This window comes from Choloepus didactylus, chromosome 19 (assembly GCF_015220235.1).
Source record: "Choloepus didactylus isolate mChoDid1 chromosome 19, mChoDid1.pri, whole genome shotgun sequence".
NCBI classification, from domain to species: domain Eukaryota; kingdom Metazoa; phylum Chordata; class Mammalia; order Pilosa; family Megalonychidae; genus Choloepus; species Choloepus didactylus.
Window position 1 is genome coordinate 38,299,980 of NC_051325.1, and position 112,936 is coordinate 38,412,915.

General features: G+C 39.8%; 2 protein-coding genes and 1 pseudogene across 6 annotated transcripts; 2 read left to right on the top strand and 1 right to left on the bottom strand.

The window, feature by feature from the left end:
• Positions 1–2,905: 2,905 nt before the first annotated feature.
• On the top strand, positions 2,906–4,981 carry MAP1LC3A (microtubule associated protein 1 light chain 3 alpha). 3 transcript variants are annotated; one of them, XM_037811776.1, is made up of 5 exons: positions 2,906–3,652; positions 3,917–3,972; positions 4,072–4,178; positions 4,412–4,472; positions 4,813–4,981. In XM_037811776.1, exons 1-5 carry the CDS (start codon positions 3,613–3,615, stop codon positions 4,885–4,887), a joined length of 339 nt encoding a protein of 112 aa, XP_037667704.1. In that variant the 5' UTR covers positions 2,906–3,612; the 3' UTR covers positions 4,888–4,981. The 3 variants fall into 3 exon arrangements, with proteins under 3 accessions (XP_037667704.1, XP_037667702.1, XP_037667703.1); XM_037811774.1 differs by having other exon boundaries at positions 2,910–3,218; positions 3,442–3,652; positions 3,917–4,178; positions 4,412–4,581; positions 4,813–4,974; XM_037811775.1 differs by having other exon boundaries at positions 3,398–3,652; positions 4,412–4,581; positions 4,813–4,974.
• Positions 4,982–5,189: 208 nt separating this feature from the next.
• Positions 5,190–110,371, bottom strand: PIGU (phosphatidylinositol glycan anchor biosynthesis class U). 3 transcript variants are annotated; one of them, XM_037811772.1, is made up of 12 exons: positions 110,206–110,368; positions 94,815–94,879; positions 74,941–75,000; positions 73,114–73,176; positions 67,562–67,671; positions 65,189–65,289; positions 45,156–45,253; positions 31,025–31,179; positions 29,020–29,163; positions 26,055–26,179; positions 18,338–18,480; positions 5,333–5,594 (listed from the first exon to the last, which is right to left on the bottom strand). In XM_037811772.1, the coding sequence occupies exons 1-12, from the start codon at positions 110,333–110,335 to the stop codon at positions 5,481–5,483; spliced, it is 1,308 nt and encodes a 435-aa protein (XP_037667700.1). In that variant the 5' UTR covers positions 110,336–110,368; the 3' UTR covers positions 5,333–5,480. The 3 variants fall into 3 exon arrangements, with proteins under 3 accessions (XP_037667699.1, XP_037667701.1, XP_037667700.1); XM_037811771.1 differs by lacking the exon at positions 18,338–18,480 and having other exon boundaries at positions 5,190–5,594; positions 110,206–110,371; XM_037811773.1 differs by lacking the exons at positions 18,338–18,480; positions 73,114–73,176; positions 74,941–75,000 and having other exon boundaries at positions 5,190–5,594; positions 110,206–110,371.
• On the top strand, positions 63,247–63,679 carry LOC119515667 (annotated as a pseudogene).
• Positions 110,372–112,936: the final 2,565 nt, after the last annotated feature.

A 112,936-nucleotide genomic window follows, 5' to 3' on the forward strand; every position in this document is an offset into this window, starting at 1 on the left:
GTGGGATTGCCAGGTCATATGATAATACTATGTTTAACTTTCTGAAGACCCGCCAAACTGCTTTCCACAGCAGCTGCACCATTTTACATTTTCACTAATGATAAATGAGGGTTCCTATTTCTCCATATCCTCACCAACACTTATTTTCTGTTTTTGTTTGTTTCTAAGTAGCCATTCTAGTGGGTGTGAAGTAGTATCTCACTGTGGTTTTGATTTGCATTTCCTTAATGGCTAATGATGTATTAGTCAGGGTTCTCCAGAGAAAAAGTAAAGGAGATATAGATATTTACATATATGTATATGTAAATATTAAGAGGAATTGACAATTATAGGAATTGGCTCACATGACAGTGGGGATTGGCAAATCTGAATTCTGTAGGGCAGGCTGCAAGTTGGGAACTCCGATGAAGGTTTTGATGAATTCCCCAGAAGTTGGCTGGCTGAAATAGAGATAGAAATTCTTCTGACTGCTGAAATGATCAATTCTCTCTTTAAGGCCTTCAATTGATTGGATGAGATTTCTCTCATTGTTGAAGCAATTGCCTATGCTGATTGTAGATTTATTCAGCCATGAACGCAATCAACTGAGTTACTTAAATTCAAAGAATAGCCTCACAGTAACAATTAGGCCAGTGCTTGCTTGACCAGACAACTGGTCACCATAACCCAGCCAAGTTGACATGTGAACTTAACCATCACGGATGTTGAGGTTCTTTTCATGTGCTTGTTGGTTATTGGCCATTTGTATATCTTCTTTGGAGAAATGTCTGTACAAATCCTCACCCTACTTTTTAATTGGGTTGTTTGTCTTTTTGTTGAGTTGTAAAAGTTCTTCATGTATTCTGGATATTCTCAGTCTCTCTTTGAGTTAGTTTTGACAAACTACATTTTTTCTAGGAAATTGTCCAGTTTATCTAAGTTTTAAATTTATTGGCATAAAGTTTATAATAATTTTTGTAATTGCTGCTGTTTTTGGCCCCTTTGTACAGTTTTAGTGGTCTTTTCACAGACCCAGATTTGATGTTGATCCATACTAGTATTTTTTTTTCCTATTTTATTAATTTCTGCTCTTTAGTATTATTTCCCTGCCACTTAGGGTTTATACTGTTGCTCGTTTTTAAATTTCTTTAAAACTGCCCATTTTCTATATTTCTTCTCATCTAAAATAAGTTAAAGGATTATTACTTACCTTCTTAAGTGCTGCTTTAGCCACCCCACCCCAAGTTTTTATATGTGTCCTCATTTTTGGTCAGTTCTAAATATTTTTAATTTCTGTATGATTTCATCTTTGAGTAAAGGGTTAACAAGTATGTTTAAATTTCCAATTTGGGGCTTTCTTGGCTCTTCTCTGAGGTCAGAGAATATCATCTGTATGAAATTTGATATCTGTTGAGGATTTTTTCCCTTGGTACCTGGTGGTTGGGTCATTTTTTGTAGATGGTCCATGTATGCTTGAAAGTAACTTATTGGCTTCTGGGTTCTATTACGATCCATTGATCAGGATCATTAATTGTGTTAAAATCCTGTTTTGGTTAACTTTGTCTATCAGTGATTCAGAGAGATCTGCTGAAAGCCTTCCAGTATGATGAAGGATTTTGCCAATTTCTCCTTATTATTCTGTCACTTTTGCTTCATATATATTTTAACCAGGAACATACAAGTTCAGAATTCTCTTCCTAGTGAACTGTTCTGTTCATCATTTTGTGGTGACCCTCTTTACCCTTAATAATGCTTTTTGCCTTAAAGTCTATTTTGTCTGATTTTGCTATAAATATATTTTTGGTTAGTTTTTCTCTGTATATTGCTTTAGTTGTGGTGCCTTTAAGGGCCCTCTTGAAACAGCATAGAACTGAATTTTTTTTTCTTGGCCAATCTGATAATCTTTTTCTTTTCTTTTTTTAAACAGGTGAATTTAAAACATTTCTGCCTTTGGTTTTGTGCCGTTTATTTACCATCCTTTTTACTTTTCTTTGTTTTCTTTGCCTATTATAATTTTAGGTGCCCTTTACTACCTTTTCTCTCTTTTCTGCATTTGGCAATAATACTGTCCATTTCTATTCTTTTAGTCACCATTATTAAGTGTTTAAAATACATACTTGACTTCACAAAGCCAGACATTTTTGTCCTCTTCACAAACAAATCAAGCTTCTGAGGACACATAACTCTAATTATGCTCTCTTGTCTTACGTGCTATTATGTCCCATGCACCTTGTTTTTGTACCCCCAAGCTAATTACTACCATTACTGTTCTATTTTATGTGTTTGTTTAGTTTTACCTACATATTCACCATTTTATTTGCTCACCATTTTCCCATCTAATTTCTTCCTCTTGGGTTACATGTCCTTGTTACTGAAGTGTACAACCTTTACAGTTCATTTCAGCAATAGTGTTTTGTGTAAATGCTATCTTAACATATTTTTTTTCTCTCTGACTTTTCAATCATGGATTAACTACTGACTAGTATTTTCTCTCAATAGTTTGATTGATCATCAATAGTTTGATGATACTATATATTTTATTCTGGTTTCTATATTTGCTGCTGAGAAGTCTTGTCAGTCTAATTTTATTTCTTTTACTTAATCTGTCCTTTTTGATAGCTTTTAAGATCTCATCTTTAGAATTTAGCAAATTCACTGCAAAGTGCTTAGATGCTGATTTTTATTTTTATTCATCCTACTCTGGATTTTATGTGATGATCCCGGTCTTTAATCAATTTGGGGAGCTCTGCAGGCACTTCTCACACATTATCTTGTCTTCTTGTGGAACTCTGATTGGATCTGTGAGTCTTTCTCTTTCACATCACTTATTCTTATATTTTCTACCTTGTTTTTCCATGTAATTGCTTCTGATTTATCTCCAGTTTGGTGACTCTCCTGTGCTGTGTCTAATCTGTCTTAGCCCTTCCACCTGAAGCTTTAATTTCGTGACTCTATTTTTCAATTTTAGAAATTCTCTTTCGAGTCTGTTCCTTTTTGGTGTCTTGCACTTTCCGTATGTTTTAATGCCCCTCTCCCTCCCTCCTTTCCTCTACCATAAAGTTCATGAAGGTGGGGACTTTGGTTCCTTGCTGTTAGCCCTAGCATGTAGTACAGTCCCCTGACAGGAACAGACCCTGAGTGCACGTTTGTCCAATGACTCGGTGAAAGTGGGAATAGGCGGATGCTAAGCCGCTGCGTGGCCCGTGCTCTCTCGACCTCCTGGAACTTCACGGTCCAAGGTGGGAGGAGGAACTACAACAGTCTGTAAGGGCCGTGGTGGTGAGGCGCCCACGCAGGCCATGACGTCAAGGGTCTGTGACGCGCCTTGGGAGCGCGCCCCGCCCCCGCCCCTTCGCGTTTCTGGGCCAGGAATTCAGGCTCTCTGCGCCATGACGTCACGGGACCGGGCGGGCGGGTTTTGCGTCGGCCCAATGGGAGCAGTGCGCCGGCTTCCCCTTTAAGGAATGTTGTGACCTGACGTCACCGGGCGAGTTACCTCCCGAAGCCGCCGCCGCCGGGCTCAGCGCGAGCCCCAGAGCCTTTGAGCGCGAGGCGCGGAGCCCCCGGAGTCCCTAAGCCGCAGTCACATCCCCACACCGCGCGCCGCAGAGCGCGACCCGCCGGGCCCGCGCGATGCCCTCGGACCGGCCTTTCAAACAGCGGCGGAGCTTCGGTGAGGCCCGGCTGGCGATTTTCGAGCGTGGGGTGGGGGACGCGGACTGCCCTGGACCGCCGCTGGTGACGTCAGCCCTGTGACGTCAGACTCCGGCCGGGGGGCCTCCCTGCTTCCCCACCCTGTCTGGTGCCCAGGGCCGAGGCCCGATGGCCCTGGGGGCGGGGGCTTTGGTGGGTGAGGTGGGGCCGCCTTTCGGAGACCCGCAGGGCGGAGCTGCCCGCAGGACCTCTCTCCGCCTCAAGCCCCGATTGTCTTCTGCAGTCGACCGCTGTAAGGAGGTGCAGCAGATCCGCGACCAGCACCCCAGCAAGATCCCGGTGAGTCCCCACCCCCCACCCCCATCCCCTCCCTGTCCCTGGCCCGACCCTGGCCCTCGGGCTCACAGGTCCCCACTCCCCTGCCCGCCCTCCTCCCAGGTGATCATCGAGCGCTACAAGGGCGAGAAGCAGCTGCCTGTCCTGGACAAGACAAAGTTCCTGGTCCCGGACCATGTCAACATGAGCGAGCTGGTCAAGATCATCCGGTGCGCAGGCAGCTGCCACGGGAGGGGAACTTGGGTCTGGCTGGGGTTGAATAGGGGGCCGAGTTCCCTCTCGAAGGGGCAGAAGCGGCCTATTCTGGGAGGCTGGGATAGGTCAAGGGCAGGGGTCAGTATTGCTTCAGAGGTGAGAGCCTCTTCGACCAGGCTGCGAGCCATGCCAGGGAGGGGGTCAGGGCACCACCCGCAAGCCCCTCACAGTTGCCTTCCTGCCACAGGCGCCGCCTGCAGCTGAACCCCACGCAGGCCTTTTTCCTGCTGGTGAACCAGCACAGCATGGTGAGCGTGTCCACGCCCATCGCAGACATCTATGAGCAGGAGAAGGATGAGGATGGCTTTCTCTACATGGTCTACGCCTCCCAGGAAACCTTCGGCTTCTGAGCCAGCAGTAGGGGGGGAAGGGGTGGCCTGGGAGTGGGGGACCAGTCCCCTGGCTTCTGAACTGAGCTGCCTCTACCCCTGGTGGGCTGGGCAGGGATGTGTCCCCCCAGCTGGGGGGGGGGGGCACCAACCACTTACTCTGCCCCGGGGTGGATCCTGGGCCAATCACTTTAGGGTTGCCCCTCCAGTGCTGGCGCCAACACCCCTGCTGTGCGGTTTGTTTTTATGTTTTTTTTAGGCCCCCTGCCTGTCTGCCCACCTGCCCTTCACCTACGCAAGGTGCTGCCCCCTGCCTGGATCTGCCCATCCCTGAAGGACTGGCCCCTGGCTCTCCCAACCTTGGCATGGTGTATGGATCTGTGGTCACTGTCCCTCTGCAGAATAAAGATTGCTCAGGCCTGCCTGGCCCTCTGCCTCCAGCTGCTTCCTTAGGGGGTAGGGAAGGTTGACGGGAATGTTGTGTACCATGCTCAGCATGCCAGGACACTGACTTCTGTTTTGTGGCCTTAGGGTTTATTTTGGAAACCCATACCTCTTTAGAGTATACCACAGCACCAACTGTGGCCAAGCCCACCTTCTCTGGCAGGTGCTGTGGTTCCAGGATAGACAGACATCTTTGTAACAAAAAGAAAAGCATTTATTGAGTAGCCACAACCTAACAAGCTCTGCCCACTTACTTCTTTCCCCTTTCCTGCTTGAGGGGGCAGCATGGTGGGCAGATCCATGAAGTGGGGGTCCAAGTGGGGTATTCCTGGCTCTTCCCCAGAGGTCTTGTTGCCAGCCAACTTCCCCTCTGGTACCAGGGGTCCATGAACCTGGATTCAAACCCCACCTGCCTGAGGACTCGGCCCAGCTCTGGGCCCTTTGACCCCTCCGAAGTCCATACAGTCCTGTGCCCAGCCAGGCCTACTTGAGCACAAGCATGGCCTCCGTGCCGTCCTTGGTGGTCAAGTAGAGCCCGTGTGTGAGGTAGTATTCCCGCCGCAGGAAGGCGTAGAAGTAATCGGAGATGAGCAGGATCTGAGAGGGGAGAGAAGGAATGAGAACTTGTAGGTACCTCCCCCTGAACCCTGAGTTCCTGAGGGGCTGGGGAGACAGGAAAGCCCCTGCCCAGCCCTGAATCACAAGCCTTGCAAGGTCTTGCTGGAACCTCAGAAAATGTCATCATTGTACCTGCCTCTCCCACCAGGACTCCATTTCCACCCCAAGCCCCGGTCTCTGAATGCCAGACCTGGTACATCTCATCCAGCAGCCCCTTCATCTCACCTCTAGGGTGCCCCACAGGCACCTCTACCCCAGCCAGACCCACACCAAACTCCCTACTTTTCCCACTGAGTGCCCATGCCCCCATCTTCATCCAGGAGCCCAGACCACAGAATCACCCAATGCTGCTCCCTACAAGAACTCCCCACAGACTATGGCACCAAGTCCTGTCAAAGCTATCCCCTAAACTCAGAAATCTACCCATTTGTGTTTAAGTCCATGGCTACCACCTTGGACAAAGCTGCTGTCATTAAACACCAGCAGGCCTACCCTCTGGGCTCCCTGTTCTCAAACTTCTTCCTCCAGTCCCTTCCCCTGGCAGCCAAGGGCAGCGTTTGAAAAACTGGATCATGTTTCCTCCCAGCTTAAAATCCTCCAAAGGCTTCCCATGGCTCCCAGGGTAAAGATCAAACTTCCTGGACCTCCAGGGCCTTGTCCCTGGCCCCTGCTGTGTGTCCCTCAATCCCTGGGGTTCCACTTCCTTCTGCTCCAGTCACACTGGCATCTTTCCTCCCACTAGAGGATCCTCACTCTTTCCTTTGCCTGGAATGCTCATCTCATCCATCCAAGCAATGCCAGCTTGTCCTTCAGTTTTCAGGAAGAATCATTTTCTCTGAGCAGCTCTCCCTCACTCCCCAGCTTAGGTCTGCGCCCCCACTAACCACTATTTGCTAGTACTAGCAAACTCATCCAAGTTTTGACCATTTGTGACTGCTTGACAGCTGTGTCTCCCCTCCACCAGACTGGGAGCTCCATCTGGACAGGGTCCCTGAGTGGTTTTGCTTACCAGGGTATCTGCACCCAGCTCGGTTTGCCTTTCCAATTCTGGGACACAGAATCAAAAGGGCCTTAGACATTCGGCCCACTAGTCTCCTCACTGAGGCCCAAAGAATAAAAGGGATTTGCCAAGGTCATCTGCACACCGGACCTGACGTCTTTCAATCCCAACTTTCAATCCCGACCATCTCAAGAAATTCAAGCCCTCCAGTGCTAGGGACAGGAGCAGCAGAGGCCCAGCCCCATGAAAGGAGCAGGGAGAGTAGCTCACTACTGCAGCCACCAACACATCTCCAGTACCTAGGGGCCTCGCCACTATCAGGGCCAACCACCTCGGCACAGACAGACTGAGGCCCTTTCCTAGGATCTTGAAGTGAGTCAGAAGTTGCTCTGGGCAATTTCTTTTGCTCACCTAAAGTTGATGAAGGTAGCTGAGTATACTGTGGGCAGAAAGAATATGGAGGGGTATGGAGGAGGGGTTCAGGGGCGTATTCCCATCACCAACAACAGTCATGGCCTCAGGACAAGTACCTGCCATTCTACAGGAGCCCGTCAGGAAGATTACTGATCATGCCCATTTTACAGAAGATGAAACAGAGGCTCAAAGGGTTCAATAGCTGGCCCAAGACCACAACTAGAGAGCTGCACTAGTTCAGTCACTCTAAGTGGCCAGGGACCCTGCAAGGGGATGTATGTACCTGGGGCCCAGCCAGCCTAAGTGCACAGAACTCTGCCAAAGTTCTCCGAAGAGTGGACAGAGCCCAGGAAGGCCCCTGGGGAGAAAGTTATCACTGCACAGGCTGACCTCGTTTCTCACCTGGCCCCCAGATGCCCAGGTGGGGGCAGAGGAGCCTGGAGCAATGCCAGAGCTTGTGGGGGCTGACCCCTGAGCCAGTCAGATGAGGGGTATAAAGTCACAACTGACAACAAAAACAAAATGAACCAACTCCAACGTCACACAAAAAGCCAATGTCCATTCAAAAAAGCAGCAAGAAGTCAAAATATGTATTAGGTTGAGCCATATGAAATTGCCATTTCTGCAGATAATAAATGGTTGAATACTGGCAATTTCATATGGTTCAATCTAATAAAAATAGGGGAAAAGTAATCAAGAAATACAAATTTGTAGATTAAACCTGTTATTTAGAAGTACCAGAAGAAATAATTATAAAACCTTAAGGAGCTATTCTTTTTTCCTTATATGCCTTAACTTTGTAAACAATGTACATGTATTACCATGCAAAAATAAAAATTCAATTTAAACAATCAGCGAATAAGCAACCGAGTAAAGAAATACACAGAGAGAAGAGACTAATCTTCTTGATAGAATCCCCAAATATATTGAGATACTGCCTCCTCCAGAAAGTGACATTTAATTCCTGCCTATCCCCCATCCCAGAGAATGGGCCAGACTTGGTGACTCACTGCCAAAGACTAGAGTAGGGCGAGTGACTTTAGAGTGGTGAGACCTGGTGAGCTTCACTCTAATCACGGGGTGAAGGCGGTTACAACGCTGGAGAGACCATGGAGCCAGCGTGGACTCCTGGTCTGAGCTTGGTGTCGTGTCCTTTCTAAAACCCCGTAACCCCAGTCTAATCATGAAAAAGGCATCAGACAACCCCAAATGGGGTGTTCTAGAGGATTCATGGCTAGCAGTCCTCAAAACTGTCAGTGTCACGAAAAATAAAGACTGAGACTGTCACAGAGAAGAGGCAGCTGGGGAGATATGATGACTAGTGTGGTGCCTTGGATTGTATCTTGGAACATAAAGAGGAAGTTATTGGAAAAATTGGTGAAATCCAAATTAAGTCTGGAAATTTAGTTAACAGTCATTTACCAAAAACAGTTTCTCAGTTTTGAGCAATACCCCGTGGGAATGTAAGATATTAACAATGAGGGAAACTGGGTGTGGGGCATATAGGAACTCTATCTTTGAAACTTTCCTGCAAATCTAAAGTTATTCCAAAATACTTATAAAAAAGAAAGCAATGAACTATTATTAAATGCAACAACATAGATCTCAAAAACATTTTGTTGAGTGAAAGGCTTCAGTGAACATAAGATTTCTGCTTTATATTGCATGCAAATTTTAGAAAGAAAATGTAAATACTGAACTCTAACGAGATACATTATATGTACAATATTTAGCAGGCACTGTACTGGTATCTACACTGTAATTTGAAATACATTAAAAAATATGATGGATGGAGGGATGGACAGATTTGTGATCAAACAAGTATAGTAAAATGTTAATGGTAGAATCTAGGTGATAGGTATATGGGTGCTCAATGTAAAATCTTTCAACTCTTCTGTGTTTGAAAATTGTCATAATAAAGTGCCAAAGGCAGGGCGTGGAGCCCTGTATGCTCACTTGGGCTGTCTGGAACAGAAGATCACCAGCCCTGAGGAACCCCTGCCCCCAGGGAGGGGCATCTCCCTGGACACCAGACTGGCCCAGAGGGAGGCTCTTTTGGAGGGAAACCCTGACCTGGTCGCAGGCTGGCTGAGACCACCTCTTCTGACCCTGAGGCTTTTTTTCCATTTAGGCTGTGAGGAAAAGGGATTTCCCACAGGCCCTAGGATTCAGCCAACACAGCAGCTGCAGACCCAGAGCCACTTTACACATTCTGGGCAGGGGGAGGTTGGCAAGGCGCAGGGGAAATAGCATGGGCAAGTTAGTGCTGTGAGACCCTGTGTAAGTCATTTCTGCTTCCCTAAGCTTCGTTTGCTTCACCTAGTCCTTGCTGACTTAGGAGCCTCAGAACATATCTGCTCTCTGCCCTTCAGGGACTGAAGAGTAGCCCGTTCTTTGAACCTGCCCTCATGGAATGTCACCAAGTCCTTCTGCCTCTCCCCTCTCATCAATCACCAAGGTGTGTCAATTTCTCCTCCCCAAACCTCCTTTCAAAACTCAGCCCCCCTTTCTCCCTCCCACAGCCACCTCTCCCTGGGAGGCCTGCCCCATCCTCCCCAGCTGCTAAGGTATTCACACACACACACACACACACACACAGCCCTTCACTTGTATGCTCAGAGCCTCCAGTGCTCCGTCTCCCACCGTGCCTGCACCCTGCATTCACTGCCACTCCTCGGAGCCGTCTCACATTCTGGCCATACTCACTGAGTCCTAATACAAGGCAGACCCATGCTGGAGCTTCCCATCACCCTAACACTCCTCTTAGGGCAGCTGCTCCCATCCACAGACTCTGTCACTTAGCCAGAAGACAGATGTTTTTGGAGGGGGGTTAGGCAGAATAAGTATCTCAGGCATTTGAGTTGGGGAAGGTCATTGGTTCACTGCATCTTGAAGCTGCAGGGCTTGGGAAAGCAGCCTCAGCCAACACTGGCCCCTGGGCTGCAGCTTCCTGGAGAAGCAAGTGCTGTCACTCCAGGCCTCTGGTTCCCCAGGCCTCCTGGTCCTGTGACTTTGACAGCCAGCTTGCCTTGGGGGAACTCATGTGGTCATCACAGTCAGCAATCATAGAGTACAGAATTGGCCCATGCCGACTGGGGATCTAGGAAGCTTGATGCAAGAGGAAGCTGATATTGATCCTTGAAGATGATTGTATAACTACGTAGCTTACACGGTGTGACTGTGTGACTATGAAAACTTTGTGGCTCCCACTCCCTTTTTTTTTTTAATCTTCATTTTATTGAGATACATTCACATACCACGCAGTCATACAAATCATACATTTGACTGTTCACAGTACCATTACATAGCTGTACATTCATCACCTTTACTAATCCCTGACACCTTCATTAGCATACACACAAAAATAACAAGAATAATAATTAAAGTGAAAAAGATCAATTAAAGTAAAAAAGAATACTGGGTGCCTTTGTCTGTTTCCCTCCCCTATTTTTCTACTCATCCATCCATAAACTAGACAATGGGGATCGCACTCCCTTTTATACAGTGTATGACAGATGAATAGAAAAATGAGGACAAAAAGTAAATGAATAATAGGGAGGGATGGGGGATGGGATGTTTTGGGTGTTCTTTTCCACTTTAACTTTTATTCTTATTCTTTTTTGTGTTTGGTAATGAAAATGTTCAAAAATTGAATGTGGTGATGAATGCACAACTATATAATGGTGCTGTGAAAAACTGTACACTTGGGATGACTGTATGTTATGTGAATATATCTTAATAAAATTGAATTTAAAAAGAGGAAGCTGATAGCTGGCTTGTGAGCTTGATAGGGCTGTGGCACAATCTGCCAACTCATAACCTGAATGGACACTACATGGAAGGAGGTGGTAGAGAAGTAGAGTTCCAGCTTAATCATGGTGCAAAATCATGGTGAAATCACTGGACCTCAGGGTTGGGAAGGTCGCAAGTTAAGATCAAAGCCACCATAATGGCAATGAATATCCACATGGCACTTTTCAATTCACTAAGGATTTCTCCATCCAACTCATTTAGTCTTCACAGCCACCCTTCTGGGTTGAAAAATTGAGGCCTCTGATCAGCTACCACTGCCTCTTGCCAGGTTCGACAGCCTCCTCCTGGCGCTCCTTAGCCCAGGCTCACACCCCTCTCCTCTTCCCCTCCTGGCAGAGAAAGGTTTTCGGAGCATGAATCTGATCACATTTATCCTCATCTTAAAACAAAAGACTCTCCCAGGCCCTCAGCATAACAAGGTACATGAGGATGGGGTGGCTCTGACCACTGTTGTCCTCAAATGGCCTCATCCCTATCAGGTGGGATACACCCATCCTATAGAATGATCAGCAGCACCCAACACTCCACAATCACTCTCTCTTTCATCTCCAGGTCTTACCACCACCAGTCCAGTTAGATACTATACATCCTTCAGGACTCCATTAGAGTCTGCCCCCAGAAGCCCTCTTTAACAACCCCAGCTCTGAGCCCCCAGCCCCGTGTTTGCCCGGTTCACAGCACACTGCCCATCCCTGTCCATTTCCTTTCCTTCCCCTTCACAGACTGTGGGCTCTACAGAAACAGGGCCATGTCTCTTCATTCCTAGCAGAGTGACTGGCACATACTAGGTGCCTAATTAATATCTGCCAATAAATAAATTAGGCCCCAAGGACTTATGTGACTTTCTTAAGACCAGCAAGCCAGGAATGACGGAACTGGGAGCTGCTGTGGAGTTCAGGTTCCCAACGCCCAGACCTTCCCACTGGCCTTGCCCTCTTATATTTAGCATGATTTTTCTTGTTACTTCGATTGTAGGGGCTAATGAGGAGGAGGCTGGGAAAGGCCTGTGAGAGACAATCTTGGGGAGCTGAGCACTGGACTAAAAGTTTGAGGATGAAAGGAACAAAGGGATGAAAACAAAGGAACAAAGGGATAAGACCTTGACAAAATGCCACCAACTAAAGAAAGCAAAGCAAACATGTACAGCCAGCTGGAGGGGGCCAAGGGCTCCAGTCTGGAGCACAGGACTTTGTGTCTGGAGGAACAAATCTTTGGGTATTTTAAGAGGATGTTTCCCATGTTGACATGAATTAAAGCAACAAGACGCAGACCAAGGGCCTTGCAGCTGGGGCTACACACAATAAGGGGAATACAGCTGAGATGGGCCCACAGCTGTCCATGAATGGTGGCTACACACCATCCCACTACTAATGATTAGCCCAGCATGTCCCCCACATTTCCTCACTGGTCTCATTCGCCCAGAAGGACACAGCCAGGTCAAATGAGAGGCAGCCCCAGGAGAAAAGACTGCAATCTCATTGTGCTGGAGTGAGTGAGAACGTCTTGAGCAGAGCCCAACATGCCAGAGGGTTGGTGTCCAGGACCCCAGGGCTCCAGGCCTCCCAGGAGATGGAAAGCAGAATGGTCAAAGCAGGGCCAGCCCAGAATCTACAGGGTTGGAGCCCAGGGAGGGGTCGGCCCCTCACACTAGGAGGGCAACAGCTTGTGTAGTGTTCCAGACCCTGCTTAGAAGAACAGACAAGAGGTCTGTTTTAGATGCAGACACAGGCAGAAATGAGGTTCTCAGGGCTAGCCAACAGGTTGATAGGAGAAGGGGCACAGGCTCTGACCCCCTAGGAATCCTTGCACCTGCCAGAAGGCCCAGCTCAGACCAAAACAGAAACTGAAACTGGGAGGTAAGGGTACACAAAATTGTGTAGATTATTGGTCATAAAATGTGGTTTCTGATCCCAGCTCACTCCATCCATCAATCAATCATCACTGACCACCCCTCTTAGTGGGGGGATACAGCCATGAACAAGGGAATGTGAGGCCTGCCCTAATGGCACCTGCAGTCTACCGAAAGGATGTGATAAACAAGACCATGAATAAACAAACCCCTCAACAGCTTTGTGACCCTGGGTAAGTATCTAATTCTTCCAAGTCTCACCTTCCTCATTTGTATCATGAGACAATAATAATAGTGCCTTCCTCAAAGGCATGTTATGAAGAGTAGATTAATTATTTATAATAAAAGAGAAAAAGGAAAACGACTTAAAGGCTGTCAGGAGGGGAGGCAGTTACATGAAGTGTGGTGGCTCTGCATGTGCAGTCCTTAAATTAGAGTGAGGCACCTTTCCTTATACCAACAAGGAAATCTGATCACCAAAATATTTTGTTAAGAGGGGGGAAAAAGTCATACTTTCAGCGTGATGCCAACACACACACACACACACACACACACACACACACCCCTCTCTCTTTGCATGAGCATGTGAGTACACATAGATCCACACCAGCAGATGATCCTGTAGCCGGGGACCCTGCAATGGGTAAGACTGGTGAGATCCCTGCCTGCATGAAGCTTGCAGGCTATATGGGGAGACAGACAGGAAAGTGAATAAATAATAGAAAATTACAAAAGGGATCGTGTGGGGCCTGCCCTTAGTCAGCGCTCCTTAAACATGAGCCACTATTAATTACAATTTTAGGGAAATATTTTCTTACATTCTATTTTTCAGCTGAGAAAGAGTGAATGGGACATTTTACACTAGTCCTTTTAAAAAGCTACATTTGAACAAGTTCTTTTCTGTTTATATGTAATCCCCGATCATTATTTTTCTTCTGCTGGCTACTGGCCCTCAAAAGTAAAGGGTTTAAAGAAAAAAAAAAAAAAAAGGAGAACAGGTAGGAGGGAGATTGCTCCTCTTTCCTTGGCTTATGGGACCAAATGTTCCTCTAAGAATTTGCTTTGGATGTTTGAAGAGGATGTTGCTCTTGCTGTTTCCCATGTTGACATGAATAAAAGCAGTAAGACACGTTATGCCTAATCCTCTCAACACCCTGTGAGGAGGGGACTGTCATCCCCAGTACGGCGATGGGAAAAGTGTAACCCAAAGCAGTTCAATCACTGGCTCAAGGTCGCACAGAAAGGAAGTGCAGGAGGTCCTCAACCCCTCTCCTCCCTTCCTCTCATCCCCACACACCCCCACCCACATTATGGATGGCTTACTGCTGTTATTTCCTAGTTACTGACTCTGAGGCACAATTATAATTAGTAAATGGTCCATGCTACATGTTAAAAATACTTATTGGGCCCCAGGTGAAAGATGGAGCGTGAGTCACTAGTCTACCTGCTGATGTAACTAATAATCTACAAATAATTTGTTTCATAATAGAGTATGGCACTGATCAACTCAAACTGAGCTGTACTTTAAGACGTTTACAGGCCAAGATGTTCTTTGTATTCACCAGCTAATTGGGCAGTGATGGTCCAGGCTCTGGACACCTGCTTGAAATCCATACTCATCTGGTTCCCAGGACAGCTCTGACCTGTCCTATCCAGGGGGAAGAAAAAAGACCAGGTGACTACAGGCTCCCTCCAGCTACAAGGGCTGAGAAAAGCTGGCTGGGGAACTGAGGACATGTCCCCAAGTGCCATATGACTCAATGGAAGACTGGTTGTAAGTCAGACTGAAGCAGGGGGGTGGCTGTGGGACATGCAGGGACTTTGCTGGACACAAGAGACCAGCCTCTGGCAGAGGTGGGAAAGGACTGGGGACCAACTGCCACCCACTGAGCCCAGCCCTGCCCACCTGCCAAAGCATCTCTCCTCTCTTCACTCCCTGAGTCAGACAAGGTCCAGCTCCAAGCCTTCTCCTCTAAGGATTTCCCTGACTACTCACAGGAGGAAAGGTGGTCTTGTTCCACCCAGATTCCTCCAGCAATTACTCTCTGCACCTTAGGCCATTAATCATAAAATATTTTTCTGGCCATCACTAGTCCATCCATTCATTCAAACATGTACTAAGCAACTGCTGTGTCAAGCACTGATTTAGTAGCTGGGGGCCCTGCGATGGGTAAGACTGGTAATATCCCTGCCTTCCTGAAGCTCACAGGCTATGGGGGAAGCAGACAGGGAAGCAAATAAATCATATAAAATTATAAATTGGGAAAGTGCTGTGAAGGAAATAGGTAACTGAGAAAGAGAAACATGGGGCAGGAGAAGGCTTTTTGAAGAGATGACACTTAACTTTCAATAAAATTCTAAGTTTCCCATATTTGCTTTCTGGGTTCCCAACAGGCCCGAGGACAATAGTAGTATAACCCTTACGATGAAAAGGCTCCTCTACCTCAATCAACACTACAGGACAATGACAGGACTCGAGTGATTGCCTGCCCTTAATCAGTGCTCCTTAAACATGAGCCACTATTAATTACAATTTCAGGGAATATTTTCTCTCTGTTTTTATGCTGAGTTAGGGTATCCCCATCTGTCATATCATCCCTAGAGCTGATATGGTGGCAGCAGCAGCAAGGCTCAAAGCCACCAGCCCTAGGAAGCATCTGATCCAAAAGAGTCGTCAACAGCTCCAAGTCACAGAGCCCAGACCCCAGGAGACTGACCACACACGTCTGCTAGATGCCTGAACAAACTGCTGGCTTAAGGGGTACTCAGACCACAGCTAGGAGGCCCGTAGGTAGGTACAGCCTGTCTAAAGGACAACTTGGCAACATGTGTCATGGTATAAACTGCATTTGCACTCTGACCCAGCAAATCCCACCACATGGAATCTATTAAAAAAAAAAAAAATACTGGCATGTGTGTACAAGAATATATGAAGGGATATATAAGGACCTTTCATTTATAATATCAAAATAACCACAAGCAAACTAAATATCCACTAACAGGGACCCGGTCAATAAATCATGATACATGCTAATCATGCTATATCCAGAGTCATTAAAAAAATTCTCAAGCTCATTAAGTGAAAAACAGCTCTTTATACAGCACGTGTATATTTGTCTGTAAATGCCCAGAGGAGGTATGCAGAGAAAAACACCAAACTGATCCCAACCACCACATATGCACTGGAGTGTGAAGGGAGGGGGGTTGCTCTGGGTGATCTTTACTTTTACTCTATATGCTTCTATTTTGTTTGAATTCTTTCCCCCAACAAAAATGAATTTATGTTACTTGTATGATTAAAAATACATTTTAAAAAGAGATGGAGTGGGGAGGGCGAGGGGAGAGCTGGGGAGAAGAAAGAATCCAAAGGGTTCAGCCAGGTTTTCTTCTTTAGCTCAGCCACTAACATACTCCATCTACCTGGCCTTTGGTTCTCACCCCCACCCCCTTTTTTGGACAGCACCTATCCTCTTGCACAGCATCCTGCATGCTATTTACAGAGACCCTTCTCTTATAAGGTAGCCACAGGCAGAAAGCTGTTCCCGGAATGTTCCATGAATGTTTCATAATCACTGCAACTATAGTTTCTGACCAAAACTGGAGACTCATGACATGACAGTAGCTGTAGACTACTGAAGTGGAGCTCACCAGCAGTACCAGAAGCCCGTGGCTAGGCCCAACGCCTTCACATCCCATCATTACTGTCAAAAACAAGGAAGAGGGATTCTAGCAAGACAGACTTGCCACAACGGCCTTTGGATTCCTTCCAGAGAGAACTGAATCTAGCAGATTCCTGCCTGTGAGAGACACAGGCAGGAGGTGCTGAGTACCAAGTCAGTACCTCTCAGGGAACAGGCAGAAGAAGCCCTCTGGCCTGGTCCCACCCAGGCTGTAGGACCCATCAGCTCTCTTCCTGCTGTTCACAGACCAAGATAAATGGTTGGGCTGGACGTTAATTCTCCAGAAATGTCCGTGCCAGGAAATACCAGTCCCATCACTCACTAAAAAAGCCCTAACTCCTTTCTTTCCCAGTAGCTAAACTTGGGGGCAAGAATCTCCCTGGGGATTCTTCACTGGCATCATTAGTCTTTCCAGCTAACACTGCTTCCCTTCCAGTCCATTATACAAAGGAAATACCTGGCTATGGAAATGACAATTGAAATGGTAAATGGTACAACTGATTCTCATTAAGAGCTCATGAAGCAGTCAGAGCCTGACCTGAAAGAACTTAGCACAATGAACTAGGAAATTCAGAGGGGGGTGGATGTCTCCACATGGGGTTTGCTAGACCACCTATAACAGATTTTTTAGGAGAGCTTATTAAAGATACACAATTCTGTATGATATCACAAGAGAGGACTAGAAATAGCAAATTCATAGAGATAGAAAGCAGATTAGAGGTTGGGGGGTGTTTCTTAAAAAGAAAAAAAAGAAAAAACAAAAACACTTCCCTTGACAATAAAAAAAAGGTTATGAATATTCTAGCTGATAAGGCATCTCATCATCAAGTGTATTAGCAGAATCAAGAGGAGATAATCTAAGCTTTTTAAAAGAGAGAGGAGGACTTAAGGAAAATAAAAGGACTCCTTTAATACATTTATTGAACGAGAATTTGGGGTAATTAATTTCATTGAGAAGAGCTGGAGAATTTCTGAGTGTATGGCAAGAGAATGCCAATTAGTTTGAAGGCTGTAACTGTGACCATATAATTTTGGCTTTCTTGAACTGTAACTGGCTTATTTAGATCTCTAAGCCAGATCAAAGATGATAAAGCATATTCAGAGATCTAAGGGGGTGATCTCAGTAGGGCTGCACTGCCCAACTAACAGTCATTTAGGGAGCACCTCCCATGCACTAGGAGCTGAAGATACAAACAAGCAAAGGATACTGCCCTGCACTCAAATTTGCAGTGGGGTGGGGGAGGGGTGTGTGCCAGACAGGTGCTAAAAAAAAAAAAAAAAAAAAGACCCCATGTTCCACATCTATTGACTCAACATCTCTGGGAGTGGGCACAGGGAATCTGCATTTTAACAAGCTCCTCCTGGTGATTCTTATGTCAGAGGAAAGTCCAAGGCCCTTGCTGGGATCCTTGCTGGGATCCTTGCTCCCTGACCCCCACTGCCTCTCCTCTTACTGCTCCAGGCCTCACCACTATGCTCTTGACTTCAGCCAGTAGCCAGACCTACTACCTCTCACCTCCCTGTCTCTGCTCCTGCTGTCCTGGAAGTCCAGAAAGCCTCTCCTCCCCTTGTCCTTGCCCCTCACCCCTGCCCTTCCCCGCCCTTGCTTGGTACACTCACCATAGGTGCTATGCACACCAGATACTATTCCAAAAAGGTTAAGAGGGTGGGCTCAGAAATAGGGACTTGCCTGAATTTGGTTCCTGGCTCTTCCAATGACCTTGGGCAAGAGACAACCTATGTGAGCCTCAGTTCTCTATTTGTTAACAACAACAACAAAAAATCTTATAGGATTGCTCTGAGAATTTAGTGTTACTGCACTTTCTTCACTCTCTTCTCTACTGGACTGTGAGTAACCTGAGGGGAGAAACTCTCCCTCATTGCTGTCCAAACCCCCAGAATGCAGAAGCCAGGGTTTGCATTGAATGTCTGAGCACCCCATCCCTGTGCTGCCCTCGACTCTTACCTGCCCAACATTGAAGGTCAGTGTGATGGCATAGTAGAAATTCGAGTTGGCACTTCCTGCATAAATCCAGAGGTGCCACAGGACAGGGAAGAGCAGGGAGCAGACAATAATGATGCAGGCAAGGACAAAGATGTTTCGCAGGACTGCAAGGAAAGAGTCAGTTAGCTCAGTGTTGACCAGCTTTAGGACCCTCTCCTTGCCGTGATGGCCCTGCAGGACAAAGAGGCCCAGGGAGAGGCTTGTGTAGCTCAGAGGCTACAACGGGGTGCTAGGAGCCCCTGAGTCTGTGGCTCTCCATGTCCACACCTGGTGGAAAGTCCTAGATTTGTATTCTGTACCTCCCACACCTCCAACTGTGGGCTTGGCTGGCCTGAGACCAGCTACGGTTGGCAATGATACGAATGCCACCAGGCACTGCAAACAGAGCTTTTCAAACAAGACAATACCCTCCACTCCCCAACCTCAGGTGTCCAAAAGTAACTCTTCCCTTCTCCCCGAGCAGAATACTGTCTGGCCATGTCGGATCAGGGATAGGAACCCAGCATGAAACTGTTGGTCCCAGGTCTTAGGAACATATTTCCATTCTTAATTCCTGTCTTAGGTCCTCTGCTTTGCTCTTCAGATGTCCCCCACTCTTCCTTAGATGATTCAAAAGTCTTTTTGAGACTCCCTCTCTGACAACATCCCCACCCCCACCCCCAGGATGCCAAATTCCACCAGGGAGAGCCCTTCCTGAGGCCTCAGGGAGGACCTGCCACACTAGACTTGGCTTCAGAGAGACTCTGGTTAGAATCTCCCACTCGGTCATTTATTAGCAAGTTTCTCTGAGCCTCATATTCCTCATCTCTTCAACGGGGCTGAAAAGACGACCTATCATAGGAGTGTTACGTGGACTAAACAAGATCTGCAAAAAAACCTGGCACAAATGTATCACTGCGTGTATTCGTTTTCTATTGCTGCTGTAACAAATTACCTACTACAAACTCAGTGGCTTAAACAATGCAAAAAATCTTACAGTTCTGGAGGTCAGAAGCCTGGAATGGGTCCCACGGGGCTAAAATCAAGGTATCAGTGAGGCTGGGTTCCTTCTGAAGTCTCTAAGAAATAATCCATTTCCTTGCTTTTTCCAGCTTCTAGAGGCTGCCTGCTTTCTTTGGCTCGTGAGGACCTTCCCTCATCTTCAAAGCTAGCACGGGTGAGCTGTTTTCCCACATCACCTCACTCGGACCCCCTCTTGTACTTGCTCTTCTACTTTTTAAGGACGCTTGTGATTACATTAGGCCCACCTGGATAGTCCAGGCTACTCTCCCCATCACAAGGCCCTTAACTTAAGCCCATCTTCAATGTCCCTTTCACTATGTAAATTAACACATTCACAGGTTCTGGGGATTAGGATGCAGACATCTTTGGGGGAACACATTATTCTGCCTACCACACTGTGCTTTTTTTTCCTTTTAAGTCAACAGGGGCTGACAGTAGGATTATATGCTATTACTTTGTTTTTTTACACTTTATTGAATTTTTTAAAAACTAATACATATTTTTTAAAAATAAATTAATTAGAATATCTTTTTAAATAGAGTTTAACACTGGGCCTGGTTCACAGCAGACACTTAGTGTATGGCGGTTCTCTTCCCCTCTCTGATTCTGACCATTCCGAAGTTCCTTCTCCCTGCTTGCCTCAATTGTACAGCTGCTTGCAGACACAGAAATGCTAGCTATAGGGGGTTCATGCACCAAAACAGAGACTGGATTACAGACATGATTCTTAACTCTGATTGCAAAATAAAATCACCTGGGAGCTTTAAAAAATACAGCTGCCTGGGCCCCACCAAGCCCAATTAAATCAGAATCTTTAGGGCAAACAGTGGCTCTCAAACTTGCTGCACAGTGGAATCACCTGGGGAGTTTAACAAACTACAGTTGCCCATGCCCCACTCAGACCAATTCAGTCAGTCTTTAGGAGTGGGGTTCAGGCATCCGTACTTTTTTTTTTTAATTTAATTGAACTTTATTATTTATGCTTTTCCCCCAAGCTACAGGCACTCTTTTGACTGGCAATAAACATACACAACTATGGAGTTTATATTTTCTCAGGAACATAATTACATGAAACATAACTTTCAAGCTCTTTCATTGTTTAATTGGCTCTTAAATGTCTTCAGGGGAGGGGAATCTCAAGCATTTTGTGTTAAGAAACTGGTATGTATAAATGAACTGCTATATGTCCAATTAAATCTTGAAGAAACCTAAAGAAGTTTTTTTTTCCTAAAAGTGCAATACAGATATGCATGACAATCACTTCTCATATAGTGAAAGGATGGAATAGTAAAGAAATTCAATCTCAAGTGTACAGTTTTAAGCTATTCTAAGGAAAAAACAAAACAAAAAAACCTCAGCACTGACAATCATTTAAAGGAAAAAAGAACCAATCACGAATCAAGAAAAAGGTGGAAGAACAAAAATATCTCCTCTTAAAAAGGAGAAAAGTATTATCCAATACAAAAATGAGAACTACAGAATTTAAAAACACTCATTTTTCTTTGTCTTAAAAAACAAACAAAAAAATGGTAGGAGGTAGTCAAGACCATTTAGAATTGAGGCATGTCTACCTGTACAGAAATGGAGCAGACAATAATGACTTCACCTCATGAAGGAAATGACTGAAATGAAATTTCATGTTTTCATGTCTATAATAAAATATATTAATCCAAAAAAAATCAACATACAATTATCAAAAATACCAAGTCTGGATTTTTCCTCTTAGGTTTACAATAAACTACCAAACCTCTGGTTAATGCATTTACTTTTACAAGCCTTCTCTGTTAAGCAGTACATGCTGTACAAGTACATATATACCAGTATTTTGCCATGAGAATCATACATCTCATCTCAGACTAGTGATATGCCTTTCGCCCACACTTATATATGTTTTATTTCCATCAAAAGAAACTTAAGGCGTTTATAGTGGTACATGTTAAGAAGCTTTATAAGAGTTTTTAATCAACATTTTACATACAAAAAGAATCTTGATTTTTTAGTTCTGTGGCATGATAGGTTTAATTTAACAGTTGAAGCATAAACATAGTAATTATATTGTACTGTTTAAACTAATTCACAGCTATAGAAAGATGATTGATTTTTAAAATATAGCCAATGTGAGACTGTGTAGTTATGAGCAGTGAAATACTAGAAAATTGTGAATGAATAAATAAGATGATATTTTTTGGCAATGGCTATTCATTATTTTGCTTATAGGAACCTAGAAGAAATTGTCCTCTTTGAGTTTCAAATGTTCTGATAATTCTGGCCGTTTCTTAGCTTCCTCTATTCCACCTTGAATTGGTGAAATAAGTGACTCTAAAGAATCAAAGTTCTTTTTCTGGTCTGAGGTAGCCAACGATGTCCACATCGAGGACTTCCCAATGGAAGTCCTCTTTGAAGGTATGAGGAATTTGAGTTTCCATGGACTTTTCCGTATTCTTGTAGTATGGGTTCCACCTTGTGCTCACCACCCTCCTATGAACATCTCCACTTCCATCACTGGCCCAACCATAATAAATGCCCGTGGATACATCAGCTGGAAGATTACTTACTACCTGCTTAGGAAAGATAGGTTGCCAGCTGCTTGGAGCCGCGACCGAAGCCCCGCTCCACCTGGCCGCGGCGGAAGTCGAGAGGGGGCTCATGAAGCCCCCCGCTTGCGGCGCGGGTCGGGCCCAGGGCGTGTCCGGCGGGGTCGAGGCGGTGCCCGGCTCCTCCCGGACCGCCAGGGACCAGGGGAGGGAGCTCCGCCGAGTGGCCGCGCGCACAGCGGGTCCCTCAGCCGCTCACCCAACAGAAGCCGCCTGGCGCCCGGGAAGTTGCCTCAGCCCTCGAGCAGCCGCGGCGCGGGGGGGGGCACCGTACGATTTTTTAAAAAGCTTCCCAGGTGATTCCAAAATGCAGCCAGGGTTGAGAGCTGCTGGATTATAATAATAAGGTTGAAATATGAGGCTGCAAACCCTTACCAGTCCACCACAGAGAGTTTACTGAGCTCTGTCAAAGTGAGAATAACCAGGACAAGGTTCATAGGCTGCATTTTTCAATTTAAGGTTCATTCTTTATTGTGAAATGATAGGTATCTTTTTGTTGCTGTTGTTAAAAAATCCTTTCTTTTATGAAAGAGGAATGACTGGCTGGTGGTTGATTGTTTTAATGTCTTCAGCAAAATAGAAAGTTAGCAATTCTGTCACCCTTCCAAATTTTTCTGAAATTTTAGTGGTCTGTGAAATTCCAAAATTTGGGAACACTGGTCTGGAGGGCTTCTGAGGTCATCTAGTGATCTGAAATTTATTCAGTTCTGGGTGTTCAAAGATGAGAGGTCAGAGCCCTGACTCAAGCCTTCCTGAAACCTTCCAGGGAAGCCTCCACCTCTGTTCCCAGGAACAACACATGACACATGACACATCTGAGAAAAGGGATGTTTGCACCGAGACCTATGATAATTATTAAACAATGTTACAACCTCAAGAAAGGAAAAAAAAAATTCATTCACCATCCCTGCACTCCAACATCACTATCTATATTCCTCAGTGGTTCTTTCTGATACACTGGAAATTCCAAAAAGGATGCAAAATATTCCTAAAATAAAACTCTCCTGGTCTGACAGACATTTTGTCCATTCCTCCAGCCACTGTGGATTTCAGATGAGGTGACAGGAAGGTGACCAAGTACGAAGACACTGAGAGAGGCTCACATGCAGCTTCTGGGTGCAATCAGTAAGAGCAGCAAAGCTACATTCCCATGTGCTCGGGGGCTGTCACAAGCATCTAGCTGGCTCCTGTCCTGTGGTGACCTTTGCAGGGACTTGGAGCTGGCTGACAGGCCAGAGGATTAACGCTATATGCCAGGGCAGATGAAGCTGGAGACCTGGGGCATAGGACAGCTTGTTCCAGGCTCCAGGGGTGTCAGAGATGTCAGAGATGACAAGGGCCTAATAAGACGAAAGGGTTTGCCCTTCTTCAGACTTGCTAGGCCAGATGGAATCGCACATCCCCTTCATCCATTGGGTGGCTTATCCAATCTCTGGTTCTACTACCAACAAACTGTGGGACTTTAGGCAAGTCACTTTCCCTCTCTGATCTTCAGATAACCAGAAATAAAATTTTGTTTGAAAAGTCCAGTACCAACAGGAGGGGCACAGAGGGGGTTTGGGAACTTCAAAGGTCATGGTGGGGTTCCCTTTCTTACATTAGGTACTAAGTACATGGGCATTTATTGTATTATTGTTCTTTACAATTTATATTTATTTTTATTGATATTCTTTTATCTCTATATAATAGTTAATAAAAACAAAACAACCCCCCCCCCCACACACACACACATAATCCAGCCCTATGGTAGGTGGGTCTCTCAGCTGGACCAGTGCAGGCTGGGACCCACTCTGCCAGCAGGCTGTTCCCTAACAGCACAGCTGTGTGTCTGTATGATTCATCCTGGCCCCAAGTACCAGAGAGTTCAGTGTGTGGGTCCCACACTAGGAGAAGGGCCCCTGTTCCTCTTTTCCTCTTCACTGACCAGCACAAGAAAACAAAAAAGTGAATGTCTTAGTACTGGCAACTATTTAAACTGAATTCCTAACCATACTAAAATTCTGAATATAAACTTAGGCCTAAAGGCTTCTCATCGTCTCCACTCATATGTCCAAAAGACCAGAGCTGAAGACGCTCCTGAATGAGTGTAATGACTCAGAGTTGTCATGCCCCAAACAGGTACTCCAACCAGGAGTATGCCCTGCCTCAAGAACTGGGCAGTGAAAAGTAGCAGCCACTGCTCTCAGCTGGAGTCTCAGACACACTGAACCTGTACACTGCTTGCCCAGCCAGCCAGCAACAGCATCTATTAGGTCATCCAAGTTTTCTCCAAAGGCATAAAACGGCTTTTTTCAAGTTTTGGAAATATGTTTATTCCAATGGCTCTGCTGGCTACCAAGGAGAACCATGCAGGAGAATACTCTGCATAATTATTATTGATTACTGATCATTGTAACTACAGTGCTATTTACATATATACTTTCTGAAACTTAAAACACCCATGAACAATATTCTCACCATTTGACAGATGAAAACACTGAGGCTCAGAGAGGTTAAATGATCTGCCTACAGACATGTAGCTAGTAATGGGAAAGCCAGGATTCAGACTCAAGTGAACCTGGCTCCAGATGGTATTCAGCAATATGGAATGAAAGATATTAACCTAGGAAAGAGTGTCCTGTGTGGGACAGATGAGCTAAGAAAATAACATTTTACTTTTGGAAAAATGAAGATCACTATCCTCAACAGCCGCCCTGTCACAAACTGAGGGTTGTCTACATGTCTGCAGTGGTCTTGGGATTTGTCATTGGCCACTCCACTGAGGGACCACAAACTGACTCTGAGACTGATAGACTGGGTGATTCTTGTCTGGGCAATGAGGATGTCACAGGCAGCAGATGTCACTTCCTCCTCCCAGTCAGGTTGGACTGGTCACTGCCCCACCAGGCCACCACCTGCAAGAGTAGACCTGGCCTGGCCCGTTTACTCAGCTGTTTACCTTTGCCCAAAGGTCCACTCTTACACATAGGTTTATTGCTGGCAGCTGGTCAGTTTCACTTCCTGGTTGACACCCAGACAGCCCCAAAACAACAACAAAGACTCACATCCTCTGAAACCTGCCCTGCCAGCATTCATTCTTGACACCTTGCTGTGTAGGCAAGGAAAGTTCAACAGGTCCCTTCCCATTTTATTTTACAGAATCAAGTGTTGGGCCACTGATACTGCCTTTTTATTATGGAGGTTTTAAAAAAATCCACCTCCACCCCCACATTTGCTGAGTTCCTACCACATGTCAGGTTTAATTCTGGGTGCTGGGAATACAGAGGCGAATGTGTCATCATCTGTGCCCTAAGGGAGCCACCACAGAGGGCTAAGAATTGGCCAAGGGGAGCACAACTAGATCACTGCTAAGCCATCTTCTGAGAAAGGAATGGTTAGAGCTTAAAAGGCTCTTTACAGTGGGCAGGAAGGTTGGTATTGCCCATCTGCCTTCTATTAACCTTTGGGTACAGTACTGGGGAGTGATTCAAACCCCAAGGGCTAGAGTTATATTGTCCAATATGGTAGCCACTAGCCACATGTTTCTTATTAAATTAAATTTGAATTAATTAAAATTAAATAAAATTAAAAATTCAGTTCCTCAGTTGCACTAACCCTAGTGGCGACACTATTAGATGCTCAGATGTATGGGACACTTCTATCATCATAAACAGTTCTATTGGACAGGGCGGCCTAGAGGCTCACACACCCGGATTCTAATCCCAGCTCTTCCACTTATCAGCCCTGTGACTTTGAACAAATGGCTATACCTTTCCCTACCTCAGTTTTCTCATCTGCAAAATGGGGATACTTTCCTTCAAGGCTGGTATGAAGATAAAACACACGAATGCATATAACACTTGTAGAACAACAGGCCCAGGTACACAGTTAAGTGCTCAATAAATGGTATTTTTATTGTCATCACTAATCCATAAGCACCTAGGGGGCAGATACTGTGTCTCATGTCACTGCCTGTCTCCTGGTGCTGCTAGCTCCAGCAGATGCCCAGTAAAGGCCCATTCATGCCGTTTCCCCTGGCTGTTTCATTCAGGGGCAGGCTGACACAAATTTCCCACCAGAGGGTTAGGGGCAGAAGTACTCACATCTGTAGAGATGGTTCCACACAGGGAAGAAGGCCATGTAGAGAGCCACATCTCCCACTGTTGGGTAGGATTTGAAGATGGAGATGATGCCAATCTGGATGAACATGAAGAAGATGGGGTGCTCTCTGCGGCGCAGCAGGGAAAAGAGACAGACAGACAGAGATCAGTCAGAGGCCAGGCCCACCCCAGAGATTCCTGACCCCATCACTCAAACTCAAAAACACTCCCCTGGGGACTTCAGACAGGGGCTGACTCTGCTACCTCAAGGCTAGGGGCCGGAGGGGCCAGGCTCAAGTGGCAGAGCAGAAAACTGCAGGGACCCAAGAAAGCCCAGAGCTGGTCAGGAGGGCCCAGCAAATGCTACAGAAACAGCCCACAGAGACATTTCCTATCAATCCACCCGACCTCTGCCTTACCAGCTCCAGGCCATCCCCCAGGAAGCCACCCAAGGAAGAAAACAAATGAAGTCAGCATTCTTCATTATTGGGTTTTAAATGACCCACTTGTCAGAGTAATAAGGCAGCCTCCCTTGCCAGAGGCCCCTCTGACAACTGGACCCAAGGCAGGAAATACCTCCTTGCTGATGCTTTTTACTCTGAGAATATGGTAAGTGAGGCCTGCAGACCCTTGGTTATGGTGTGCTCCTTTCCAGAAAGAGAACTGAATGCTGCATGCAGCTTTTCAGGTCTTAAGAGCTGGAACTTTTTATTTTTTCTTTTTTTTTGACCTTATACTAATAAGTGATCATAATGGCTACCATTTCCAGAACCCTTATTCTGTCGTAAGTTCTGTGCTAGGCCCTTTGCTTGCATCATCTCATGTGATCCTTATAACATCTCAACTACCCCTCAGTCTAGGCAATACCATCACCCACAGTTTACAGATGAGGAAATTGAGGTTCAGAGACATTAAATGAGTTGACTAAGTAAGTTAGGAAGCTATGGAGTTGTTTGTTTCCAGAGCTCCTAACTACTAACAATACTATTCTCCTGAGTGCTCAACATATTTCACAGTACTGGTGAGGGGAGGGTCGGGGGAGCTCTATCTCCAGTGCTCCCCTAAGATCTGACCAAGTGCAGAAGGGAAGCAAATAGGAAGAGGCCAGATTTAGTACCCTCGTCAGCTACATGTGGCCTACTTCTGCACAGTACCTGGATGCCCAGCTCATGAGGGTTTTCTTCAGAGATTAATGACATTCTTGTCTTGCAGGTCAAAGGTCAGGTGACTTAATGGGTATAAATCTGAGAGGTAGACACCAAAACACTCCAGCACTGCTACACAGCAAATGTCTCAGAAACTCAGCTTGGCAAATTCTCACAGTCCTGTAGCTTCTAAGCAGAGTACAGCTAGCTCAGTAAACATTTTCAACATCTTCCTAAAGATAGTCCAAATTACTGGCTTTGGGATTTTTAGGTAGTTGGTAACAGGTGCATCATTTCTAAGGAAAGGCCATTGAAAATGCAGTGACAAAAAAACACTGAGACTAGAAACTCTTGCAACACATTATGGGGAGAGTGGTGGCCTGAAGGGCCCTATTCTTACAAAGCTGGTGCTGGAAACAAAAACTACAGAAGAGCTGGAGAGTTTCATTGCAGCTTTATATCCAGGCAGAGGAGGGCACCAGTGGGGGAGATCAGATTTCTTCATATCCTCTGCCCTTCAACTATGATGCCCTGGTCCGGGGTGGGGGTAGGGGGTGTCACAGGATGGTGGGATTATTATCTACCCAGGTACTATCACACGCAGACAACAGAAGCTACTGGGGAACTGCACAGAGAGTGAGGATACTCTGGGCAACTTGCTTCTAAGCCTAGTGGCTATGTCTGGCCAAAACAAGGGTAGGGAAGATGGACCACAGACAGCTGGCAACCTTGGCTGGGCAAGGCTGTCTGAGTTCTTGAGCCTGCCAGGCTAAGGAAGGATGGTTTCTGTCAGATGCCAGGCCACAGCTGTGCCATGGGAAGGAGGCATCAGCTCAGAGCTTTTCCAGAGTGCAAACCACGTGCACTGATGCACTGGCCATGGAGAATGGCAAGAAGGTTAGAGCAGAGAACAAAAGCTCTTGAAATCTAAATTCACTCTCTTCCGGGTTCCTTGGCCCATCCAGGAATGTCAGAGCCTGTCTGCGCCTGTTTTCCCTTCTCTGAAGTTAGGATAACAGAACCATTTCCAGGGCTACTACAAGCTGATGGAGCTTGGCATGGTACAGGGAATGAGCATAAATTCTGAAGCTAGAAAAACCTGGGTTTGAATCCCAGCTCCACTGCTTACTAGCTGTGTGACACTAGGAAAAGCATTTCACCTTTCTGAGCATCAGTTTCCTCAATTATACAGTGGGGATGCTGATAATAACATAATGCCTACCTCCAAGAATTGCTGGCAGGGTTAGGTATGATTATGTTTTCAGGGAGCCTGGAAAGGTGCCTGGGATGGAGCAGTGCTCAATATGTTAGCTCTCTCACATAGCAGAAGTGAGAGCCACAAGCAAACCCCTTTGAGAGAAATTGATCAGAAGATTAAATAGAGCTGCAGGTGACCAGCATCTCAACTAAAGCATCCTGAGTTCCCTTGCACAAACTGTCAGTGGGCTGTGGACAACACCCAACCAGATCTACTTTTTCCTAAGACATTCCCCAACCCCTGCTCTTGTCCACAATGGCCAACCTGACCAAACTGACCCAAATCATTCTTTGAGTGTCAGCAGCAATGTAGGCGCAGGCACCTCAAAGCAAGGCCAAGGAAAATGGCTGCACAACAAAGCACCCTCCCCACAGCTGCACTGTATGACTCTATCCTGCTATGGCCATTTGCAACTGAGGTGATTAAGGGCTAGGTTCCTTGGGCAAAGATGGCATAAATCTGAGAGCAGACGTTCCCAGGATGAAGGGCATGTGTAAGGCCACAAGGGGGTAGGGGGTCCTCAGATTGCTCTGTGGACAAAGAAGCAGCAGGTCCCATCACTTACTTTAGCTTTATGGCTAGGGGGATGGTGTAGAAAAAGACGTTGATCTGAAACACACAGACGAAGAAGAGGCTGAAGTGCTCAAACATCTCTGCAAAGAAGTACCAGAAAAGCCCAATATTTGGAGTGAGATCTGGAACAGAAAGTCTGGAATTAAGAAAACAAAGGGAGAGAGAAAAAGAGAGTAAAGTTATAAATGGTCTGCTTTGATCTTATTTTCTCCTGAACACTTTGGCCAATGCTAGACAGCCAAAGACAACTTTGTCCCTACAGAGACCAGGATGTGAGGGACTCTTCGGGCACCCTGGACATAGGCAATTAACAAGAACAAGGGGCAGAGACAAAGAGGATGATAACCCTGTAAAAAGCATTAGCCTGAGCCAAACTCTGGCATGCATCAAAGATCTGAAATGAGGCAGCAATTCATTCTAGAAACCAAGGAAACAACCCCTCTTTTACTGCCCAAGACATAAATGTTTAAAACCAGGAGAGACTCGTACTGTAACAAAGGAGGAATGGGTTTTAAATAAACAATATTTACTTTGGTCATTCCAAAGTCTTGCCTGGATGAACAAGTTCAAAGATTCCGCTCCTCACCTTTCTTGCCATATAACCCTATGGCAGGAGACAGAAGACTGAGTGCTAGAAACTGTAGAAACTTCTAGGGGATTGGGATGCCTTCAGCAAGTTCTGGCTAGGATCTCCAGGGATCCAGATCTCATTTGAGAAATTAGGGCTTAACTGGAAAAAACTTTTGTCTGGTTAAATCAGAGAAAGAATGGCTACAATTCTGGCTCTTCTAAAAGTTTACATTATATTTTTTATTTAAAAACATAGGGAGTTCAAACTGATTTCAACTCACAATTTTAAAAGAGCAACAAATGGGCCATGAGAAGGCAGAGACAGGCAACAGCTCAGGGTCAGACTTCACTGACCATGGCCTCCAATCCGGGTAAGTCTTTACCTCTTGCTGTAATCACATTTCTTGTTCTGTGCAATGAGGTAAAGAACACTGATCTCTGGCCCAGCAGAAAACCAGGAAAAAACTTTTAGCCAGCCATTACAAATTCCTATCCAAGGCAGAGTATGAAGAACTGAAAGATACTAAGTTGCTATTAATGCTCAGCTAGTATTTAACACAAATAAACAGTCCACAATCCCAGATCCCTTTCCCTGCCCTGAACGGTTTTTTTTTTTTTTTTTGAAATAAATTCAAAGTTATAGGAAAGTTGCAAAAACAATACTAACCCCATACACAGAATTCCATCATACCCTGACCCCCCTCCCCTGACAGCTCAATCCACCAACTTTAACATGCTATCACATCGCTATTTCTTTCCCTCCCTATCTATCATCCATCACCTGAATGGGTTTAAGTATTTATCACCCACTGGGCTGTGAGCCTCAAGGTTTAGGCAGGGACCACCCCATCGGCATCTCACACAGAGCCTGGCACACAGAGAGTATTTAGAAATGTTTTCAAAATTCATGAACATATACTCAGGCAAGCCTGCAATACTGCAAGCCCATTGGAATTTTCTCTAAAGGCTTGACACATAAGAGGTGGCTTTATTTTAAAACTGTCAGAGTCTCTCTTGCAGTAGAGGAACATATCCAGTTCTGTTTGGGACTAAACAAGAAACCTCCCGGAGCTGGTAGTTGCTTTAAATACTCCTAGAGAGTGCTCTGTAATCCCAGTAGATCGAAGGTGTGCTCCAGCTCAGTGTTTATCAAAATGTGGTCCCTAGTCCAACAGCATCAGCTTCACCTCAAAACTTGTTAGAAATGCAAATTCTTGGTCCCTACTCTAGACCTACAATATCAGAACCTAAGGGGAAGGGGGTCCGCAGAGTGTTTTAACAAACCCTACAGGTGACTGACAGACACACAGTAAATTTTGAGAACCACTGCTCTAAGATGCTCCCTGTGGTCTCACGCCCTCTGAATCCAGCTGTAGCTGTGAAAAGCAAATTAATTTCCAGAGTTTTCTAATGAAGTTATTACTTACATGAAGCCATAGACTGCAGGGATGAAATCCCAGGAACTGAGAAGGAAGAATGAGAGGCAAACGATTACCACTAGACTTCCCACATACATCATGGCATATTCCCAAGAGAAGATCCAGAAAGCTTTGCTCTTCATTTTCACAGGTATGTACTGCCGCTGTGAGAGAAGGCAAAGTGGTACGTTCAGTTAGGGACATCAAGGACAGAGAGCCATATCATGTTAACCGTCAAGAGCCCTTCTGAAAAACCACGCCATAATGCAAAAGTTTATAAATTTGTTGGGATCTTGATCTCTACATTAACTCAAATAATGTATTAAGTGACAAGGATGCAAGTGTTAAAAAAGAGGTTAAGTGTGCATATCCTCTGACCTCAGACCTAGTAATACCATTTCTAGATATGTATCCTAGAAAAGGTAGATTTGTCATTTCTACAAGACACAAATGAAAGGATATTAAGGCACCATTGTTTGGAATATATTAAAAAAAAGTCCTTCAATAGAGGAACAAATAAATAAATTGTGGCATAATCATGTAATGGTACACTATTCAGCAGATTAAATAATTGAGCTTTATTTATGTATGTCAACATGGCTAGATCTCAAAAGTTTAAGGTTAGTTAAAATAGAAACTGACCAAACAAATCATACCATTTATTTAATATACTAAAATTACACAAAAAATACTATGTATTATTTAAACATATATAGGCATATGGTAAAAGTAGCAAAATGTTTACTGGGGTACCTAAGTAAAAGGTATTTATTGTACTACTCTCTCAACTTTTCTGAAAGTTTGAAATTTTTCAAAATAAAAAAATTGGAGAAAAAATGAATTCAAGAAGAAATAGAAAATCTAGAAAATACGATTGTTCCTATAAATATTAAATAAATTGAATCAGTAATAAGAAATCTTCCCACAAAGAAAAGAGCAGACCCTGCCAGTTTTACAGGCAAGTTCTACCAACATTCAAGAAGCAGATGATTCTAAACTTACATTAACTCTTTCAGAGCAGAAACTATAAGCTTGATACCAAAATCACTGACCAAAACAAATGTAAAAACGCCAAATGAAATATTACCTAATATTCAGCAATGCATGAACAAGAACATGACAAAGTTGGGTTTATTCTAAGAATTCAAGTTAGTTTAATATAAGAAAAGCTATTAATATATGTGTCACAAACAGCTTAAAGACAAATCATATTATTATCTTCATATATGCAGAAAAGTAAAGAAATTCAACAACTACTTATGTAAAAATTCAGGGACTGATTTGGTTGCACAACTTAGTAAATTTTCTAAAAGTTGAAGTGTACACTTAAAATGGGTGAAATTCTGATTCTTTCTGGTATAAGGAAAGGGGTCAAAAATAGATTGGGGTGATGAAGGCATAACTATATGATGGTACTGTGAACAGCTGATTGTACACCACAGATGATTGTATGGTATCTGAATGTATCTCAATAAAATTGAATTTAATTAAAAGAAAAAAATGGGTGAAATTAATCTTCAATAAAATTGTTAAAAAAAAAAAATTGGAAACTCAAGGTAGAGGAGAATGTCTTTAACCTGACCAAAATTTGCTACCAGAAATTTAAAAAATATTCAACAACTTGGATGAACCTTGAAAACCTTATGCTAAGTGAAATAAGCCAGACACAAAACAACAAATACAATATGATTGCACTTATATGAAATATCTAGAATAAGCAAATTCCTAGAGAAAGAAACTAGCTTAGAGTTTACCAGGGGTTGGGGGAAGGGAGAATGGGGAGTTACTGCTTAATAGGTAAAGAGTTTCTATTTTGGGTGATGAAAAAGTTTTAGAAAGGAGGGTGGCAATGGTAGCACAACATTGTAAATGTAATTAATGCCACTGAATTGTCTACTTAAAATGATTAAAATGCCAAATTTTATGTTATATATGTGTGTATGTGTTTATATTATATAACATAATATATAACATATATTATGTTACCACAATTTTTAAAAAGTATGTAAGTAGAAGGCTTGGAAGAATGGTGACCTTAACATTCTGATAACATTTTTAATCTTTTTTATTGTAAAATAAAACGCAAATACATAAAACCACATAAAACAAAACTGTGGCCTAGTTAATGATTACAAGGTGAGTATCCTTGTAACCACAACCCAGAACAAGATAAAGAACTTTCCAGCTGCCCCACAAATCTCTCCATGTGCCCTGTCAATCATCTACTATCCTGGCTTTTTATGGTAATCCCCTCTTGCATTTCTTTATGACTCTCACACTTATGGGCATCCCTACACACTATAGTTTAGTTTTGCCCATTTTTAAATAACTTGACACGATTTTTAATTCTCTTTTAACTTGCAGGTTCCCCCTCCTTCTCTTTCTTTCTCCTTGTAATTCATCTGTTGAAGAACCCAAGGCATTGAACCTACAGAACTTCCAAGCATCTGGCTTTTGCTAATTATGTGCTTTGTCTTCAGTATTTCTCACAAATCGGCAGCTGGATCTAGAGGCATGATCAATCTCAGGTTTTATCTCTTTGGCAAGACTTTGGTGGTGATGTGTTCTTTCATCAGGAGGCATATAGCATCTGATGTTTGCTTGTTTCTAATGTTAGTAGCCATTGATGTTCAATGCCTAGAACCACTGGGATTGCAAAATGCTAATATTCTACCATTTTGCATTCATTTGTAAGCTGGAATAATTTTATAAACAGATGCCTCCCTTCACCTACTATTTGGTTACTCACTGGTCAGGCAAAGCAGGATGAATGCTTATTTTTTTCCTTTTATTTTTCTAGTTTTCAAAATAATGAATTTGGCCAATTAAGTTTTCTTTTAAATATCTTTATAAATGCCTGAATTTAAACATAATTATGGGTTTCAGTCCATTGCAAGTTTTATCCTACCGAAGCTCAAATTGTTCATATTTGGTCAGTGGGAACCTCTTCAAGCTAGATCCTGAGTCCTTTTGAGATGACCCCAGTAGTCTGGGATAGCTTCTTTGTTCTCTAGTATCATGATGTTCCAACATCATCCTGTACTCTTCTTGACCTAAACCTGGAATCAGCCATTTCTTTAAGATATTCCGTTTTTTTTTAAATGGGTAAATAGTATTTCAAGATCATAATGTGAATGCTATGGATGCTCATCGATATTGGGTTGGTTCTTGTATCTAGACCTTTTCAGTGGACACACACACACACACACACACACAGACAGAGAAAGAGAGAGAGAGAGATTTAAATAGCTATAGGGGCCAGGCAGTAAACAAATGAGTGAAATGTGACAGAGATGAAGCACAGAGATAGGAACTATGGTAAATTGAAGAGCATATACTCTAAGGGGAAAATCTTCCCATTTTTCAGAAGAAGCCAGAAATAGAAAATTTTAACTTGAAATTTAAAATGTTGACAATTAATTAAAAAAATTTAAACACCAAATAAAATAAAATATATCTGTGGGCCAGATTTGGTCCATGGGTTATTTGCACCCTCAACCTGAAAACTGTAACCAGCAGTTGTGATATCTTCAGAAGTCACAACATTACTAGCATACAAAAATATGTAGAGAAGAGAACACTCAGACTGCCTTAGGAAAAGCCAAATTATACACTTAGCCTCCACCCTACCCCCATATATTCTCTAAAGCACTAGGCAGAAAAGTATTTTCTATGCAGAAATAATTTTCATTCTAAGACATGGCATGAAAGCGAAAATATCAGTTAAAATAAACTCTTGAAAAGAATTGGGATCCAAGAGAAGTTTTTAAGGATAAAATCTTAAAATCTTGGGAAGAGACCCAAAAGATAGATTTGTATGACAGATACATTAAAGGCAGCAAAAGTGGTGGTAAAGTTTATTGCAAATGCTTGATCAAACCATCATGCTCATTTTCAGGCTCTATCCTGGAAGAAGCAACAACAGAAGGCTGCCAAGGAAAGAGAGTAAGGTGTGACAATTCTGAATAAGGCCTCCAGGAGGGCCCAGTTATCAAGAAAGACATGACTGGGTTCGGCTGCTTAAGCTAGTATCAAGTGACCTGCCCCAGGTTCCAGAATGTATAGAAATCATTACCGTTTCAGTACAAGTGTAAGAGAAAGGCAGACTGAATCAAAGTAAAAACCATAAGAGCATTCACAAGGCATTTTTCCCCTGGTTCCTGTCATTTTCTTTCAAAGAAAATAAGGACCTCAAACTGTCCAAGGATCCCAAACAAAAGGACAGAGGAGAACCTGACTTTGAAGCTACAGTGGTCAAAACAGCATGGTACTGGCATAAAGATAGACATACCAACCAATAGAAATGAATTGAGTGTTCAGAAATAGACACTCTCATCTACAGACAATTGATCTTTGATAAGGCAGCCAAGCCAAAGCAACTAAGAATAGCCTCTTCAATAAATGGTGGAGAACTGGATATCCATATCCAAAGAATGAAAGAGGACTCCTCACACCTTATACAAAAATTAACTTGAAATGGATCAAAGACCTAAACATTAGGGCTAAGACCTTAAGACTTTTAGAAGAAAATGTAGGAAAATATCTTAAAAATCTTGTGATAGCAGGTGGTTTCCTAGACCTTATAACCAAAGTGCAAGCAATGAAAGAAAAAATAGATAATTGGGATCTTCTCAAAATTAAACACTTTTGTACATCGAAGAACTGTCAGAAAAGTAAAAAGGCAGCCTACACAATGGGAGACAATATTTGGAAACCACATATCAGAGAAGGGTTTAATATCCAGAATATATAAAGAGATTCTACAACCCAACAACAGAAAGACAAACAAACCAATTAAAAAATGGGCAAAAGACATGGATAGATACTTTTCTGAAGAGGAAATACAAATAGCTCAAAAACATATGAAAAGATGCTCAACTTCACTGGCTATTAGGAAATGCAAATCAAAACCACAATGAGATATCATCTCACACCCACTAGAATGGCCATTATCAATAAAACAGAAAATTACAAGTGCTGGAGAGGATGTGGAGAAAGAGGCACACTTATTCACTGTCGGTGGGAATGTAGAATGGTGCAGCTACTCTGGAAGGCAGTGTGGTGGCCCCTCAGGAAGCTAAATATAGATTTGCCATATGACCCAGCTATTCCATTACTAGCTATATACTCAGAGGAACTGAAAGTTAAGGCATGAACAGGCATTTGTAAACCATTTTTATAGCAGCATTATTCGTGATTACCAAGAGATGGAAACAGCCCAAATGTCCATCAATGGACGAGTGGATAAACAAACTGTGGTATATACATACGATTATGCAACTGTAAGACAGAACAAAGTCACGGAACTTATAATAATGTGGATGAATCTTGAGGACGTTATGTTGAGCGAAGTTTGCCAGAAACAAAAGGACAAATACTATATGATGTCACTAATATGAACTAACATTAATGAGCAAACTTTGAGAGTCAAAAGCTGAGAACACAGGTTATCAGCAGATAGAAAGAAGGTAGACATTGGGCATTTGATGCTGAAGGAGTATAACATGTTCAACAGGATTGAATGTATATATCCAGAAATGGATAGCATAATACTGTGTGATGGTAGCACAATGTTTTAGTACACTGAACAAAGATGTCTGTGAGTAAAGCTGAAAGAGGAGAGCTAGGGGCAAATATGACACCAGAAGGAAAGATAGACAGTAAAACGAGGACTGTATAACTTAATGAAACTGAGAGTGGTCAATGATGGTGACTAAATGTTCAAATATAAAAATCTTGTTACATGTGGGAGAACAAATGAATGTCAATCTTGCAAAGTGCTGAAAAAGGCATGGTATTGGGGAAAAATATAATCAAAGCAAACTGGAGTCTACGGTTAACTGTAACATTGTAATATGCTTCCATTAAATGTAACAAAGGCAATATACCAAAGCTGAATGTCTATGAGAGGTGGATATAAAGGAGGGGTATGGGATTCTTGGTAGTGGTATTGTTGCCTGACTTTATTATTATATTTTACTGTATGGTATTTTAATTTTTTTATCTTTTTTATTATTCTTTAAAAAATTTTTCTGAAGTAATGAATATGTTCAAGTGCTGATTGTGATGATGAATGTACAACTATATGATGATACTGTGAACAACTGACTGTACACTGTGGATGACTGTATATATCTCTATAAAATTGCAGGGGAAAATATAAAAAGAGGGATACAAGTGCTGGAGAAAACATGGAGAGAGGAATGTACCTATTTACTATTGGTGGGGAAATAGAATGGAGTAGCCTATCTGGAGGACAGTGTGGTGGTTCCACAAGAAGCTCAGTATGTGGGTGCCATAAAGTCCTGCAACCTCATTATGGGGTATTTACTTGGAAATGATCTGAGATCAGGACCAGGAATGGACATTTGCACACTGGTGTTTATGGCGGCAGTATTCACAATTTGCAATGGATGGAAGTGGCCAAGGGTACATCGACTGATGAACAGAAGGGTGAACTGTGGTGTATTCATACAATAGAATATTGCACAGCTGAAAGAAGGAATGAAGCTGTGAGACACACAACTAGGTGAATAGATCTTGAGGACAGCATTTTGAGTGAAGTATACCAGAAACGAAAATACAAACATTATAATGCCTCACTAATATGGACTAACTATAACATGTAAACTCCGAATGAATCTTAGAGCACAGGTTATCAGGGGAAGGCTTATTGTAATGCTCCCTAGATTGTAAGCTCTTAAAGCAGTCACACCTATTCTGAGTTGTAATGGTTATCTCTAAATTCTGAGATGCTGAGCTTTTTGTGTATAACCTGGTTGGTCTCTGGAACTGTGGGTATCTGTGTGACATAGCTTGGCAGCTATGAATGTCAGTATTACCTCATACAGCATCTGTTAAAAAAGCTGAAAAAAGTTCGGACCTCAATTAAAGATATGAATGAAGCGGATCTGGTTAGGACTAAGCCAAATCAGACCAAAGGGTAAAGGATGATATTGACTGTGTTTCAAAACTTCAGCTTCTGTGTGAGACCAAGGGAAGAGATGTTTATTTGGTGCAGGATCTGTATTTTCTGCAGCATACTAAATAATTTAACTTGTACAGTCAGTCTATTCAAACACCATAATTACATGGAACTTTGAATAGGAAGTGAGATATGGTAGTTTGTACAGGTTAGTGTGAAATTCTGATACACCCCAAAGTAATTTGGGCAGAGAATGAGGATACATTTTCAGGGCCCCCCTGGGAAACTGAGGAAGAATGCGGAAATGTATTTCCCCACCTGGGTTGTTACTGATGTTCTCCCAAACGTTGAGGACTGACACTTTGGTAGGATGAGTCCTCGATCCTGGGGTGTGCCCTTGTGAAATCTGTTGCTGCAAAGGAGAGGCTGAGCTTACTTATAATTGTGCCTAAGAGTCTCCCCTACCAGAGAACCTCTTTGATGCTCAAATGTGGCCCTCTCTCTAAGCCCACTTGGCAGGTAAACTCACTGTCCTCCCCCCTACGTGGGACATGACTCCTAGGGTTGTAAATCTCCCTGGCAATGTGGGACATGACTCCCAGGGATGAGCCTGGACCTGGCATCATAGGATTGAGAAAATTTTCTTGACCAAAGGGAAAGTGAAATGAAACAAAACAAAATAAAGTTTCAATGGCTGAGAGATTTCAAATGGAGTCGAGAGGTCACTCTGGAGAGTATTCTTACGCGCTATACAGATATCCCTTTTTTTGTTTTTAGTGTATTGGAAAAGCTACAAGAAAATACCTGAAACTGTTGAACTACAACCCAGTAGCCTTGATTGTTGAAGATGACTGCATAACTATGCAGCTTACATGGTGTGACTGTGTGACTGTGAAAACCTCGTGGCTCACACTCCATTTGTCCAGTGTATGGACAGATGAATAGAAAAATGGGGACAAAAACTAAATGAAAAATAGGGTGGGATGGGGGTGGTGGTGGAATGTTTTGGGTGTTCTTTTTAATTTTTATTTTATTTATTTATTTATTTTGGAGTAAGAAAAATGTTCAAAAGTTGATTCTGGTGATGGAATACACAACTACATTATGATACTGCAAACTGTTGATTGTAGACTGTGGATGACTGTAGGGTATGTGAATATAGCTCAATAAAATTGTATTAAAAAAAAAAGAAAAAAGAGGAGAACCTTCCCTGGCTACACCATGAGCTTCTCAGCAAGCCTCCCCTATTGTCTCCCTCTTGTCAGCCTCATAGCTTCAGCCTCTAGGTCACATGCACTAGGTGTCTCCTTCATTGTGGCCTGAGGGTATGTACTTTAGAGCTCTCTATTTTATTCTACCTGCTATGAGATCCCAACATTTTAAGCTTCTCTCAAATGTGGAAACTAGCTAAGCCAAGGTCAGAGGAAGAGTAAAGTTGTCAGGTGGAAAAACCAGATGGACTCAAACTACCATTGTCATCCATGACTCAGCAGGGAGCTGGATACAGCATCCCTGCCGTTGATCCTAAAGCCTTATTGTGTCTCTGGTGAGCAAGGAAAAAATAACATTGCCTCTGCCATGAATCAAACAAACCTGCTCATTGGCTTGTCCATCTGTCTTTTGCATCCCCTGCAAATTCCACCTATAGAAGGGAGCCAGGTTTGTAGTTTCAAAGGAAGAAGTACAAATTATCTCTTACAGTTCCTTTGACTGTAAATGAAATATTTTCTTTTCCCCTAAACACCCCACATTCCTTCAGACTGGTGAACATACGCTTTCTATGAACATTTGAATACAAATAACCATACCTAATATCTACCAACCTCTTACTATTGACCCTATTCTAAATACTTGACATGTATTAACCCTTTGCAGAGGGTACTATTATAGATCCCCATTTTATAAATGCGGAAATAGGCAGAGAGAAGTTAAGTAGTCACTTTCCAGGGTCACAGAGCTAACAAGTGTTAGAATTGGAATCAAGACAACTTCAGAGTCTGTCTTCCATTTGCCTCCAATTTTTCATTATAAAATTTTTCAAACATGCATAAAAGCTGGAAAATAATACAATTATCAGCCATATACCTGTCAATCACATTAAATGATTAACATCTTGCCATATTTTCTGTATCTCTGCATGTATATATATGAATTTATTTTTGCTGAACTACTGAAAAGTTGTACACATCATGATACTTCTCCCCAAAACACTTCCACATGCAGCTCCTAAAAATAAGGACATTCTCCTACATACCACAATACTGTGACCACATCCAAGAAATAAATAATTTCCTAATATCATCTAATATCTAATATATCTTCAAATTTCTCTGTTGTCCTAAAAATATCCTTTTTGGCTGCTTTTTCCCAACCAGAATCCAAACAAGTTCCACTCATGCCATTCAAAAGAACAGTCTCCTCACTTTTTCTTTTTAATTACATTGACTTTTTGCAGAGAACCAGACCAGCTGTTCTATAAAATGTTCTACATTCTGGATTTGTCTTACTGTTTTCTCATGGTGTCATTTAACTTGTTCCTCTGCTCGTCCATTTCCTATAAATTAGAAGTCAGATCTAAAGGTTTAATTAAGGTTAAACATTTTGGGTAAGAATACTTCAGAATCTAGAATCGTGGGATGGAGAACATCTTCCTGACCGAAAGGGGAATGTGAAAGGAAATGAAGTAAGTTTCAGTAGCTGAGAGATTCCAAAATGAGCTGAGAGGTCACTCTGATGGGCACTCTTAAGCACAATATAGACAGCCCTCTTTAGGTTCTAATGAATTGGAATAGCTAGCAGTAAATACCTGAAACTATCAAACTACAACCCAGAACCCATGAATCTTGAAGACAACTGTATAAAAATGTTGCTTATGAGGGGTGACAATGTGATTGGGAAAGCCATATGGACCACACTCCCCTTTGTCCAGTGTATGGATGGATGAGTAGAAAAATGGGGGCAAAAAAAAAAAAACGGCACCCAGTGTTCTTTTTTACTTTAATTGTTCTTTTTCACTTCAATTTTTATCCTTATTATTTTTGTGTGTGTGGTAATGAAAATGTTAAAAAAAAAAAATACTTCAGAGTTGATGCTGTGTACTTTGTTTTGCCTCACATCAAAAGTCACATCATGTCAGGTTGCTCCACCTATAAGTGATGTTAAGTTTGACTACTGGTTACAGTGGTGATTGCCCGAGCAATGTAAAGACACATTTCTCCTTTTGCTATTAGCAAATAATTTAAAGGGTAATGGAAGTAATATTTTGGCATCATGCAAATGCCAATCTCCTGTTCTCCAAAAATATTTCACTAAATAATCGCAGCATCCTTTGATAATCTTTGCCAGATTCAGTAATTTCACTGGTGATTTTCTGTTCTATCAATCCTTCTGCATATATCAGCTGGCATTCTCCTGTAAAGAAAAGCTTTTCCTCGTCAACTGGGGAAGAACTACAGTCCCTTTGTACAAGGAAGGGTAAAAGCTAAGTTCTTTCTCTTTGGTGATTAATTTTCAGAGTAAAGAATTGGTAAAAATAGCCACATTTTTAAATGATGGCATTTGAATTTTTCTTCTCTCCCTCCCCCCTTTTCAGAAGCATCACTGTGGATCCATAATTTTTATTTATTGTGTTACACAATCACTTGCAGTCATTATTCTTTTGATGCTCAGAATATCCCAAATTTAGCCAGTAGCAGCCCCTTTGAGTTGGGACTTACTTCAGTTAGTCTTTAAGGACTGTTTTGCTTTCTGTCATAACAAGATGTCCCAGAAAAGCTTGTGTTCTTACACAGTACATTAAACAACCTTGCCTAGATAGAAGTATGTAGAAGTATTTGACTACAGAGGTCTCAAAGAAATTCTAAGAAAAATGTAAGGTCAAGAATAGATATGGCTATAACCTGGTTATCCCACTATACCCAAAAGAATCGAAAGTAGGGACTTGAGCAGATATTTACACACTGATGTTCATACTGGCATTATTCACAATTGCCAAAAGATGGAAGCAAGCCAAGTGTCCATCAACCAATGAATGAATAAAATGTGGTATATACAATGCAATATTAGTTAGCCATAAAAAAGAATGAAGTCCTGATAAAGTGACAACATGGATGAACCTTGAAAATATGTTGAGTGAAATAAGCGAGACACAGAAGGACAAATATTGTATGATCTCACCAATTTGAAATAATTAGAATAAGCAAACTCATGAAGTCAGACTCAAGAATATAGATTACCAGGGGATAGGGTGGGTAAAGCGAATGGGAAGTTAAGGTTTAAAATGTACAGGGCTCCTGTGTGGAATGATGGAAATGTTTTGGTCAAGGATGGTGGTGATAGTAGCACAACATTGTGAACATAAGTAATAGCACTGAAATATACATCTGAATGTGATTAAAATGGGAAATCTTAGATTGTATATATGGTAACAGTAAAAATTTTAAAAAAAATCCATGGAACTACACTATACAAACAGTGGACCCTAAATTAAACCATGGACTATAGTTAATAGAATAATTATAAAATGTGCTAACTAATTGTAATTGTAACAAATGTTCCACACCAATGCAAGGTGTTAATAATAGGGTGACAGATGGGAATCCTGTATTTATGCATGACTGTTCAGTAAACCTACAACTTCTCTAATAAAGAAAAAAAAAGAGTTGAAATGTTACTTCTTTATGGTTGTCAAATCCATTTTGATTTCAGGGTTGAAAGGATATTTAAGATAATCAGGTCTAGCCACCTGTGCTAATGCTTACAGCCAGACCTGCCAAGAACTCCCCAGCAAGTGGCTATTCAACCTCTGGCCTAAACACTGTCATTCACAGGAAACTCACCTCACTTGGGGACATCCCATTCTGTCACAGACCTACCTCATGCTGAGCTTCCTGTAGTTTCCACTCATTAGTTCTAACTTCTTTCCTTGGAGCCTATGGATCTCTGTAAAACTCAAGCTTAAGAGTTCACTTAATGGTCTCAGAGGAACTCAGCCCTAAAGCATAGATAATTTCCTCTTCTGTTCCCTCATTCATATTTAAACAGTTGGGTTTGTTTCCTGGATGTGACTGAACTGAGTTTCCAAATACCCTACCATGACTCATAAGACCCTACTGCCTTTCAGGCCACTTCATATACCTACATAAAAAATATATAAATATAGTACGGGCTGGAATTTTGATTTGTATATAAAAAGGATCCTCAGTTCATCTGAAACTCTCCCCCCGCCTCCACCCCATTCCTCACATAAAGATGGCTGTCAAGCATAGCAATTCTACCTCCTAGAATTCTCCTGTATTCAGTCCCTCCTCTCTCCTTTTCTCCTGACACTGATGTGGGCCCCCAATCAATTTACCTGACTTGATTTAGTATATTGGTCTAACCATTCTCAGATGCAGCTCCTCTCACTCCAACCCATCTCACAGGCTGCTGCCAGAGCAGTCTTCATGGAGCACTCCCGCGCTTGGCAGCCTTCAATGCTTATGTCTGCAAAGTCTAGCACAGTGTCTAGCACGCAGTAAGTGCTCAATAAATGTTGGCAGAGGAAGGGACTGAATGAAGTGCTGGCTGTACTGCTAGATTTCTTGACTTGGTTGTACTAAGCACTGTTGTCAGGAGGAAATTCCCTTGAGTTTTAAACAAAAGTTGTTTCACATAAAGCGGTTTTTAGAGATTGTCCTAACAAATCATTTTAATATTTTTGGTCAATTTCTGTTATGAATAAATACATTTTTTTATATTGCTTATTTCATAAATAGTTGCATGAAAATTATGATTGCATATATTCTCCTTATGTGTAGTCTTTCTAAAGAAGAACCATAATTATAAAACAAAAACAAAATACAAACAGCATATTTTTATGCAGAAAAATTCATGGACTCAACAAGAATCTAGAAAGAAAACCAAAGCAAATAACTTCACAGTATGGTGATACAGCTATTAAACTAGCAATCATAAATCAAATTTGAAAAGCCAGTGCTGGCAGACTGGGAAGTAAGCAATTCATTTCACTTTAGATACTGATGGTAGCAGTGCTAATTGGCTCAGGCTTTCTGGTAAACAATCTGGTCCTGAAAAATGAGAACTATAAAACTTCTCACACCTTTGGGTTCAATGATTCAGCTGGAGGCACATACCTTAAGGAAGTAACTTAAAGTAAAACAAATTTCTATACTATTTATATTGGTGATAAGTAGGGCACATCTCAAATATTCCAGATAGGAGAATGACCAAGCTAACTATGTATCATTGTGTACAACACAATGATATATTTAAAAATCACCTAAAATGATAAGCTTATGTCCTATTTAAATAAAATGGAGGCACACATACAGCTTTAGCAGCAGTTTTTATGATTAAAAACAGGAGCTCTTTCATCAGATGTTTCTGGATTTGAATCCTGGCACTGCCACCTGTATGTTTTCAAGAAGCATTTCTCTTCTAAGAATAGATTTGGACTATGTGGACCTGCAAACGGTTACTTACTCTTAAGATGTGTGCGTTCTTGTTTGAATAGAAAAGAGAGACAATGAGGAGAGTAGGCTCCTGTGTCAGACTGCCTGAGTTCATGAGCACTGTGACTTGCTGGTCATGTGACCTTAAGCAAATGCCTTCACATCCCAACCTACCTCAACAGTAAAATGTGGTTAATAGTATAACCTACCCCATAAAGTTCTTATGAGGTTGACATGAGATGTTGCCTGTAGAGAGTGCTTAGCATAGTGCCCAATATGTAGTAAGTTCTCGGTGACTGTCAGCTATTTGTTTTCTTCAATTAATATTTACTGATCACCCACTATGGTCTAAGCATTGTATCAGGTGCACCTATTACCACATTTAATTCCTATAAGAACTTTACAAGGTGAGTATTATTATAAAGAAAAGATAACGAAATTAATTCAAAGAGGAGTCTATGTATATTGGGTGAGAAAAGGAGAATGTAAGATGTTTGGAAGATTCCAACTACAAATACATAAAATGAAATGCACTTATAAATTTGTAATCACACGCATAATTAGAACTTAATGGTCATGAGGTCCACTTTGTTTAGTTGGTCAAGTCTGTTTCTTTGTTTGTCTTTTCGAGTATTATCAAGTGGTAAGAGTTGGGGACCCAGTCCCATTGATGTTTCTGCCAGTGTCCCTCCTACCCCCAGCAGGGTCCAGGTCATGTACTAAATGTCTTTTGGGTGCTGGATTCTGACCAGCAAGTGCTTACCTGGAGGAGATAGAGGAGTCCTGGGACAAACAAGGTGAGTGGGTACAGAGACTGGTACGTTGCTAAGGCAAGAAAAATAGCACTGAGGAAGGCACTGCCTGCAAAAAGAAATAAATGTATGGAATAATCCAGCCTCATCAATCAGGATTAGACTCAGTGAGTAGCTATCAACATGGAACTTTCCATGACTGCTCAAATAATCACCTGTCATATGCCTCCTGGTGCATAAGGCACTACAGAAACTCACACAGGGTGAGAGATTCTTAGCTTAATTTCCAATGCAAGGAAACCAAGGAAGTCAAAACCATCTACCTTTGGCAACCTGAGACACCACAGGCATATTTGTTGTAAAATTTCCAGACCCAGGAAGATTTTACAAAGCTTCAGTCCAAAATATATAAAGAGATCAAGTCTATTAATATCCATGTCCTATTTAACTTACCTATTAAGCCTACAATTATTCCTTATGATATTCAGAGCTGTAAAACCTATCCCTTTAGATGTTGCAACCACCCCATCAGCGTTTTTACAACACTACCCTTCCTTATGTATTATCTTTAGGCCATGGGTTTATTTTTATTTTTTAATTAGTGAACTGATTTTCATTAATAATGTCTCCATTCCCTACATAAAATGGACTGCCATGGAATCATTAAACATGATGTTACAAAATGATATGCAACGATATGGAAGGCTGTTTATACCATCCTATTAAGTGAAAGTTATAAAAGAGATATGTGCCATGATACCTTTCCAATAAACAACAGGCAAAAAGATGTTAAAAAAGACTAAAAGGTTAGATATCAGAAAGTTCACAGTGATTACCTCTGGGTGGTGGATTGCAGATGATATTTCATTTATGCTTTTCTGTATTTTCTAAATGTTTTTAATGAACATACTTTGTTTTTGCCATAAGACAAAAACTGATTTCTCTTTTTTAAAAAATTAATTAGCTATTCCTTTGAGATGGTTTAAGACAACAGGGTACCCGAAAACCAATGCTAGAGTTTACTACAAGGCATTCAAAGTGTGGCCCAGAAATCACTAGGGTGCAACTGGTAGTTCAAAGCTAGCATCCTATAATGACAATGTTCCATAAAATGACAATACCTAATGGTCACTCTCATTAGTGAGTGTCAACTGTTTACTGAAAATAACAGGTATCTTCTCAATGGGTGTTTCATAAAAGGAGAAAGGAGACATTCCATTCAGTCTGAAGACTTTTATGCCTCCCCCTACCCAGCCCCAGAGACAAACAGAAGGACATGATCCATGGTTTGCTCGACAAACTGATCTATATATTTGTAACATCCAAGAGCCACCTTGGAAGAGGGAGGCTTGTATATGTGACTACTTCATAGGAGAGGGAGTGGAGAGGAAAGAGCTTTGAGTGCTCCATCCATCATACCAAGGAGACTCACTAACTAGGAACAATTTCTCAATAGAAATTCTAGAAAGAAAGCGGAAGTAAAACAGAGAAAGGAGGATATGACAGACCAAGGACAGAATGCTATAGGGTGGGGCGGTCTCATCATGTTGATCATGCCAGGCATGATGTTCTGGAACCAGGGTACAGGTAAATATGACTGAGCAGGGACAGGATCAGGCCCAGCCAAGCTGTGCCACCAGCAGAGCATCCTCACACACACACCTGTTGAGCCACAGAAGCCTAGAACCAGAATAGTCACTCTGAGACAGGGAGATGTCAGTAGTGGGAAAGACACTATTCAGGAGTCCAACAGGGAGGGTGGGCTCAGGATTCTTTGACCCAGTCAAAAATCTGAATGACATTTTGTAGGAAACAGGCTAGGAAAGGAAAAAACTGAAAAGAACTTTTTAATTTAACATGGTTTCTACTGGGTTGGGGGTAGAGAAAAGAAGAAACCCGTGTGTGTTATCAAAGGAGGAAGACTAATGGGCCAACTCTGTCCAGTCTTACAAATGTGGTAAAAAACAAACAAACAAAAAATGAACAAACACATGAGGAGAGGCTAAACTTGCATATAATTGTGCCTAAGAGTCTCCCCCTGAGTACCTCTTTGTTGCTCAGATGTGGCCCTCTCTCTCTCTAACTGAATCACCTCGACAGGTGAACTCACTGCCCTCCCCACTACGTGGGACCCGACTCCCAGGGGTGTAAATCTCCCTTGCAATGCAGGATATGACTCCTGGGGATGAATCTGGACCTGGCATCGTGGGACTGAGAATATCTTCTTGACCAAAAGGGGGATGCAAAATGAGACGAAATAGTTTCAGGGGCTCAGAGATTTCAAATGGAGCCAAGAGGTCACTCTGGTGGACATTCTTATGCACTATATAGATAACACCTCTTAGGTTTTAATGTATTGGAATAGCTAGAAGTAAATACCTGAAACTACCAAACTCCAACCCAGCAGTCTGGACTCCTGAAGACGATTATATAATAATGTAGATTACAAAGGGTGACAGCTGTGATTGTGAAAACCTTGTGGATCGCACTCCCTTTATCTACTGTATGGATGGATGAGTAGAAAAATGGGGATAAAAACTAAATGACAAATAGGGTGGGATGGGGGGACAGTTTGGGTGTTCTTTTTCACTTTTATTTTTTATTCTTATTCTGATTCTTTCTGATGTAAGGAAAATGTTCAGAAATAGATTGTGTTGATGAACGCATAACTATATGATCATACTGTGAACAGTTGATTGTATACCATGGATGATTGTATGGTATGTGAATATATTTCAAAAAAACTGAATTAAAAAACAAAACAAAACAAACAAACAAACAAATGAACAAACACATGACTTTTACCTCTCTCTCCCCCAGAAACACCAAAATGAAAAAGTGCAGCCACCTTATATTCTAATTGCTGAGATCAATAACTACCTGTCTGGAGCAGCTGACTGTTTATAAAGTCCAAGACAGATGAAGAGGCTCATACCTGAATAGAATGGAGTTGTGAGTTTTAGTATACTTGCAGCCATGATCAAGAAGCAGCAGTCTTCTTTCCTTGGGTGAAATCTTTGGGAAGGAAAAATGCATTGCTCCTGCTATTCCCTCTGTCAGGAAATGGCATCAACATCCACCTGGCTACCCCAGCTCTTCTTCACCTCTCCTGTTCCTACCCTCCTCACACCAGTCACCATGTCCTGCTGATTCACCTCTGGAACATCCATCATTCCAGTTTCTGCTCTCATCATCTCTCGCCTGGAGTTCAACAGCCTCCTCCTCCTCCTCAATGGTCTCCCCCACCCCTCATATCCAGTCCAACCTCCACAGAAGCACCCAGAAAAATCCATCTAAAACCCAGTTTGGATGTGATAAGCCCCTCTGTATTTGGATGGTGCCATTTCACCTATCAGATTAAGTCCAAATTCCAAGAGCAAACAAGGCCCTTCACTACCTGAGTCTTATCTTTTTAGCTTCCCCTCATATCACTCACCCACATATTATACTCTGCCCTCTAGCTACATTGGACCAATGCCCAATTTCTGAAAACATCATGCCGTTTCATTCTCTGTTCACAAGGCTATTCCCACTGCTATGCTGACTTTCCCTGCCATCCTTCTAGTTAGAGACCCATCTTTCAATGGCCAGTTGAAATGTCACTTCCTCTATGAGGCCCAAGCAGAGGTGATAATAGTGATTATAGCTAACATGTATGGAGAATATACTAGGTGCCACGCCCTTTACTTGATCCCTGGAATCATGAGCAGTGCCCAACTCAGAAAAAGTCCTTAAGGTATTTGTGCATGGGATCACTGGTGTTTATCAGAACTATTTGCTCTCAGAAATGATTTTGTGTGTGTGTGTTTTAGCTTATTGAAAACGCAGTTGCCTTTTAAAAATTATTTGAGAGTTGTACCAATTGATTTTCTTATTTTGTGTATAGGTGTTGTTAGTTTTTGTCATTTCTTAGCTTTCTTATATTTTAATTTAAATGCCCTACTGGGAAGAAGTATGGACATAAATGTATTGCAAAAGAAATTTAGTTAATATTAAGAGGTTAACAGGTAAGTAAAAATCTCCATAAGAATAAAATTTTCTATGAACAATTTTAGAATGGAATCACAAAAAATTAACTGTACTTGAAAACCAGAATTTTTGTACTAATTAAGTCCTTCATTTACCTCTTCATTTTCATTAGTAGCACCCTTTAATTGCTCATTCTATACCATTCTTTTCCCTATGTGGTTGATATCATTACATGACTTTTGTTGCAGACAATGTGAATGTACTAGAATTGTTTGTTGCCGGTCTATTATTTTAAATTGTCAGAAGGAAGTAACTTATGTTTAACCACATAATTTTGCAAAGTCCTTCTCTACCTGATAACATATAAATGTATCATAGTAAAGGTAAAAATTGTAAGCCTTGTTTTACTTTTTTTTCTTTTAATCTTCATTTTATTGAGATATATTCACATACCATGCAGTCATACAAAACAAATCGTACATTCGATTGTTCACAGTACCATTACATAGTTGTACATTCATCACCTAAATCAATCCCTGACACCTTCATTAGCAGACACACAAAAATAATAAGAATAATAATTACAGTGAAAACGAGCAATTGAACTAAAAAAGAACACTGGGTACCTTTGTCTGTTTGTTTGTTTGTTTCCTTCCCCGATTTTTCTACTCATCCATCTATAAACTAGACAAAGTGGAGTGTGGTCCTTATGGTTTTCCCAATCCCATTGTCACCCCTCATAAGCTACATTTTTATACAATTGTCTTCGAGATTCATGGGTTCTGGGTTGTAGTTTGATAGTTTCAGGTATCCACCACCAGCTACCCCAATTCTTTAGAACCTAAAAAGGGTTGTCTAAATTGTGCATAAGAGTGCCCACCAGAGTGACCTCTCGGCTCCTTTTGGAATCTCTCTGCCATTGAAGCTTATTTCATTTCCTTTCACATCCCCCTTTTGGTCAACAAGATGTTCTCCATCCCACGATGCAAAGTCTACATTCCTCCCCGGGAGTCATATTCCACGTTGCCAGGGAGATTCACTCCCCTGGGTGTCTGATCCCACGTAGCGGGGAGGGCAGTGATTTCACCTTTCAAGTTGGCTTAGCTAGAGAGAGAGGGCCACATCTGAGCAACAAAGAGGCATTTGGGAGGAGGCTTTTAGGCACAATTATAGGGAGGCCTAGCCTCTCCTTTGCAGCAACTGTCTTCCCAAGGGTAAAACCTACGGTAGAGGGCTCAACCCATCAAACCACCAGTCCCCTATGTCTGTGGTGATGTTAGCAACCATTGAGGTGGGGTAGGCCAATACCCCTGCATTCTCCACAGGCTCCTCAAGGGGGCACTACATATTTTTTTCCTTTTTTTTTTTTTTTACCCTTTTATCCTTTTTAAATCAACTGTATGGAAAAAAAATTAAAAAAAAAAACAACAAAACAAAACAAAAAAGAAAAACATACAATAAAAGAATATTTCAAAGAGACCATAACAAGGGAGTAAAAAAAAGACAACTAACCTAAGATAACTGCTTTACTTCCAAACTGTTCCTACTTTACCCCAAGAAAGTTACATAATATAGCAACATTTCTGTGAACTTGTTCCTACTATATCCATCAGAAATTAACAGACCATAGTCATTCCTGGGCATCCCCAGAACGTTAAATAGCATATCTGTTCTTCTTGGATTACTGTTCCCCCTTCCTTAATTGCTCTTTATTGCTAGTTCCCCTACATTCTACATTATAAACCATTCATTTCACATTTTTCAAAGTTCACATTAGTGGTAGCATATAATATTTCTCTTTCTGTGCCTGGCTTATTTCGCTCAGCATTATGTCTTCAAGGTTCATCCATGTTGTCATATGTTTCATGAGGTCGTTCCTTCTTACTGCCATGTAGTAGTCCATCGTGTGTATATACCACATTTTATTTATCCACTCATCTGTTGAAGGACATTTGGGTTGTTTCCATCTCTTGGCAATTGTGAATAATGCTGCTATGAACATTGGCGTGCAGATACCTGTTTCTTTCACTGCTTTCTGATCTTCCGGGTATATAGCAAGAAGTGCAATCGCTGGATCGAATGGTAACTCTATTTCTAGTTTTCTAAGGAACTGCCAGACTGACTTCCAGAGTGGCTGAACCATTATACAGTCCCACCAACAATGAATAAGAGTTCCAATTTCTCCACATCCCCTTCAGCATTTGTAGTTTCCTGTTTGTTTAATGGCAGCCACTCTAATAGGTGTTAGATGGTATCTCATTGTGGTCTCAATTTGCAACTCTCTAATAGCTAGTGAAGCTGAACATTTTTTCATGTGTTTCCTGGCCATTTGTATTTCCTCTTCAGAGAACTGTTTTTTCATATCTTTTGCCCATTTTATAATTGGGCCGTCTGTACTACTGTCATTGAGTTGTAGGATTTCTTTATATATGCAAGGTATCAGTCTTTTGTCAGATACATGGTTTCCAAAAATTTTTTCCCATTGAGTTGGCTGCCTCTTTACCTTTTTGAGAAATTCCTTTGAGGTGCAGAAACTTCTAAGCTTGAGGAGTTCCCATTTATCTATTTTTTCTTTTGTTGCTTGTGCTTTGGGTGTAAAGTCTAGGAAGTGGCCGCCTAATACAAGGTCTTGAAGATGTTTTCTTACATTATCTTCTAGGAGTTTTATGGTACTTTCTTTTATATTGAGATCTTTCATCCATTTTGAGTTAATTTTTGTGTAGGGTGTGAGGTAGGGGTCCTGTTTCATTCTTTTGGATATGGATATCCAACTCTCCCAGCCCCATTTGTTGAATACACCATTATGACTCAGTTCAGTGACTTTGGGGGCCTTATCAAAGATCAGTCGGACATAGATCTGAGGGTCTATCTCTGAATTCTCAATTTGATTCCATTGATCTATATGTCTATCTTTGTGCCAGTACCATGCTGTTTTGACAACTGTGGCTTTATAATAAGCTTCAAAGTCAGGGAGTGTAAGTCCTCTCACTTCATTTTTCTTTTTTAGAGTGTCTTTAGCAATTCGAGGCATCTTCCCTTTCCAAATAAATTTGATAACTAGCTTTTCCAAGTCTGCAAAGTAGGTTGTTGGAATTTTGATTGGGATTGCATTGAATCTGTAGATGAGTTTGGGTAGAATTGACATCTTAATGACATTTAGCCTTCCTATCCATGAACATGGAATATTTTTCCATCTTTTAAGGTCCCCTTCTATTTCTTTTAGTAGAGTTACGTTGTTTTCTTTGTATAGGTCTTTTACATCTTTGGTTAAGTTTATTCCTAGGTACTTGACTTTTTTAGTTGTTATTGAAAATGGTATCTTTTTCTTGAGTGTCTCTTCGGTTTGTTCATTTCTAGCATATAGAAACATTACTGACTTATGTGCATTAATCTTATATCCCGCTACTTTGCTAAATTTGTTGATTAGCTCTAGTAGCTGTATCGTCGATTTCTCAGGGTTTTCTAGATATAAGATCATATCATCTGCAAACAATGACAGTTTTACTTCTTCTTTTCCAATTTGGATGCCTTTTATTTCTTTGTCTTGCCGGATTGCCCTGGCTAGCACTTCCAGCACAATGTTGAATAACAGTGGTGACAGCGGGCATCCTTGTCTTGTTCCTGATCTTAGAGGGAAGGCTTTCAGTCTCTCACCATGGAGTACTATGCTGGCTGTGGGTTTTTCATATATGCTCTTTATCATATTGAGGAAGTTTCCTTCAATTCCTACCTTTTGAAGTGTTTTTATCAAAAACGGATGTTGGATTTTGTCAAATGCTTTTTCAGCATCTATTGAGATGATCATTTGATTTTTCCCTTTCAAATTTTTAATGAGTTGTAATACATTGATTGATTTTCTTATGTTGAACCATCCTTGCATGCCTGGAATGAACCCTACGTGGTCATGGTGTATGATTTTTTTAATGTGTCTTTGGATTCGATTTGCAAGTATTTTGTTGAGGATTTTTGCATCTATATTCATTAGGGAGATTGGCCGGTGGTTTTCCTTTTTTGTAGCATCTTTGCCTGGTTTTGGTATTAGATTGATGTTAGCTTCATAAAATGAGTTAGGTAGTGTTCCATTTTCTTCAATGTTTTGAAAGAGTTTGAGTAAGATTGGTGTCAGTTCTTTCTGGAAAGTTTGGTAGAATTCCCCTGTGAAGCCATCTGGCCCTGGGCATTTATTTGTGGGAAGATTTTTGATGACTGATTGGATCTCTTTGCTTGGGATGGGTTGGTTGAGGTCTTCTATTTCTTCTCTGGTCAGTCTAGGTTGTTCATATGTTTCCAGGAAATTGTCCATTTCTTCTACATTATCCAGTGTGTTGCCATACAGTTGTTCATAATATCCTCTTATAATTTTTTTAATTTCTTCAGGATCTGCAGTTATGTCACCTTTTTCATTCATTATTTTGTTTATATGGGTCTTCTCTCTTTTTGATTTTGTCAGTCTAGCTAGGGGCTTGTCAATCTTGTTGATCTTCTCAAAGAACCAACTTTTGGTGATATTTATCCTCTCTATTGTTTTTTTGTTCTCTATGTCATTTATTTCTGCTTTAATCCTTGTTATTTCTTTTCTTGTACTTGGTTTAGGATTGGTTTGCTGTTCATTTTCTAGCTTCTTCAGTTGATCCATTAGTTCTTTGATTTTGGCTCCTTCTTCCTTTTTAATATATGCGTTTAGTGCTATAAATTTCCCCCTCAGCACTGCTTTTGCTGCATCCCATAGGTTTTGGTATGTTGTGTTCTCATTTTCATTCGTCTCTATATATTTAGCAATTTCTCTTGCTATTTCTTCTTTAACCCACTGATTGTTTAGGAGTGTGTTGTTTAACCTCCAGGTATTTGCGAATTTTCTAAGTCTCTGATGGTTATTGACTTCTAATTGTATTCCACTGTGGTCAGAGAATGTGCTTTGAATAATTTCAATCTTTTTAAATTTACTGAGGCTTCTTTTATGTCCCAGCATATGATCTATTCTGGAGAAAGTTCTGTGAGCACTAGAAAAGTATGTGTATCCTGGTAATTTGGGATGTAATGTTCTGTATATGTCTGTTAAATCTAATTCATTTATCAGATTGTTTAGGTTTTCAATTTCCTTATTGGTCTTCTGTCTGGTTGATCTATCTGTAGGAGAGAGTGATGTGTTGAAGTCTCCCACAATTATTGTGGAAACATCAATTGCTTCCTTTAGTTTTGCCAGTGTTTCTCTCATGTATTTTGTGGCACCTTGATTGGGTGCATAGACATTTACGATTGTTATTTCTTCTGTTGAATTGCCCCTTTTATTAGTATGTAGTGGCCTTCTTTGTCTCTCAAAACATCCCTGCATTTAAAGTCTATTTTATCTGAGATTAATATTGCTACACCTGCTTTCTTTTGGCTGTAGCTTGCATGAAATATTTTTTTCCATCCTTTCACTTTCAATTTCTTTGTGTCCCTGTGTCTAAGATGAGTCTCTTGTATGCCACATATTGATGGTTCATTTTTTTTGATCCATTCTGCAAATCTATATCTTTTAATTGGGGAGTTTAATCCATTTACATTCAACGTTATAACCGTGAAGGCATTTCTTGAATCAGCCATCTTATCTTTTGGTTTATGTTTGTCATATATATTTTTCCCCTCTCTCTATTAATATCCTTTATTGTACCCATACCGAATCTCTTTAGTACTGAACCTTTCTCCAAGTCTCTCTGTCCTTTCTTTGTTTCTCTGTCTGTAGGGCTCCCTTGAGTATCTCCAGTAGGGCAGGTCTCCTGTTAGCAAATTCTCTCAGCATTTGTTTGTCTGTGAAAAATTTAAGCTCTCCCTCAAATTTGAAGGAGAGCTTTGCTGGATAAAGTATTCTTGGTTGGAAATTTTTCTCACTCAGAATTTTAAATATATCATGCCACTGCCTTCTTGCCTCCATGGTGGCTGCTGAGTAGTCACTACTTAGTCTTATGCTGTTTCCTTTGTATGTGGTGAATTGCTTTTCTCTTGCTGCTTTCAGAACTTGCTCCTTCTCTTCCGTGTTTGACAGTGTGATCAGAATATGTCTTGGAGTGGAATGGATTTATTCCATTTGGAGTTCGCTGAGCATTTATGATTTGTGTATTTATGTTGTTTAGAAGATTTGGGAAGTTTTCCCCAACAATTTCTTTGAATACTCTTCCTAGACCTTTACCCTTTTCTTCCCCTTCTGGAACACCAATGAGTCTTATATTAGGACGTTTTATATTATCTGTCATATCCCTGAGGTCCGTTTCGATTTTTTCAATGTTTTTCCCCATTCTTTCTTTTATGCCTTCATTTTCCATTCTGTCATCTTCCAGGTCACTGATTCGTTGTTCAACTTCCTCTAGTCTTGTACTATGAGTGTCCAGAATCTTTTTAATTTGGTCAACAGTTTCTTTAATTTCCATAAGATCATCTATTTTTTTATTTAGTCTTGCAATGTCTTCTTTATGCTCTTCTAGGGTCTTCTTGATATCCTTTGTATTCCGTACTATGGTCTCATTGTTCATCTTTAGTTCTTTGAGTAGCTGCTCTAGGTGCTGTGTCTCTTCTGATCTTTTGATTAGGGTGCTTGGGCTTGGGTTATCCATATCGTCTGGTTTTTTCATATGCTTTATAATTTTCTGTTGTTTTTGGCCTCGTGGCATTTGCTGAACTTGATAGGGTTCTTTTAGGATTTGTAGACCAATTGAAGTCCTTATCTCTAATTTATCAGATCTACAGCTTCGTGGAGTACACTTTCTCTAACTAACCAGCAGGTGGCGTCCACGAGCCACCTATTCTCCACAAGCCAGTTCTCCCCTGCTTTGCCTTTGTGGTGAGTGGGGGAGTGAGTCTTCTGGGGTCCAATTGGTGTACCAAGCTTGGGTGTGTAGTTGGTGTTGCCCTCCCTGTATATGGGGCGTGTTTCTGGGCAGTCAGGGAGTGGGGGTGGCTCTAACAATCAAATCTCCCTGGTGATCCTGGAGTTTTAAAGCTGCTGCAATAGTCTAATCCTTCAGTTCAGTCCTGCCACAGTTTGTCTCTGCCACTGACCCACAAGTCCTTGGTATTGGCGTATGGCTCCTGAGACTTGCAAGTGGGTCCCTCTTCCAGGTCGTGCACCCCCTGGTCCTCTGTTGAGGGACGACTGTGCTATGTCACAGGTGAGTGCCGTCCCCTCAGGGCAGTTCTGGGCTGCTGGGCTGTGTAGGGAGGCTCCCAGTCTGCTGAAATGATGGCTGAATGGGGCTTTGTTAATTCACACTGCTCCACCTTCCCAACTCTGGGACAATCAGCTGAGGTTGCAGGGAAGGCTAATGTCCACGCCCAGTTTTGAGGAGTGTGCCTGTTATTTGAAGCACTTCTGTCACACTGGGTTGTGTGGGGCAGCTCTGGGCTATGGGGCTGGCGATGGGCAGGAATGTTTCCTGTCCACCAGGATGATGGCTGTGAGCGGACACCCCCCTTTTCTTGGGAAGTTGTGGTGTTTAGTGAAATTTCTCAGCCACTGGATTATTGCCTTTTGTCTCAGAGCTCTCTTAGTTCTGCTCTTGTCTTGACCTGCCCATATTGCAAGTCCTTGAAGCTTTCTGTATTGGGCTTCTTAGAGTAATTGTTTTAGAAAAAGAAAAAAGGATTAAAGAAAAAAAAAAGGGGGGCCCTCCTCACAGATCTAACGGGTTATTGAAATGCTAAGAGACAAAGCAATTAGGGCCATTAAGGAAAGGTCCACAGGGCAGAGAGATCAGCTTTTCTTCGGGATTTGCATATGAGCCTGAGGGCCTGAGCTCTGCCCTTCCCCTTTCTATGTTCACCAGAACTCCAAAAATCCTCCGCTTTTATTTTGGAGTTTTTCCTGCTATTTTTTTCTATGTCTGCCTCCTCTCTGCTGGGCTGGCTGCTCTCAGATTCTCTGGTGTCTGGTCTCAGTCTATCTATGGTTGGAGTTTGGATCAGTAGAATGAGTTTCCGATAAGGGCTGCCACTGCAGTTCTCCCTTCTCCTTCCCGGAGCTGACAGCCCCTCCTCCCACGGGACTGAGCCTGGCAGGGAGGGGCGTGGGTCCCCTGGCCGCAAAAACTTACAGATTTCGCTGATCTCAGCAGTTCCACATTTTCATGAGTGTTGTATGAAGTATGCCCAAAGTCAGATTTCTCTGTGGTGTCCAGTCCACGCAGTTCCTGGCTTTCTACCTACTTTCCTGGAGGAGTAACTAAAACATACAGCTCACCAGTCTGCCATCTTGCCCCGCCTCCTCCTTGTTTTACTCTTCATCCCCGTTCTGTTGTTTATGGGCTGGTGGTGTTTGAAAACTCTTCACTTATTTTAAATGTGTAAAAATAATCCAAAGAGATAAATCCTTACATAGACCCCAAAAGAGAGAGAGAGAGAGACCCAGAATCCTTTTCATTTTTTCTTAATTAACAACAATTGTAGTGGGTATGAAAACAAACAAGCTTAAACCATAGCACTTACTATGCTATAGTCACATTCCTATCAACCTGCAAAATTATGAGTGATACAGCCCCTGTATGATATTATTGCTTCTGAAGCAGTATTTTGAATTGAATGTGCTGGTTTTGGTTAAAAGAAGTATATTGTCGGAAGGTTATTCCAATGTAAATTTGGAGGTGTTTATTTTATTTTGTTAATTTTCATAAGCAAGGTTTGTAGTAAGTTGCAGCAGCTCTTGATCACAGGGGGCCCTTTTAATGGCCCCTTTTAATGGCCCCTTTACTGTTCTTAAGCAGTTAACTGCAATTTGGAAATCCACAAAAAACTTACGGATTATAGCTTAAGGTATTATTTTCATTTAATTCTCCTGTGGAGAATATTGCTTTGTTTTCTAATGGTTCAAGGTCAGTTCTTAAAATAAAAATGGAGGTTTTAATGAATGTTATATAATATTTTGTAGTAAAAGGGGAAATTGTTGAAAGGGCAAAGACTTTCTCTTTCCCTTATGTATTTAAATGTGCCAGGAGCTTAAACACATACTGTTTTATACAATGAGATGCTACTATTAGACTTTTCTGTTGGAGTGCTCTTAACATTTTGGTTGATACCTGAATGATCATTGAATTTTCTGTATCTTATAAGATGGCTCCAATTTTGCGTTTAAGCTTCAGCTTATCTTAAGAAGTAGTTTATGTTCTAATTTTTCACTGGGAATACAATACTGAGATCCTCACTGTTTTACAGATAATGGCTTTTTAAGTTTTATTCATTACATCCATTTGCCATCCCACAACCCTCTGTAAATGTTTCCCCAGTAGCATGTACTTAAATGCATGTTCATTCATTGTACATATTAGACATTTTTCATGCTAAAAATATATCAAGTAAGATATTAATAGCAAAAAAAAAAAAAGGTCCTTAGGAAATGTCACAACAACTTTGTAAAGGCTCTATTATTCTGCTCATTTTTTTAAACAGCTTTACCGAGATATAAGTCACATATTCTGCCCATTTTACAGGTGAAGAAACTAAGGCACAGAAACAGAAAGGTTAAGTGATGTATACAAAACCACACAGCTGACTCCAGTGACCATCCTCTTAACCCCTGCATTAATGAGTCATACTGAAACTAACATATATTTTGCTAGCGTTTCTCTCCCCACTTGTTGATGAATTTCTTAAGGACAGTATGCCTCTCTTAATTTGAAAACCCAGACCTAGCCCACTGCCTGGCACAGGTGATGAATGAATGAATAAATGAATGAATGAATGAATAAATGAATGAATGAATTTCATTCAGCAGTATAGGCTAGCCTTTATAAAATGCAAGCACATTAAAAGACAACCAATGTTCTTGAGGAAGGAAAACTCATGAAGACTAAAACACAGGGTAATGAAACATTGGTAAAGTGTAAAATAAATTTGACAATTGAATAAAACAAAGCTTGCAGAATAGTAGTACAGGATTTGAGCAGGGGGCCAGGCAGATGCAGAGTGCTCTCTATTGAGTAAACTACTGGATGGCTGAGGCCTGCCATCCTGGGGCAAAACATGGTGCCACAGCAGTCGGGTATGTGGGGAGTCTGGGTGTGGGATGCTGGGACAGGTGTGGATGGGGCATGGGCAGAGTCTGAGCAAAAGTGAAGGGTAGTATGGAGGTACATGAGAGACTGAGAAAGGGCTGATGTGTTTTGAAAAAAAAGAAGAGTGGGTTAGGAAGGCAAAGAGAAAGAATGATATGTGCCTTGGGAGGGTCAGGGAAGATAAAGAAATTTAAAGGTGATTTCAAAAATTCTAGATAAACTGTGCAATAAGGAAACATTTCTGGAGTGCTTGCTCGATGCCAAGCTTTGTGCCCAGTGCCATGGAGTTTGGTGACTCAGACAGTCTCCGTCCTCGGGGACATGAGGGCCTGACACAAGGTGGTGAAGCTGGGGGAAGGGCCCTATGTATTACATTCTTTGCCTATTGTGTTCTTTTAACAGGGCTTCCAGAGAAGTCTATCTGCATCAGTGACGATGACAATAATTTATTGAACACAAACTCTGTTCCAGCCACTAATATAATCACTTCACACATACAGTATGTCATCTAGTTCTTTCAATAATTCCATAAAGTGGGTACTATTACTGCTCTCTTTTATAGATAAGGAAGCTGAAGAACAGAGAAGTTAAGTATTTCCCCAGGGTCAAAACTAGTGAATAAAAGTAATAGGATTTGAATCCAGTCTGACTCCAGAGTACACACTCTAACTGCATCACTATCCTAACCTTTTGATCTCAATCTATGGCTGCATGAGAAAAATCACAATATACAGAACAGCTATTTGTTGAGCAGGTTTTGTTAAAGAAGTATGCTAAGCATTTCATGTTTTTATTTATTCCTCCACTAACTCCATGAGGCAGATACATCTCCATGATCAGCCTCTTGAGGCTGTGTGACTTGTCTGAGGCCACATAGCTGACAACTGGAATAAGCAGGGCTTTGAAGCTGGGTTGATCTGAAAAACCCTAGCCTAGGCTGCTATTTCCTTAGGTCCTTGGGTTCTCTGTGACTTCTCCATGGGTAGGACTATATCCTAGGGGAACTCCAAATGGAAGTAATAGGCTCAGCAGGCCTCAGGATCATCATTCTGCCATTGTTCTTCCAGGGATAGGCTCTGGAGCAAACTGAGTAAAAGGTTCTATGTATGAATTTTGAATCTATTTCCTGAGCATACAAACTATTCAGCAACGATGTAGGGAAATAAAGACTCTCATACACTTCTTATGGGAATATAAATTGGTAAACTTCTGAAACCAATTTAGTAATAAATTTCAGAAATCCTAAAGAAGATACACACCCGGTGACATAGTGATTCAACTCCTAATTCTACTCAGGTAAGAGAGCAACTGAACATGGCTGTGAATATCACTTACATTATTGTAATATTATTTATAATAGCTGAAAACTGGAAAATCACCTAAATGATTAATTGTATAAGTTGGCTGAGGAATGTCTATTATATCCATCTATACAATGGAATAGTGTGCAGCCATTATAAAGGATAGACTATATATTTATTGATATATATGGTAGATTGTATCACTGGCCCCAATTCTCCACTCTTCCCTGTGTCCACCAGGCCCTTTGCCGTGTAATTTTGCAGTGCCCTCTCATTATGATCAGGATGAAAATCTCCATCTCTGGACTCAGCCATATATGTTTTGAGCAATGGGATGTTAGTACCTGTGATGCAATCAGAAATTTAAAAAGTGCAAGCCTAATTGGGCTGTTCACTATTGTGCCTCTGCCATCTCCATGAGAAGAACATGCCTAAGTTAGCTTCCTGGTCCAGGAGGAGGATGACAGATATGTGAAGCAGAGACCAGCCTAGATTAACCAACGACAGCAGCTACTGATGTATGAATGAGCCCCACTGAGACCAGCAAACTACCTAGCCAAGTCCAATGTAGATCAGCTGACCTCTAGCTAACTCATGGATGTATGAGCTAAGTAAATGCTTACAGTTGTTTTAAGCCACCAAGTTTTGGGGTGTTTTGAAAATAATACTTTTGTGGCAAGAACTAACTGATATAATATTTAAAAGTCTGGAAGAAAAGTAGGAAAATATCTGGAACTATATATCCCAAATGCCAATGGAGGGACTTCCATTAAAAATGGCAGAATGATTGCAAGTGTTTATCATCTTTCCCTTCAAAACCCTTACTAAAATGAAAATAAAGGAATAAAACTAGTATTAAACTCTAAAGAACAGGAGAGGAAATTATAGCAAAATTTATTTCAACATAATAGTGGAAAACAAAAAAGCAGATGGAAGGATGTATGACGTAGCATTGTGGAAGAAATTACAGCTCAACAGCTTGCATAGTGAAATACCAGTAAAAACCACCTCACCCCACAGAACTTCTGAGAAATTCAGTACCTGAAGATATCAGGTACTAGGGAAGGTGGGGGTGAGACACAAAAATCAAGCTGAAAGTTTGTATACAAGCCAAGTCAAAACCACAGGTCCCATCCCAAACTATGTGCATCCAGATGACTATCCCTATACATTCTATCCACCTGAACTTCTCTCTGTCCCACCCCCCCACCCTCCACCCCCCACCCCACCCCCCACCCCAGAACACACAAGCTAGTTCTGGAGAAAATTAAAGAGGCACAGGTCTAGTGAATACTAAGCAAAGTGATACGCTGAGGTGAGGTGTGGGCGGAAAGGTAATGAAATTTTATGAAAGTCTATATACTGAAATCATCCTTCTTCCCTATTCCTGCTCTCAAAACTCCAGCAGCCAGTCATATGCACCCCCTATCCCACCCCAACCCCAACTCTGCCACCCCCAGGTAGGATATTGGAGGATTCCTCTCTGGAAAAACTGAATCATTTCAGAGGAAAATAAAGCCTACAGATGAAGACATTTAGGAGTACCTCCAACAAAAAAGGCCAGCCCCAACGTGGGATATGATTCCCAGGGATGAATCTGGACTCGACATCGTGGGATTGAGAACATCTTCTTGACCAAAAGGGGGATGCAAAATGGAACAAAATAAAGTTTCAGTGGCTGAGAGAGTCCAAATGGAATTGAGAGGTCACTCTGGTGGGCATTCTTACGCAATATATAGGTAACTCCTTTTAGGTTTTAATGCATTGGAATAGCTAGAAGTAAATACCTGAAACTAGCAAACTGCAACTCAGTAGCCTTGACTCTTGAAGACGATTGTATAGCAACGTAGCTTACAAGGGGTGACAGTGTGATTGTGAAAGCCTTGTGGATCACACTCCCTTTATCCAGTGTATGGATAGATGAGTAGAAAAATGGGGACAAAAAACTAAATGAAAAATAGGATGGGGGGTGGGGGTTGATTTGGGTGTTCTTTTTTTATCTTTATTTTTTATTCTTATTTTTACTTTTTCTGGTACAAGGAAAATGTTCAAAAAATAGATTGGGGTGATGAATACACAACTATATGATGGTACTGTGGACAACTGATTGTTGGTATGTGAATATATACACATGTGAATATAGTTCAATAAAATTGAATTAAAAAAAAAAAAAAGGCCAGCCCACTGCTTAATCTCCCTACACTGAGGATGATCCAGCAACAAGCTCTGCCCATGCACAGTCTGCAATCCATATGTTAGTACCTTACTTGACTTGTAAATATAAATATATAACTAAAAATCACCATACATAAGAGAAAACCCTCCTATATGAAAGAAGAGTCCAAAACCAACAGGAAAAAGGAGGGGAAGGAAAAAAAAAAAGAGGACCAGGAAGATACAGAGACAATGCTTAGAACAGCAAGGAAATGCTTAGAACAGAAGGAAAGTGAAAATATATATATATATACACTCAGAGAGATAGAGGGTACTGTGGCAGTTAAAATAAAAATAGGATGCTTCAAAGAATCAGATCAAGAAAGTACTAAAATTATGGTAAATAAAATTAATAATTCAAGAGAAGATTTGGAAAATAAAAACAAGGAAATATCCCAGAAAAAATAAGAGAAAGTAAGTTAAAGAAATGAAAAAATCAATAGAAAATAAAATAATAAAAACCAGAGCAATTAAGAAAGTCCAACACCCCATAGAAGTCCAAAACAGGAGGAGAGAATTTGAAAAATTGTACAAGGATAAGGACCAGGGGCGGGTGGGAGAGGAAGAAGGGGCTGGCCTTGGAGCGACACCCACGCAAGATGGCAGCCACCACAGGCTTGAGAGTAAAAGTCCCTGGCAATTTCCAACTGTTGGAAGAACTCAAAGAAGGCCAGAAAGGAGTAGGAGATGGCACAGTTAGCTGGGGTCTAGAAGATGATGAAGACATAACATAAGATGGACGGAGATGATAACTGGGTCTCCAAGAACAATTTATGAAAACAGAAATTGTTTTCATAATGTGGACCTAAATACCCAGAAGCATCCCCATTTGTAAGATTTGTAACAAAAATTAATATGAATGGAGTTAATAATTCTAATGGAGTGGTAGACCCAAGAGCCATATCACTGCTAGCAAAATGACAGAATTCATACAGCATTGAAGTTGTCCTGAAAGAGCTTTGGCACCCAATGATGTCTAAAGAAAATATGAAACTCCCTCAGCCACCTGAAGGACAGTGCTACAGCAATTAATCAAAAAGCAAAACCACAGGCCCTCCCCCCACCCCCATTTGATTTAAGCAGTCTTCATTTTCCACAGTAGTAAGTTTTCTAGCTATGTCTTGCAGACCTCAAAGCACTGGAACAGAAGCTCCCATTCAAAGGCATTTTATCTTAAGATACTGTAAATGATAATTTTTTTGTCCATTTGAAATGTATAAGTTGTGCTATAACAAATTAAAAAAATAGTACAGGAACACTTTCTAGAACTAAAGGACACTAGTCTCACGATTGAAGAGGTCTATCAAGTGCCCAGCATAATGAATGAAAAAAGACCCACATCAAGGCATAGCATCATGAGATTTCAAAACACCAAGGATAAAAAGAAGATCCTAAAATTCTTCAGAAAGAAAAATCAGTTACATACAGTGGCATGAAACTGTTCAACAGCAACCAGAATTTTAGAAGACAGTGAAGTAATGCCTTCAAAATTCTGAAGGAAGAGTTTTTCCCAGCCCAACTACTAATTTGGTGTTAACGTAAAACAAAGATATTTTTCAGACATGGAGACTCAAAATATATAATATCTCATACACCCTTTCTTAAAAAGTTACCAGAGAAAGAACTGTAGCAAAACACTGTAGAAAAACAATAAAGGAGAAAAGGAATCCAGGAAAGAAGGGACATGACATAGAATTATGAAGGGAAGCCCCAATATGACAACTTTGCACCAGGCCAGAGAACAACTAGGACAGACTGGAGCAGGACAGAGGATGTGTGAGGGAGGCATCCAGAAAAATAATGAAACTCACAGACTGTATGATGTCTTTAAACATTGGAAAAACCATTGTTAGCCACTAGACAGATCTAGTGGAGCATCTGAGAGAAAAACAAGTGATTGGTACCAAAAAAATGAAACAAAAAAACAAGCGAAAACAAACAACTTAACCCCAGGAAAAAGAAAAGGCTGCACAAGAAAGGAAAAGTAACCATACTTATCATTTTGTCCAGCAGTAAATAATACATATATAGTTAGAAAATATAGGTGCTGACTACTGATTTAATCAAAACTGTGTTATAACCAAAGTGGGGACACTGGTACAAAAGAGCTAGATATTTACCTCCCATTATTGGAAGTCAATAGATAATGTCGAAAATTCATAATTCATGAAATAGCAATGTAAGGTCTTATTTAGAAATATGGAATTAAATACCAGCAACAGCAGAAAGCAGTTGATTTAAAGAAGTTGAACTGGTGGTGCAAAGACAGGAAGCAGACTGCTTTTCTAATTATGAGCCTTTTACAACTTTTTTTTTTTTTTAAACTGTTAACAGTGACTCTGAGTGGTAGAATTTCAGGGCGTTTTAATTTTTTTTCTCTCTAAATTTTCCAATTTTTCTATGTTCTTGTATTACTTCTATAATTAAAAATGTGTTTTTAAGTGTTATATTGTTTAAAAAAAATAAAAAAAGCCACAGCACGTGTTACAAAACCCTGCACAATTCAGGAACTGAGCTTTGTAATCTCCTTCGGGGCCTTACCTTTTATCGTGGTCAAAATGAAGAAAGCAACAAGGGTGTTGTTGATGGCGCAGGTAGACTTGGCAACACAAGACAAGACCGTGTAGGGATTTAAGAGATAGCTGGGGAAGAACACACATATTTGACATTAGTGATCCTGGTTAAAGGACCAGGAAGTCCTGTCCGCCAGAGCCAGGAAGTTCAAGAGATTTACTAAAAGCGTACTCAAAGGAAGGCAATTTTTTTAGAAATGAAGCCTCCCAAATAAATGAGAATGGAGTGGGGAGTGGGGGTTGGAGTCAATGAGTAAAAAGGCACTGAACACTGTGCCTATTCTTTGCTAAGTGGTATGTGTAAAACCATCGCATTTAATCACCACAGAGATCCTGTAAACTAGCAATAACATTCCCATTTTGCATATGAGGAAACTGAGACTCAGTGGGTAAGGAACCTGCCCAAGATTTCACAAGCTAATGAATTCATTCAAAATCAGGTCTTTCTGGCCCTCAAGCCTATGTTCTTTCTGTTACTTCAGACATCAAAAATGATAAAATTCTACCAATTCTCAGAGTCATATATCTTAGGAATGGCTAGAGCTGTCTCTAAAAACTAGGAAAGTACTTTTTTCTCAACCAGGTTCCTAGGCTCTAACACAGGCTACACCAATCCAAATGGTCAGAGGAGCAGCTTAGATTTAGCCCTACTCGTAGTTGAGCAGTATCCACTGAATTAGACTCCAAGGAAAGAATAAGAATCTGCTGAATTCAACAAGTCAGCCACCATAGAACTTCACAGTATCTTGACCCTCCACTGGGAGGGACATAAGCCAAAATACCTAGTTTTTTCCTGAGGTGGGAAGGAATGGACTAAGAAAATGAATTTGAAAAGCTTGTGGGTAGGGAAATCTTATATAGTCATTGAGGATTATTATTTTTCTTTATTTCTATCCTGCTTCACAAAGGATTTGAGGCAGCTAAAATGAAAACAGATAATAATAGCAAAACAAAAAATATAATACAAAATAAATAGCAAAACAAAAATATAATACAAAATAAATACAATAAATATAAATAAAAAATCAAGACCAGGGAAAACATAAATAAAAGGAGAAAGGAAAGGCCAAGGAAAGAAGACCAAATGGATCATCTACAGCATTGTAACAATCAGATTCAAATTTGGCTCTGAGTTTCCTGGCAGACAAAGTGAAAAGGGAAACTAGTTACATAATTCTACTTATCAGATAGGAAGAAACATGCCAATGTCTCAGGGAGAGATTATAATTATTATCCACAAATAAAGACCTCAAGTCAAATACCTTCCAGGACTGTAAGATTAGCAGAGGTAAAGCCACAGTCCTAGAAATTGTTATTATTGTTGTTTTTCAACAAGGCTTATTACATAATCCTTAAAGAAACAGCTGCTGTTACTACAAAACTACCCCCAAGATACTCATGAGTCCATAAGGCATTCAAAATGCTATTAAACCTCTGGTTTTGTTAGGTAGTTCCTACCAATTTATAAAATATATAAATATGAACTGATACCCCCAAAATTTTTGGTGGGAGGAAAAAAAGCCATTTCTAAATAGCAGGTGAAGTTTGAGAAGATGCTGTACAGCTAGCCATCTGGGTACTGAAAAGGAGATTCACACACAAGGCAAAAGGTTGAATAGCTATCCTCATAAGGCTCCTTCCAATTCTGAAATTCTAAGGTCTTGTTTTTCCATGAGGAATCTTGTCTGTCTTGTTTACTGGGTATCCCTAGAAACTAGTATATTATTAATACTCAATGACTATTAGCTGACTGAATAAAATCTCCACATTTGCTTATCTCAGGAATATAAATGGGAGTAACCTGAAAGAATTAAACTGACTGGCAGCACTGGTTACTCCTAGAGAGTTCTTTCATAAAGCCTTAATAAGTTCCTCCCTTTCCCACTGATCACTCAGGTGGGATGGCTGTAAATTTGGCACTTTACTTCCGTTTTCTGAACTACAAAGGAGGACTAAATTCTACGTACAACATATGAGCTACTCAAAACAACAGCCTTATAAAGACCAGAATTTTATTCAATCCATATATCACAACTGAGTAATTTTTTTTTTTTTAGAAACACTGGTTACAAACAGGCTGGAGCCCAGATCAGCATCAAATCAAAAACATTATTGAAGGGTTTGATTGTGCATGTCCCTGTTTGAATCTTTGTCCCAACAGAGACAGAATGGCTCTGTCTCTTTTGCTGGCCAGAACCCCAGTTGTGCAACAGAACTACAGCAAATACTTGATAACTAAGACTGCAAGTCTCCAAAAATACAACAAACAACATGGGAAAGCCTCATCAGGTTTTTCTTGCATTTGTTGGTGCTGAGCCCTGTTCTGTTAAGGAATACTTACAACAGGGCCACTTTCAGAGGGATGTACCGCATTTCCATAGGAGTTCGGATAAGTTCAGCCACATCTGGAGCATACTGGTCCAGTTCTAGGAGGAGTTTCTGCTTTTTAAACTGGAAAAATGACAAAACACATGTAACAAATTACTTCCCATTGCTTTAAGGATAAAGACAAAAGTCCTTTCCATGGCCCACATGGCCCTGCTTAGTCTGGCTCTACCTCTCCAGGCTAATGTCATACCTGCTCCCTCACCCCCCACTTCTGGGGTCCAACATCATGAACATGTCACCCTCTCCAGCTCCGAGGACTTTGCCTTTGACCTGGAACATTCTCTTCTCCTCTTCTCCTAGTTAACTCCTACACAGTCTTTAGATCTCAACTAAATCGGGATCTCAGATCTCAGGAAGGCACATTCAACCTCCCTGACTAAGTAAAATCCCCCTATTATACATGTTCTTTCACAGCACTATTCACAGTTATAATTTTGATATTTATTTATGTGATTATTTGACTAATGTCTGTCTCTCTCACTAGACTGTGAGTTTCATGAAGGCAGGGGCCATGTTTGTTTGCTCACCATGTATTCCCACCACCCAGCATAGTGGGCAATCAATAAACATCTGTTGAATGACTGAATAAATGACTGAGTGGCAAAACAATTCTTAGCCATTTTGGAGAGTTATCCTTCAGAGACCTAAGGATGCCAAAGTTCCATCAGCAATGTGAAATATTTTCATTCAAAGTGGAATAATCCCCTGAATGTCACAGTATCCTAGATTTTCTTCCTCACTGTCCTGTTTCAAGTTTTTGACTTTGAAGGTTGGGAAGGGGTGCATAATGAAGAGAAGAGAAGCAGGAGAAGGGCTGGGTGTGGCTAGACAGCTGGATAGTTAAGAGGGAGTGGGATGGGGGTGGAAAGCTCTTGCCTTCCCCTGCTGTGTTCCAACAAGTTCATGGGTGTGTTCCAGAATGAAAAAAGGTTGGGCAACCTCATAAGCAAACATAGGTCAGAATAAGATTGGAAAAAGCCTCTGAATCCAAAATGGGTCACCATGATGATTTAATGGTCAAAGAATCTTATTTAAACAGTATAAAATCAATGCTGCAACATATTGGAAAACAATATTTCAGAGGAGCCAAGGAAGCAAGCACCTATCTGTGTAAGATTAAAAATTTAATAATGAAAGACCCAGATCACAATAGAATATATACAGCATTGTACGATATAAATAAAGAGAAAAAAGCATACAAAATAATACTATGTATTATTTAGGGATACATACAAACGTATAAAAGTATAAGGCCATCTGTGGGAATGATAAACACTAAATTCAGAACAGTGATTACTAGAGAGAGGGGAATAAGGAGACAAAAGTATCAGGGAGAAGTGGTGTATAATGTTTTAATTTTTAAGTTGAAAACTGGCTCACAAGTATGTATTATATTGTTCTTTATGTTTTTATATGTTTTAAGTACTTTAGGATTTGAAAATTTTAAGTTTTAAATAATCCTTTTAAAAAGAAACTTTCAGCATAAAAGAAAATCCAGGGATCATCACAAGAATACAGGTAACCAAAGATTTTTTGCATAAGTTTTAGATAGGGACTTAATCAGAAAATCTGAAAAACTCCCTTTGATCTTCTCTTTGTTCTTACCTTAGACAGTAAAGTGGTAGGAAGTGACATCAGTAAGATTTAGGCTGCCATTCACAGCTGGGGTTGTTTAATTAAAAGGACAAAATATAAACTAAGGTGAGTTTATCAGAGAGAAGGGGCTGGCTCAGCAGAGAAGCGTTTAATGAGGACAGCTGCAGCAGTGGGAGAAGGAAGGAGGCCCCATTAGCTAAGGGTTTTCGAGTTTGGATGCCTTGGGCTGGAGGGTGTGAAATCCAAAAAAGAAGGCTGTTAGAAGGAAACAGGGGGTTCACACAGAGGTAGCCAGAAAGACAGGTGGGAATGAGACCCATTTCCTCAGTGGGAATCCAGCCAGCAGGGCTGCAGTGAGAAATGGAAGCAGCTAACAGGGAAGGGTAGACCCTGGGCAAAGGTGACACTGTGCCAGCAATGTAAGAAAGGTATTTTCTTGTAACCCCAATCTTCTAAAATACTTAAAAACAGAAAGACTTGAGGAAAGGAGACTCTCCAGGAGGGTAGGGACACTCAGGTCAGCAGTGCCCAGATTCTCTGCTAACTCTTTTTGCCTCCCTCAAGTGCACCAGTACAGCCACCATTATGCCTGGCCTCACAGGCCCAATACTCAGCTCCTTTATGCATAGACAAAATCCCTTTGAAAAATCCCCATTGCATCCAGCTAGAGACAGGAAAGTATTGAAAAAACTAAGGAAAAATTAAAATAAATATACTGAGAAAACATAAGTATAAAAATAAATGAAGTTAGAGAGTTCAATTTCTAGCTATATTCAAGAGCCTTGAAAATGATGAAATTTAGAGATCACAGGACAGATTAAATGTGCCCAGAAGTATAGTTACATGTGTGTTTTAACTCTGTGGTCATTAATCAAGGTGTATACTTTTCTATACATGTTATATTTCGACAGAAATTTTTGAATTAAAAGCCTCCAGGACGGTCTTCCTTCCCTTTTCCCCACTTCCCCATGCAGTTCTTTCCTTGTCCCTTATAAGATTTGGTTTTGTAAGTACATAAATCCCCTACTTCAAATAAAGAGATTTTTCTAATCTCTGAAGCTATGTCTACACCCCAAAACCCAGAAAACCATGATACAGAGGGGGAGACTCCACTCTCACCCCATTTCCGATTGTTAGCCTCAGCACATTCCAAATTCAGGAGGGTGTCCTCCAAGTTTACAACCCTCTAGTCACCATTCCGCTATCACACCATCTGCAGCTTTCTAAAGCAGATTCTGAGTTCCAAATAGGAAGTATGGTATCAGCAGAGGATAGAGTGAATCAATTCCCTAGATGACGAGCACTTTTGTCAAGTAAGGTAGATATAAAGTACCATGTTAATCAACAGGCCACAACTGACAGCATTCACATTTATTACCAGCAAATCCCAGCAAAACGTAAATGCGTACAGGCTATAAGATATGGGCTCATTCTGTCAAAAGATCTAGAGGAAGACACGTGCTGATATTTTATCCAAATCAACAGTCATACTTTCATATCACCAAAATCTGCCCATTTAGAACAAGCTAATTTTTGGCAGAATAAATAAAACTCCTGTTCTGACCAAGAAACCTAATTGGCTGAACTCGAAGAATGGAGAAATAAATAAATTCCAAATGACAATTCCGTCTTGATAACAATAGAATGTTTTGATATGCTAAAAAATAGGGTATTTGGCAACAGCTCATTTGGTTTTCTCTCTCCCTCTTTAAATCACACAAAGTAAAAAACAAAAATCCCTATAAGGTTCTACATACATAAACTCAGAAATGACTAACATCAATGAATTAAAACTATTGGTCTGAATTAAAGGTATCTCTCCTATTGACAGCGAAGCCTAACTTTGTTAGGAAACTAATTGAAACCTAAGTTCACTCCTCTCCCATAAGCTTTTTTCCCCTCCTATTAAAAATTATTTTAATTGGGGTGTATGTGTGGTGCTCTTATGACAGATGAACAGGAAAAAAATATATAGGAATACATATGATGTTAACAACTCTAATTAACTTTCATTAGAATACATTTCTGTTTTACATTTCAGTTGAGAAGATCCGGCTGATTTTGTGCTTAAATGAATCCTACAAACCATTCCTTGCATAGTTTTATATACATACATACATATATATACATACATACATATACATATATATATATAGTAATGTGTTTAGACATGGATTTATTTTCCCCAGTGTTTCATATTGAAATATTTCAAACTACAGATAAGCTGAAAGAATAGGTCAATAAACACCCATACCTAGATCCACCAATTGTTAATATTTTGCCACATATCCTTTATCTTTACACCCATACACATACACGCACATATACTTTTTTTTTTTTTTTTCCTGAATGTAAGCTGCAGACATCGTGGCATTTCAACCCTAAATATTTTAGCAAGTATCTTCAAAGTACTTCAATGGTCTACAAACACAATTTGGAGAAGAAAATAACCAACTCGGAGAAGAAAAAATTTATTTCTGGATTCCTCAGCTTATAAATCTCATGTTCCATTATTTTATCCCTAGGACTCAAGAGAATCCTGCTAAAACATTTCATCTTAGCCCATAAAAATGTTCAAATGATGTTCCACTTGTTTAAGATGTACACTCCCTGGTCTTAGCAATACTAAGTCTCAAAAATGTAGTTCTTAGTCCTTTAGAGAAGAGCCAAGGACCCCTTTGAGCACCTGATAACAGCTATGGACTTCCTAGTTAGAAAAAAATGATATATACACAAATACATACAATTTTTCATATCAAGGGTTTCATAGACCCCTTAAGTCTAAATGAATGTCAAGCTAAAAACCCAAAATCTAGATATTTTAAAAATCTCTTTGAGGTTTAAAATTCTAGAATTCACTGGTTTTATTTGTTACTGATGACTAGTGCCACAGAAAGGCAGACTGCTATTTCTGGTTCTATTACTTGCCAACAGAAATGAAAATGAACCATGAACAGACAACAGCAAAGGGATGCAGCATTCTTTCACCCCAGCTGAAATCCTCTCAAAGGCTCCCAGCCAAGCAAAAGGACTGGAGCCAATTTTTTTTTTTTAATAACTACATGGATTTTCGAGTATTTGTTTTTCTTATTGCATTGTTTGGTTATGGTTTGTTAATTTTCTTGGGATATGGTAGGAACATGTTGGAAGCAAAGTAGTTATTTTAGGTTATTTGTTTCTCTTAATCCTTTGCTATGTTTTGTTTGAAATGTTGTGGGTTTTTTGTTGTTGTTTGTTTAATTTTACAATAAATTAGTCAAAAAAAAAGAAAAATAAATAAATAACTACATGGATAATAAACATGGCTAATCTGTTAACTCTCTCAGAACCCAGAAAATGAAAATGGTTCCACTGTGCAATTCCTTTTGGCTATCACATATGGATTATGACTAAAGTTTACATCATCACCTCTACAGTATTAACAGTTCTTTTAACAGGCACTTAATACATGCCAAATTTTTCAATTAGGATTGTTTTTTGCAGGAATTAGAGACTACATTGAGAACCCAATTTTCACTAGGATAGGCATTACACAGGGAGTTAAAAGCTCTATTTGTTTTCCTTTGAAAAGAAAAACTGATGAAAGGAATGGAAGATTTTTAAGGGTCCTCATTAATATAACTGTAGTACAATTCTGCTTAATCCAGAAAGCCTCAACTAGAACAGTCATGTGGATGTTAATAGTTATTAACAAACTACATATATTAATCTGACCTTTCTGCATCTATTAGTAAAGCTGCCTTGTGGGTTTGGGTTTGGTTATTCTCGGGCTGGCAGAACACCTCACTCTTACTCTTCAGCATTTTAAACAGTTGGATCTTGAAGCACATGACCTTTGATTCTTTGTAATTACAGAGACCAGCAGCCTACCAAATGCCACCAGCTTTGTCCCAACCTTTGACTACTTACTACAACTTTATTGAAGTCCTGGATTGCAAAATACAGGGCAAGAGCAGTGAGTGCATCAGTGATCTGTAAAGAGGAAGAGAAATAATAAGAAATAGTGTAGTAATAAGAATTAGGATAGGAGTAATTGAATGCTGGCAGAGCCTGGAGTTTTTGGATAGTGGTAAACCACCCAGTATTCAACTCTTATTACAAAGTCAGGCAGATCCTCCACCCTCACAGCCATGTACCCCATCTTTGACTACCAAAAGATAAGGCCCATTCAGGGAGGCCCTGGCATAGCTCTGACTAGAAAACATTTGGGATTTGGGTCCATCCAGGCCCACTTCAGTTTGGTCTCCCACATCTGCTCTAGAATTGCAAGTTACTTAAGTTTTCTGTAAAATGGTAGCAATACCCACTGCTTTTTAGAACAGTTAAGTACTAAAAAAACAGCAGCCACTCTAAGCCTACTTGTGGTTGTGCCTGAGTCTCCCCCTGAGTGCCTCTTTGTTGCTCAGATGTGGCCCTCTCTCTCCAGCTAAGCCAACTTGGCAGGTGAACTCACTGCCCTCCCTGCTACATGGGACCTGACCCCCAGGGGTATAAATCTCCCTTGCAACACAAGATATGACTCCTGGGAATGAGCCTGAACCTGGCATCATGGGATTGAGAAAATCTTCGTGACCAAAAGGGGGAAGCAAAATGAAACAAGATAAAGTTTCAGTGGCTGAGAGATTTCAAACGGAGTTGAGAGGTTACTTTGGAGGGCATTCTTATGTATTATATAGATAACATTTTTTAGGTTTTAGTGTATTTGAATAGCTGGAAGTAAATACCTGAAACTATCAAACTGCAACCCAGTAGCTGATTCTTGAAAATGATTGTGTAACTATGTAGCTTATGTGGGGTGATGGTGTGATTGTGAAAACCTTGTGGCTCACACTCTCTTTATCCAGTGTACGGATGGATCAGTAGTACAAAAATGGGGACAAAAACTAAAGGAAAAATAATGTGGGATGGGGGGACGATTTGGGTGTTTTTTTTACCTTTATTTTTTATTCTTATTTTTATTCTTTCTGGTGTAAGGAAAATGTTCAAAAATTGATTGGGGTGATGAATGCACAACTATATGATGGTACTGTGAACAGTTTATTGTACACCATGGATGCTTGTATGGTATGTGAATATATCTCAATAAAACTGAATTAAAAAATTGATTGGGGTGATGAATGCACAACTATAGGATGGTACTACAAACAGCTGATTGTACACCATGGATGATTGTATGATATGTGAATACATTTCAATAAAACTCAATTTAAAAAAAATGGCAGCCATTATAATTATTAAAGAAGACCTCAGTGAACCTTCTAGGTATTTCTTGACCCTAGACTTGGCAAGTATTTCAAATTACTATTTCTCAAAACACTTCTCTGACATCTCAATTTTGGAAGTTCTTGTCCCTGAAAGTCTCATGTGGCCTATGTCCTATTCCATAATGACTCGCAGAGTCTCTTGGCAGAATGCTAAGGAAACTTGGGGTGCTTTCCACACTGGCACCACAAATAAAGCGAATCATAGAATCTTGGAGCTAGAAAATTCAAGAAACCACATTCTAAAAAGAATAAGGAACTGGAACTGATCAGGTGTCAGAAACCATTCCTTACACTTCCATAATACTGTCACAATTCCATGAATTAAAAAAGATTTAAGTTTTACATTTATTTTCTTTTAAAAGTTTTTATTTTCTGTGAGCCTCAAAAAAGATTTTTCCTTAAAAATAAGATGACATAAAAAATGTAAAGTTAAATATATATACATGTAAATTTTATGTGGAAAATTACTTACCATAAATACCAATTCAGCATAGTCAATCAGGAAGTGAAAGAGATATATTATTAATGGAGTCTACAGGAAGAAAAACAAAAAATAAATATATTAAGTTAAACCTTACTATTGTCAGTTTCGAGAGTAGGGGGTAAAAAAGTTATTCTGTCAACAAACATCCTTTTCTTTCCTAGAATAGTGTTCTATGCTAGTTGGTCAGTGTACATATAAGGGGGAATAATTTAGTAACACTGGATCATTTTGTGCCACTGGGACTATTTGCTGAATTGACTAAAAGATATAAACAAAATCTGACGTGTTAATATCTTTTGAGGAACTGTTAATACACTAGAGTTATGAGGTGAACTTTACTTAGAAGACATATATAATAGCCAAGGGAAACTCGATAATGGGAACAAGATCATTGAACTTATAAACTGAATTGGGAAATGTTTTCCATTCTTCTGTTCTCTGAGGAGTTTGTATAAGTCTGGTGTTATTTCTTCCTTAAAAATTTGGGAAAATTCATTGTGAAGCCACTGGGGCTTGGGTTTTCTTTGAGAGATTTGTAACAACACATTCAATTTCCTTCGTAGATAAAGTACTATTCAGGTTTGCTGTTTTCTTTGTTAGTTTAGGTAAGTTGTATTTTTCTAGAAATCCGTCCATTTTATTTAAATTTTCAAATTTATTGGCATACGTTTCATAATATCTTATTTGGTAGTGTCTATAGGATCGATAGTGATCTCCTTTATCATTCCTGATGTTGGTAAACTGTACCTTCTGTCTCTCGCTTTTTTTTTTTTTTTTACCAACACCACCTAAATCACTGATTTTCAGGCTTCTTTTTTGAAATATTCATTTAAGGCAATAAATCTACCCCTGAGTATGGCTTAGCTGCATTACACAAGTTTTTATATGTTGTTTTTTTCATTATCATTCAAATCAAACTATACTCTGTTTTCCACTGAGATTTCTTCTTTAACTGATGGATTATCTATAAATGTCCAATGTCTAATTTCCAAATGCTTGGGGGGGGTGTCATTTTATATTTTTGTAATTGGTTTCTAGCTTAATTTTATTGTGTAAAGAAAAGATACTCTGTATGATTTCAATAATTTAAAATGTAATGTGACCCTTAGGACTGGCGGTTTGATGTGATAAGCCCTCGATCGTGAGACTTGCCCTTATGAAGCTTGTTACTGCAAAGGAGAGGCTAAACTTGCATGTAATTGTGCCTAGGAGTCTCTCCCTGAGTACCTCTTTGTTGCTTAGATGTGGCCCTCTCTCTAACTGAGCCACCTCGGCAGGTGAACTCACTGCCGTCCCCCCTATGTGGGACCCGACTCCCAGGGGTGTAAATCCCCCTGGCAACGCAGGATATGACTCCCGGGGATGAATGTGGACCTGGCATCGTGGGATTGAGAATATCTTCTTGACCAAAAAGGGGATGCAAAATGAGACAAAATAGTTTCAGTGGCTGAGAGATTTCAAATGGAGTCGAGGGATCACTCTGGTGGACATTCTTACGCACTATATAGATAACACTTCTTAGGTTTTAATGTATTGGAATAGCTAGAAGTAAATACCTGAAACTACCAAACTCCAACCCAGTAGTCTGGACTCCTGAAGATGATTATATAATAATATAGATTACAAGGAGTGACAGTGTGATTGTGAAAACCTTGTGGATCACACTCCCTTTATCTAGCATATGGATGGATGAGTAGGAAAATGGGGATAAAAACTAAATGACAAATAGGGTGGGATGGGGGGGATGGTTTGAGTGTTCTTTTTTTACTTTTATTTTTTATTGTTATTCTGATTCTTTCTGATGTAAGGAAAATGTTCAGAAATAGATTGTGGTGATGAATGCATAACTGTATGATCATACTGTGAACAGGTGATTGTATATCATGGATGATTGTATGGTATGTGAATATATTTCAATAAAACTGAATTAAAAAAAATGTAATGTGACTTGCTTTATGACCATCATATGGTACAATATTCCATGTTCACTTGAAAAGGATATGCATATTAATGTTTATGGGTACAGCATCCTGTATATAACATTTAGGTTAATTCTGTTAATGATTTCTTCAGCTCTTCTATACCATATTAATGTTTATGAGTACAGCATCCTATATATAACATTTAGGTTAATTCCGTTAATTATTTCTTCAGCTCTTCTATACCCTTACTGATTTTTTGGTCTGTTTGTACTATCAGTGATTGAGAGCGGTGTGTTAAAAATCTCTCACTATGGCTGTGGATTTGTCTATTTCTCCTTTTAGTTATGTCAAATTTTGCTCTATATATTATTAAGCTATGTAGTTAGATGCATTTATATTTAGAATTACTGTATCTTCTGAGTTAACTGATCTTTTTTATCATTATAAAATAATCCTCTTTCATCTCTAGTAATGTTTCTTGCTTCAAAGTCTACTTACTCTAATATTAGTATACCTACATCAGCTTCTTTGGGTTAATGTTTGCATAATATATTTTTTCTATCTTTTTACTTTCTACCTTTTTGTATCCTTATATGTAAGATGTGCTTCTTGAAAGCAGCATATAATTTTTTTAACCCATTGTCTTTTAGTTGGACAATCATTGTCTTTTAGTTGGATTGTTAGTCCGTTTATATTTAAAGTAATTACTTTTATATTTTTGTTTAAGTTTGCTATCTTATTATTTATTTTCTAGCTGTCCAAATTTGCTCTATGTGATGTTCTCTCCTTTCTTGTTTTCCTCCGAAGCAATTTTTTTTTTTAATTAGGGCAGTTACGGGTTTACAGAAAAATCATGCAGAAAATAGAGATCCCATATACCCTCCTTCCACACACACAGTTGTCCCTATTATTAATATTTTGTATTAGTGTGGTACTTTTGTTATAATTTACAAAGCAATATTATAATTATGCTATTAACTTTAGCTATTGTTTACACTAGGGTTCACTCTTTGTGTTGAATAGTTCTATGTTTCCATGTGTGTATGATAATTTATATACAACCTAAAATTTCCCTCGTCATCCCTTTGCAAATATACAATTCAGTGGTGTTAATAAAATTCACAAAGTTGTACTCCAGTATCATCGTCTGTCGCCAAAACTTTTTTATTACCCCAACAGAAACTCTGTAGCATTATTCTCCCCAACTTGGACCCTGGTAACCTGTATTCTGTTTCTGACTTTATGAATTAGCACACTCTGCTTATTTCATATAAGTGAGACCATACAGTTTTTGTCCTTTTGTGTCTGGCTTATGTTACTCAACATGATGTCTTCAAGGTTCATCCATATTGTAGCATGCATACAATATTCCATTGTATGTATATACCACATTTTATTTACCCATTCATCTGCTGATGGACACTTGGACTGCTTCCACCTTTTGGCAATTGTGAATAATGCCACTATGAACATCAGTGTATAAATATCTGTTTGAGTCCCTGCTTTCAATTCTTTGGGGTATATACTAGAAGTGGAATAGCTAGATCATATGGTAAAATTCTGTGCTTAACTTTTTGAGGAACCAGCAAACTTTTTCCACAGCAGCTACACCATTTTCCATTCCTAACAGCAATGTACAAGAGTTTCAATTTCTTCATATTCTCACCACCACTTGTTATTTTCTGTTTTTCAAATAAAAGCCATTCTGGTGGGTGTGATATAGTATCTCATTGTGATTTTGATTTGTATTTCCCTGATGGCTAATGATATTGTACACCTTTTCACATGCTTATTGTCCATTTGTATATTTTACTTGGAGAAATGTCTATTCAAGTCTCTCGGGGATTGAATCACATCCCCCACAAAAGGCAAGTCCAGGTCCCATCATCTGGTTCTATGGGTGTGAACCCATTTATAAACATGACCTTTGAAGATGTTATTAGTTAAAGTCTGCCCAAACTGAATGAGGGTGGGACTTAATTCAATATGCCTGAAATCTTTATAAACAAAGGAAACTGGATACAAAAAGAAAGAAAGCCACAAGTTGCAGCCAGAAGCTGGAAGTCAATGGAACCTGGAAGAGAAAGGAGAAGATGCTGCCATGTACACTGCCATGTGACAGAAAAGTCAACGAACCCAAAGACTGCTGGCCAGCCAGAGGATGTCAGTCCTGGGAGGAAGCAAGCCTTCAAGCCTCTGAAACTGTGAGCCAATAGATTCCTGTTGTTAAGCCAACCCATTGTACAGTATTTGTTTCAGCAGCCAGAAAACTAAAACAAAGTCCTTTGCTCATTTTTATATTGGGTTGTCTTTTTGTTGTTGAATTGTCAGTTTTTTTATTTTTTATTTTTTATTAGAGCAGTTGTCGGTCTACAGAAAAATCATGCAGAAAGTAGAGTTCCCATACATACACAGTTCTCCCTATTATTAACATTTTGTATTAATGTAGCATATTTGCTACAATTGATGAACCAATATTACTATAATTACAATATCAACTATAATCCAGAGTTTACATTAGGGCTCACTCTTTGTATTGTACAGTTCTATGGGTTATTTTTTAAAATTCTGATAACATATATACATGTATATATATAACATAAAATTTCCTATTTTAACCACTCTCAAGTATACAATTCAGTGGTGTTAATTACATTCACAATGTTGTGCTATTAACACCACTATTCATTGCCAAAACTATTCTCTCACTTCTGTTTTTGTTTGGTAAAGCTGCTGGAATTCAATATACCAGAAATGGGTTGGCTTTTACAATGGAGATTTATTAACTCACAATTTACAGTTCTTAGGCCGTGAAAATGTTCAACTCAAGGCATTAACAGGATGATACCTTCTCTGAAGAAAGGTTGCTGCTGATCTGGGACTCCTCTGTCACATGGCCAGGCACATGGTGATGTCTGCCAGTCCTTCTTTCCCATGTTTCACTGCTTTCAGCTTCTGGCTTCAGTGGCTTCCTCTCTTGACTTCTGTGTTTCTCTCTTTTAGCTTCTGTCTCTCTTACTTCTCTGGGGCCTTTTTCTGTATGTTTCTTTGCATCCTTTATCCTCTTATAAAGGACTCCATTAAGAGGATTAAGACCCACCTTGAACGAGGTGGGTGACATCTCAATCGAAATAACCTAATCAAAAGTTCCCACCTACAATAGGTCTACACCCACAGGAATGGATTAAAAGAATACAATCTTTCCTGAACATGATCTTTTCTGGGGTACATATAGTTTCAAACTACGCAACTCCAAACAGAAAACTCTGGACCAATGAAGTGTTAAAATCCCATTCTCCATCCCTGACAACCTGTATTCTAATTTCCGACTATGAATTTACATATTCTGGTTTCATATAAATGAGATCATACAATGTTTATTCTTTTGTGCATGGCTTATTTCACTCAAGATGAGGTCATCAAGATTCATCTATGTTGTGGCATGTATCAGAACTTCATTCCTTATCATAGATGAATAATATTCCATTTTACATATATGCCGCATTCAGTTTATCCATTAATCTGATAAAGCTACACTTTGGGTAGCTTCCAATTTTTGGCAATTGTGCATAAGGCTGCTATGAACACTGGTATGCAAATATCTGTTCACATCCTATCAGTTATTTTTAAAGTACAAGTTCAAGAACTCCAATATGTAGATTAACTGTGGATCTGTTTTTATTGGCTATTTTTTCTATCTCTTATTATGCTTCATAATTTTTGATTGAATGATGACACCATGTTTCTCAAAAATTGTAGAGGCTCTGGATTTTCTTCCAGAAAGGATTTCTTTAACTTCTGGCAAGTGGTTAGAATAGAATGAGATCACCTTATTCTAATTATGAATTGAGCTAATAACAGGCTAGATTCAGTATCTGTAATACTAGTTTATGTCTGGTTTACTCTTACTCCTAGAGCATAGTCCTTCAGAGGTCCCAAATGGAAATCAAAGCCTTTACCAGATCCCTGCCACCTCGACTGGCCCTGTACTCTAACTTTTCTTTCCCCAGCATCCTGAGAATGCCAATGGCTCTGTTTAGCTTCTTAGCCTCTTACTAGCTAATTTCTGTACACCTTCTCCACGTTTCAGCCTGTACCACTTACAAACTGGTAAATGATTCAAGGGGAAATACAGCTCAGACCATTGTCTAACTGCACTTCCTTCTCTCTGGGATTTGGCTCCATAAGTCCTGACTATCTTCATACTTTCCATTGCCTTCAAACAATTTTTTTTTTTTAATTCATCCTGCCTTCTAGTTAGTGGATCTTGGCAGGAGGTTGGTCTGCTACAAGCCAGTCTACCAGGTCACCAGAACCAGAAGAGAAGTATATGACTTGCTTTTTTTTTTACATTTTATTTTGAAATAAATCCAAAGTTATAGGAACAGTTGCAAAAACAATACAAACCCCATACACAGAACTCCAGCATTCCATGACCCCCCCCCGATACCCCGATCCACTAACTTTAACACGTTGTCACACCACTATTTCTTTCCCTCCCTCCTTCCCTCCCTCTCCCCCTATCTATCATCCATCATCTATTGCTCTGTCTTCTGAGCATATGAGAGCTAGCTACACACATCCTTGAACAAACACTATAATTCACATATACAATTCCCATGAACAAGAACATTCTTTTATGCAATCCCATTAAGCGCAGCTAAGAAGTACAAGAGATTCAACAATGATACAAAGCTTACATTCTACATTTCCTTTTCCTTATGTCTCAACTGTGTCCCTTTGAGCCTCCTGTCCTCCATCCTCAGATCCCATCCAGGGTCATCCTTGGCATTCAATTGTATGACTTGCTTTTAGTGAGCCATGCTGGTGGCTCAGGAGTACTACCCACCAAACTCTCAATTACATGCAAAAATGCAAAAATTTTATAAGAAACAAAGGAGGACATTACATATTAATAAAAGGAGCAATCCACCAAGAAGAAATAATCATAAATATTTATGCACATAACTAGGGTTCCCCAAAATACATGAGGCAAACACTGGCAAAAGTGAAGTGAGTAAAAGAGATCACTACAATAATAGTTGGAGACTTCAATATTCCACTCCAGAGAACATGAATAGTATGATAAATGAACTAGACCTAACAGACATATAAAGAATATAGCACCCCAAAACAGCAAGATATACATTCTTCTCAAGGATAGACCACATGTTGGGTCACAAAACATGTCTCAACAAATTTAAAAAGATTTAAATTACACGAAACACTTTCTCTGATCATGATGGAGCGAAACTGAAAATCAGTAACAGGCAGAGAACTAGGAAATTCACAAATATATGGAGGTTCAACAACAGATTCTTAAACAATCAGTGGGTCAAAGAAACTGCAAAGAAATCAGTCGATATCTCAAGATGAATGAAAATGAGAACACAACATATCAAAACTTATGGGGTGCAGCAAAGGTAGTGCTGATAGGGAAATTTACAGCCCTAAACACCTACATCAAGAAGGAAGAAAGAGCTAAAATCAAAGACCTAACTGCACACCTGGAGGAACTAGAAAAAGAACAGCAAACTAAACCCAAAGCAAGCAAAAAGAAAGAAATAATAAAAATTAGAGCAGAAATAAATGAAATTGAAAACAAAAAATAATAGAGAGGATTAACAAAACCAAAAGTTGGTTCTTTGAGATCAATAAAATTGACAAGCCCTTCGCTAGACTGACAAAGAAAAAAAGAAAGAGGATGCAAATAAATAAAATCAGAAATGAGAGGGGGGACATTACTATTGACCCCACAGAAATAAAAAGATGATAAGAGGATGCTATGAACAACCGTATGCTAAAAATTAGACAACTTAGATGAAATGGACAAATTCCTAGAAACAAATTGAACAATGTACACTGACTCTAGAAGAAATAGAAGACCTCAACAAACCAATCACAAGTAGAGATCCAATCAGTCTTTAAAAACCTATCAACAAAGAAGAGCCCAGGACCAGTCATTCCAAGAAGAATTAATACAAATCCTGCTCAAGCTCTTCCAAAAAATTGACGAGTAGGGAACACTACCTAACTCATTCTACGAAGCCAACATCACCCTAATATCAAAGCCAGATTAAGATAATACAAGAAAAGAAAATTACAGACCAATCTCTATAATGAATGTAGATACAAAAACTCTCAACAAAATACTTGCAAATCAAATATAATAGCATGATAAAAGATGTGTTGATCAAGTGGGTTTTATTCCAGGTATTTAACAGTGGTTCAACACAAGAAAATCAACTAGTGTAATATACCACATCAACAAATCAAAGGCGAAAAACCACATGATCATATTGATTGCCACAGAAAAGGCATTTGACAAAATCCAGCATCCTTTCTTGATAAAAACACTTCAAAAGGTATGAATAGAAGGAGACTTCCTCAACATGATAAAGGGCATATATGAAAAAACCCACAGCTAACACCATACTCAATGGTGAAAGGCTGAAAATTTTCCCTCTAAGATTGGGAACAAGACAAGGATGTCCACTGTCACCACTGTTAGTCAATATTGTGTTAGAAGTTCTAGATCGAGCGATTAAATAAGAAAAAGAAATAAAAGGCATCCAAATCATAAAAGAAGATGACATGATCCTATATATAAAGACCAAAAAAATCTAAAAGAAAGCTACTAAGGCTAATAAACAAGTTCAAAAGTGGTGGGATAAAACATCAACACACAAAAATCAGTAATGATTTCATCCACTAGCAATGAGCAATCTGAGGAAGAAATCAAGAAAAAAATTCCATTTACAATAGCAACTGAAATTTATCTAGGAATAAATTTAACCAAGGATGTAACGAACCTGTATTCAGAAAACTATAGAACATTGCTAAAAGAAATCAAAGAAGACATAAATAAAATGGAAGGACAGTCCATGGAAGATGGACATAATGTTAAGATGTCAATTCTACACAAATTGATCTACAGAATCAATGCAATCCCAATCAAAATTCCAATGGTCTACTTTGAAGAAATAGAAAAGCCAAATATCAAATTTATTTGGAAGGACAAGGAGCCCTGAATAGCCAAAACGATCTTAAAAAAGTAAAAAACTGAAAGATACTCATGTCACTATTTTCAAACTTATTGCAAAGCTACAGTAATAAAAACAATGTGGTACTAGCACAAGGTCAGACATACAGACCAACGGAATCAATTAGAGAGTTAAAAAAAAAAAAAAAAAAGCCCAAAATGTATGGTCAGTTCATTTGTTTTTAATTGTGGAATATAACATATTTACATAGAAGTAATAACTTTCCAAGTGCAATTTAACAAGTAGTTAGAGAGCAAATTTCAAAGAATGTTTTGGGTTACAGTTCCAGTTTGTTACTTCCTTATTGTAAAATATAACATATATGCAAAAAGGTAATGGCTTTCAAATTACGATTTAACAAGTATTTATATAGGAAATCACCAAGAATGTTATGGGTTACAGTACCATAGTTTCAGTTATTTCCTGATTGTAAAATATGAGGTAGGAGGGAGCAAGATGGCGGCATAGAGAGAAGTGGAAGTTAGTTAGTCCCCTGGAACAACTAATAAACAACCAGGAACAACTAGCAAATAACCTGGAATAACTACTGGGGAACAACTGTGACTGTCCATGCATCGTACACCAACCTGGATTGGGAGGAATGCCTGAGACTGCAGCATAAAATCTGTAAGTAAAAGCTGTGGAACTGTGCCGAGAGCCCCCTCATCCCCACAGCAAGCCGAACAGCAAAACCTTCTGTGGTAGAAAGCAAAGTTTCTTTTTCTGTCCCTTTTTCTCTCTCTCAACCTGAGTGGCTCAGTGGAAAAAGCCTCAGCCATTTTCAGTTCGCAGTGCTCTGACCCAGACAAGGGTGGAAATAGCAGAGTCAGAAAGAAAAAGAACCTATTTAAATGCAGATGATAACTCCCTAGGGAGTGTATCTTCCCTAAGAGGAAGGAGGTGGTACTCCGGTCTACTACTGGCCTTTCACTCAAAACCAGACCCCAGAGCCTAGGGGAAAACAGCCACAGGCCACACCTCCTTATACCAGTCTAGAGCTACAGGCTGACAGGCACCACTTGCTGGGCAGGAAAGCACAGGGTAGTCTCAATCCTCTAAGACACACCCTCAGGGAAACCTGATACTGAATATTTCCCCCTTCTGAGACCTGAGCCCATTCTGGTCTGGGAAAACCTGATTGGGGTAACCAAGGAAACCAGATGTCTAGACAACAGAAAACTATAAATTACACTAGGAAAAATGAAGACATGGTCCAGCCAAAGGAACAAACTTACACTTAAACTGAGATACAGGAATTGAAACAATTAATGCTAAATCAATTCAACAAGTTTAGGGAAGATATGGCAAAAGAGATGAAGGTTATAATGAAAACACTGGGCGAATATAAGGTAGAAATCAAAAGTTTAAAAAAAAAACTGGCAGAATATATGGAAATGAAAGGCGCAACACAAGAAATGAAAGACACAATGGAAACATACAACAGCAGATCTCAGAAAGCAGAAGAAAACACTCAGGAACTGGAAAACAAGCCACCTGAAATCCTACACACAAAAGAACAGATAGGGAAAAGAATGGAAAAATATGAGCAAAGTCTCAGGGAATTGAATGACATCATGAGGCACATGAATGTATATGTTGTGGGTGTTCCAGAAGGAGAAGAGAAGGGAAAAGGGGCAGAAGCAATAATAGAGGAAATAATCAATGAAAATTTCCCATCTCTTATGAAAGACATAAAATTACAGAGCCAAGAAGCATAGTGTGTCCCAAACAGAACAGATATGAATAGGCCTACACCAAGACACTTAATAATCAGCTTATCAAATGTCAAAGACAAAGAGAATCCTGAAAGCAGCAAGAGAAAAGCAATCCATCACATACAAAGATGAGACTGTGTGGATTTCTCAGAAGAAACCATGGAAGCAAGAAGGAAGTGGGGTGATATATTTAAGATACTGAAAGAGAAAAACCGCCAGCCAAGAATCCTATATCCAGCAAGACTGTCCTTCAAATATGAGGGAGATTTAAAATATTCTCTGACAGACAGACAATGACAGAGTTTGTGAACAAGATACCTTCTCTACAGGAAATACTAAAGGGAACACTACAAAAAGATAGGAAAAGACAGGAGTGAGAGGTTTGGAACAGAATTTTGGGTGATGGTAGCACAGCAATTGAAGTACACTGAACAAAGATGACCATGAGTATGGTTGAAAAAGGAAGGTTAGGAGCATGTGGGACACCAGAAGGAAAGAGGAGAGATAAAGACTGGGACTATATAACTCAGTGAAACCTAGAATGCTCAAAAATCGTGATAAAATGTACAAATATGTTTTATATGAGGGAGAACAAATGAATGTCAACCCTGCGAGGTGTTAAAAATAGGGTGGTATTGGGGGAAAAAATACAATCAATGCAAACTAGAGACTATAGCTAACAGAAACATTGTATTATGCTTCCTTTAATGTAACAAAGACAACATATCAAAGCTAGATGCATTTAAGAGGGGGACATAAGGGAGGTGTATGGGACACTTGGCATTGGTGATGTCTCACTCTTTATTCTACTTGAGTTTAATTCTATCTTTCCTTTTGTTGCTTCCTAGCTGTCATGTGTTTTTTTCTTTTTATCTTTCTTTTTTCTTTGTCTTTTGTCTCTCTACCTTCTTTGACTCTTCCTCCTTCTTTGTAGAAGAAATGGAGATGTCCTTAAATAGATAGTGGTGATGGTGGTGAATACATAAATACATGACTATACGGGGAACCATCGATTGTTTATGTAGGATGGAATGTATGGTAGGTGAACAAAACCACCTTAAAAAAAAAGGGTTGGTGAAGAAAACTTGAGGACACTATATTGAGTGAAATAAGTCACACACATAAGGACAAATATTGCAGGGTCTCACTGATATGAACTAATTATAATATGTAAACTCATACACATGAAATATAAGTTACCAGCATATAGAACGAGGCTAAAGAATGGGGAGTGCTTGCGTATTATGAACAGAATGTTTAACTAGGTTGAACTTAAGTGTTTGGAAACAGACAGAGGAAACGGTAGCACGTTGTGAGAATAACTAACAGTGGTGAATGGTGTGTGAATGTGGTAGAAAGGAGAAGCTCAGAGTCACGTACGTCACCAGAAGGAAAGCTGGACGTTAAAATATGGGACTGTATAAAACAGTGAATCTTGTGGTGGACAATGTCTGTGATTAACTGTACAAATATTAGAAACCTCTTTCATGAATAGAACAAATGTATGACACTATAACTAGAAGTGAATAATAGAGGGGTATATAGAGAAAAATATATCCATTGCAAACTATGTACTACAGTTAGTAGTATTTTAACATTCTTTCATCAACAGTAACAGATGTATTATACCAATACGATGAGTCAATAATGGAGGGGGGAAGGTTAGGGGTATGGGAGGATTCGAGTTTCCTTGTCTTTATTTCTTTTCTGGAGTAATGAAAATGTTCTAAAAATTGAAAAAAAAATGTATTGTGGTGATGGATGCACAGCTGTATGATGGTAACGTGGGCAACTGATTGTGTATTTTGGATCTTTGGATGAGTGTATGGTATGTGAACAATCTCAATAAAATTTAAAAAAAAAAGAGACAGAGAGAGGAAAAAAGAAGAAAAAGTGAGGGAAGATGTGTAAAAGGAGAATTAGGGAAAGAAAATAAGATGAAGATAGATATGAATCTTGGAAACCCAATCCCATTGCTGAAAGTATGCTACAGTTGGGCTGTAAGCTTCTTAGCAGCCAATGCAATTAAAAGAAGTCACATCTTCTATCTTGGAAGAGCCTACAGGCTAGTAGAGGATGCATTAATAAGTGACAATAGTGCAAAACAATAAATGAAGCATGCTATAAGTTATCAAAAAAAAATAATGAACTTCCTTTCTTCCTATTTAAAGTTGATTCCTCCACCTGTGAACTGGATTCCCCATTCCTTTTCAACTCCTCAAGGACACTGCTCATTCAATTATCTTCTCTCTTTAAGTTTTCACCTTTCTGTACATATCCTATATTTCACAATAAGGAAAGAACTGAAACTAGAACTGTAACCCATAACATTTTTTTAAATTACCTATATAACTGCTTGTTGAGCTGTACTTGAAAGTTAACACCTTTCTGTACATATATTTTACAATAATGGAAATAACTAAAATTGTGGAATTGTAACCCATAACATTCTTTGAAACTTGCTAACTACTTGTTAAATTGTACTTTGAAAGTTATCACTATTATGTATACATGCTAAAGTTCACAATAAAAAAATACATTAAAAAAAATCTTCACTAGACATCCCCCTCCAACTACCATACCATTTCTTTGTCTCCTTTTAGAGCAAAACTCTTCAAAAGTCATCTATACTGGGTGATGGTTAATTTCACATGTCAGCTTGGCTAGGTTATGGTGTCCAGTTGTTTAGTCAAGGAAGCACTGGCCTGATTGTTGCTGTGAAGGCTATTTCATAGATACATCTAAATCATTAGTCAGTTGATTGCATCTATGGTTAATTACATCTATAATCAACAAAGGAGATTGCCTTCAGCAATGACAGAGTCTCCTCACCCCATCAGTTGGAGGCCTAAAAGGGAGAACTGAAGATTAGGGCAGTCAAAAGAAGAATTTCATCTCTACTTTAGCCAGCCAACTTCTCCTGGGAAATTCATCACCTTCTTCAGAGTTCCCAACTTGCCTGCCCTACAGAATTCAGACTTGCCAATTCCCATGGTTATGAGACAATTCCTATAACACATCTCTTAATATTTACATATATGAGTTTCCAAAGATTTCAATTTTGGCAAATCAATCATCAATCTTCAGTTCTAATTTTCCCAAAACTGCAGCAGCGTTTGCCATAGATTTTTACTCCTTCCTTGAAGCACTTTCTTCATTTGGCTCCCATGCACTGTGGTCTGATTTTCCTCTTTCTCAGCTTTATTTGCTAGCTTCTCTTCACCTTCACAACATCTAAATATCGGAGCGTCCCAAGTCTCAATACTCTATTCTATCTAAATTCACTCTCTAGGTGTATTTATTATCTATTTCTTTATAACAAATTACCCCAAAACTTAGAAAAAGTAAGCAAAAAATATTTATTATTTCACACAGTTCCTAAGACTCAGGAATCCAGGAATGGCTTAGATGGATGGTTCTGGCTCAGGATCTCTCACAAGGTTGCAGTCAAAGCTGATGTCTGGGGTTGCAGTCTCTGAAGAGGCTTGAGTATCACTTCCAAGTTCAATTATTTAGCTTCTGGCAGGAAGATTTAGTTCCTCACCACACAGTCCTCCCCAAAGGATGCTCATGACATGGCTTCCCCCAGAGCAGGTGATCCAAGAGAGAGAGACAAAGTCTAAGATGGAAGCCACAAAGTCTTTTATAACCTGATCTAGGAATTGACATACATTCATTTCTGCCACATTCTATTGCTGATAAAATGTGGGAGGGGACTACCCAGCAGTGAGAACAACAGGAAGTGGGAATCTTCGGGGGCCATCTTGGAGGCTGGCTATCACACTAGGTGATCGCACACACTCTCATGGCTTTAAATACCATCTATAGGATGACAGATCCCAATTTTTTATACTCCTATTTTGGACCTCTCCCCCTGAATCTTACATTTGTATAGCCAATTGCCTCCAACATTTCTATAAGCATTTCAAACTTAACATGGTGAAATGTGAATTCTTGATTTGTGACCCTCCTAAAATCTGCTCTTCTCTTAATATGCCTCATCTCAATAAATAACACTATCATTTTACTTAGCTGCTTGGCCAAAAACCTGTAATCCTGAAATCATATCCTTGAATCTCCTCCTGCCTTCATGCCTCACATCAAACCCAGGAACAAGTTAACCTCTAAAAATATAATTCGAATCTAATCACTTTTCACAATCTTTATTGTTACCACCCTAGTTCCAAGCCACCCCATCCTACTTAGCCTATTGCAGCAGTATCCTAATCATTCTCCCTGCTTCATCTCTTGTCCCTAGGGTTAATTTCCCTCACAGTGTTCACAGCAATATTTAGAAAATGTAAACTATAAATCTGATCACATCTCTGTTTAAAAGCCTCCAACATCTTCCCATCACACTAAAAATAAAACCCAAACTCCTGTGTCTATACAAAATCCTATTTAATCTGGCCCCTAACTTCCTCCAACAACTCATCTCTACCCTTCTCTCCTTTGTTCATTCTGCATTAGGCTCACTGGCCATCTTTCTGCAACTCTCAAATGTCAAGGTATTCCCAAGTCAGGGCCATCTTATAGTTTGTTCACTTCATTTAGGTATCTTATTCAAGTTTCATTTCCTCAGAAAGCCTTCCCTGAACACAGCATCTAAAATAGCCACACACATAACAATCACTTTTTATTGCTCCACCCAGCTGTATTCCTCTACATGTACTTACCACTAACTGAGATCACATTATTTTTTAACTTTACCCTCATGGAGGTATAATTACCATACAATAAATCGCACATATTTAAAGTGTGCAATTTGAAAAATTTTGACATACATATACACCCATGAAACCATCAAGATAATTAACATAGCCAACATTCCCAAAAGTTTATCAATTTCACTGTTGGTTCCAAAGAACCAGCTTTTGGTTTCAGTTAATTTTTGCTATTGTTCTGTTTTCAATTTCATTTGTTTCCATTTGGAACCCTATTATTTCCTTTATTATGCTTACTTTTAGCCTAATTTGCTCTTTTTTTTTTTTTTTTTCTAGTTTCTTAAGGTAGGAGCTGAAGTCATTGATTTGAGACCTTTTTTCTTTTCTAATATATGCATTTAGTGCTATAAATTTCCCTCAAAGTGCTGGGTTAGTGGTATTCCACAAATTTCTATAAGTTGTATTTTCATTTTCCTTCCACTCAAAATATTTTCTAATTTCCCTTTTGATTTCTTCTTTGATTCATGCGTTACTTAGAAATGTTTTATTTAATTTCCAAATATTTGGGGATTTTCCAAATATGTTTCTGTATTAATTTTTTATTTAACTCAATTTTGGTCAGAGACCATATACTGCATGACTTGAATTCTTTCACAATTATTGAACATTGTTTTAAAGCCCAGAATATGGTCTAAGTTATCAAATTTTCTGTGTGTACTTGAAAAGAATGTGTATTCTGCTGTTGTTGGATGGACTGTTCTGTAAATGTCAGTTAGATCATGCTGGTTGATAATGCTGTTCAAGTCTTCTATATACTTACTGATTTTCTGTCTACTTGTTCTATCAATCATTGAGAGAAGAGTAAAGAAATCTATGACTGTAGTTGTGGATCTATTTCTCTTTGTAGTTCTGTCAATTTTTACTCATATATTTTGAAGTTCTATTATTAGGTGCATAATGTTTAGGATTGTTAAGTTCTCTTAATAATTGACTCCTTTATCATTATGAAATTAACTTCTTTATCCCTGGAGATAGTCTTTGCTCTGAAATCTTTTCTTTTTTTCACTAGTTTATGGTCTATCTCTCTCACTGAAATATAAGCACTAGGAGGATAGGAACTGTGTCCTGTTTTATATTCGAGACTCTAACATAGTAGCTAGCATTTGGTATTTTGGTATGTACTTAACAAATCTTTACTAAAGGAAGGAAAGTAATCATTGGAGTACATATGCCAGATATGGACCTAGGCACCAGGTATTCACAAGAATCTGCTCATGAGGAGAGTATAGCAAAATGAGTGAAACAATTACAGAGGAAATTTCGAGTATGATATGAGCCATGAAGGCAATAAGCACAAGATGCTTTGGAAGATAAAGGGGAACAGCTAGCCTAGTCTAAGGCAATGAAAGCTTCTTGGAGGGAGTAAAATCTAAGCTAAGATCTGAATAGTAGAACCAACCACAGAAAGTGGGAAGAATAGTTTTCCATAAGGAGATGATAGCATGAGCAAAGAACCATATGTAATAGAGACTATGATGCTATAAGCACAATGAGAGTATCTCAGAATTGTCTCAGGGGATTCCTACTCTGTCTAGAAAACATACTGCCCAAGGCCCACAGCATACTAAGTCCTCAGGGCTAGTCAGCTACTCTTTGGTATGCCCACACCTATATGTTCCCAGCAGTCGATGTAAAAGACAGTTATCTCTCCGAAAACTAAGTTGAATGCTTTACATAAAGAACAAAAACATTGTTCTCAAAGTAGGTATGAGGGAGGTAACTGTAAAAACTAGGAAGAAAATTGTCAAATTAGAAGACTTCTACTTTAGAATGATATGGCCAATGAGAATGGTAAGGGGAGTGGAAAGAATTGTGGTTGACGTGGTAAGCAGGGTCCATAAGGCTTTCTTTGTACTCCCTTCCAAGGTTTTTATATTTTATCCTGAGGTCAGTGGTGAGTATTCAAAGGTACTGAGCAAAGCAGTAACAAAGTCAGATCAACATTTTAGAAAGATGATTCTAACTTCAGAATAAAGAGTAAATGAGCAAGACTGAATATACAAAGATTTGTTATGAAACTGTTGTGGTACTCCAAGCAAGAGATGATGGTGGTCTAATGAAGAGTGTTTTTATTACTCTTAAGAACTAATTTTATGGTTTTAAATAGGCTTCCGTGGGCTTTCTAAGAAACCAACAATGCTGTCAGAGTTTTCATGGGAAAACATGTTCCAAAGAACCATATTACATGCCAATTAGCATATAAATTATCTGTGGACTGCAGTGTCTTCAAAATTTATTTGCCATTAAAAATGATAACATCCACAGAAGCTTCATCTCCTTAACAAAATTACAATCCAGAGATCATTTCCATTACAATTGTGAAACCTCCTTCTTATTCTCAGGACATCTAAAAAAGGAGGTGTTTCTAAATATAGTTTTCAAAACTAAATCTTTTTAAATGTTTGCACAATCCTTCTGCTTCCATTATTGGAATGCCAGATATCAAGGGGCGTTCCCAGGAAGGGCCTGTCTGGATTAGAATATCTCAGACATTCTCAGATTATGCAGTGCTGCTGCTTTATTTTGCAGATTAGATTAAGTAATTTGCCCAGGCTAGCAGTGGCAGGGGTGCGAATAGAACCCAGGAATTCTGACTCTGATATATAACCCTTTCCCTCACACTTCCCTGTGCTAAGGGACCCTAATTAATCATTTGAATACGAATGAATAATAGATTTAAAAGTTGACATTCACCAATCATTTCATGAGTTAGGAGAGAGTGTCTTAGTTTTAAAATCTGCTATGGTAAGGTAGATTTAAATGCAATTTTTCAAATGTCATGAATCCAGATGCAATTTCCCCCAGCTCTTTATAGAATTTGTCATCAGTCAAGACCCAATTTTGATGATTTTATGGCTCTCAAGATTTCTCTGAGCGGAATATGTCTAGTTAAGAGAGTCTTATCTGGGAGTCAGGAAGCTGGGATCTGTTTCTAACTTGTCACCAACTTGCTGTTGAGTGTTGACAGGTCTCCTACCTCTCTACAACTCAGATGTCTGTAAAATGAGGATGATTCTTACCTCCCTCAGTGGAGGGAGCAAATAGAAAATTAGGAAATGTACAGTGTAATTTTATTGACCAATATACCGAAGCAAAATTTTAGAAGGTCAAAGAATAGCAATTTATTTCATTTACAGGAACAGATATAATTTGGAAAACTTATTTCAAGACTAACATTCTCAAAGTGTTCAGATCTCTGTTAAATAGTTTTCTGGATTTTAGAGAAAACTTCTGTCATGATCATGTAAGGGTCTGTTAAGCCCTACATGCTGGGCCAGACAAAATAACACAGTGGCCAGCCCGGGCTCATGGCTGGTGCCCGCATGCTTCTTTGTTAATCACATCTGGAGCTAAGCTTTGGAACAAATCTTGGGTTGAGGAGGGAGGATTAAGAATTCCCAATCTAGTAGCTCAGTGGCCTTGTCATCCTCCCACCCATCCTTCCTTGATCTAACAAAGGACTGATCACCTGCCATTTTCCCCCAGCCTGGCACCAAGGGCCATGATCACACTTGTCTTCCCGGGGGCCTGGAGTTTGGTCTCAACATGAGTGTATGGGGCTGGGATTCTGGGACCTGCTGCCAGGCAATGAAGACATTTGATGACATCCATGCCCTTGATATATATTAGCAACTGGCAGAGTTTTGTTTTTGAAGAGAGGCAATTCTGTACTTCTCACATGGCTTCTAACAGGAGTAGTGTAAAAGGAAGCTTAAGAGGCTTTGGATTTTTAGAGCTTCTAAATACAGTTGGTAAGCCAGTAGACAAGAATCATTTTTTATAACTCGGATTACCTCAAAATTAGAGAAATAAATTAACCCACTTAGACATTACTGGTGGGAGAGTAAATTGATGTAACTTTTCTGGAGTCCAGTTTGGTATTATATATGAATAACTTTAAAAAAATGTGTGTACCTTTTGACCTAGTACTTCCGCTTATAGGAAGTTACACAAAGACAATGAAGGTATTCTAGCACTGTTATACTGAAAAACTAAAAATACCCTGACTGAATTCATAGGGGTTTAGTTAGGCAATTTGTGGTCTGATACCATATTTCATACTCTAAAATTAATCTTATACTCAAAAAGTGTACTGGTATGGTAAAATGTTTGTAATTTAAAGTTAAATGGAAAAAAAGCAGGTTAGACAGTGGTATGTATGGTCTGATCTGATTTGGGGGAACAATGATGTTGATGTATACATATACGTCTGATAGGAAAAGATTGGGAGGATAGATACCAACATTTAAACCTGATTATTTCTGGGTGGTTTTTATTTCAACTTTTGTGCATTTTTATGTATTTTCTAAAAATTTTATAAACAGCTTTGGTAAAAAAAATGGATTATTTTTTTAAAGGAAAAAAAAATAAATGTTTGCACAAAACTATAAATAGAGTTTAGGCTTTGTTGACTATAAACTACTTTTAGTAACCAGGAAAGAAAACAAGAACACTTACTTCATGAAATACTGCTCCAGAATATGGAGACACTCCCAGGTCCAGCAATGAGAGGCCTTCAACCACTGAAAAATAAGATATCCAAGTTCACTCAGATTTCATAGTCATACACAGATGGCCATAAACCAAAGTATTGCATATTTCCAGGACCAAGAAGGGCCTCAGAGTTTGTCATCTCCAACAAGTGATTTTTAGGTCTTGATTTGAACATTTCCACTGATGGGGAACTCTCTTCAATATAGCAGATCCCTTTCCATTGTGAGGCACTGCTCATTATTGGAAAGTTTTATGTTAAACCATAAGATCTCCCTGTAACTTCTACCAACTCTAAAAAGTTATTTACATACATTCTGTCCAATTCCAAAACAAAAAATTAGAAGCTGGTGCGAAACTTTGTCCATAGTGTGGGGAAACAGGCATTCACTTTCACATGCTGCTTGTTTGAGTGACATTTGTAACAACCTTTCTAGAAAGCAAGATGTACTTTTTAAGCATGTACCTTTTGACACAGAAATGATTGTTCTTAGGGTAATTTATCCTAGGGAAATACCAGGACAAGTTCCCAAAGAGGTATATTCATTTCAGTTTTTACAATACAAATTAGTGTCCATTAATGGAGGTTTATTTAAATAAATTATAATGCATATACATATACATATATATAGACAGACAAGAACATGTAAACAAATAGAACATTTTATAGTTAAAAATTATACTATGATATAAATAGTTGAATAAATAAATAATGGGAGAGAAAAGACAGCTCTTCCTTATGGAGGAATTCTAAGTAATAAATACATAGAAGGAAAGATGGAAATAGAAAGTCACCCATGTGGCAGAAACCACAGTAATAACTGTGAAAGACAAGTTATCATTGATGGATGCTAAAATGAATAGGAAAAATATGATGAGAAACAGAATATTTAGAGAGGAAAAAATAAAATTTTACAGTGGATAAAATACTGACACTCACTACCTTCACCACATGATCAAACTTAACATCATCAGTAATATCTTGACCAGGTAACATCAACATCAAGTACCTCCTTATATGATGCACCAAGACAGTCATGAAAACACTTCCATGGACTCGTGCCAAAAATGGATAACCTCAATATAATCATGAGAAAACATCAGACAAATCCAAACTGGAGATATTCTATGAAATTACTGGCTAGGGAGTACTGTTTAAAATGTCAGGGTAATGAAAGACAATTACAGTCTGAAAAACTGTCCCAGATTAGAAGAGACAAAGGAAACATGACAATTAACTGCAACGTGGGATCATGGATAAGATCTTGGACCAGGAAAAGGACTTTAGTGGGACAAATGGCAAAATTCTAATAAAACTTGTGGATTAGTTAATTGTATCATATCAATGTTAATTTTCTGGTTTAGATAATTGTACTATGGTTATATAATACGTCAACTTTAGAAGAAGTTGAGTGAAGGGTAAACAGGGATGCTGTGTACCATTTTTGTAACTGTTTTGAAAATCTAAAGTTATTTCAAAATAAAGAATTGAAATAAAATAGTATACTACAGATCTATATTTACTGAAGATGTCCATGAAATATTCTTAAGTGGAAAAGCAGGTCATAAAAAAGCATGTAAAATATGATAGTTTTTATTTTAAGTGTTTATAAGCATTCATTCATTCAGTTATTTGAGAGAAAGACAATGAATATTTTTTCAATGAGAAATGCCTGGAAAAATAAAGACAAAGATGCTAACAGTGACCATCTCTGAGAGATAAAATTACAGGAGACTTTCAGTTTCTTTGATGTTTTCTGTATTTACTGAATCTTTAGCAATGATCCCGTAATTTTTTATAATTATTAAAAAGAAACAGGAGGGGCCCTGAAGAGCCAAAACAATCTTGAAAAAGAACAAAATTGGAGGATACTCATTTCACAATTTAAAAACTTATTATAAAGCTACAGTAATAAAAACAATGTTGTACCAGCACAAGGACAGACATACAGACCAATGGAATCGAATTGAGAGTTCAGAAATAAACCCAAAAACCTATGGTCAAATGATTTTTTACAAGGATGCCAAGTCATTCAATGGGGAAAGAGTAGTTTCTTCAACAAATGGTGCTGGGAGAACTGGATATCCACATACAAAAGAATAAAATGGACCCCTACAAAAGAAAAAACAGATAAAGTGGACTTCATCAAAATTAAAAACTTTTGCACATCAAAGGATATTATCAAGAAAGTGAAAAGAAAACCTACAGAATGGGAGAAGAATATTTGGAAACTATATATCTGATAATGGTTTAATATCCAAATAACTCAAAATGGAACATCTTCTTGACCAAAAGGGGGATGCAAAATAAAGTTTCAGTGGCTGAGAGATTCCAAACTTTTGCACATCAAAGGACATTATCAAGAAAGTGAAAAGAAAACCTACAGAATGGGAGAAGAATATTTGGAAACTATATATCTGATAATGACTAATATCCAAATAATTCAAAATGGAACATCTTCTTGACCAAAAGGGGAATGCAAAATAAAGGTTCAGTGGCTGAGAGATTCCAAATGGAGTCAAGAAGTCACTTGGGTGGGCACTCTTATGCAATATATAAATAACCCTTTTCAGGTTTTAATGTATTGGAATACCTAGAAGAAAAAATCTGAAACTATCAAATGCAACCCAGTATTCCTTGACCCTTGAAGACAATTGTATAACAATGTGGCTTACAAGAGGTGACAGTGTGATTGTGAAAGCCTTGTGGATCATATTCCCTTTATCCAGTGTATGGATGAGTAGAAAAATGGGGACAAAAACTAAATGAAAAATAGAGTGGGGGGGGGTGATTTGGGTGTTCTTTTTTACTTTTATTTTTTATTCTTATTTTTACTTTTTCTGGTATAAGGAAAATGTTCAAAAAATAGATTGGGGTGATAAATGCACAACTATATGATGGTACTGTGAACAGCTGATTGTACACCACGGATGACTGTATGATATGTGAATATATCTTAATAAAACTGAATTTTTTTTTAAAAAGAGGAATTTTTTATAAAGAGTGAAAGAAAAAAAAATTAACTCAAAATGGATCAACCTAAACATAAAAACTAAAACTATAAAACTCTTAGAAGAAAACATAGGAAAATATCTTCAAGACCTTATACTGGACAATGAACAATTAGACTTTACACCAAAAGTGCAAGCAACAAAAGAAAAAATAGATAAAGTGGACGTCATCAAAATTAAAAACTTTTGCACATCAACGGACATTATCAAGAAAGTGAAAAGAAAACCTACAGGATGGGAGAAGAATATTTGGAAACTATATATCTGATAATGGTTTAATATCCAGAATATATAAAGAACTCCTACAGCTCAACAACAAAAAGACAAGACAATTAAAAAAATGGGCAAAGCACTTGACAGAATAATGACTTTATATAAATACTTAAGCAAAAGGTATTACTATTTTTTTGGCATTAAAATCACTGTTAATTACCCATTCTTTCCTAATCATTATGAACCTCACCAACGCATTCCATCATGATCTGTTCCAAAGCAAAATAAAAATGTTATTGTTAGCATATAAACATCCAATATGCTGGGTATTGGTCCACTCATCTAGTTAAATGATTTATATGTTTATACTTAATGACAGAAGAACCTAGAGCTTCACATGCTCTTACCTTTTTTCTCTCTAGTAAATGAACTAAAATTGTCACCTAAAATGTCTATATCTATGTCAATAACTATGTCCATATATTTGGATGATACTAAATTGTTATTAGTGGTACCCATGGGGAAGAAATGATACTGGGAAAGAAGGAATTTGAAAGACTTTCACTTTTTACTGTACATATTTTTGTGTTAGAATTTTTTAACCATTAAGATGTATTCATATATTACTTTTGTAATTCTTAAAAATAAAAAAGTATCACTTAACCAGCTTTCAAAATTCTTAAGAATTAAACCATTCTGTAAAACTCTGTTCAGCCCAATAATGTCTATTTCTAGTGGGATCTTGTAATTAAATAAAAATAACTATATGTTTTATCTCCTATTCTTTATAGTAATCGATTATGTTGAGAATCCTAATTTTAGGAGTGTAAACACTATTGACAGAAAGGAGTGTGACAAAGAATATTCTCTGTAAGTGTGAAGAACCATAATATAAATGAAACTCCCACATCTAAAGGCAAGAAAATAGTCTCTGGGTAATAATAACAATGTCCAAGAGTAGTGTGAATTGGGAGTGGGGCAACCAGGATTCTAATCATGACTCCCACAATTACATTCAGTTCTCAAAAAATTTATTGAGTGGCCACATTAAAAAAAAAATTGAACAAAGAACTTAAAGACATTTCTTCAAAGAAGATATACAAATGGCCAATAAGCACAAGAAAAGATGTTCAACATCATGAGTCCTTAGAGAAATGCAAATCAAAACCATAATGAAATAACACTTCACACCCACCAGGATGGCTATTATTTTTTTTTTTAATGAAAATAACAAGTGTTGATAAGGATGTGGAGAAATGGGAACCCTCGTGCATTGTTGGTGGGAACATAAAATGCTGCAGTCGCTGTGGAAAACTGTTTGGCAGTTCCTCAGAAAATTAAACACAGAATTATCATTCGAACCAGTAATTCCACTCCTAGGTTCATTCCCAAAAGAATCAAAAGCAGGGACTCAGATTATTTTTATACCAATGTTCATCACAGCATTATTCACAATAGCCAAAACTCAAGTGTTCATCAACAGATAAGTGGACAAACAAAATGCAGTATACCCGTACTATGGAATATTATTCAGCAGTAAAAAGATGTGAAGTGCTGGTACATGCTACGACATGGATGAACCTTTAAGACATCACATTGAGTGAATTAAGTCAGATACAAAAGTACAGATATTGTATGATTTCTCTTACGTTAAATATTTAGAATAAGCAAATTCATAGAGACAGAAAGCAGAATAGTGGTTACCAGTGGTAGGGGGAGGGAGGAGTAGGGAGTTAATGCTAAATGAGTATGAGTTTTGCTTTGAAATGATGAAAATAGTCTGGAAATACTGGTGAAAGTTACACAGTATTGTAAATGTACTTAATGTCAAAGAACTGTCCACTTAAAATGGTTAAAATGATTTTTATGTTATATTGTACCACAATTAAAATTAAATTAATTATTTTTAAAAGACTTTAAAAAAATTTTTAAGGGTAACACTACACTATAGTATCTAGGGATGCTTACTTGGATGATACACTAAAAATAAAATGCAAAGACATCATTACTATAAAAGTCAGGGTAATAGTTTTTCTTATGAGGGAAAAGGAAGGGGCCAGGACTAGAACGGAACACGTGGAAGGGGCTTCTGGAATGGGTGGCAAAGTTCTGATTCTTGTCTTGGATGATTGTTACAAAAGTGTTTGCCTTATAATAATTTATTGAGCAATACACTTTTGTCTATGGGTTTTTGATTCTGTATTTACTTTATAACAAAACATTTTTTTAAAAGTAGTGGTATCAGAAGCGTTTCTCCTAACCCTGCCTCTCATAGAGAATTGGGGGTGGGTTTCTAGATAATATCATTAGCCGGGCTGTACCCTAAACTCAAGAAGCTAAGCCCTTACAAATTCCTAATCTTACAGTAAAAGGCTGAGAAAAGACAAAAAATAATGGCAGACTGATTCTGGCAGATTTCCACATAAGATAGTACATAAAACGTAGTCTGTGGAACAGCCATGCCTAAAAGTGCTTAGCTATTCACATAAGACATTATTAGCTGATTTGGAACAGCTTGCAGTAAATACCTGAAACTATCAAACTACAACCCAGAACCCTTGAATCTTGAAGACGACTGTATAACAATGTAGCTTATGAGAGGTGCCAATGTGATTGGGAAAGCCATGTGGATCACACTCCCCTTTGTCTAGTGTATGGATGGATGAGTAGAAAACAGGGGCAAAAAAAAAAAAAAAAAGGCACCCAGTGTGTGTGTGTGTGTGTGTGTTTTTTTATTTGGGTGGTTTTTTTTTATTTTTATTTATTTATTTTTTTTTCTTTCTGGTGAAAGGAAAATGTTCAAAAATAGATTGGGGTGATGAATGCACAACTATACAATGCTACCATGAACAGTCGACTGTACACCATGGATGACTGTATGGCATGTGAACATAGCTCAATAAAACTGAATTAAAAAAAAAAAAAAAAGCAGCTACAGCAATTGTTCCTGCACAGGAGCACCTTGAGCCCTCCCACAGCACATGGTGCAGTAAGACTGATGGCCGTCGTCATTGTACTGGTATGCACGCTCCAGGAAGCAGTTCTTGCAATTTTGGCACATTGCTCCGATGAAGAGAGGGTGTTCTAGGGTGACATTGAGACTCCCACAAGTGATGCAAATGTCCTCGATGTTCCGGCATGTCTGTGCATTCTCTTGTGCGTTCATCCATAACCTCCTTGACCTTGGGCTTCTCAGTTGTGCTCTTTCAGGGCTTTTAGGCTGGTGGGGGTGTTGCAAAGGCAGCTGCCTCGAGTTCAACACATGTGTCTGTTATTAAACTTCTTTGTAGGGATTCTTCTCCTCTTCTGGGGGCTCCAATCCCTTGGGGCCAGAGGGCTGGAAGCCCCCGAGTGCCCATTCGACCATCTGTTTGTTCTATATCTCCACAGTCTTGGCAGTGTCACTCTTGTTGTTGTGGCACATCGGAAGCAGCCTTCCTGCAAGCCTGCTGGACACCTGTAGGACTTCATCAATGGCTTTGCAGTACACAGGCTGCTTGTGGTAGGTGGCCTGGTGGAATGCACTGCAAAAGGAGCTCAGCGGCATCAGCTTCTCAACACACACCACTGAGAACTTGCCGTTTCTGAACCACATGACCCAGCGAATGCCTTCAGCTGCTCAGCTCCGGCCCATCACCCTCCAAGATACAATGCAACCACTAGGAGAACCCTGCAGTTTTCCCCACACCACCCTCCAGTGCCAAAGCCCTGGCTGTCCTCGAGCTCCAGTTCATCATCACCTTGGTGGCATTCTTGTCCCCTACTTTGGCCCCCACAGTGGGGCATTTGGGATCAGTGGGCTGCTACACAGCAGGAGAGCTGGCCTCCTCTACCTTCCAAGACTCCTCGGATACCTGGTTTTCTTCCACAGTATTCATTACTGCAATTACTTGGGCTTTCTTCTCAGCCCGTAAGGCCAGGTTCAGTCCCTCTGAGGTCCAGCTCAGGTGTCTCCTTTTTTTAATAATTGGCATTTACAGTCATAAGTTTCCCATTAAGTCTGCTTTCATTGTATACCATGCGTTTGGGGATGTTGTATCTTCATTTTCATTCATTTCAAAGTATTTTCTAATTCCCCTTGTGATATCTTTGTTATTCAGGAGTGTGTTATTTTTGAGGCCAGTGTTTGAATACCTTTTTTGATCCCAGGAGTCTCTCCTTAGATATGTATTTCTCTCATTCTCTCTGTAAAACTAGCTGGCCTATCTTTTAGCTTGTTGCTCTTCATTAAGAGGAACTATTGGCCTATTCTTATTTGATTTCTATTAAAATCTCCATTGCTTTTGAGTGTACCCAAGGGCTTGAACTTTGCCACACTGTTTCAAGTAAAGTCAGTTTCTCTGAGGAGAGCATTGGAGCTCTCTGATCTTATGGATTGCCCTTCCCCTTTGGCAAAATCTGTGAGTCAATATTCCTGGTGCTGCCTGGGGCAGTAGCCTCCGATCTTCTCAGCTTGCCTCTCCTGGCATGCAATCTCTGCTCTATAAAAGAGTTGGGGGTCCAAGTATTCTTGGCCTGTCACACCTGTTCTATGGAGGACAGTTTTAACCAAGGTGCCCATATAGTCCAGTTTCCCTGGGACAGTACCAGCTTACTCCTGCTGTCGGTTGTAATTATTATCAGCATTTCTTTTGGCGTCTCCTCTCCTCAGTGAGTGACGCTGCACCGAGGGAACAATGCCTTCCCTCCGAAAAGCAAAGAGAGACTTTGCTGAAGGCTGCAGAGAAGCAGGGCTGTGGGATCCCTCTGACACAGGAAGTAAAAAAACCAGTGTTCTTTTTTACTTTAATTGTTCTTTTTCACTTTAATTTTTATTCTTATTATTTTTGTGAGTGTGGTAATGAAAATGTTCAAAAATTAATTTTGGTGATGAACATACAACTATATAATGGTACTGTGAACAACTGATTGTACGCTTTGTATGACTGCATGGTAGGTGAATATATCTCAACAAAATTTAATTAAAAAAATAAATATTATATGCTACATAAATAGAACAATGGAAAAAACATACATATGATTATCTCAATAGAACAATAAAAGCATTTGAAAAAATCCAGCATCCTTTATTGATAAAAACAGAAAAAGAATGGAAAAATATGAGCAACGTCTCTGGGAACTTAAGGACAAAACAAAAAGCAAGAACTTATGTGTCATTGGTGTCCTAAAAGGAGAAGAGAAGGGAAAAGGGGCAGAAGCAATAATAGAGGAAATAATCAATGAAAATTTCCCATCTCTTGTGAAAGACATAAAATTACGGATCCAAGAAGCGCAACATACCCCAAACAGAATAGATCTGAATAGGCCTATGCCAAGACACTTAATAATCAGATTATCAAACATCAAAGATAATGAGAGAATCCTGAAAGCAGCAAGAGAAAAGCGATCTATCACATACAAAGGAAGCTTGATAAGACTATGTGCGGATTTCTCAATAGAAACCATGGAGGCATGAAGGAAGTGGGGTGATATAGTTAAGATACTGAAAGAGAAAAACCACAAGCAAAGAATTCTATATCCAGCAAAACTATCCTTCACATACGAGGGAGAGCTTAAAATATTCTCTGACAGACAATGACAGAGTTTGTGAACAAGATACCTGCTCTACAGGAAACACTGAAGGAAGCACTGCAGACAGAAAGGAAAAGACAGGAGTGAGAGGTTTGGAAAACAATTCTGGGAGATAGTAGCACAGCAATGTAAGTACACTGAACAAAGATGACTGCGAATGTGGTTGAAAGAGGAAGGCTGGGACCATGTGGGACACCAGAACAAAAGACAAACGATAAAGACTGAAACTGTGTAACTCAGGGAAATCTAGGGTGCTCAACAATTGTAATAAAAGGTACAAATATGTATTTACATGAGGTAGAACAAATGAATGTCAACATTGCAAGGTGTTAAAAATAGGGTGGGATTGGGGGGGGAAATACAATCAATGAAAACTAAAAAAAAAATTCAGAAAACTAGGAATAGAAGGAAACTTTCTCAAAATGATAAAAGTCATTTATGAAAACTCCACAGCTAACATCACTCTCAATAGTGGAAGATTGAAAGTTTATTCCCTAAGATCAGGAATAAACAAGGATACCTGCTTCTACAATTATTATTCAACATTGCTCCAGAAATTCTAGCAAGAGAAATTAGGCAAGAAAACGAAAGAAAAGGTAACCAGATTAGAAAGCAAGAAGTAAACTATCTCTATTTGCAGATGACATGTATATGTCATGTATACGCTGCTTTCTTTCTTTCATGTCTGAATTCATTCCACTTATAAACGACTCCAGTAATAGGATTAAGACACATCCTGATTGGGTTGGGCCACATACACCTTAACTGAAGTATCCTCATCAAAACATTTTACTTACAATGGGTCCACAACCACAGGAACGGATTAAATTTGAGAACGTTTTTCTGCGGTACATACAATTTCAAATCATCACAGTCAGTATAGAATGTAAATAAAAATTAATAATTAAAGAAAACAATTTTTGAAAATCATTCTTTGTATCCAATACCAACCCCATCTTATGATTCTTATTTGTTCTTGATTAAATGTGCATTGTTAATAAAGTCTATTCATAATCCACCACCCCCAAAAAAAGACATTATTAGCTATGTGGCCTTGGGCAAGTGACTTCTCTCTCTCTACCTCAATTTTGTCATCTATAAAATGTTGATAAAAGTATCTACATCATAGGATCATTAGTTTATTAACATACCTAAAGTGCTTAAAACAGTCCTTGGCATATAGAAAGTATTAGTGTTAGTGATTATTATTATTTGATTGGCTTGAGAAGCCTATACTTGCATTTTATCAAGCAGGAAACTGGTATACATTTTAATTGGACTGTCAAATAAACTGATGGATCTGTAGAAATGGTTGACATAGAAAACACCTCTTTCTTATTATAATGGATATGTTATTTTTGCCTGTCTAGTATCAATTTCCCTCTCATCCTCTAACAGCACCCTAGTTTTCCTATGGGATACCTGCCTCTTCCAAGGTTGGGGTGAGATTGCCCCCTCTCCAAATTGGTAGATACATGACTCGGGCTGACCATGGTAACTGGGTGAAGAAGTAGCACCTGATCCAGATCAGTTCAATGTGACTCAATTCCAGGGCTTTGGTTGAACTCATTGAAGTAAAGCAACTTTTTCCTCTGGACTTGACACTGGGAGGACATAAATCAGAGCCTACTCTTGGTCATTTTATCAACACATGGGAAGAGTCTGCCTGAATACACCTGTCTCAGTTTCTTAAGGCTGCTGTAACAAACGACTGAGTGGCTTAAAACAACAGAAATTTATTGTCTCACAGTTCTGGAGGCTAGAAGTCCAAAATCAAGGTGTCAGTAGGGTCAAGCTCCCTCTGAAACCTTCCTTGCCTCTTGCTAGCTTCTGATGGTTTGTCGGCCAGCCTTGGCATTCCTTGACTTGCAGCACTTCAGTCTCTGCCTCAGTCATTATATGACATTCTCCCCTCATGTCTGTCTATGTTTGTGGTCAAATTTTTCTCTTCTTATGTTGGTTTAGAGCTCACCCTAATCCAGTTTGGCCTCATTTTAACTAATCACATCTTCAAAGACCCTATTTCCAAATAAGGTCACATTTATGGGACCAGGGGTTAGCTTCTGAACATATCTTTTGGGGACACACAATTCAACACATAACAGTACCCAATGCCAAGATAGATAGAGAATAAATCCTGTTGAGAGCATTGAGTCTGTGGCTCCAGCTAGGTCTGAAGCCAGGATCTACCCTTAGATTGTTCACTTATATAAGTGTTCTCGTTTGCTAATCCTGCCAGGATGCAAAACACCAGAGATGGACTGGCTTTTATAAAAGGGGGTTTATTGCTAGAAGTAAATACCTGAAGCTACCAAACTCCAACCCAGCAGTCTGGACTCCTGAAGACAATTATATAATAATGTAGATTACAAGGGGTGACAGTGTGATTGTGAAGACCTTGTGGATCACACCCCCTTTAGCTAGTGTATGGATGAGTGGAGGAATGGGGATAAAAACTAAAGGACAAATGGGGTGGGATGGGGGGATGATTTGGGTGTTCTTTTTTCACTTTTATTTTTTATTCTTGTTCTGGTTCTTTCTGATGTAAGGAAAATGTTCAGAGATAGATTGTGGTGATGAACGCATAACTATGTTATCATACTGTGGACAGTGGATTGTATATCATGGATGATTGTATGGTGTGTGAATGTATTTCAATAAAACTGAATTTAATAAAAAAAAAAAGGGGGGGGGGTTTATTTGGTTACACAGTTACAGTCTTAACGCCATATAGTGTCCAAGGTAACACACCAGCAATTGGGCACCTTCAGTGGAGGATGGCCAATGGTGTCCAGAAAACCTCTGCCAGCTAGGAAGGCAACTGGCTGCTGTCCGCTCCAAAGTTATGGCTTCAAAATGGCTTTCTCCCAGGACGTTCCTCTCCAGGCCGCAGCTCCTCAAAAATGTCACTCTTAATCGCACCTGGGATATTTGTCCTCGCTCAGCTTCTCCGGAGCAAGAGTTCGCCCTCAATGGCCATCTTCAAACTGTCTCTCATCTGCAACTCCTGTGCTTTCTTCAAAGTGTCCCTCTTGGCTGTAGCTCCTCTTCAAAATGTCACAGCTGCACTGAGTTCCTTCTGTTTGTCAGCTCATTTATATGGCTTGACTGATCAAGGCCCATTCACTGAATGGGTGGGGCCATGCCTCCAAGGAAATTATCTTATCAGAGTTATCACCTACAGTTGGGTGGGGCACATTTCCATGGAAACAACCTAATCCAAAGGTTTCAACTTAATCCCCACTAATATGTCTGCCCCACAAGACTGCATCAAAGAATATGGTTTTTTCTGGGGGACAGAATACATTCAAACCAGCACAATAAGCCAACAAGTTCATTTTTTATTATAATTTGGCCAGTTGAATTGGGATTCTGTCATATGCATATGAGAGAATTGAGAATATACTGTGCTGGTTGGATGTATTCTGTCCCCCAAAACACCACATTTTTTTAATGAAATCTTGTGGAGAAGACATATTAGTGTCGATTAGGTTGGAATCTTTGGATTAGGTTGTTTCCATGGAGATGTGACCCACCCAACTGTAGGTGATAACTCTGATTGGATTATTTCCATGGAGGTGTGACTCCATCCATTCAGCATGGGTCTTGATTAGTTTACTGGAGCCCTATAAAAGCTCACAAACAGAAGGACCTCAGAGCAGCTGCAGCTTAGAGAGACATTTTGGAGAATACCATCAGGAGCAAGCAGACGCCAGCCACATGCCTTCCCAGCTAATAGAGATTTTCCAGATGCCAATGGGATTTCTCCAGTGAAGGTATACTCATGTTTATGCCTTGGTTTGGACATTTTTATGGCCAGAAGCCACATGCCTTCCCAGCTAATAGAGATTTTCCAGATGCCAATGGGATTTCTCCAGTGAAGGTATACTCATGTTTATGCCTTGGTTTGGACATTTTTATGGCCAGAAGACTGTAAGTTTGTAACCAAATAAACCCCCTCTATAAAAGCCAATCCATTTCTGATACTTTGCATAAGGCAGCATCAGGAAACCAGAACATACACCAATTTTAAATCCTTTAGACAACTGAAAATAGCAATCACCCCCTCCAAGTATACAGTTTCTCCCCTATTCCCTTTAAAAATCAGTTCATAATTACACCCACTCAAAATTTTTTTGGATCCAGGGCCCTTTACCCAAAGAACTGGTCACTCAAAGCACTCAAAATTTCATGTGAAACCAGAAGGGTTCCAACTTTAGTATTTTCAAAAATACTAACTACTGTCACCTGTCATTATAAATATCCCACTTTAAAGTAAACTCTGAAATAAGTGATACTTACAGATGTTGTAAACTCCACCCCCTCAAAATGGAAAAATAATTATCCAGACTTAAATAGATTTAGATGAGTGATTACCAAATCTTTCTGTTCAGCCTTGACATTGGGTCCAAGCACTAGACCTAAATCTGAATATCATAGTATCACCTTATATACACTAAACACTTATTGCTCTGTCCTTTCTGACTCACCATTCAGCCAAAGTCACCATTGCTCTCCCTATAATCTAAACTCCAAATCTCAGAATTAGCCATTTTGTCTTCTATTATTGAGTGCCAGGGAATGTACTAAAAGTTCAACATGGATTATCTTATTTGATGGGGTACATAACAACTTTGTTTTACAGATGAGAAAACAGATGTTAGAGGTCACACAGCTAGTAAGTGGCAAGAGCCAGTATTCAAACCCTTTCTGAGATTCCAGACCCTGTGGTCTTAATCACCACATTACATTGTCTTAACTTTAGATCCCTTACTCTGTTTATCCAGTAAGTCATGAAATCTTATCCTTTTTCTTCAATAGTTATTCAACAGTTGCTATGCATCTACTCTATGCCAGGCACAAAGGATTCAGGAATGAATAAAATACAACCCTGGCCTTCAAAAAGCTCTTAGTTCAGGGGAGAAACCAGATATAAACAAATAATTACGATTTAAGGCAAGAAATGATCTTAATAGAGGCATGTATGAAGTGCTATTAGAGCAGAGGAGGACCTACCATTGCCATGGGTCTACAGTATCTAGAAGAAAGCAGGAACCAAGTGGCTTCAGTTCAGTTCAACAAATAATTTATGCAAAAATAGCAAGTCCAAGCATTTATCATCTTACACATGAATTACCACTACCTTTATTACCAGTTGCCAATTGGGAAACCTGGACAAGTTGCTTAACTTCTCTAAATCTTAAGTTTCTTGTCTGTAAAATGGGGAAAATAACACCATCTATCTCATAGGATTACTGTGAAGATTAAATGAGAAAAGGTACACAAAATATTTACCACAGACCTGTTTAGTAAGTAAGTACTGTAGTTTTAAAATCTTAACTCTAATTTTATGAATAATTAGAGTTTTTTTTTTTATGATTAAAAATTATGAATAAAAAAAAAAAAAAATTATGAATAAAACATCCATAAATTATGCCATTCCCCATTCCAAAACATCTATGGGAAAACATCAAAACTCTAGCATTTAAAGCCCTTCACAGACATTAAGGAAACTGGCAATGTTCTGTTTCTTGATCTGGGTGCTGGCTACACAGTTGTGTTCAATTTGTAAAAATTCACTGAGCTCTACGTTTATTATATATGCTTGTATGCATAGCGTAATTCAGCAAAATGGTTTAAAAAAAAACAAACAAACCTTCAAGCTCTGGCCCCAACTCAATCCCCCACCCCCACCCCGTTACTCCCCTACTCAAGACAAATGTTTCATTCCCTGAACATTTCTTGATCCTGCTTATCTTCTGCTACCAGGAACTCCCTCTCTATGTAATCTCCCTTTCCAAAACCTACTTTCTTCAAGAGTCAGCTCAAATTCCGCATCCTTAAGAAGGTAGAAAAGGAAGAGGCAGTTTATTCAGGGTCAGAGACAGTAAGGAACTGGATGGACACAGGAAATACACTTTTCATACATGATCATAACTATCTGCTTGTGTGTCTCCCCAACTAGCCTGCGGCTCCTGCAGCTCAAGGGCTGTGTTTCATTGTTTAGGTGCTAGCCCAAAACAATGTTTGAGGAAGAACTAAAGAAATAAGAAGGAAAAGTAGGAGAAATTTAACTGCAAGCTCCGGACTGAGAAGAGGCGTCTAAACACAAACACGTAAACACTTCATAGACACCCTCCTCGCGTAGGCAAAGTCTGTTCCACTCACCCCGGCCTCCCTTTACCTCTGGAAGAAACACCCGCGCTCCCAAACCAAATCCCAATCCCTTCCGTAAATCCAATCCCACCCTGTACCCACTCCTCATCTCAACCCTTCCTCGGGCCACGCCCATCGGTTCAGAACCTTCAGTGGGACACGCCCCCTCAGATCCCCACCCACTGGTGATTCGGCCCCCAGGGCTTTCACCTCACTTAATGTCACCCCCACCCCACCCTCCCTCTCCGCAGCAGCCCCGCCCTCAGACCCCGCCCTCCCCGCCGTCCATGAAGACCCCAAGAGCAGGTCAGTTCCCTCACTCTCGGTCTCTGCCCCCGGCTCTCATTCACAGAGGCTGGGACAGCGCAAGCGGGGCTGGGCCGCCTACTCGAGCCACTGGCCTCACCTCTCTTCCAAGAGCTCAGTGGGGACACCACCTCCACCCTCTCGGAAATGAACTCTGCCAGGCTGGAGCGGAACAAGGCCGCCCGCACGGTCACGGCCACCACCAGCACCAGGGCCAAGGGAGCCGCCATGATAGCTGGGGCGGGCGCTCAGGCGGGGAGGGAAAGGCGACGCGGAAGAACCTCGAGGCCTGCGCGCCACTCCCTGTAGTTCCATGGTCGAGTGCGCGCCGCTTCTGCTGCCTGAACTACCAGTTTTCTAGAACTACTGCTCCCAGGAAGCATTGCGGTGAGACGGCCCAGGAGGATGGAGAGCGGGGCGAGTCAACGTTGTAGTTAAGCATTGGGTGACGCCTTCTCCCAGAGTGGCTGAATTGCAAAGTTGCGCGAGGACTGAATTGCTGCTGAAAACAGACAAAACAGCCAGAGTACTTATCCTCCTAGGATTGTGAGCGAGTTTAAAAAGATATTCCTAATGGCTGCCATTAAACAAACAGGAAACTACAAATGCTGGAGGGGATGTGGAGAAATTGGAACTCTTATTCATTGTTGGTGGGACTGTATAATGGTTCAGCCACTCTGGAAGTCAGTCTGGCAGTTCCTTAGAAAACTAGATATAGAGTTACCATTCGATCGAGCGATTACACTTCTCGGTATATACCCGGAAGATCGGAAAGCAGTGACACGAACAGATATCTGCACGCCAATGTTCATAGCAGCATTATTCACAATTGCCAAGAGATGGAAACAACCCAAATGTCCTTCAACAGATGAGTGGATAAATAAAATGTGGTATATACACACGATGGAATACTACGCGGCAGTAAGAAGGAACGATCTCGTGAAACATATTACAACATGGATGAACCTTGAAGACATAATGCTGAGCGAAATAAGCCAGGCATAAAAAGAGAAATATTATATGCTACCACTAATGTGAACTTTGAAAAATGTAAAACAAATGGCTTATAATGTAGAATGTAGGGGAACTAGCAATAGAGAGCAATTAAGGAAGGGGGAACAACAATCCAAGAAGGACAGATAAGCTATTTAACGTTCTGGGGATGCCCAGGAATGACTATAGTATGTTAATTTCTGATGGATATAGTAGGAGCAAGTTCACAGAAATGTTGCTATATTAGGTAACTTTCTTGGGGTAAAGTAGGAACATGTTGGAAGTTAAGCAGTTATCTTAGGTTAGTTGTCTTTTTCTTACTCCCTTGTTATGGTCTCTTTGAAATGTTCTTTTATTGTATTTTTGTTTTCTTTTTAACTTTTTTTTCATACAGTTGATTTAAAAAAGAAGGGAAAGTTAAAAAAAAAAAAAAAGAAAAACAAGGGAAAAAAGATGTAGTGCCCCCTTGAGGAGCCTGTGGAGAATGCAGGGGTATTCGCCTACCCCACCTCCATGGTTGCTAACATGACCACAGACATAGGGGACTGGTGGTTTGATGGGTTGAGCCCTCTACCATAGGTCTTACCTTTGGGAAGACGGTTGCTGCAAAGGAGAGGCTAGGCCTCCCTATGGTTGTGCCTAAGAGCCTCCTCCCGAATGCCTCTTTGTTGCTCAGATGTGGCCCTCTCTCTCTGGCTAAGCCAACTTGAAAGGTGAAATCACTGCCCTCCCCCCTACGTGGGATCAGACACCCAGGGGAGTGAATCTCCCTGGCAACGTGGAATATGACTCCCGGGGAGGAATGCAGACCTGGCATCGTGGGACGGAGAACATCTTCTTGACCAAAAGGGGGATGTGAAAGGAAATGAAATAAGCTTCAGTAGCAGAGAGATTCCAAAAGGAGCCGAGAGGTCACTCTGGTGGGCACTCTTACTCACACTTTAGACAACCCTTTTTAGGTTCTAAAGAATTGGGGTAGCTGGTGGTTGATACCTGAAACTATCAAACTACAACCCAGAACCCATGAATCTTGAAGACAGTTGTATAAAAATGTAGCTTATGAGGGGTGACAATGGGATTGGGAAAGCCATAAGGACCACACTCCACTTTGTCTAGTTTATGGATGGATGAGTAGAAAAATAGGGGAAGGAAACAAACAAACAGACAAAAGTACCCAGTGTTCTTTTTTACTTCAATTGCTCTTTTTCACTCTAATTATTATTCTTGTTATTTTTGTGTGTGTGCTAATGAAGGTGTCAGGGATTGATTTTGGTGATGAATGTACAACTATGTAATGGTACTGTGAACAATCAAAAGTACGATTTGTTTTGTATGACTGCGTGGTATATGAATATATCTCAATAAAATGAAGATTAAAAAAAAAAAAAAGATATTCCTTTCACTTGACCTTATGACGCTCCTTACTGCAAAGGAGAGGCTAAACCTGCTTATAATTGTGCCTGGAGTCTCCTGAGTACCTCTTTGTTGCTCAGATGTGGCCCTCTCTCTCTAGCTCAGCCAACTCAGCGGGGGAACTCACTGCCCTCCCACCCCCAACGTGGGATCTGACTCCCAGGGGTGTAAATCTTCCTGGCAACGTGGGATATGGGTCCCGGGGATGAATCTGGACCAGACACCATGGGATTGAGAACATCTTTTTTGACCAAAGGGGGGATGCGAAATGAAGGGAAATAAAGTTTCAGTGGCTGAGAGATTCCAAATGGATCTGAGAAGTCACTCTGGTGGGCACTCTTATGCACTATATACATATAACCCTTTTTAGGTTTTAATGCATTGGAATAGCTATAAGTAAAATAACGTGAAACTATCAAACTGCA

What these genes read in the sequence shown, in the direction of transcription:
- MAP1LC3A (XM_037811774.1), top strand. Translation starts at nt 3,613, where the DNA reads ATGCCCTCGGACCGGCCTTTCAAACAGCGGCGGAGCTTCG. An exon ending in CAAACAGCGGCGGAGCTTCG is followed by an intron (nt 3,653 to 3,916) that starts GTGAGGCCCGGC and finishes TGTCTTCTGCAG; the next exon opens with TCGACCGCTGTAAGGAGGTG. An exon ending in GAGCTGGTCAAGATCATCCG is followed by an intron (nt 4,179 to 4,411) that starts GTGCGCAGGCAG and finishes TTCCTGCCACAG; the next exon opens with GCGCCGCCTGCAGCTGAACC.
- PIGU (XM_037811771.1), bottom strand. Translation starts at nt 110,335, where the DNA reads ATGGCGGCTCCCTTGGCCCTGGTGCTGGTGGTGGCCGTGACCGTGCGG. An exon ending in CCTCTGAAAGTGGCCCTGTT is followed by an intron (nt 65,290 to 67,561) that starts GTAAGTATTCCT and finishes GTTCTTCCCCAG; the next exon opens with CTATCTCTTAAATCCCTACA. An exon ending in CATTTTGACCACGATAAAAG is followed by an intron (nt 45,254 to 65,188) that starts GTAAGGCCCCGA and finishes TTCTTTTTGCAG; the next exon opens with GCAGTGCCTTCCTCAGTGCT.